Consider the following 144,179-nt stretch of genomic DNA (forward strand, 5'->3'; position numbering starts at 1 on the left):
TAAAAAATGGGAAAAAGATGTAAACAGACACTTCTCCAAAGAAGAAATACAAATGGCTAAAAAGTACATGAAAAAATGCTCCAAATCTCTAGCTATCAGGGAAATGCAAATCAAAGCTACAACGAGATACCATCTTACTCCCATAAGATTGGCAGCTATGAAAAAAACAGAAGAATACAAATGCTGGAGAGGATGTGAAGAAATTGGAACACTCATCCACTGCTGGTGGGAATGCAGAAGGATCCAACTATTCTGGAGGACAGTTTGGTGATTTCTCAAAAAACTAACCATAGATTTGCCATATGACCAGCAATACCACTGCTGGGTATATACCCAGCAGAACTGAAAACAAGGACACAAATCGATATATGCACACCAATGTTCATAGCAGCATTGTTCACTATCGCCAAAAGTTGGAATCAACCCAAATGCCCATCAACAGATGAGTGGATCAATAAAATGTGGTATATACATACAATGGAACACTACTCGGCTTTAAGAACAAATACACTACAATCACACGTGATAACATGGATGAATCTTGAGAAACCTTATGTTGAGTGAAGTAACCCAAGCATTGAAGGACAAATACCACATGACCTCAATGATATGAAATAAGCAAGCTGACTCAGAGAGCTAGAGACTGGAAGATAGGCTTACAGGAAATCAGGGGGTGGAGGAAGGATGTGAGCTGACGTCTGCAAGGGTGGAATCTATGATGAGCTGGCGGTAAGTATGAGCACAAAGAAGAGATAAAATGGGGGCAAGGGGTTGCCTTTCGGTGGGGCTTTGCAGGTTTGGGGGGCTGGGGATGGGGGATGGTTAATATTGCCAAAAAAATTGTGGGGAGGGAGGGGCAACATACGAACATAGGAGATTGTCAGGTGTTGGTTGAGAGTAAAATGCTGAGAAAACCATATCAAAATATAATTAGGAGTGTTACTTGTTTAGGATGCTTGGAGGGGATGGTGTGACGAGGGACAGACTCCTGGGGAATGTCTGAATGCTCATTTTGCCAGGGTGTGTTGTACCATTGAGTAGAGACCTAAGTAGTGAGAGTGGGGGTGGACCCACATCCTGGGGAGGACTAATGCTATCAAGTAGAGAGAACTGTCTCTTGAGAGAGAATGGATGGCTCCCAGGGCATTAGGGCAGTTGAACAAGTCAGGCCCCGATCACTGTTGCAAGTATCTCTGGAAATGGCTCCTCGGGAAATGGAGATTGGCTGTCACTGTGGGCCCCAAGGGGAGGGGAAAATGGATGTTGAATGGATGGAACCAAGGTAAATGTGGAGGCAAGAGAGGAGTTTCACGAGACTACACAAGGATGGATATAAAACATTTAATATTACACGAAAAACATATAGGGGATGACAGACTAATAATGTAAACCATAATGTAAAACATAGGATAACTAAAAAATTTAGAAAACTATATAGCCTAAAGTATGGACCACAATGTAAGCACAGTTGTCACCTCGTTTGAAAGCTATTGTTTCAGAGTCTGTACATCAGTTTTAGTAAATATGATATGAATAAGTTAAAAGATTATCGTTGTGGAAGGGAAAAGGTTTTATGGTGGCTGTGTGGGAGTACTGTATATTGTATATATGAATTACTGTGATCTAAGGCTCTTGTGAAGAGAAGCTCAATAATTAGGAAAAAAGAAAAAAAAAGATAGTACGTAGAAGTTTTCCAAATCAATATGTTGTCTATATCTAACCTTTAAACTCCTCTCTATATTCCATTTTACTAGTAAGGGAACCTGACATCATACTGGGCTTCAATTTTCAGAAAGTTTTGGATCACAGAGTGGTTCAACAATGGCAGTGGAGGAATACAGTAATGGGATGTTATGGAAAGGCGATATATCATTGACAGGGACTTACAGAGGGCATGTGTCCAGGGTGCATGGAAATGTTGGGATATACTCATAGTGGAAACAATTAAAAACAACAGCTGGAGGGGGTACTGGGTTCCTGGCCGGGTGGGGGCTCTGTCGTGGTCCCTAAGGGAGCAGTGGCAGTCCCCCAGGTGCAACGCTAAGGACCGGGATGGAATGAGGCTCCAACAGTGAACCCCTGATACTAATGGCTATGCTTGTGAGCCTATATACCTGAAATAAGAACAAGGCCTAGAGCAGCACTGTGCCTAAGAGTTCCCTACTGACAGCCTCCGTGTTACTCAAATGTGGCCAGTCTCGAAGCCAAACTAAGCATGTAAATGCAGTGCCTTCCCCCCAACATGGGACATGACACCCGGGGATGAGCCTCCCTGGCACTGAGGGATCACTACCAAGAACAAGCTGATGATGTAACTAGAAAATGACCTTAAATTAAAGGTTCAATGCGGACCAGCTGAATATCCCTGTCTACATATAATGCTGTTATATGTAGTTAAAAATGCTGTTTGACTTAAAGTAAGGGGAAAATGGAAAAGACAAATGAGTTCATATGGCTATGAGTTTCTAAAAAAGAGTCTGGAGGTTGTCAGAAGGATTGCCCTTATGCACACCTGAGCAGAGTCTCAGAGACAGATAAAGTAGATACAATCCCAGATTTGGTCCTTTTGAGGGCTATAGGGGCCCACAGGTTCTATGTTCATGGCAGATGGGGTTCACTGCCATGCCAGTTGGCCCTTCTTTGGAGCTGGTGTTTCTGCTTGATGGAGCTGGACTCAGATGGGATCTCTTTTCACAAGACTTTCATGCTACATTACTAGAATTGTAGTTGGTGCTGGGGCTAAATATATATCTAGGGGATTTGAATCTCTGGACTGACAATATGATAGCCAGGCCCTGACCTCAACAGACTTCAGCCCCTACACTCTGATTTATTGGACTTACCCCACTCAGCTAACATGGAGTTTAAGAATGTCAACCACCACACCATGGAGCCTAGAGTGCCTACAACTGAAAGCAGTAGGACTGCATCCAATATCCATGGGGAATCTAAACCGCCTCTTGACATAGATGTGGAATGGACACAACCAAGCCAAGGTCCACAGGAAGGAGGAATATAGTAAGGATCAGAGTGGACTTAATGATATTCTATTTATGAACTATTGTGGTTAATAATCGAGAAAATGTGGCATTAATGTGGAAAAAGTGGCCATGGTGGCTGCTGGGTGTGGGGAATGGGAGGAAGAGAAGAGATGTGGAGGCATTCTCGGGACTTGGAGTTGTCCTGGATGGTGCCCCAGGGACAATTTCCGGATGTTGTATGTCCTCCCATGGCCCACTGGATGGAACGTGAGAAAGTGTGGGCTATGGTGTGGAACACGGGACATTGGGTGCATTGATGTCTGGAGATGTACTCACCAGACGCAATGGATGTGACATGATGATGGGGGAGAGTGTTATTGTGGGGGGAGTGGTAGGCTGGGGGCGGTGGGGGCAAATGGGGACCTCATTTTTTTTAATGTAATATCTTTTTAAAAAATGAATAAATTGAGTACAATTTGAAAAAATAAAAAATAAAAATAAATAAATACATAAAATACTTTTTGGAATTAAAAAAATAAAAAAATTATATAGTGAACTCCCATATACTCAACATCAAACCCTTTTTCCTCTTCCCAAGCAATGATCTTTTTACATATGGATGCTACATTGGCTGCAGCTTATGTATAGATATTGAAACGTAGCTACCAACCATGGTTCCATTACGGATTACATTATGGTTTACATTTTAGACTACACACTTATAAATTTTTGGTGATATTTAACATGACCTGTATCCATCATTGCAGGATCATGTGGAACACTTCCATTATCCCCCAGTTACCCACTCTTCCTACTATTCTATTCCTCTCTCCCCTTCCCCTCAGGGCCCACAGTAACAACCAAGCTTCACCGTTTGAAGGACAAGTTTAATAGATATGTGCAACAATGCTGAGGGCTTGACACACTAGTTTTTCCTCCCCCTTTGGAAGCCACCCATGCTCTTGAGAAATACCCATCCCTTTGTTTGAGAACATCAGGCGTCCCCAGAATGGGGGCATAACACCTTCCCACTCATGGTATGGGTTTCCACCCACTTATATATCGCAATATGGCAAGATGAGCCCTCACACACTCCCTAGAAGCCTGCCGCAAGTTCACCCTGTGCCAGATGCCACCCATCAAACACCTTAAACCAGTAACCCTTCCTTATATTTTCTAGTGTTTTCTCAACATTATAATTTCAACCATGTACATGACAAACTCTGCTACCCCCAATTCCATGGACCATCCGACCCATCTTCCCAACCCTATCCCCACTTAAGTCTGCAAAGCCTTAACCAACAGTATGACCATGCTCCCATCTTATCCCTTCACTGCACAACTAATTATCGCCACTTCATCATAGATTTCGCCCACGTGGGCATTGGTTCACAAACAGTCCTCTCCCTCCCCCCATTTCCTGTAAGCCTATCTTCCAGTCTCAAGCTCTCAGAGACAGCTTGATTTGCTTAATTCATATCAGAGTTCATGGAGTATTTGTCCTTCAATGCCTGGCTTGCTTCACTCAACATAAGTTCATCAAGACTCATTCATGTTATCCCATGTGTTAGTACTGTATTTCTTTTGGAGTATTTTTATCCCGAAAAGGTGCTGTATTTGGTCATGTGCCTTTTCTGCATCAATTGAGATACCATGTGTTTTTTCTTCTTCAACTTATTAGTGAGGTTTATTACACTAATAGGTTTTCTTATGTTTAACCACCCTTGCATACCTGGGATAAAACCTAATTAATAGCTGTGTATAATTCTTTCAATGTGCTTTTAGATTCTGTAACTATTTTGTTGAGGATTTGTGCATATATATTCATTAGAGATATTGTTCTGTAATTTTCTTTTTTTTGTAGTGTCTTTTTCTGGTTTGGGTATTAGAGTGATATTGGTTTCATAGAATGAGTTTGGTAGCATTCTTTCCTGTTCAATTCTTTTTTGGAAGAGCTTTAGCAAGATCAGTATTAGATAATCTTTGAATGATTGGTAGAATTCACCTGTAAAGCCATTTGGTCCTGGGATTTTCATCTTTGGGATGTTTTTGATGACTGTTTCAATCTCCTCACTTGTGATTGGTTAACTTTCCTTCTGTTTCTTCTAAAGTCAGTGTAGGTGGTTCATGTGTTTCTAGGAATTTGTCCATCTCATATACATTTTCTAGGGTTTGTTTTTTGTTTTTGTTTTTTGCACATACTTGTTCATAGTATCCTCTTATGATCTCTCTTATTTCTATGGGGCCAGTGTTAATGTCCTCCCTCCCTCTCACTTCTGATTTTAGTTATTTGTGTCTTCTCTCTTTTTTTCTTGGTAAGTCTAGCTAACAGTTTGTTGATTTTGTTGATTTTCTCAAAGAACCAACTTTTGGTTTTGGTTGATTCTATTGTTTTGGGTTTGTTTCTTTGAAATTTCATTTATTTCTGCTCTGATCTTTACTATTTCTTTCCTTCAAATTGGTTTAGGTTAGTCTGCTCTTCCTTTTCTAGTTTTTACAGGTGAACAGTTAGGTCATCCATTTTAGCTCTATCTTCTTTTTTAATGTAAGCGTTGAGGGTTTTAAGTTTCCATCTCACCACTGTCTTTGTGGTGTCCCTTAGGTTTTGGTATGTTGTGTTCTCATTTTCATTCATGTCAAGATATTTGCTGAATTCTCTTGCAACTTTTTCTTTGACACACTGATTGTGTTGTTTAAGTTCCATATATTTATGAATTTTCCCTTTTTCCATCCATTATTGATTTCCACCTTCATTCTGTTATGATCAGAGAAAGTGGTATAATTTCAGTCTTTCTAAATTTATTGAGGCTTGTCTTGTGACCCAACATATGGTCTATCTTGGAGAAGGATACATGAGCACCTAAAAAGAACATATATCCTGTTTTGTGATGCAATGCTCTATAGATGCCTGTAAAGTCTAGTTCATTTATCATATTATTCAAACTCTGTTTATTTATCCTCTCTCCAGATGTTCTTTCAAACATACAGAGTATTGTATCAAAGTCTCTGATTATTATTATAGAGACATCTATTTTTCCCTTCAGCTTTGCCAGTGTGTGCATCATATTTCTTGGGGCACTCAGGTTAGGTGCACAAATATTTAGAATAGTTTTTTCTTCTTGTTGAATTGTCCCTTTTTTTAAATAATGACTTTCTTCATCCCTTATAACAGTTTTGCACTCAAAATCTATTTTTTTCTGATATTAGAATTGCAATTCCAGCTCTGTTCTGGTTACTATTTGTGGGGAGTAACTTTATCCAACCTTCCACTTTTAATGTGGTTGTGTCCTTACATCTGAGGTAAATTTCTTGTAGAGAACATACAGATGGCTCATATTCTTTATCCATTTTATCAGTCCGATTCTTCTGATTGGGGAGCTCAAGCCATTAAATTTTTGATGTTATAACTGTAAAGGCATTACTTACTTCATCCATTTTCACCTTTGGTTTTCTGTTGTTATATCATGCCCTTTAGTTCACCCTTTTTAATAATCTTCAGTTCTACACTTTTCTCCAATCTCTTGCCCTTGATTTTCCTTTCAGGCTGCAGCACTCCCTTTATTATCTCTTGTAATTCTGGTCTTTTAGTAACATACTCTCTCAGTTTTTGTTTGTCTGTGAAGATTTTTAACTCCCCTTCATTTTTTAAAAATTTTATTTATTCATTTTTTTATAAATATTACATTAAAAAATATGAGTTCCCCATTCACCCCCACTGCCCCCACCCCACCACTCCCTTTTCTCCCAATGGTTTCTGATGAGAGAGAGGCACTTAATCTTATTGAAGTTCCCTTGTATAAGATACTTTGCCTTTCTCTTGCTTTCAAAATTTTTTCTCTGATATTTGTCATTCTGAATAGTAGGTGTCTGGGGTAGGTCTAGTCATGTTTATTATGTTTGGGGTGTGTTGTCCTTCTTGGATATTGATGTCTTTCATAAGGGTAGTGAAGTTTTCAGTCATTATTTCATCAAATATTCTTTCTGCCCATTTTCCATTATTTTCCCCTTCTGGGCCACTGATTTGCATTTTGAGTTGTCATTCGGTTCCCTCAGACTCTGTTCCACTTTTTCCATTCACTTCTCTTGTATTTCCTGGTCAGATGTTCTGTCTTCAAAATCACTACTTCCATCTTTAAGCAATTCAAATCTGCTCTCATGTATCTCTAATGTATTTTTAATCTCATCCAACATGTCTTTGATTCCCATAAGGCCTGTTAGTTTTCTTTGAAGACTTTCAAAGTTTTTATGCTTACTTAGTGTCTTAATATCCTTTATCTATTTAGTCATACTTTCTTTCATTTCTTAAAATTGATTTAGGAGAGTTGTATGATTACCATTGATTAATTATGTTAAATATTGAATCTCTTTAGGGTATTTGGTTTGTTCCTTCACCTGGGCCATCTCTTCCTGTTTCCCAGGATGGCTTGTAATTTTTTGCTGATGTCTAGGCATTTGATATGTTGGTGAATTTACTCTGATGGCCAATTTCACTCTCTTGTCTATTGTTATTCATTTTTTCACAGTTCTTCTTTGATATTTGGTTCAACGTATCCTAAGTCTTTAAGACTGCCCAGCTTACATAATCAAACTTGTTCAAGGGTCCCGCTAATGGGATGCAGACTTTCTCCCAGGGGTGGGGTAAAGAGAGCTCTAAAAGCAGTATTTCTCCATGAAGTTTCCAGACCGTCCAGTCAATGGCACTTGTCTGTGCACCTTTCCACAAAGGTGTATCTCTTCTGGTTTTCCTTTGTTTTTGTCTCACCAGGGCTGAGATTCAAAATTAGGCTCAACTGATCAAATTAACTGAATAAAAGCCCCCAACTCCCCATCCCTTTTCCCTTGTAACAGCTGAGAGGGAATAAGACATCTGTTCCCTCTCTTGGTCAGCTGCAATCAGCCAGGGGTTTTATCGCCACTGACTATCTCTGGGATGGGGGAGGGGAGCCCTTCCCATTGGCTGGAAGGTTAAGTAACTCACAGTTAGTTGGTTTTGCTTCTTGGTTTCTCTGACCCTTACTCTCCTGGGGGTTTTGAAGCTCTGTACTAGTCTGCTGACCCCCAAAGCAGGTCCCTTTGGCAGTTTTAGCTCTTTCTCCATTATTTTTATGAGAGGGCTAAGCCTTACCTGCTTAATTCAATGTCATCTTCCCAAATCCCTTCTTTTTTAATATAGACATATAGGGCTATTAATTTTCCTCTTAGCACTACCTTTGCTGTATTCCATAAGTTTTTATAAATTGTGTTTACATTTTCATTCATCTCAAGATAACTACTAATATCTCTTTCAATTTCTTCTTTGAACCATGGATTGTTTAAGAGTGTTTTGTTTACTCTCTATGTATTTGCAAATTTCTCCCTTTCCTGCCTATTATTGATTTCCAGCTTCATTCCTTTATGATCAGAGAAAGTGCTTTGTATAATTTCAATCTTCTTGAATTTATTGAGACCTGTGTTTTTGCCCAACATGTGGTCTATCCTGGAGAAATGTCCATGCCCACTTGAGAAAAATATATAATCTGCTGATATTGGGGGCAATAGTCTGTATATGTCTCTCAGGTCCTGTTCATTTCTCATATTGTTCAAGCTCTCTGTTTCCTTGCTGATCTTCTGTCTAGTTGTTCTGTTGATGTGACATGTTGAAGTCTCCAATTATTACTGCAGAGGTATCTATTTCTCCTTTCAGTTTTACCAGAGTTTGCCTCATGTACTTTGTGGCATTCTGGTTAGGTGCATAGATATTTATGACTCTTACTCCTTCCTCAAGGAGTAAGAGTCATAAAGAATGGCTTTCTGCATCTATCACATTTTTATACTTAAAGGCTCTATTGTCTGATGTAAGTATAGCTACTCCTACTCTCTTTGGGTTATTATTTTTGTCAAATACCTTTCTCCAAACTTTCACTTTCAGTCTATTTGCATCCTTGGGCCAAAGGAGAGTCCCATGAAGACAACATATGGATGGTTCATGGTTTCCTATCAATTCTGTCAACTTATGTCTCTTGATTGGGGAGTTTAATCCATTAATATTCAATTTTATTACAGTAAAGGTATTACTTCAGCCATTTTATCCTTTGGCCTTCATATGTCATATCTATTTCTGCCCATTTATTACCTTTTTGGTTATCCTTTGTGATAGTCTGCACTTCTACACTTCCCTCCAAGCCCCTCTCTTCTCTATTCTTTTCTAGGTGTAAAAAATTCCTTTAGTGCTTCCTGCACAGCTGAATTCTTGTTATTAATACAAAGTCTCTTAGTTTCTGTTTATCTGTGAATATTTTAAGCTCACCATTATAATTGAAGGACGGTTTTGCCAGATGAAGAATTTTAGGCTGGCAGTTTTCTCTTTCAGTACCATAATTTTATCATATGATTACCTCCTTGTCTCTACGATTTCTGAAGATAAATCCACAATAAGTCTTACTGGACATCTCTTGTATGGGATGTTTTGCTTTTCCCTTGCAGGTTTCAGAATTTTCTCTTTATCTCTGGAATTTGGTATTCTGTATATTATGTTTCTTGGGGTAGGTCTATTTGGATTTCTTCTAATTGGAGTACTCTGTGCTTCCTGGACATATAAATATTCATGTCTTTCATGAGAGTTGAGAAATTTTTGGTGATTACTTCCTCAAATACTGTTTCTGCCCCTTTTGCCTTCTTATCTCTTGGAATTCCCATAACGTGTATGTTGCTGCATTTCATGTTTTGCCATTCAACTCCCTGAACCCCTGATCAATTTTCAATTCTATTCTCTTTCCTTCTTTCTCTTCAATTTCAGTTGTTCTTTCCTCTATGATTCTTTCTTCCATGATTTCAAATCTGTTGTGTGACTCTATTTTTAGTCTTGTTTATTGTGTATTTCATTCCCATAAGCTCTATTATGAGAACAGCCAAGCCTCACAATTTTTCTCAGAGGTTACTCTCTACCCTTGGCTGGTCACACATTCGCTCCCTCTGCCTCTTCAGCAACCAGCCCAGGTCAGTAGGGAACGTATTTGAGAATGCAAATTATTTTTCCTCCCTGTCTTCTGTTATGGCAAACAATGTCAGAGGTCCACCCAGCCTTGAATTGTGCAATTCCTACAATGCAGCATACCAAGTTCGCTGACCAAAATCTGAATTTGCTCTAGACTGTGTTGCTCCTACTCCCCTTTCTTGATGAAGAGGATGCCTGCAAACTGCTCAGTCCACAACCACTGCACTCCACAGTCTCTGCAATATGCAAACTGCTATTTGCTCCATAGGTGGAGGGAAGGGTGCCTGATGATGTTGTTCCAGCTCTATGCATGGAATTTTTCAGCCAGTTGAGTTTCCTCTCTTTTGCCCCTCTCTCTTCTGTTTTTTTTTCACCTTCCTCTTGTGTCCTGAGCCCCAAAGAAGGCTTTCAGACAGTCTCTGCCTTTCTTCTAGCTATTTTCACAGGGAGAAAAGTGATCCTTCTGCCTCTCTACTCCTCCTTCTCTGACTAATAAATTTTTGACAGGAGTACCAAGTCCACACAATTGGTAAAGAATAGTTTCTTCAATAAATAGTACTGTGAATACTGGATCTCCATAGGCAAAAGAATGAAGGTGGATACCTACCTCATACCATATACAAAACTAATCCAAAATGTACCAAAAATCTAAATAAAAGAAGGAAAAATAAAAAATACCCAGAAGAAACATGGGAGGATCTTCTAGACCTTGTGTATTTCAGTTTACCAAAAGCTGCTGGGAGCAATATACCAGAAATGGGTTGGTTTTTACAATGGGATTTTATTAGTTTAAAAGGTTACAGTCCTTGAGGCTGTGAAAGGCAAATGGCTAAATTTAGTTTTTAGAAAAGGCAAAAGTCTTGAACAGACATTTCTCCAAAAGGAGATATAGTAATGGCCAATAAGCACATGAAAAGATGATCCACATCATTAACCACAGGGGAAATGCAAATCAAAACCACAATGTGATACCATTCACACCCACTAGAATGGCTACTATTTTTAAAAAAAGAAATTAACAGGTGTTAGAGAGGATGTGTAGAAATAATAACACTTTTTCCTTGTTAATAAGAATATAAGGGAAACGGACTTGGCCCAGTGGTTAGGGCGTCCGTCTACCACATGGGAGGTCCGCGTTCAAACCCCGGGTCTCCTTGACCCGTGTGGAGCTGGCCCATGTGCAGTGCTGATGCGTGCAAGGAGTGCCATGCCACGCAGGGGTGTCCCCCACGTAAGGGAGCCCCACACGCAAGGAATGCGCCCCGTAAGGAGGGATGTCCAGCACGAAAGAAAGTGCAGCCTGCCCAGGAATGGCACCGCCCACACTTCCCATGCTGATGAGGACAACAGAAGCAGACAAAGAAACAAGGTGCAGCAAAAAGACGCAGAAAACAGACAACTGGGGGAGGGGGAGGATTAAATAAATAAATAAATCTTAAAAAAAAATATATATATATATATATATATAATGAAGCAGTCATTGTGTAAATCAGTTTGGTGATTACCTGGAAAGTTAAATATAGAATTACCATATGACCTGGCAATCGCACTTTCATGTATAAACCCAAAATAATCGAAATCACAGTCTAAAAATGTAATTGATAACAATGTTCATAGTGTCATTATTCACAATTGCCAAAAGATGGAAGCAAGTTATGGGCCCATCAAACAATTAACAGATAAAATGTTGTTAGTATCCAGACATAAAAAGGAAAGAATTGTCATTCATGCAATAGCATGGATGACCCTTGAAGACGTCACATTGAGTGAAATAAATCAGACACAAAGGACAAATATTTTATGATCTCAGTGATGTGAAGTTATTAGAATAAGCAAATTCATATAGTCAGAAACTAGACTACAGGCTACCAAAGGCTGAGGTAGGGTTAGGGGATGGGGAATTGGTGTGTATTTGATTCAGAGTTTCTGTTTGGGGTAATGGAAAAGTTTTGGTAATGGATGGTGTTGACGGTAGCACAATATCATGAATTTACCTAACACCACTGAATTATAGATTTGAATCTGGTTAAATGGGGAAATTTAGATAACATGTATGTTCTTAAAATAAAAAACTAAAGTAACATAGTATTGTACAACAGAAACAGTGAAACCTAGGTAATCTATGGCCTATAGTTAAGAGCTCAATTATAATAACATGCTTTCATTAATTATAACAAAACTACCACACTAATGCAAAATGTTAATTATATGGGGGATATATGGGACCTCCATATTTTCTGCAAGATTTTTCTGTACACCTACAAGTTCTGTAATTAAAAGGTTAAAAAAAGAAATGCGGATAGATTACTAGGAGAATCTAGTCTTCAAAATACCAGGAGTCTTTGCTATCATTGCAATGTAGGCAAGGGAAATAGTAAACATTTTCCCAGGGACCCATTCCCTTGAGCATCCAAAAAAGAAGAACTCTTTGTCAATTGAATTTATACCATTAAATGTTTTCATGGCTGTATTTGTTTTCAGTTTTAATTTATTGACTCCAATTGCAAAATGTTCAGGGGACATCAAGGTAAATTGTTAAGCCTTGATTGGGATTTGGCATAACCTGCAGTGTTACAGAGCTTGTCCATGCCATAAAACTCAGTTTCTTAGGCACTACACTGACTTGACTCTGGGTCTAGCTCTTAAAAGCTGATGTTTCTACCCTCCCATAGGCAGAAGACACATTTGTTTTTGGAATAGGAATTTTTCAGTTTGTGCCACAATATCTGAAGAAAAGTTTTCACATTTTCTTGAACATTTTTCCATATTTCTTGCAATAATAGAAGATTATTCAAATTAACCTCACCCATTCAGGTACTTAACATCAAAATACTCACAATCAGAGATATATGGAGCTCTTTTATATTGACACTCTTATGAATTATTCTTATGTGGTCAAATTTCCCTATGCAGACCACAGGAAGTTGTAGATCCTAGTGCTTTCTAGATATTGAACTTCTCCCATATCTTTCCCTACAAACTGCCAGCTAAGTTATTGCTGTTGGAGAAGTATGCAGTGTGCCTGGCTATCTGATCACAGATATCAATGAGTAAAGTTTATTTTTTCCCTCATTAGAGAATTATAAACTCAGAAACCCAGGTCTGGAAGAACCTAAAAGATTATTGTGGCAGTTTGACAATATTTATGAATTCCAAAAACAGATATAGATTATATTTGCCAGCTGGTCTGTTCCTCTGGGCATGATACCCTTTGATTTTAAATTCAAAGGCATTATGTTTATTTGACTAAATAAAGATCAGGACTCTGATTAGGGCATGCAGGGTTGAGTCACTGCCCCCTAGGTGGGCTATATGAGTGGACATTCAATCGAGGAGAATACAGAGGAAGACAGCTCCATAGACAAGGCAGAGGTCCCATGAAGAGATGAGCCATTTGCCTGATAGTTTACAGCTGACCTTGTGAAGAGAACAGAGCATCTGAGCCAGGAGAGAAAGCCCTGGAAAGAGAGACAAGCCTTATGCCAGCCTAAAGCTGAGATCAGAAGAAGCTGGACCCGTGGAGCCTTAAAGGGGAAGAGGAAGGCTAAATATTCACAGACGTCATCCACTATCTTTCTTCAACACATGGCAAAAGAATTTGATAAGGAAGTAACCTTGACTTGGACTCTTTTAACTGTTAGGTTTTACCCCAAATAAATATACTTTATAAAAGCCAGCAAATTTCTGGTACTTTGCATCAGCACCCTTTTGCTTGACTAATAAAATTATCTTGCCAAAATTCTGATCAATGTGCCACTTGAGCAGCTTATTCAGGCTCCTGTAACAATAAAAAAGAATAAAAATAAATTAATTGAGTATTTACTGTATACCAGGGATAAAGTTTTATACACCATCTCTTTTAATATTCATAGTGTCACTCTAAGGTAGAAAGTGTTTTACAGATGACAAAACTAATGCCAAGAGAGGTTAAGTGGTGAGGCAAATGTCCCATGGAAGTAGCAAGGCCAAGATTCAAATTCAGGTTTCTCTGATGTCTAGAGCCCAAGTCTTAAACACCCAACTGTCTCTCATAACTCAATTTTCTGAGATGATTCTAACCTCAAATATTCCTTCATGTTGTTCTAATAGCTGGAAAATGTGCTTACTGAAATTTCTTAAGCAGCTTTGAAAATTCTAAAACTAATTGAGCTGATTTCCTATAATTCTAAATTTAGAAGTTGACACTTTAAACTTAGTTCCCTGAAGGATATTAACCAGACCTTCTCAGTTTTCCTTACAGGAATAAGATAATATCTCAAAGCAAAACCAAACAGAATGATGTAAATAAGTAACTTTTCTAAGAGACAAAAAAATTCATTTGCTTGAGCATATGTCTGAGAAAGGAGACATGAAGGTCTTGCACCTGCACAATTATATCTAAACTGTGGTTTATTAGATGCTAAAATCAAGGAATAGTTGGGTGTGCTTGAGAAAACACAGGAGTGAGAAAATGCACATACCCTCCTCTCCTCACAAGACCTCTCTTATAAACTTTTTTTTTTACTTGTTTTATTCTTGTCCCCTTAGACTCCCCTATGCCTTTAAAAACCCTAGTTCCCATTCTCATTTTGAAGTGGTTTGGGGAAGATCCCCCCAGTTCCTTGCTTGTGCACTCACAATAAATCACCTTCTCACTAAAAGACATGTTTTCCTTTAAAGCGTAGGATTGGGCAGGTCTGTCTATTGGAAATAGACAATCTTACAATAACAGTTTCTGAAAATTAACTCACACTTGTCAGAATATCCACATCAGTTTTGGATTGAGAAAATTGGTTACCATGCATCTACTTTCCCATGTTCCCACTTTCCCTCCTGACAACAACAAACTTACTTTGCTCTTGAACATGATTTTTAATATTAGTACCTTATTCCATGGTGAGAAATAAATATCAGTTAACACAAGCATGGACCTGGTCATTATATGATGAAATTCTAAGACAAAATAAAACTTATTTTGAAGACAATGCAGGAAATTTGGAACCAAAGATAGACATGTCATAAGCCATTAGTAAGTAAATCCTAAAAGTTTCATTGAATCAAAATGTATTTTAATTTTTTTAAAATAAGATTTAGATTACATAAATGTTACCAAAAATATAGGGGATTCCCATATTTCCCACCCCCTTCCTTTCCCACAGTTTCCCACATTAACATCCTTCATTAGTGTGGTACATTTGTTACAACTGATGAACATATATTGAAGCATTTCTACTAACCAGGGACTACAGTTTACATTATAGTTCACACTCTGACCTGAACAATTTTAAAGATTATGACAAAATATATAATGGCCTGTATCTGTAACTGCCAGATCATGCAGGATAATTCCAATGTCCTGAAAATGCCCCCATATTACACCTTTTCTTCCCTCTTCCTACCCTCAGAACCTCTGGTGGCCACAGCCATTATATCAATGATAAAAGATCTTCCATAGCTAGAATAATAATGTCTATAATAGAATAATATTCTCTACTTTAGTCCATTGTTCATTCTGAAATCTTAAGAATTTTGGGATGGTGATACCCACTCTAATTGAAAGGGGGCCTAGATTCTATAAGGCAGATAGATGGAATTATCTTGCTTGTAGTTGAAGACAATTTCTGTTCCTTGGGATGGGCATTCTCCATCATCATCTCCTTGTTAGTTGTCCTGAGTCCAGTGAACTGGAGAGTAGATGTTGCAACTTTGCTGAGATTCAGGGCTCAACTGGCACATAAACAGACCAAATATTTAAGTCTCTGGGACATATTTTTTTAACAAGTATAGTGCTAATTATAGGTTCAAATAAAAGGGGGAGAAGAGCCATGTGTAGGGAAACTCATTAGTCTAACTCTGATACACTGGGGAGCATAAATTACAAAGTAAGGCCCACTGACAGGGTACCAAATTCCTGAGATTGTCTGCTCTACTTATAGGGTCTGGATGTCCCTAGAGCCCTCAGGAGCCCCATTGTTTGAGGCACTCTTTACTGCAGCAGTCAACGAGATCCTGCTGAGATATGCATAAGTTTAACATCTAGAATGACCTCCCAACTCATTTTAAAATCTCTTAGTCATAAAAACTAATTTGTATTTAATATTTGCCCCTTTTGGTCAAAGTGTTTGTCCAGATGCATTGCTAGTTGGCACTTGGTAATAATTCCTTGGTACCAGGGAGGCCCATCCCCAGGAGTCATGTCCCATGCGAGGGGAGAAGGTAGTGTATTAATATACTAAGTTTGGTTTAGAGAGAGGCCACATTTAAGTAACAAGGAGGCCTTCAGGAGGTAACTTAGGAAATATATAATACTAGACAAAGTTTCATCTTCACAAGAAAAGGTTCATAAGTACAATCATCAATATCAAGGGCCTGGCATCATGATCTGTCTTCCTTCACTAGGCACTGTTCTTGTACTCAGGGATTCTTGCTATTCTATTAGAGAATGTAGCAGAACTCATCAGGGTGGGAATTCAATATTCTTTTGGTTATTATGTGGGTGTCCACCTACCAAGACATTGCCCCATGAACACCTGAACATTGAATATAAATTTAAATAGACTCAACATCCTCTGGTCAAAATGCATTTCTGTTCTTCACTCAGTTCTATAATAGAGTGATAATACCTCTTTGTCTGACTTGTTTAAAGTTAATTTTCTTCAAAGCTCTTTTCCCCTTCAGCAGGATGGTGACTTCTTTTAGGGAAGAAACTGTCTTTATATCTGTTCCCTTTAAAATTCCTGTACATTTATTCTTCTGACATTTATTGAGTATCCTTTTTGTCCTTGACACTGTGCTAAGCACTGGAGATGTGAAAAAAGGCACAGTATCTTTCTCAGTCTAGTGGGGAAACAAAAGAAATTTAAAGCAGTAGCTGCAATTCAACACACAGATATTCTAATTTAAGTATACTGTACTGTAAGAACACAGCAGATAGAACATTGTAGATGTCCAGTATCCATCTATTAAATTCAACTTAAGCAAAGAGAATGGTTTAGCTGAGTAAAAGGATTATGACCTGTGAGGTAGATCAAGGCCACTGGTACCTAAAGCTAAGTGTCTCTCAGGACAAGTTGCTCCATGCACCCCACTTCTACAAATTAAGACCAATATACTGAGTGTTTTGGCTGTTAAAATGCAGAATCTAATTTCCTATTAGGTATTTTTACCCCCATTTTACATTTCATTCTGCAAGTGTAATCCCAGAGGAGAAGATCTTATTATCATATGGCCCAGAAATAAATTTTGACTGGGTTGGGACTGATGATAGTGGCAGAAGTGATGGAACCCAAAAATCCCTGTGTTAGTACTAGTTAACATTTGGGATTAGAAAGGGTTTGGGATGCTTACCATGGGTGGATAGATGCAAAGTAACAAACTAGAAGGTATATGGAGGCAAAAAAAAAAATAGGGAGTATATATTTGTATAAAGATGGCTCATAGAGGATAGTAAGGTAAATAATTGATGTTGCCTACAGTGTTAGGCAGCAATCAGGACTAGTAAATCAATAAGCAGCAAATGAAAGCAAATTACTGAAGTAGAGTCATGGCTCTTTTGAATGTTTCGGGGGGAATAATGCTTTGACTGAGGTAGATGGAGAACCAGTGAGACATGGCATCACTGTAGAAAAAAAGAGCGGGACATGCATGACATTGGTCCCGTCTTCTACCTGTTCTTCCTGCTGTAACCGCTTTATATCCATAAATAGTTGTTTCCTTATTCTAATTTCTCTTTGCTCCCTGATTTCCATCAAACTAGTACTTATTGACAATTATTGTGCCAAATATGGCAATAAAGGATTCAGGAATCCTTCCCTCAAGGAAATAACAGTCAAGAGAGGGAGACAAGCATTTATTATATCTACTCAGTTATTAAACTATTAGTTAATAAGGAACATGATATATGCTATAACAGATGGGGAAAATCTAAATACTATGAAAGAATACCAGAGGAAAATATTAATTCTGATTGGAGAAGAGGACTTCTTAGAAGGGAATGATAAAAGATTTGAAAAACGGTTTGCATTTCAGTGGAGAAAATAAGGATGAGTAGTCTTTCTGAGCAGCAGGGATGTGAGTAATCAGTCAGAGAAGGTGTATGTCTGGGTCAATTGTCAGTATGAAATATCTAGGGCAACAAACTTATCAGTTTTCCCTGGACTCTCCAGGTTTTATCAGTGAATGACCTGCATCCCACAACTCCTAAGTCCTGGGAAACCAGAACAGTTGGTAATCCTAAATATATATGGGACTTGGGTATGCATATGGTAGGAAGCAAAGAAATAAATGGGAAACCAAAAGTCAATGAGTGGGAAGTGGATTTGGCCCAGTGGTTAGGGCATCCATCTACCACATGGGAGGTCCGCGGTTCAAACCTGGGCCTCCTTGACCCATGTGGAGCTGGCCCATGTGCAGTGCTGATGTGCACAAGGAGTGCCCTGCCATGCAGGGGTGTTCCCGCGCAGGGGAGCCCCACTCACAAGGAGTGTACCCCAGAAGGAGAGCTGCCCAGCGCGAAAGAAAGTGCAGCCTGCCCAGGAATGGCACTGCACACACAGAGAGCTGACACAACAAGATGATGCAACAAAAAGAAACACAGATTCCCGTGCCGCTGACAACAACAGAGCGGACAAAGAAGACGCAGCAAATAGACACAGAGAACAGACAACTGGGGCAGGGGGGAGAAGGGGAGAGAAATAAATAAATATTTTTTTTAAAAAGTCAATGAGTGAGACCAAAATAAATTTAGGCAGAGGTCAGGACATGATAGGTACTGAATGCCAGGCTAAGAAATTATGACTTGATTTGGTAGACAGTGAGGATTTTGACAGGGTTTATGCATAAGGGAAGGATGTCATCAAAGCATTAGATTGGTGACAAAATGCACTGGATAGATGAAAAGGGTGAGGAACTCTTTGAAACCTATTGAAGGAGTCCATGTAAAAAAGTCACAGAGAATATTGCAAGGAGAATTGTAATGGGGATGGTGCAGAGGAGTCATATTGAAGAGACACTTCAGTGGTAAAAATCACCAAACTGTCCTTAGTCTGAAATAGCTACAATGAGGAAAAGTGATGAGTAAGGTTCCCAACCTGGTTTAACTGGGAGAATTGAGGTGCTATCAGAAGAAGTAGGGAAGTAATATAGATAGTTTTAAATGGGATGGTGACGTGTGGAGCTGGCCCATGCGCAGTGCTGATGCGCGCAAGGAGTGCCGCGCCACCCAGGGGTGTCCCCCGCGTAGGGGAGCCCCACGCGCAAGGAGTGCACCCATAAGGAGAGCCGCCCAGCACGAAGGAGGGAGCAGCCTGCCGAGGAATGGCGCCGCCCACACTTCCCGTGCCGCTGACGACAACAGAAGCGGACAAAGAAACAAGACGCAGCAAAAAGACACAGAAAACAGACAACCAGGGGAGGGGAGGGGAATTAAATAAATAAAATAAATAAAAAATAAAAAATAAATGGGATGGTGATAATTACATTTTAAGTGTTAGAATTTATTTTAGTTTCCTACAGTCCAGGACTTGGGATGTCAAATGGATATGTGGCTCTCAGGATAAAGAAAGATATCTTGCCTATAATTATAAGCTTTGAGAATCATGTTATATAGAAGTAGATGAAGCCAAAAGCACAGATATCACCATCCATGAAAAGAGTGAAGTTACAGATATCAGTAAGGAATATATGGTGGTCATTGTATGGGGCAGTTTGAGATTATTTACGAATACCAAAAAGAGAAATATGTGTGAAAACTAATCTATTCCTCTGGGTATGATACCCTTTGACTGAATTAAATTCAGTTGAAGTGTCTTTGATTAGATTACCTGTTAAGATTAAGGCTTTTGACTACATCAGACAATGTGACTCCGGTTGAGTCTCTGCACCTTGCTTCATCTGATATAAATGGACATTCACTCAAGAAGACACACAGGAAGAAAAAGCTCTGTCATTTTAGACCTGTCATATGATAGAAAGGAGAAGGCCCAAACACTCAAAGCCTTGGGTAGAGATAAACCATTTTGCATGATAGCTTACAGTTGAAATTAGGAAGAGCACTGGGACTGATACAGGAGGCCTGGAAAGAAACGAGCCATATGCCAGAAGAGAGATGACTTTACTTAAGAACAAAGCCTCAATAGGCTGGGTGAATGGAGCTTAAAGAGAAAGAGGAAGCCCATGGGGAAGACTGAGACAAGCCAGAGATTGGGGACAATCTTGCTTCAACATGTGGCAACTGATTTTGGTGAGAAAGCAACCTTGAGTTGAACTTTTTATGGCCTTATAACTGTAAGATTTTATCCCAGATAAATGCTCTTTATAAAACCCAGCAGATTTCTGGTACTTTGCATTGGCACACCTTGTCAGACTAATATGTTATAGTTGCTCACAAATACTCTGATTCTCACCTTGTTCCTGGTATATGACAGTACTGAAATATGGTTACTTTAGCCAACTAAATATGAGTAAAAGTGACTAATGCCATTTATGATCAAAAGCTTAAAAAGTCAGTGAACAAGTAACTGTATCCCTTTTTACCTGAAATCATGAAAGTATGTGTCAAAAAGGAGCTCCAGGAACAAGGGGGTTCCTGGATGACATCAATGAGCAGAAACTCACTGCTGATGGTTATCCAGCATAAACAAGAAATAAACCATTGTTGTATCAACCCACACAAAACTTTTTGGATTTTTTGTTAATATAGAGGAAGTTACCCCATCTTGGATGGAAAAAACCTTCACAAATGCACGTTAAGAGGTTAGAAGAGGGAACTGACAGAGAAAAGGAATAATGCGAAGTGAGAGTTGAGTCATGGGAGTTATGGTCATGGCCGATGGGGTTAACTACCAGGGCAGATGGCCCCTCTTTGGAAATGGTGTTTATGTGTGATGAATCTGGACTCAGATGGGATCTCCCTTCATAAGACTTTCATGCTAATGTGCAGGAGGTGCAGTTAATGTTGGGGTTTAAGATATATTTAGGGGATTTGAATCTCTGGACTGACAATGTGATAGCCAGATCCTGAGCCTCAACAGACTCCAGCACCTACAATCTGATTTATTGGACTTACCACACTCAGCTAAGATGGAGGTGAAGAAGGACAACCACCACACCATGGAGCCTAGAGTGATTACAACTGAAAATGGGAGGATTGCATCCAGCATCCAGGTGGAATCTGAGCCTCCTCTTGACATAAAGGTGCAATGGACACAACCAATCCAGTGTCCACATAGAAGAGGTGGCATTGGATTGGGAAAAGTGGACATAATGGACAAAGGGTATGGGGAAAGGCAGGAAGAGATGAGAGGTGGAGGCGTCTTCGGGACATGGAGCTGCCCTGGATGGTGCTTCAGAGGTAATCACCGGACATTGTAAATCCTCACAGGGCCTACATGATGGAATAGAGGAGAGTATGGGCCATGATGTGAACCAATGTATATGAGGTGCAGAGGTGCCCAAAGATGTACTTACCAAATCCAATGGATGTGTCATGATGATGGGAACGGGTGTTGTTGGGGGGGGGGGAGAGGGGGGGTGGGGGGGTGGGGTTGAATGGGACCTCACATATATATTTTTAATGTAATATTATTACAAAGTCAATAAAAAATTAAAAAATTAAAAAAAAATAATAAAAATAAAAAATAAAAAAAAAAATAAAATGAATTATAGAAGAAAATGAAGATGAAATGAATCAAAGTCAAAGAAATAACATTGGATTTGGGCATTCATAGTCCATCAGGTCATGAATCTCTGGACTGTCCATGTGACAGCCAGGCCCTGAGCCTCAGCAGACTTGCAACTCCTACAATCTTGTTTATTGGACTTACCATGGCCAGCTAACAGGGAGGTGAAGAAGGTCAACCACCACACCATGGAGCCAAGAGTGCCTACAACTGAAAGCAGGATTGCATCCAGCATCCTTGTGGAATCTAAGCCCCCTCTTGATATAGATGTGGAGTGGACACAACCATTCCAGGGTCCACAGGATGGAGGAATAGAGTATGGATTAGAGTGGACTTACTGATATTCTATTCATGAACTATTGTGATTAGTAACCAAAGAAAATGTGGCATTGGTGTGGAGAAAGTGGCCATGGTGGCTGCTGGGTGTAGGGAGTGGGAGGAAGAGATGAGATGTGGGGGCATTTTCGGGACTTGGAGTTGTCCTGGGTGGTGCTGCAGGGATAGTTACCAGACATTGTATGTCCTCCCATGGCCCACTGGGTGGACTGTGGGAGAGTGTGGGAAAGCCTATGTTTTGAAGGCTGTGCTTCCTTGGGGGATGTTAGTAGGGAGCAGGGAGGAGAGTGTCTAGACCATGATCACATCAGTGCAGGTTTGGGCTGTGAGTTTACCTCCTGTGAGATGAGAAGTGCTCTGAGCAGCCAGGCTCCTCAGCACAGCTGACCATTTCCCTTTGCATATACTGAATGGTCTCATGTGCCTGGGAGGAGGAGTCTATGTTAACTACTGTGAAACAATTATGTACCAGGCACCCTGCTAGGCACATTAAATACTATTTCCTCTAAAGCTAGCTCACAATGTCCTTGGGAGTCATGTGTTATAGGCCTTAATTTTGCAATGGGGAAAATGAAGTTCAGAAAAGCAGAAGTACCCATCCTAAGGCCACATAGTACTTCCTTGTGGAGCTGCCATTAAAACCCTGGCTTGTTGAGTTGCAGAGCTCTTAGAAAATAGCTGGTTGTATAGGAAAGAGCATTGACCAGGATGTCTAGAGACATGGGAATAAGTGTTTTCTCTGCTTCTTAGTGCCTTAGGAACAACAACTGCTCTCTTCCATGTTACAGTGTCTCCATCATTAACATGAGGGGCTGGCACTTCCATGTAGCTAACTTTAATGGTGGCAGTATAGAAACATATCACCCCAAATATACTTCTCAATGAAGCAGACTGTTAAGATAGGGAATTAATAGATGGATCTGGAACCTGGTAAGAAATCCACTTGGACATCTGCAAGCCAAAGATGGCTGCTGGAAAAGCCTCCCCCAAGATTCTGCCACTCAGAAGACTTCCTCCAGAACCAGGAGTAGCCCTGGCTATTCCCCCAAGGACATTATCATTGGGCCCCCCTGGGAAATTGATGGGGGAAATAAGCAATCAAAGTAGTGAACAACTCAAACTCCTCCCCTGCCATTAGCAAAAGGGTGAAATAAATAACAGTTTAAAAGGCAGTGCCGGGGCTGATTTCTCTCCCTTATGCTCTCTTGTCTCTGGACCCGGGCTCCAGCAGCTTCTCCCCTGCTTGGATCACCATGCAAGTAAAACCTAGGCATTTATAACCTATAATGGGAAATTGTAGCCTGTAAATCAGCCCTTTTTATCACTTTTCAGCCCCTTCCTCTCAACCTGGGACCCCTGCTCTGTTATTTTCTCTCATTTCTCTTCCCTCCCTACCTGAATAAATTACTGGCCTAACTCACCTGATGTGCTCTTGAAATTCATTTCTCCAGCATAGTCAAAGAACCTAAAGGAAATCCAGTAACATCAAAGTATAAGGAAAAATACCAAGCAAAAAGCAGAAAGTAAATTTTATGCAACCATACCTTCATCTTAAGCTGAAGACATACAATATCAAAACTTTAAAATAACTGTGAGTAAAATGAGGGGGGAAAAAACACACCAAATTGCAGTACAAGACATGACTGTTGCCTTACACCCATCCATCTGGAAAGCTTTGTGGTAAGCAAATGTATGCTGAGGAAAATGAGAGACAGGAACCTAAGGGTGACTTGTAAAAATCACCAGAAATATAAAATTCACTACATTTGAAAATACTGGAAAAGTATCTGGTCAGATGAGATTTCAGACTAGACTATAGGGATGGAATTTCAAAGCACATGCAATACAGAGGACCAGGTGCCATTTAATGCTTGATTTGGGGGGAGGGGATGTGATTTAAAGAGGCTACTGAAGAAGAAAAATTAAAGTAAAAAAGAAGGAAGATGCACACTTTGGCAGTTGGCAGTAAAGGGGAAAAGTAGAAAAGGGAGAAAATTTAGGGCCCTGAAAGACAAATAAACCAAAAAAAAATCAGATGACTTAGAATGTTTCCCCCACCACTAAAAAAAGGATACAAAAATACACCACTAAAGTGTCTGGATTTTGAAAGAGGAGGACATCATTAAATTGGGACTATTATAATGCTTCCCAATACGATAAAACATGGACAAGAGAAAAAGGATATCCATACAGAGTTTTTGTGGAAAATCCTAAGATGAAATTTCACATTTATCAAATGAGGAGTACCATCCTACTTCAATAACCATGCAGCAGAAAAAAGTCCAAATATACATCAACAAGCATGTGAAGACAGGGGAAAAAAACACCTTGAATCAACAATCCAGAAAGTAAACTTAGAAATGTACAGAAAACAGGGAGAAATGAAAAGAAAACTGATTGAACATAGCAAAAAATTAGAAAAAAAGGACAGAATATTCCAGAAATGAAGAATAAGTTACAAGGTGCACAACGATACCACAAATTAAAACTTGAAAAGGGTCACTGAAGAAGTGTAGGGAAACAGCCTAGGAGATGAAAATGATATAAGGAAAGAAAATTAAAAGGGTCATAAATAAAGTAGTAGAAATGGAAAACAAGAAGGAATAATAGTTGACTGGAGTTCATATAAAAGAAAAACAAACAATGAAACAGACCTAATATTTAAAACTATAATGGAAAAAAATAACTCAGAAATAGGAAAAGACTTGCATCTAAACACTCAAAGGTCTCATAAAGTGCCTAGAAAAATTAAGCCCAAATGATCAAATCTGAGATATATCAAAATAAAACAATTATATTTCAAAGATAGAAAAAATATCGTCAGGGCCTACAGGGGAAACCATCAAATAATTCACAGGGCAAAAGAATTAGGGCATCATCCTTTCCAAAACCACCATATAAAGCAAGGAAATAATGGAAGAATTTTCTAAAATCTCAAAGAAAGAAAGTGTAAATTAAGGATTTTTTAAAATCCAGCCAAACAGTATTTCAAATAGCAAGACTATAGAAAATACTTATCAAAATGCAAGAACTTAGGGAATTCTGTGCTCATCAGCCTCTCTTCAGGAATCCAATAGAGAATGAACTTCGTTCAATCAAGAGACACTGGAAAATTTTCAGTGAAAGACTGATGGTGAGAATCTTAAAACATACAATGGTACATTTAAGACAAAAACAAATGTGAGGATGAGGGTAGGAAACTAATGCACAAATGTTTTATATTGTGACAAAGTAGAAATGACACAAGTGAAAAAATAGGGAATAAGAGAAGAAAAGATAAAAATAGAAAAAGTCCAGCACTGTATAGGGCATTAAATAATTTTGAGAAAAAAACATAAGCCATATAATAAAGGGTTAAGTGAGAAAACAAGGAGAAAGTGGAATTTTAAAAGGTGTCAGTAGAAAAGTGACCACTAGAACAAAAAAAAATGAACCTTACTAAATAAAAAAATACATTATAGAGTAAAATATATACATCCTATATAGAGAAACATAGTAAATATAACAAAATCAAAAAGTTACTGTTAAGCATGTAGGAAAGCATAGAGTGAACCCTGTCGTGCTGGATTAGGTTAGCCATAGCACTATGAACTCATGTTTCTTTCTTTCAATAGATAGATGGACAGACAGATACCTGATAAACTCATTATAGAGATTATGTATTTATGGACGAGTACACATATATCTATCTCACAGTCTTGTCTTCAAAGAGGGCTTAGAGTCTGTGATACCACCAGGGGCAATAAGAATATCAATCATTGCCAAGATCTTGATTTCTAAATACCATTATGCCTTATTCAATTTTATGTTGCATGCATTTTATCTCAGTTATATATATCAAAGAGAACCTGTGTTCCCTTGAGAAATGGCTTATTCTAGCGACAGGATAGGGAAAATACAAGATTAGCACAGAGCATCTTGTAGTGCCAAAAGGTAAGAAAATACCCCCAAAAAAGTGGGGTGGGGGTAGGGGAAGATGTAAAAAATACACAGGAGCCAACTCGAAGGGGCTCCCAATAGCCAAAGCTGGAAAAATTTGAACAGTAAAATAAATTACAACATTATTGATTATAATCCAAATAAAAGAAATATCCATGACTTCATAGGGATATAAATTATTGAATAAATGAAGAAATGGGGGAGAATAAACAAATCTTCCTCACAGAAGTATTCCAAATAATATACATAAATACTACCCACTCCAGGAGGTAGAGTTTAATTCCCATTCCCTTGAGTGCGGGCTAGAATTAGTGACTCACTTGGAAGAATAGGAAATGGAAAGGAAAAATAGTAACCTTACAATGGAGAAGGCTTACAGACATCACCTTAACCAAGTGTTCAAGGTTAACATCACCAGTGAGAACTCACATCAATATCATGAACCCCCTGATATGATGCAATGAGAGTAGGACCTCACTTCTGCGGTAGTCTCAAAAACCCATAAACCAGGTCTAATCATGAAAAAACATTGGACTAGCAACAATGTCCTTCTGTGAACTAGAACAAATGTACGTCATTATTGCAGGATGGTGAGAATGTGGAGAAATCTGGGAAAAATACAATTAATGTAACCTACGGACTATAGTGAACAGCAATACTGAATTATTCTGGCATGATTGCCAAAGAAATACAATGTTGATAATAGAGAGATATTGAAAAATGTGCCAAAAATATGTTATAGACCATAATTAGTAGTAACAGTCTGATGATATTATCTCATAATCTGTAACAAATGTTCCACAACAGTGTGGTTTATAGGTTAAAGGGTGTTGTATGGGAGTTCTACACATGTGCATGATTTATAAGTTCAAAACTTCTCTAATAAAAATATTTTTTTTCAAAAATTGGACTACCCAAAGTTGAGGAATATTCTACAATTAACCTCATCAATACTCTTCAAAACTCTCAAAATAACGAAAAACAAGGAAAGACTGAGAATCAGTCTCAGGAAAGACTCAGGATACATGATGTCTAAATGCATTATAGTATCCTGAATTGTATCCTAGAACAGAGAAGTGACATTTGTGGAAAAACTGACAAAATTGAAATAAATTCTGTGGTTTGGGTTATAATATTTTACCAAAGTTCATTTCTTAGATTTGATAAGTGTACCATGGTGATATTAATATTAGGGGAAGCTGGGTGAAGGGTATATTGGAACTATCAGTACTATCTTTGCATTTTTTCTGTAAATCCAGAATCATTTCAAAATTAAAAGATTTTTTAAAAGACAAAATACAATTAATCCATAGAAATACTAGAAGACAATCTTGATGTAGGGAAATGTTTTTAAAGTGTGACTCAAGTAAAATAACTAAATTGATAACTTTGAATATAATTTTTTTCAAGTTAGATGATATAAACACCATAAATAAAGTTCCAAATCAACAGAGAAACTTGAAGAAAACATTTGTAACATATACTACAGGCAAAGGGCTAATATATCTAATAATAAAGGACTCAAAAAATCGGGGACATGTATATGAATGCTCACAGCAATACTATTCATAATAGCCACAGGTAGAAACAGCCAATTGTGCATCAGCTGATGAAGAGATAAACGAAATGTAGTATATAGAATGGAACATTATTCTGGAATAAAAAGGAATTAAATTCTGATACATGCTGCAACATAGATTAACCTCAAAATAATTACAGTAAGTTAAAAAAAAGTCACAAAAAACCAATATTGTATGGTGCCATTTATATGACATGTCCAGATTAGGTAAATCTATAGACAGAAAGTATTCATGGATTAATGGCTATATATGCATGGGGGTGGGGGATTTTGAGTTACAGTTAAGGAGTGTGGGGTTTACTTGGGGGTGATGAAAAAGTTCTAAAATTAGATTACGGTGAGGGTTGCACACTCTATTTTCTTTTGTTTTTTAATTCATTTTTTTTTAAATATTACATTAAAAAAATATGATGTCCCATTCAACGCCACCACCCCCACACCCCCACTCCCCCCAAAGCAACACTTTCTCCCATCATCATGACACATCCATTGCATCTGGTAAGTACATCTTTGGGCATCGCTGCACCCCATAGTCAATGGTCCACATCATAGCCCACACTCTCCCACGTTCCATCCAGTGGGCCCTGGGGGGATCTACAATGTCCCGTAATTGTCCATGAAGCACCACCCAGGACAACTCCAAGTCCCGAAAATGCCTCCACATCTCATTTCTTCCTCCCATTCCCCACAGCCAGCAGCCACCATGGCCACCCTTCACACACCAATGCCACATTTGCTCTTGGACATTGGATTGGTTGTGTCCATTGCACATCTATGTCAAGAGGGAGCTTAGATTCCACATGGATACTGGATGCAATCTTCCTGCTTTCAGTTGTAGGCACTCTAGGTTCCATGGTGTGGTGGTTGACATTCTTCAACTCCATGTTAGCTGAGTGGGGTAAGTCCAATAAATCAGAGTGTAGGAGTTGAAGTCTGTTGAGGTTCAGGGCGTGGCTATCATATTGGCAGTCCAGAGATTCAAATCCCCTAAATATATCTTAAACCCCAACACCAACTACAATTACAGTAAAATAGCATGAAACTCTTGTGAAAAGAGATCCCACCTGAGTCCAGTTCCATCACGCAGAAACACCAGCTCCAAAGAAGGGCCAACTGACATGGCAGTGAACCCCATCTGCCATGACCATAGAACCCGTGGGTCTCTTTAGCCCTCAAAAGAACCAATACCTGGGGTTGTATCTACTTTATCTGTCTCTGAGACTCTGCTCAGGTGTGCATAAGGGCAATCCTTCTGACAACCTCCAGACTCTTTTTTAGAGACTCATAGCCATATAAACTCATTTCTCCTTTCCATTTCCCCCTTACATTAGGTCAAACAGCATTTTGAAGTCATGTTATTATATGTAGACAGGGATATTCTGCTGATCCGCGTTGAACCTTTAATTCAAAGTCATTTTCTAGTTGCAACTTCAGCTGGTATTTGGTAGTGATCACTCGGTGCCAGGGAGGCTCATCCCCGGGTGTCATGTCCCACGCTGGGGGGAATGCACTGCATCTACATGCTGAGTTTGGCTTCGAGACTGGCCGTATTTGAGTAACATGAAGGCTGTCAGGAGGAAACTCCCAGGCACAATGCTGCTCTAGGCCTTGTTCTTATTTCAGGTGTATAGGCTCACAAGCATAGTCATTAGTATCAGGAGTCCACTGTTGGACCCTGATTCCTTCCTGATTCTTACCTTTGCACCTGGGGGACTGCTGCTGCTCCCCTAGGGATCACGACAGAGCACCCCCAGCCAGGAACCCAGTACCCCCCCCCGCTGTTGTTAATTGTTTCCATTATGAGTATATCCAAACAATACCATGCACCCTGGACATATGCCCTGTATAAGTCCCTGTCAACCATATATCTCCTGTCACTAACATCCCATACCAGTATTCCTCTGCCGGCATTGTTGAACCACCCTGTGATTCAAAACTTCCTGTAAAGCGAAGCCCAATATAATGTCAGGTTCCCTTACTAGTAAAATGGAATATAGCGATGAGTTTAAAGGTTAGACCTAGAGTACGTATTGATTTGGAAAAATTCTACATCCCATCTTTTTCTTTTCTTTTTTCCTATTGAGATTCTCTTCACAAGAGTCTTAGATCACATTAAATTATATATACAATATATGGTACTCCCACACATCCACCATAAAACCTTTTCCGTTCCACAGCGAAAATCTTTTAACTTATTCATATCATATTTCCTGAAACTGATGTACAGACTCCAAAACAATAGCTTTCAAACAAGGGGACATCTGTGCTTACAATGTGGTCCATACTTTAGGATATACAGTTTTCTAAATTTTGTAGTTATCCTAAGTTTTACATTATGGTTTACATTATTAGTCTGTCGTCCCCTATATGTTTATGGTGTAATAATATGTTTTATAGTCATCCTCGTATACTCTCACGAAACTCCTCTCTTGCCCCCACATTTACCTTGGTTCCATCCATTCAACATCCATTTTCCCCTCCCCTTGGGGCCCACAGCAACAGCCAATCTCCATTTCCTGAGGAGCCACGTCCAGAGATACTTGCAACAGTGTTCAGGGCCTGACTTCCTCAACTGCCCTAATGCCCTGGGAGCCACCCTTTCTCTCGAGAGATAGTTCCCTCTATTTGATGGCATTAGTCCTCCCGAGGATGTGGGTCCACCCCTACTCTCACTACTTGGGTCTCTACCCAATGGTACAACCCACCATGGCAAAATGAGCATTCAGACATTCCCCAGGAGTCCGTCCCGCATCAGACCATCCCCTCCGAGCATCCTAAACAGATAACCCTCCTAATTATGTTTTGATACGATTTTCTCAGCATTTTACTCTAAACCAACACCTGACAATCTCCTATGTTCGTATGTTGCCCCTCCCTCCCCACAATTTTTTGGGCAATATTACCCCTCCGCCCATTCCCAGCATCCCTCAATCCCGCAAAGCCCCACCCGAAGGTAACCCCTTGCCCCCATTTTATCCCTTCTTTGTGCTCATACTTACCAGCAGCTCATCATAGATTCCACCCCTGCAGACGTCGGCTCACATCCTTCCTCCACCCCCTGATTTCCTGTAAGCCTATTTTCCAGTCTCTAGCTCTCTGAGGCAGGTTGCTTGTTTCATATCATTGAGGTCATGTAGTATTTGTCCTTCAATGCCTGGGTTGCTTCACTCAACATAAGGTTCTCAAGATAAATCCATGTTATCACGTGTGTTTGTAGTGTATTTGTTCTGACAGCCGAGTAGTATTCCATTGTGTGTATATACCACATTTTATTGATCCACTCATTTGTTGATGGGCATTTGGGTTGATTCCAACTTTTGGCGATAGTGAACAATGCTGCTATGAACATTGGTGTGCATATATCGGTTTGTGTCCTTGTTTTCAGTTCTGCTGGGTATATACCCAGCAGTGGTATTGCTGGGTCATATGGCAAATCTAAGGTTAGTTTTTTGAGAAATGGCCAAACTGTCCTCCAGAATGGTTGGATCCTTCTGCATTCCCACCAGCAGTGGATGAGTGTTCCCCTTTGTTCACATCCTCTCCAGCATTTGTATTCTTCTGTTTTTTTCATAGCTGCCAATCTTATGGGAGTAAGATGGTATCTCATTGTAGCTTTGATTTGCATTTCCCTGATAGCTAGAGATTTGGAGCATTTTTTCATGTGCTTTTTAGCCACTTGTATTTCTTCTTTGGAGAAGTGTCTGTTCAAATCTTTTCCCCATTTTTTAAATGGGTTGTTTATCTTTTTATTTTCAAGATATAGGAGCTCTTTATATATGCAAGTTATAAGTCTTTTATCAGATATATGGTTGCCGAATATTTTCTCCCATTGTGTGGGCTCCCTTTTTACTTTCTTACCAAACTCCTTTGAGGTGCAGAAGGCTTTAATTTTGAGGAAGTCCCATTTATCTATTTGTTCTTTTGCTGCTCGTGCTTTTGGTGTGATATTCATGAAGCCATTTCCTATTACAAGGTCCTGTAGATGTTTCCCTACACTGCTTTCCAAGCTCTTTATGGTCTTGGCTCTTATAGTTAGGTCTTTGATCCATCTTGAGTTGATCTTTGTATAAGGTGTGAGATGGTAATCCTCTTTCATTCTTCTACATATGGCTATCCAGTTCTCCAGGCACCATTTGTGGAATAGGCTATTCTCTCCCAGTTGAGAGGGTTTGGTGGCTTTATTGAATATTATATGACTATATATATGAGGTTCTATATCAGAACTTTCAATTCGATTCCATTGGTCTGTGTGTCTCTCCTTATGCCAATACCATGCTGTTTCCACTACTGTAGCTTTGTAGTATGTTTTGAAGTCAGGAAGTGTGATTCCTCCAATTTCATTTTTCTTTTTCAATATGTCTTTGGCTATACGGGGCCTCTTTCCTTTCCAAATAAATTTCATAGTTTTTCTAGTTCCTTAAAGAAGGCTGTGTTGATTTTTATTGGGATTGCATTGAATGTGTAGATCAGTTTTGGTAGGATAGACATCTTAATAATATTCAGTCTTCCGATCCATGAACAAGGAATATTCTTCCATTTATTTAGGTCTTCTTTGATTTCCTTGAACAGTCTTGTATAGTTCTCAGTGTATAAGTTTTTTACCTCTTTAGTTAAATTTATTCCTAAGTATTTGATTTTTTTATTTACTATTGTGAATGGTATTTGTTTCTTGATTTCCTCCTGATCTTGCTCATTATTAGTGTACAGAAATGCTACTGATTTTTGCGCATTGATCTTATAACCTGCGACTTTACTAAACTTGCTTATGTGTTCTAGAAGCTTTGTTGTAGACCTCACAGGGTTTTCTATGTATAGGATCAAGTCATCTGTAAATAATGAAATTCTGACTTCTTCCTTTCCAATTTGAATGCCTTTTATATCTGGTTCTTGCCTCAGTGCTCAAGCAAGTACTGCTAAGACAATGTTAAATAGAAGGGGAGAGAGTGGGCATCCTTGTCTTGTTCCTGAATTTAGAGGGAAGGATTTTAGGATTTCTCCATTGTAAACGATGTTGGCTGTGGGTTTTTCATATACACTCCTTATCATGTTCAAAAATTTCCTTGTATTCCGATCTTTTGGAGTATTTTTATCAAGAAAGGGTGCTGTATTTTGCCAAATGCTTTTTCTGCATCTATAGATATAATCATGTGATTTTTTTCCTTCAATCTGTTTATACGGTGTGTTACATTGTTTGATTTTCTTATGTTGAACCATCCTTGCATACCTGGAATGAATCCCACTTGGTCGTGGTGTATAATTCATTTAATGTGTTGTTGAATACAAATAGCAAGTATTTTGTTAAGTATTTTTGCATCTAGGTTCATTAGAGAAGCTGGTCTGTAATTTTCCTTTCTTGTGGTGTCTTTGTTTGGCTTTGCACAACTCTGTGAATAAAAACATTTCATTGAATAATTTAAATGGGTGAACTTTATAATACATAAATATTTCAATATAACTCATTTTAAAAAGCAAAGGACAAAAATAGTAAACCGTACCTGAACATCAAGGTATGCTTCCCAGAGGTAATGATTTTGACACCAAACTAAATTCAATTTTATCAACCATCCAAATTTTTAGAATCATCCTGGAGATGTAGATTTGCTTGCCTATTATCCTGGTGTTCGATACCACTTAAATGCACATGTTGGTTTCCCAGGCAACTCATAGCCAAAAATTTCCAAGAAGGCAATAAAATATTAATAGTTTATGTTTCCAAAGATCTAGAGATGTAATAAAGGAGGAAAGCAAAATTGGTGTTAACAACTCAGGAAAAAAAAAAAACCTTGGGCATGTTTTTATAAATACTTCTGAGTTCTTTCAAGTGAAGGTCCTTTTAATTGCCTCTAGGGGACATAATTTTGAAACTCTGAAACATTTCCAAGTGTGTCTTTTAGCATCTGCAATTCTACCTCCTGTTCTGGCTTAAAAAAAAATAGACCTGGGGAATACTCCTCTCCCCATTTAGTAAATATTTGTATTTGTTAATCTCTAGCAATTTGTCATAAAAACTACCTTCTGGCTTTTATGCTTCTTCTACAGGAGAGGGGAGTGGCACAATAAACCCTTCATTTCACCTTTCAGGACTTTCTTTTAGGATACAGTCCAGTCAAGGACCAACAAATGTGAATAAAAATACAATAATTCCTTCTAATTTTATAAATAATTCATTTATATAATTGTTTCATTTAGTTTCCATAAAAAGCTTTCGAGTTGTACTGATTTTAAAATTTCAAATACTATTTGCCATAATTTTTGATGGTCCTCTTACTCTTCACACGAAACCAAACATACCTGAAATCATAGACATGGAAGAGTCCTTAACAATTGTCTAGTGCCATGGGAAAATAATTGAGCAGGAAAGTAAGACACACTATTTTCTAAGGTATGTCATAATAGCTACATAAAAAAAACTAAGCATAGCAACGGGAATAGATCCCAAATATGGATAGCCGCCACAGCTAAATGCTGGGATTCTGTATGGTTTTCGTTCAGTTACTTATATTTTTCTGTGGCTTTCAAGTTTTCTGGTTTTGGTTAGGAAAACATATTTAAGTAGTAATTGTCTAGTGAAATCCATTTGCCTTATTCATGAGAAATTAAAGTCTAGGGTGTTCTGTAAAAGCCAGAACAGGCAATCTGGCCTTAGGATTTTTAAACTTAAGCTGTTCTTTGAATTTGGACTTGGGGAAAATATGTGTTTAGTTAATCCTTTTTCCAATTCATCTTCAAAATTGCCTAAAGTAATTATTAAAATCCAGCACTCACTCTAAATTCAAGTGGGAAAATTTGATTTTGTATGAGCACTGAATATGCTTACTCATCTTCAACTTTCTTTTGGATGGAGTAGCCATTTGGACTCATCATCCTGCAGGGAACCCCCCCCCCCCGCACCCTACTGCCTAGTGCCTCCTCTCAGTCATCTGCTCTTCCCAAGTGCCCACTGCTCTTCCCAAGTGGCTTCAGTCATCTAGGGATACCCATAACCTCTGGTGCCAAAGGAGATTCAACAGTTTTGAGAAACTGCTGTCAATGTGCCTGGGTATGAGCTGGTTTCACAGGAGGAAACCTGAACATTTTATGTAATGTGTCCTCATTCCTCCTACTTTCTAACATTTCGTAGTTATATTGACAGAAATGTGACTCCACGAGAAGGGAAAATAAAAAGGGCTGCCTTCTCAGAGGATTCTGAGACTGGGGAGTGTAGATCAACAGGACATTTCTAAGCCATTGCTTTATGAGGGGCTCAGAGGGCACAGAAGGTCACAGAGGAATGCAGATTAATGTAGGACCCAAGATCTGTGGAGGCCAATGGAACCCCTATTTAGAGTGGTCTATATGGCATGGGTGGTCTCCATTAGTATAATTCAAAATGGAAATGCAAGGTGGAGCACAGGCTACAGGACACAATTTCAAGAATAATCACCATCCCTCTAGATCAGCTGTTGGAAAAGCAACAGCATGCAGGCCATATCTGGCATACTGCCTGTTTTTCTAGGAAATGTTTTATCTGAACACCACCATGCCCATTTGTTTAAGTACTCTATGTGGATGATTTTATGCTTGCAGCAGCACTGTCATTGCAACAGAGTACGTATGGCCTGCAAAATCTAAACTATTCCTTATCTGGCTGTTTATAGAAAAAGTTAGCCAACCACTGGTCTAAGTCATAAAAGAGTCAGAATGGAAGAAATAATCCTGAAAGAAAGCCAGGATGAAAAGTTATTTAAAGGGATCCAAATTTATACTGTTGAAGGCCAGTAGTGGAAGTGCTTGACATATAGGAGAAGGAACAGAAGGAATAAAGCTGTACACTTGGGTTAAAATATACATGTATGAGGATGTTTCTAAAACAATTCTGAATTATCTAAAGTTGATGTTGGCAAACTAGAGTTTGTGGGCCAAACCTGGCCTGCCATGTGTTTTGTAAAGGTTTTATTGGAACACAACCATGCCTGTTCTTTCATATTTTGCCTATTGTGGAATTGTTATGAAAGTCTTCAATAAAAGGCTGAGATGTGTAGACTTAATTTAGGAGACATAGGGTGTTCTGGATGTGCTTCAGTAGGCATGCAAAATCAGACGAGGGTTTTTGGAAGGTTAGCTTAGCAGTAAGAAATAGGAAGGATTGGTACAGGTTTCCAAGGCAGCTCTCCCTGCTTTCCTGCCATTTCTTCAAACTCATTATTTTATTTCTTCTCAGTCTTCCTCCTCTTCTGGGCTTCCGACTTGCAAGACCTCTGAATCATCCTTGAGATTGCTTTCTCTCCTTCGTAGGATCACTTATTTTTCTCCACCTGTGTCAGCAAATCTGCCCAGGAGTAAACAGCCATTATTCCCGGTAATCCACATTAGCAAATTAGAGAAAATGTGCCTGCAGACAATATTTGGTACGCTGATTACATAACATTGCCCAAATTATGGGTAACAAAGCAAGAATGAAATTTTAAAAGAGATTTAGTATCTCCTTAAAAAATTTCTCTAACCTTATGTTGAGTGAAGCAACCCAGACATTGAAGGACAAATACTACATGACCTCAATGATATGAAATAAACAAGCTGCCCTAGATAGCAAGAGACTGAACAATAGGCTTACAAGAAATCGGAGGGTGGAGGAAGGATATGAGCTGATGTCTGCAGGGGTGGAATTTAAGATGAGATGGTGGTAAGTATGAACACAAAGAAGAGATAAAAGGGGGGCAAGGGGTTGCCTTTGGTTGGGGCTTTGCGGGTTTGAGGGTGGCTGGGGAGGGACGGATGGGTAACGTTGCCCAAAAGTGGGGGGAGGGAGGGGTAGCATACGAACACAGGAGAGGGTCAGGTGTTGGTGGAGAGTAAAATGCCGAGAAAATCATATCAAAATATAATAAAGAGGGTTACCTGTTTAGAATGCTCGGAGGGGAGGGTCTGATGCAGGACGGGCTCCTGGGGAATGTCTAAATGCTCATTCTGCCAGAGTGGGTGACACCATGGGGTAGAAACCCAAGTAGTGAGAGTGGGGGTGGACCCACATCCTGGGGAGGACTAATGCCATCAAATAGAGGGAACTGTATCCCTCGAGAGAAAGGGTGGCTCCCAGGGCATTGGGGCAGTTGAGCAAGTTAGACCCTGAACACTATTCCATCTATATCTGGAACCGGCTCCTTGGGAAACGGAGGCTGGCTGTCACTGTGGGCACCAAGGTGGAAGGGAAAATGGACGTTAAATGTGTGGAACCAAGGTAAATGGGGGGTAAGAGAGGAGTTTCGTGAGAGTACACAAGGATGGATATAAAACATGCAATATTACAGCATAACATATAGGAGATGACAGACTGATAATGTAAACCATAATGTAAAACATAGGATAAATAAAAATGTAAAGAACTGTGTATCCTAAAGTATGCACCATAATGTAAGCACAGATGTCACCTTCTTAGAAAGCTAATGTCTCAGACTCTGTACATCACTTTAAGTAAATATGATATGAATAGGGCGTAAGAGTATCACTGTGGAAGGGAAAAGGTTTTCTGATGGATGTGTGGGAGTGCTGTATATTATATATATGCATTGCTGTGGTCTAGGACTCCTGTGAAGAAAAGCTGAATAATTAGGGGGTAAAAAAAAAAAAAGAAAAAGATATGATGTGGAATTTTTTCAAGTCAACATTCTTTATCTAAGTTCTTTATCTAACTTTATCCAAGTTCTTTATCTATCCTTTAAACCCATCGCTATATGCCATTCCCTAGTAAGGGACCATGACATTATATTGGGCTTCAAATTTCGGGGAGTTCTGGATCACAGAGTGTTTCAACAATGGCAATAGAGGGATACTGGTATGGGATACCAATGACAGGTGATATATGGCTGATAGGGAGCTGTACAGAACATATGTCCAGGGTGCATGGTAATGTTTGGATATACTCATAGTGGCAACAATTAAAAATCACAGCAGGGGGGGTACTGGGTTCCTGGCCAGTGGTGCTCTGTCGTGGTTCCTAGGGGAGCAGCGACAGTCTCCCAGGTACAGCAGCGGGGACCGGGAGGGAGTGAGGGTTCAACAGTGAGCCCCTGATGCTAATGACTATGCTTGTGAGCTGATAAACCTAAAATAAGAACAAGGCCTAGAGCAACATTGTGCCTGGGAATTTCCTCCTGTCAGCCTTCATGTTACTCAAATGTGGCCAGTCTCGAAGCCAAACTCAGCATGTAAATGCAATGCCTTCCCCCCAGCGTGAGACATGACACCCGGGGATGAGCCTCCCTGGCAACGAGGGACCACTATCAACTACCAACTGATGATGCAACTGGAAAATGACCTTATACGGAAGGTTCAATGCGGATCAGCAGAATATCCATGTCTACATAAAATAACATGACTTTAAAATGCTGTTTGACCTAAAGTAAGGGGGAAATGGAAAGGAGAAATGAGTTTATATGGCTACGAGTTTCTAAAAAAGAGTCTGGAGGCTGGCAGAAGGATTACCATCATGCAAAACTGAGCAGAGTCAGAGAGACAGATAAAGCAGATACAACCCCCAGATATTGGTTCCTTTGAGGGCTAAAGAGACCCATGGGAGTTATGGTCATGGCCGATGGGGTTAACTACCAGGGCAGATGGCCCCTCTTTGGAAATGGTGTTTATGTGTGATGAATCTGGACTCAGATGGGATCTCCCTTCATAAGACTTTCATGCTAATATGCTGGAGGTGCAGTTAATGTTGGGGTTTAAGATATATTTAGGGGATTTGAATCTCTGGACTGACAATGTGATAGCCAGGTCCTGAGCCTCAACAGACTCCAGCACCTACTATCTGATCTATTGGACTTACCACACTCAGCTAAGATGGAGTTGAAGAAGGACAACCACCACACCATGGAGCCTAGAGTGATTACAACTGAAAATGGGAGGATTGCATCCAGCATCCATGTGGAATCTGAGCCTCCTCTTGACATAGAGGTGCAATGGACACAACCAATCCAATGTCCGCATAGAAGAGGTGGCATTGGATTGGGAAAAGTGGACATGGTGGACGATGGGTATGGGGAAAGACAGGAAGAGATGAGAGATGGAGGCGTCTTTGGGACATGGAGCTGCCCTGGATGGTGCTTCAGAGGTAATCACCAGACATTGTAAATCCTCACAGGGCCCACTGGATGGAATGGAGGAGAGTATGGGCCATGATGTGGACCATTGTCTATGAGGTGCAGAGGTGCCCAAAGATGTACTTACCAAATCCAATGGATGTGTCATGATGATGGGAACGAGTGTTGTTGGGGGGGGGAGAGGGGGGGTGGGGGGTGGGGTTGAATGGGACCTCACATATATATTTTTAATGTAATATTATTACAAAGTCAATAAAAAAATTTCTCTAAACATATTGAGGAAGAATGTCTCCAGTGACATGCTCAGGGTTCTGTCTAACATTTTTACCAAATGACTTAGATAAAAATCTAGAAAGCAAATCTGTCAAATATTTAGTGACAGAAGAAAAGCAAGGAATGACAGGGTAAATTCTGGATAGGACAATTAGCATTCAAAAAGACCACAATGGACTAGAACTGTTGGAAACTGAGGCACAGTCATCTCAGAAGGAGAGAAGTGCTGTTTCCATGGCTACACTTGCAACCTAAGGAATGCAGTAATTAAGAGTTCCCGGCAAATGGGATGAAGCTGTTAAAGGCTGAAAGAAAAGATAAGCACATACTTTTTGTAGTAAATAGAAAACTTAGACTTTGTAACTTGAGATAAGATTTTTTCAGTTCCTTAGAGTTCCTAAGTACTGCTAATAGTTAACTGCTTGTTGCTGCTTGTTGTGATATAAGCTGCATGTTGCTGCTTGTTGTCACCGTAGATTGGGGTATATAGAGAGCCCCTTGTAAACAATAAAGTTGTCTGATGAGTCTCTACTCACAGACCCCTGATCCCAGCTCTCTCATTCTTTTTCTTTTTCTTTCTCTTTCTTTCACTCTCCTTTTTCTCTTTCTTTCACTCTCCTTTTTCTCTTTCTTTCATTTCTGATACCCTTCAGGTCCAAATCTCCAACATCTGGTGACCAACATGAGTACTGAAGAAGTCAGTGAGTCTTCCAAATTAGTATCAGGAACATGGAAAAGACCTCATCGAGGGTCAAGTGAGATGTCCAAAGCAGTGTGACTCGATTCTTCTTTTAGTTAAGTAACATTTTCTGCGAAGTCATCAGGGTAATAGGTAATCAAATGGGATGTGTGGAAGCATATTCGCAAGTGTTAAAAACTTTACTGAAAGTTAATGGGGTGCCTGCAAAAAGTTATGAATTACTAGAATTGTTTTCTTTAATACAAAAAAAGCATTGTTGATGAGTCACTTGTAAACTGTATGTTTGTATTTGTGTGTTTACTTTTGTGTTTGTTTGTTCAATGTCAGTGTATATTTTGATAACTCCAGATGGTGATATTTTTTTAAAGTGCTTTATTCAAATGGCCAAAAATTAAATAAGTTCTTATATTAATACATAAATTTAAATGTTAATAAAATCTCTACAATGATGAAAATTGTAAGTCTTGATTAACAAAATTACTATAAGTCTTTCATAAAAAGTTGTTCTTGCCTATATTGAAATGAATAGTTTCTTTTTCTTCACAGGATAAAATGAAGGATGTAAAACTTAAATGAATATTAAAGAAGGTTAAAAGTTTATGGGAATGCTGACTGAAATTTAATAAGTTTTTTCTAAAAAGCGTGTTTTGTCCTAAAATAGGATGGCTAATTTTCATAAACTCAAGGGACCTAAATGCATGTGGCAAGTTGTAGAAGGTATTGTGGTAACTTTAAGTAAGAGAATGTGCTCTGTGAAGGTAAAATTTTTCTTAAAGTAATATAATTATAGTCTATACGGTTATAAATAGTTATAAGTTTAATGAAGCATTGTTTAAGGTATTTAAATTGCTAATTCCAAAAAGTCATTATTAAGCAAAACCTGAATTGATAATACTAATAAAAGGTAATTTTATAATGGGAAAACTTGTTGGCAGCCAGCCTCCCCTGCCAACTTGCTTCTAAAAGACTGTTTCTGTTATTGCATGCTACTAAGTATTCAGAGTGAAGAAAAGTTCATTATTTTAACAAGCTTGTTTAGTGGTGATGGTAATTAAACATTATAAGCAGTTTTCCTGGTAAGTTACTTATGTGGGATGTATGAAATGTGTTTTTATTGTTAAGGAAACAGGAGATGATTTTGTCCTAAGATAAAATGATTGATTATTGGGAAGGAGTAGAGTGTGGGACAAAACCTGAATGAATACTGAAAGTGTAGAAGGTTCATGGAAAAGAAATTTTTATGATTAAAGTTGAGTAAGATTTGATGGGTCTGTCTATAAAGTTTTAAAAGCTTTAATATCAAGTAGTATACTAATGCAAAGTTAAAAATTTTGTTCTTTCTCAAAGTCTCTCAAGTCATTAGTCTGTTTTGGTAAAAGTTTATGAAAAGTTTCTACCCTGAATAATCAATATACAAAGAAAGTCTGTCTTATCAAAATAGCTTCTTGTGCTTTAACCTCATCATTTCCTCAGTGTTTGACGAAAAAGAGTCTTATCTCTTTTAAAGGAACATAATGTTCAAATATGCTTTCTAAAAATCAAATCCTGAAAAGTAGCTTTTTATTTCAGACTAATTACAAGAGATTTGTTCTTTTACCATGAAAGAAAATTTAAAGTAATAGTTGAGTTCATCTAATATACGTAGGTATTTAAAAGTGTTATAAGATTAACAGGGGGAAGCAGACTTGGCCCAGTGGTTAGGGTGTCCGTCTACCACATGGGAGGTCTGCAGTTCAAACCCCAGGCCTCCTTGACCCGTGTGGAGCTGGCCCATGCGCACTGCTGATGCACACAAGGAGTGCCGTGTCATGCAGGGGTGTCCCCCACGAAGGGGAGCCCCATGCGCAAGGAGTGCACCCTGTAAGGAGAGCCACCTGGCGCCAAAGAAAGTGCAGCCTGCCTGAGAATGGTGCCAACCACACAGAAAAATGACACAACAAGATGACGCAGCAAAAAGAAACACAGATTCCCATGCTGCTGACAACAGAAGCGGACAAAGAAGACGCAGCAAATAGACACAGAACAGACAACCGGGGTGGGGGGGAGGGGAGAGAAATAAATAAATAAATCTTTTTTTAAAAAAAGATTAACAGGATTTTTTAACCCTGTTAATTAAAATTGTATGAGTAAAAGGTTCAAATGAAAACTTAAGAGTGTATAATTTTACCAATATTTCAGTATAATATTAAACAGAAGTACAATGTGGTTAATTATGGTTTTAATTATAAAAAGGAGTGTGTCACAGAAACAACCTCTTATCATAAATAAAAATAACAACACTGTAGTATGCAGCAGTCCCAAATATTGCTAGTTTGTTGCAAGAAGTTAATGTTCAGCTGTGTAGCTATCACTTTGTTTTAAAATTTGCTAAGACTTTCTTTAGTATCTCCTTAGGCAGGTCAAGCCAGCCTGCATTCCCATATCTACGGAAAACCCAACAATGGACTTTTGCAGTGCATCCCCAAGGCTGTGTGCATAGACCAACCATTTGTCCTGGCATTCTGATAATAATCTAGCTGCATAACCCAACCATCTGTCCTGGCATGGTGATAATAATCAAGCTGCATAGAAAAAATCGGTGGGCTGAAACTCTACTAATGACATTATATTAACCAGTAATCCTTTTTTCAGAATGAAAAGAAACATCACAGACAATAGTATTTTATTTTTTTATTCATTTTTTTAAAAATATTACATTCAAAAAATATGAGGTCCCCATTCATCCCCATTGCCCCCACTCCACCACTCCCCCCACAGCAACACTCTCCCCCATCATCATGACACATCCATTGCATTTGGTGAGTACATCTCTGGGCATCGCTGCACCTCATGGTCAATGGTCCACATCATAGCCCATACTCCCCACGTTGCATCCAGTGGGCCATGAGAGGATCTATAATATCCAGTGATTGTCCCTGCAGTACTACCCAGGACAACACCAAGTTCTGAAAATGCCCCCACATCTGATCTCCTCCTCCCATTCCCCACACCCAGCAGCCATCATGGCCACTTTTTTACACACCAATGCCACATTTTCTTGATTACTAACCACAATAGTTCATAAATAGAATATCAGTAAGTCCGCTCTAACCCTTACTGTACTGCTCCTTCCTGTGGACCTTGGATTGAGTGTGTCCATTCCACATCTATGTCAAGAGGGGGCTTAGATTCCACATGGATACTGGATGCAATCCTCCTTTCAGTTGTAGGCACTCTAGGCTTAATGGTGTGGTGGTTGACATTCTTCAACTCCATGTTAGCTGAGTGGGATAAGACCAATAAACCAGAGTGTAGGAGCTGAAGCCTGTTGAGATTCAGGGTCTGGCTATAATATTGTCAGTCCAGAGATTCAGATCCCATAGATATATCTTAAACCCCAGCATCAACTACAATTCCAGTAAAGTAACAGGGAAGGCTTGTGAAAAGAGATCACATCTGAGTCCAGCTCTATCACGCAGAAACACCAACTCCAAAGAAGGGCCAACTCCCATGGCAGTGAGCTCCATCTGCCTTGGCCATAAAAACTGTGGGTCTCTTTAGCCCTCAAAAGAACCAATACCTGGGGTTGTATCTACTTTATCTGTCTCTGAGACTCTGCTCAGGTGTGCATAAGGGCAATCCTTCTGACAACCTCCAGACTCTTTTTCAGAGACTCATAGCCATATAAACTAATTTCTCCTTTCCATTTCCCCTTTACATTAGGTCAAACAGCATTTTTAACTCCTGTTATTATATGTAGACAGGATATTCTGCTGGTCTGCATTGAACCTTTAATTCAAGGTCATTTTCTAGTTGCATCATCAGCTGGTACTTGGTAGTGATCCCTCAGTGCCAGGGAGGCTCATCCCGGGGTGTCATGTCCCACACTGGGAGGAAGGCATTGCATTTACATGCTGAGTTTGGCTTTGAGACTGGCCACATTTGAGTAACATGGAGGCTGCCAGGAAGGAACTCCCAGGCACAGTGCTGCTCTAGGCCTTGTTCTTATTTCAGGCAATAGGCTCACAACCATAGTCATTAGTATCAGGGGCTCACTGTTGGACCCTCATTCCTTCCTGATCCTTCCGTTGCACCTGGGGGACTGCCACTTCTCCCCTAGGAACCACAACAGAGCCCCTTCCAGCCAGGAACCTAGTACCCCCCCAGCTGTTGTTTTTAATTGTTTCCAATATGAGTATATCCAAACATTTCCATGCCCTCTGGACATATGCCCTGTATAACTCCCTGTCAACCATATATCACCTGTCCATAACATCCAATAACAGTATTCCTCCACTGCCATTGTTGAACCACTCTGTGATTCAAAACTTCCTGAAAAGTGAAGCCCAATATAATGTCAGGTTCCCTTACTAGTAAAATGGAATATAGAGATGGGTTTAAAGGTTAGACCTAGAGTATGTATTGATTTGGAAAAATTCTACATCCTATCTTTTTCTTTTCTTTTTTCCTAATTATTGAGATTCTCTTCACAAGAGTCTTAGATCACAGTAATTCATATATACAATATACAGTACTCCCACACAGCCACCATAAAACCTTTTCCCTTCCACAGCGATAATCTTTTAACTTACTCATATCATATTTACTGAAACTGATGTACAGACTCTGAAACAATAGCTTTCAAACAAGGTGACATCTGTGCTTACAATGTGGTCCATACTTTAGGATATACAGTTTTCTAAATTTTTTAGTTATCCTATGTTTTACATTATGGTTTACATTATTTGTCTGCCATCCCCTATATGTTTTTGGTGTAATATTACACGTTTTATATGCATCCTTGTGTACTCTCGTGAAATTCCTCTCTTGCCCCCACATTCACCTTGGTTACATCCATTCAACATCCATTTTCCCACCCCCTTGGAGCCCACAGCAACAGCCAATCTCCATTTCCTGAGGAGCCACGTCCAGAAATACTTGCAACAGTGTTCAGATTTGCTCAACTGCCCTAATGCCCTGGGAGCCACCCTTTCTTTCGAGAGATACAGTTCCCTCTATTTGATGACATTAGTCCTCCCCAGGATGTGGGTCCACCCCCACTCTCACTACTTGGGTCTCTACACAATGGTACAACCCACCCTAGCAAAATGAACATTCAGACATTCCCCAGGAGTCCGACCCGCGTCAGACCATCCCCTCCATGCATCCTAAACAGGTAACCCTCCTAATTATATTTTGATACGGTTTTCTCAGCATTTTTCTCTCAACCAACACCTGACACTCTCCTATGTTCGTATGTTGCCCCTCCCTCCCCACAATTTTTTGGGCAATATTACCTTCCGCCCATCCCAGCCCCCCTCAAACCAGCAAAGCCCCACCGAACGGCAACCCCTTTGCCCCATTTTATCTCTTCTTTGTGCTCATACTTACTGCCAGCTCATCATAGAGTCCACCCCTGCAGACCTCAGTTCACATCCTTCCTCCACCCCCCGATTTCCTGAAAGCGTACCTTCCAGTCTCCAGCTCTCTGAGGCAGCTTGCTTATTTCATATCATTGAGGTCATGTAGTATTTGTCCTTCAATGCCTGGGTTACTTCACTCAACATAAGGTTCTCAAGATTCACCCATGTTATCATGTGTGTTTGTAGTGTATTTGTTCTTAAAGCCGAGTAGTATTCCATTGTGTGTATATACCAGATTTTATTGATCCACTCATCTGTTGATGGGCATTTGGGTTGATTCCATCTTTTGGTGATAGTCATCAATGCTACTATGAACATTGGTGTACATATATCGGTTTGTGTCCTTGTTTTCAGTTCTGCTGGGTATGTACCCAGCAGAGGTATTGCAGAGTCATATGGCAAATCTATGGTTAGTTTTTTGAGAAACAGCCAAACTGTCCTCCAGAACGGTTGGATCCTTCTGCATTCCCACCAGCAGTGGATGAGTGTTCCCCTTTCTTCACATCCTCTCCAGCATTTGTATTCTTCTGTTTTTTTATACCTGCTAATCTTTTGGGTGTAAGATGGTATCTCATTGTAGTTTTGATTTGCATTTCCCTGATAGCTAAAGATTTGGAGCATTTTTTCATGTGTTTTCTAGTCATTTGTATTTCTTCTTTGGAGAAGTGTCTGTTTAAATCTTTTTCCCATTTTTTAAATGGGTTGTTTATCTTTTATTTTCAAGATATAGGAGTTCTTTATATATGCAAGTTATAAGTCTCTTATCAGATATATGGTTGCCAAATATTTTCTCCCATTGTGTGGGTTCCATTTTTACTTTCTTGACAAACTCCTTTGAGGTGCAGAAGGCTTTAATTTTGAGGAAGTCCCATTTATCTATTTGTTCTTTTGCTGCTCGTGCTTTTGGTGTGATGTTCATGAAGCCATTTCCTATTACAAGGTCTTGTAGATGTTTCCCTACACTGCTTTCCAAAGTCTTTATGGTCTTGGCTCTTATATTTAGGTCTTTGATCCATCTTGAGTTGATCTTTGTATAAGGTGTGATATGGTAATCCTCTTTCATTGTTTTACATATGGATATCCAGTTCTCCAGGCACCGTTTGTTGAATAGGCCATTCTCTCCCAGTTGAGAGGGTTTGGTGGCTTTATTGAATATTATATGACTATATATATGAGGTTCTATATCAGAACTTTCAATTCGATTCCATTGGTCTGTGTGTCTCTCCTTATGCCAATACCATGCTGTTTTCACTACTGTAGCTTTGTAGTATGTTTTGAAGTCAGGAAGTGTGATTCCTCCAATTTCGTTTTTCTTTTTCAAAATGTCTTTGGCTATTCGGGGCCTCTTTCCTTTCCAAATAAATTTCATAGGTACTTTTTCTAGTTCCTTAAAGAATGCTGTGTTGATTTTATTGGGATTGCATTGAATGTGTAGATCGTTTTGGTATGATAGACATCTTAATAATATTTAGTCTTCCTATCCATGAATAACAATTTTATCTTATCTTAAGAACCTGAACTAGGCAAACAATTGGGACAGGCTGCAAAGTCCCTGCTGCTCTATCAAATTCCTAAATTTAGTTTGGTTGGGTGGGATAAAACTATGCCCTCTGTTGTAGCTGATGGAGTACAATGTCTTCTCATGTTAACAGAGTTTGTAATACTGTTGAAGTGCTAAAAATCTTTCATCCCTCACTTAGCTCAAATACTAAAACCATTTTATGTATTGATTGGGAAAAGTCCTTCATGGAAGTAGGAAAACCTCCAACAAGCTGCTCAAAATAATAATAAAAGAAAGGTAAATTGTGGGCATTAACTTAGCCTATGATTTGGATATAGCAAGCACCAATATTGGCTTTGGGTAGAGTTTGTGGCAAAAGCAAAATTCTAAACAAGTAACCCTTGGGTTTTAATCACAATTCTGAAAAGAGGCAAAAAGCAAAATATTAAAAAAAGCAATTGTGTGCAGCATGGGATGCCCTGCTAAAATTGAAAGACTTAACCCAATAGTGTCTGGTCACTTTAAAGACTGCCATCCCTATCCAGGGGTGGATTGCAAATATTAAAAGCAAGACAGAAATGATGGCATTATAGTACCAAAGGACCAATTGGCAAAAGCTTTATTCACTTTAAATTTCCTTAATGTATATAATTCAATAACACCTGCTGAATGGCATTATGCATTCAATAAGAATAAAGAAATGGTATTGTGTGACTCAGCTGAACATCAGCCAATATATTGGGAGGATGTACTAACTAACACTTGGTAAAAGGGAAAGTTTAAAGTATGGGGGAGAGGATATGCTCTTGTCATTACAGAAGACAGGGAACAAATTTGGCTGCCAGCTCGATGGATTAAACTGCAGATAGAGGAGAAGAAAGAATTTTGAGGATAATTTCTCCTCTCCTGATCATATTAATGGTAACTCTGGGTCATGCAGGTGAAAACCATATTTATTCAGCATATATTCCTAAACCACCTCTAACACGTGCTCTAACATGGAGTTACCCATCATTTCCTATATTTTTAAATAAAACACGTTTCCTGGGCCTATAGGTCTATGACAGACTACCCTAAAAACCTGATGAAGAGAAGCAGACTTGGCCCAGGGGTTAGGGTGTCTGTCTACCACATGGGAGGTCCGTGGTTCAAACTCCAGGCCTCCTTGACCCGTGTGGAGCTGGCCCATGTGCAGTGCTGATGCGCGCAAGGAGTGCCCTGCCACACAGGGGTGTCTCCCACATAGGGGAGCCCCACGTGCAAGGAGTGCACCCCATAAGGAGAGCCGCCCAGTATGAAAGAAAGTGCAGCCTGCCTAAGAATGGCGCCACCCACATGGAGAGCAGATGCAACAAGATGACGCAACAAAAACACAGATTCCTGTGCTACTGACAACAACAGAAGCGGACAAAGAAGACGATGCAGCAAATAGACACAGAGAACAGACAACTGGGGTGGGGGGGAAGGTGGAGAAATTAAATAAATAAATTAATAAATAAATAAAAACCTGATAAAGAAGGGAAGGAAATATATAATCTTACCCTTCCTTTTGATCATAGACCATTATGTATTGGAAAAAGTCCCCCTTGCATGCAAACAAAAAATCGGACTGTGGTTATCATGAAAAGTAATTGTACCAAATTATTAATAACTTTGTTTCCCTCATATACTTCTTTCATAACTAAAAAGCAAAATTATAATTGTTCACCTAGAGAACCTGAAGAGAAAGAGGGATGGCAGGAATGTCATATAGGAAGAGAATCTGTCATTTTTAATGATTCCTATGGAATAGTGTGGGAAAGTGCTCCTATGGAGACCCCCAAAGAATATAATGGCAGATTTGTATGGTATGGACTTAACAACAAGGATGAACGAGTTTATAATATGCAATATCCTTTTTCAGAAACTCTATTCTTGGGTGAACAAGTGGTATATACTAACAATTTAACTATTTGGAAATGTAAAGGAAAATGGTTACCAACCCCTTAGATTAATGACACCTTTAATCTTAATCTTAATATAAAAACTTGTGGAAAGTATTTCTGGAATTGCCCCTACTTATGAATGGATTGGTAATTACAGTCAAACAGGTCAATATCTATAATTACATCAAACCTATCAATTGAAAGCATGTGTCAGGGATCCTTTCATATTCATTACTGGAAAAGTAACTATAAAAGATAATGCCTTGTTTTATAAAAATGGTGCCTTGTATACATGTCTGTCAGAAAGCGTGTTGCAGGATGGAGACACCATCACAATAGCCAGAAGATGATGAGGTATATGGATTCTTGTGCAAATGATCTGAATATGGCAGTCATCACCAGAAAGTCAGCTATTGGCTCCACATGGCACAAGAAATCATGAAACGGACAAAAAGATTTATTGGACACCTAATTAGTGTAATGGGACTAATTGGAATCATCATAGCTGCTGAAACTGCTGCTGTAGCTTTGCATGAGACTGTTCAGACTCAACAATACATGCATGATTGGCATAAAAATGCTAGTGATTTGTGGCATAGCCAAGAGCACATTGATGAACAGTCAAATAATCAGGTTAATGATTTAGAATAGGCTGTTTTGCATATTGGAGATCAATTGTATAATTTAAACTTGTTAAGGGGATTGAAAAGTGATTGGAATGAAAGCAACTTTTGTATTACTCCTCTTGCCTATAATTCACCCGATATAGAAAGGGAAAAAATTAAGAATCATTTGCTAGGCCATAAAACTAATATCTTTCTGGAAATGATTGAATTACAAAGAAAAATATTAGAAATGTCTCAAAATCAAATTCATGTAGCCAATGATAAGGATATTTTCTCAGATATGATTTCACATATTACAAAATTTAACCCAGTTAATTGGTGGAAATCACAGTATTTCCTGTCAGCTTTAGGAATAGGGCTAATCGTACTTGTTCTGGTGCTCATGATTCTCACCTGTGCGGGAGAGTGCTTTCAAAGAAAATAGCAAAGCATAACAGCCATGGGATATGCAAATAATCTGGTGGTAGCAAAAGCACTTCAATAATTTCTCCAAGTTGAAGAGCTTGGCCAGTAGTCAATGATGGGTAAGACTCTCAGAGAAGGGCAACATAAGACAGGCATGGTCACCTCAACTAAAAAAAAGGGGGGAGATGTTAGAAACTGAGGCACAGTGGTCTCACAAGGAAAGACGTGCTGTTTCCGTGGCTACACTTGCAACCTAAGGAATGCAGTAATTAAGAGTTCCCGGCAAATGGGATGAAGCTATTAAAGGCTGAAAGAAAAGATGAGCACATACCTTTGTAGTAAATAGAACACTTAGACTTTGTACCTTGAGATAAGATTTTTTTTAATTCCTTGGACTGAGTAATGCTGATAGTTAACTGTATGTTGCTGCTTGTTGTCACCATAGACTGGGGTATATAGACAGCCCCTTGTAAACAATAAAGTTGTCTGATGAGTCTCTCCTCACAGACCCCCTGATCCCAGCTCTCTCGTTCTTCCTTTATTTTTCTTTCTTTCTCTTTCTTTCACTCTCTTTTTACTCTTTCTTTCATTCCTGATACCCTTCAGTTCCAAATCTCCAACAGAAACTACAAGCTGAACCAAAGAAGATGAAGCATTGCCTGGCTAATGGTAAAGCAGTGCCATTGAGGTTAAATGGAAATCAGGTGTACAGTTACAGGAAGTGGACAAACTGTTTCATCAGTAATTTCTGTGGAAAAAATCAGGGTTATAGAATTTACTTCTCTGCTAAACACAATACTATTAAAAATAGCTAACGATCTTGGAATGACAGTAAGAATGCTGCCACACAAACTGAAGTTTCTCCATGCTGGGCATTGGTCATTCCATGCATGCAGAAGGATGTCACTCTGTAAGTGGGACAATGAAAAAAAACCAAAGTATATACTCAGGGTCTAGTCTGGGTTTAAGAGGTCTTGGAACCATAGCATCTCAAGTGCAATGGAAGGACTATGGAAGCTTAACTTGAAGAAAATTCTTTAATTGTGAGGTCAATGTCATTAACCAGCTTTTGTGGTGATGCAAAATCTCACACAAGAAGTGAGGAGTTTCCTGGGACATGAATCTGTCAGTGTTAAAACCATTTTCATCAAATGCAAACCAGGATGGTTGGTCACCCTACACTATGCTTCAACCAAAGTTAATTTTCATCTATTTAGCAAAACAGTTAAACTTTTTCTTGTCTTGGGGTCTTAGAACTTGCTATTTCATCTGCCTAGAACTCTCTTCCCCTATATTTTCACATGGATGACTCCTTTGCATCATTTTGGTCTCAACTTAAATGTCACTTCCCTTGACACCACACATCTCATCTTTCACACCATGTTTTATTTTTCTGTAACATTTCTTACTATCTGAAATTGTTTTATTTGTTACTTGGTCATTGCCTGCCTCACCCGAATAGATTATAAGTTAAATAAGAGGGGAACCCTTGTCTCTTCTATTCATTACTGTCCCCAGCACCTACAGCAGATATGGCCACACAGTAAGAGCTCAATAACTAGTTGCTAATTGAATTTGTGCCCCTGAGTGTGATGGAGTCAGATGTGACCTCTCTATGCATGCCTTTTTTGTCACTTTTATCGAACCTGTGGTTGGCACTGGGGTTGTTGTATGCACAGGAGACTTGAATGTCTGTACTATCCATGTGCCAGCCAGGCCCTGAGCCTTAGCAGAGTTGCAATGCCTTCTCTCCTGTTCTTTGGACTATCCAGGTCAGCTAACAGGGAAGTAAGGATGGTCAACCACCACACCAAGGAACTGAGAGAGTCTACAACTGCAAGCAGGAAAATCCCATCCATCAGCCATGTGGGATCTAAGCCCCCTATCAATTTAGAGGTGGAGTGGACACCACCATCCCAGGATCCTCAGGATGGAGGAACAAAATATGTATTAGAGTGGACTTACTGGTATTCTACTATAGAATTATTGTGACTCCAGCAATGGAAGAAATCATACCATTGATGTGGAGAGAGTGGCCATGGGAGTTGCTGAGGGCAGGGAAAGGGAAGAAGAGGTGTGTTATGGGGGCATTTTTGGGACTTGGGAGTTGTCCTGAATGATATTGCAGGGACAGATGCAGGACATTATATTTCCTGCCATAACCCACTGAATGGACTGGGGGAGAGTGTAAACTACAATGTAAACTATAATCCATGCGGTATAGCAGTGTTCCAAAATGTATTCATCAAATGCAATGAATGTGCCACACTGATGAAAGAGGTTGTTGGTGTGGGAGAAGTGTGGGGGTGTGAGGAGTGGGGGTATATGGGAACCTCTTATATTTTTAATGTAAACATTTTGTGTAATCTATGTATCTTTAAAAAACATATAAAAATAAAAATGATTGAATGAATGATTATACATTACGAGTGGATCCTTGATTGAATCCTTTCATTTATACTACAAAAAAGCATAACATTAAGGTACTTTGAGAAAAGTAGCCACAGGATAAGTACAATGCAAATGCATGGTAAATTTTTAGTGAAAGTGAACAAGTCAGTCTAGTAGATGCTGATTATGGGGCAGGAGATTTTACTTTAAAATAGTACTTAAGAAATTGCTATGTAAGTACTGTCTACACTCAGGAGAGCTGAGTCTGAAACAATTGCATGTTCTGTGCTCTGCTCTTGGAGTGAAAAATGATCTATTTTGACCTTAAATCTCTTGGAACTCTCTGGCTTTGGTCAAGTTATTATCAAAGACTTTAAGAAGTCTAAAATTAAAAGATTCAGCAAAGAAATACCTATGGGTCCATGGCCAATTTCCCTTTTAGTAATCTTGGCCATAGAGTTTCTTTCTATTATGAACTCCCAGATGATGTGGTTATTTTCTCCCAAGATTCCAGTCTCTTCCATCATAATTAAGTCCATAGCATCATTTTCCCTCAATGCATCTTTAACCTTCTGAGAAATGAAATTGTCAGCAAGGCAAATCCTGAATTTATCAGGTGTCCTGCTTTTAGCAGAAAGCGATTTCCATCAGATGCCTGGACAGCTGAAACATTCCATTCTTACTATAGGTTACTTCTATGCCAGTTCTGTAATCTTCATTAAGGAAGCATTAACCATGTCCTATGTGAAATATTTCCTTGATGGCACTGTAATTTCTCCAATTTGTATGCTCCTACAAATGTTCACCATCTTATTCTTCTTCATACTTTGTGAATTTTCATGCAGATTTAATATGTTTTTCACAAATAGTTGTGAGAAGGTTTCCATTGTAGAACCACAAAGAAAATTCTGGAGAAATGAGTATCTCACATAAGGAAAACTTCACAACTATGGACAATGGTAGACGTGACCCACAAAAATCCAACATAAACTGACTACCTGGTTGAAAGCCCTCACTGCTCTGTCAGCCAACACTGTTTATGTACCAAGAAATGGAAGAGAACAAATTTTAAGAAAAAAATGATTTTTTTTCACAGGTCAGATGACCAAAACCAGCTGATATGATTAAGTGTATTATATAAATTCCTGAATGGAACAATCCATTTCATCATAGTAACATCAAAAGCTTTTATATCAGAAAACATCTTTAAAGAGTTACCTCTGTGCAAGGTAGAATGGGTAAGAAAACAGAGATGACTCAGATACAGTTACTAAATTAAAGAGGCTTATATCCCCCAAACCTCCAAAGTGTACACTTGGCCTTAACTTCTATTATACAGGGTCCAAAGTCGCTCAAAGTTTTAAAATACAAAACTAAATAAAAATTAAATGTTTCCTAATCTCCAGTGAACTTACAATCAGATTTAGGTGAGATCCTGATGCATCAACATAGCATATCATTCACAGGACCAGGTAGATACAAACATTATACTAAATTAGGTAATCATACTATGCTGTACATATTGGTCTCCAAAGTTCATCACTTTAAATTCTTCATAGTGCTACCAGAAAATTTAACATGCTAATAGAAGAGAGAGTTAATAAATGAAGAATTACCGGGACAGAAGAAAGTCCCTCTTTAAGGAAGACTACCCCTGGTGTCCCCACAACCCACAACCATACTTACTGACTATAATCACTGCTGTAGGGAATATTCACTAAAATTCTCATTAACCAAGTCAGGAGGAAAGTGAACATTATTTTAATGAGCTAAATATAACAGATGTCTCTGCTCCTCCTTTGTATTCTCTCTCCCTGTTTGTATTAGGTTACTTAATTACAAAGCAGGGACATCCCCTAAGTCCCAAAGTGGAGATATTTCTTCAAGACTGAGGTTATGAATTCTTAAACCAACACAAGATTTTCCAAAGTTCCTTCTTGCATTTGAACTATGGCTTTTAAATGCTATTTAAATATTTGAGGTCTGTAAGCAGACTATACCTTTAGGGCAAACACCAATATTTTTTAAATATCTCAATTTATTCAAAAAGGACATCTCCGCAATTTGTTTTTCTGAAGCTGGGAACAGTGTAACAGAATTTTGGATGCTACAAGAAGAAATATCATTTTAATATTTGTACTGGCAAAGAAAAACTGCATGTCATGAACTGGTATCTATATTATTATTATATGCTAGAAAATGGATTTTCTTTTATTATTTTTGGACACCATTTCATGGTAGCCTTATTACAAGCCACCTCTGTGTAAATAAAAGAAAAATCTATTTATACAAGTAGAAATAAATGTGCATGATTCATCAGCACAGTTAACTCGAGATTTTCCAGCCTTATAAGCACAACTGAGAGGAAGATTTATTGCCACAGCTGTTCATGTTAAACTTCTCTTCCTTGCAGTTGAAGGAATCAAATTTCTTCTTGGAGATTAATCATTTGTGGGGGTGTCGTCAACTGCAAAATGCTTCTGTTATGAATGAGGTGCACTTCTCTGTTGCTGTCCTCCAGCCCTAAGTCAGTGAGTAATTTTCATCTTTTTATGTCTCTTTCCCGCCTACCATCAGGAACAAATGTTAATGACTTAAACAGTCAAACTTTCTATAGCTGTTACTCAAACCCAAAACTTCAAATTGTATTGTTTCTGGTAATGTGATAACCTCATGAGGAAAGGCAGGATGAAATGATATTTTGGCACTGTTCACAAGGATGAAATTGGAGCTGAAGGGAAAGTCTACCTGGAGCATGAAAGCCGGAAGGGAAACAGTATTTCTTGGGTGGCTATAAATGTGCCAGGCACTGTGTTAGGCACTTTATAGAAATTATCTCATCTAATTCTTCGATCAGTCCTCCAAAGGGTTAGGTGATTTTCCCATTACACTTATGAGGGAACTGACTTTCTCATGAGAGTGTTGTTTATTAGTGGCTGAACCAGAATTTGGGCTTAAATCCTGCTGCTTCCTTGATTTCTTTCTGTATTTCAATATTTTGCCTTTTGATGTTATGAAGAATTACCCAGTTATATACTGCACTAATATCACTAAACAGTATGGAAAGATCTGATACTGTGTCTAAATATGAAAATCCTAATGCCCAAAGAGACCTCTGTGGGTTATCTGTTTCATTCTGACCTAAATCATGCAAGATTTGCAAGGCTCTGTCTTTTCTGTTATTTCTTTTAACACTTCTGGAAACATGCATCTCCAAATTTGCCTTGTCTCTGTTCACAATTTTTCATAACTGCTGTCTTTATGAAATCCTTTTATCTAACAAAATTTTGACATCACTATTTAAGCTTTTGTTTAGAACTATATGGAGATTGTAGGATCTGCACATAGTAAGCTTCCATCAATTGAAGACAGATGTCAGAACAATTGAGCCGAGTGAGATTTCAGTAAATCCTCCAGTAGCTTGGTTTATTTCATGTTCATTTGGCTGGTGTTGCTTTTCCATTGAACTGATTGATTGGCTTGGCCACATATAAACACTTTCTAATTTACCATCCTTAGGTGGTTCTAATATGACATATAAGAACAAAAATTAAGGTGAAAAGGAAAGAAGTATTTCAAGTAGTCAAATAGCCACAACTGAATCTGTGAGCTAAAACTTAAAATACATATATACTTTTAAATTGTAAAACAATATAAATAAAACTGGCAAATCTATTTTTCAGTAGGGAGATAACCATATTTGCCTCTTTTTCGGTCAGCGGTAATCAATCATCTAATTATGTCCTTTTACAAGGGTAATAATCTTGTTTAACCCAATATTACTTGATCACAAGTCAGATGTATTACTTGACCAGCTAAAAGTACCTCTATTTAGGATCTAATTTAAACAAGTTAATCAGTCTCTCCTAATCATATAATGTTCAATGAGAAAGACAGGAAAGAGAGCCTATATTCTCACCATTTGATACTCATACAGCAGAGCTTAACCCAGTAAAACAAATGACACATAATAATTCATTGGAGCTCTACAACATATATTCTAACAGGCAATGGAGATGCTTTAACACTTATTCACCCATGTATAAAACACTATGTTTTGTCTCTTTTCCAAGTACCTGAGATGACCAAATGGACAGTCTAAAGAGTGAAAATAAATCTGAGGTGACATAATTCATCCTTGTTGGATTTTTGAAACAGCCTCAAATCCAGGCTACCTTCTTCTTGGGACTATTGTTCTACTTGGTGACAATGTTTGGGAACAGCCTTATTGTCATTGTAGTCAGAATGGATACTCAACTTCACACGCCCATGTACTTTTTTCTCAGTAACCTGTCCTTTCTTGATATCTGCTACTCAACCAGCTGGAAGCCATATGTATTGGCCCAATGCTTCAAGGATTTCCCCACCATCTCCTATACCAGCTGTTATGCCCAGATGACCACATTCCCCTTTCTGGGTATGACCGAATGTCTCCTCCTTGCTGTCATGGCTTATGACAAGTTTGTTGCAATCTCCAATCCCCTGCATTATACCATCATTATGAATAACCAGGTCTGCATACAGTTGGCCATGATGACTTGGGCAAGTGCCTTTCTTTTGGTAATAATACCAATCACTGCAATTCCTGCTCATTTTTATGGACACAATGTAATCAACCATTTTATCTGTGAGGTCCGAGCACTGCTGAAGCTCATCTGCTCAGACACCCAAGTCAGTCTAATTCTGGGTCTGGTCACCAGTGTGTTCACACTGCCCCTGCCCTTCACCTTCATTCTTATTTCCTATTCCTGCATTGTAGTTGCTGTTCTGAGGATCCGCTCTGCACAGGCCAGGCTCAAAGCCTTCTCCACCTGTGGATCCCATCTGACTGTGGTCACCATATTCTATGGGACAGCCATCTACATGTACTTGAAACCTCAGTCAAAGGAGTTCCAAGAAGAGGACAAATTCTTCTCAATATTTTATGGAGCAGTTACTCCCATGTTAAATCCCCTCATTTACAACCTGAGAAATAAGGATGTAAAAGGTGCATTTAGGACATTAGCCAAAGGAATTGAAAAATTGTAATGGTTTTCTTTAAATTCCTCTAAAGTGTAGGAAAACAATAAAAACTTGGCCCATTTTTTCAATTCACACAGTTAAAAATGACAAAACCATAGTGAGCATTCTCTCCATGCTCCCCACTAGGCACTCATTATTACTAATTTACCATGGATGTTAACATTTTGTCTAGCCACATTAACCCTTAAGTAATAAATGTGTAAAAAAAGTCCACTAGGATTAGTAGTATATGTATACAGGTCAGTGCAGCAGCAATAGCAGCCCATCAGGAAGATATTCTTTTTGGAGTATAAATAACATCTTTTTGTGACCAAGTATTTTCTTTGTATTTTCCATGCAAGGTGGATAAAATTTGTGTGTAAAACAGTGGTTACAAAAACATAATATAGGATTTATGCCCAATACACATTTTTATAAGCAACTTGCCTTAATTTGAACCTAATGGATAAACAGTCCCTCAGTTCCCACATTTAGGTGATAACATTTCATGAGAAAACTAAATTTTGTATGGAAATACTTTGTCCCCTTAAAAGTAATTTTAAATAAATTATTCTAATTTATATTCACAATTTCTTATGTGGAGTTATTTTATATACTATACATATTAATAAATTTTTCTTAGCCAAGATTGTTTCTACAAATATTAAATTTCCATCATATCAATTTCTTATACTGAAATTATTATTCTTTTGCCTTCTATTTCTCTGCCTTCTCTTCCATGATGTGATTTAGCAACCCTCTGGTCATTTCTGCATGCATTTCTCATACACATTTATGAGCTTTAGTAATTTTGCTCCCCCAAGAGTCTTCCTGCCCAAGACAATAATTCTTTTTCGCTTTCTTCCACAATTGATAAGATAACATATGCACTTTTTACTGTAGGCAAACATCATTTATTGTATGCTTTGTATTATAACTTGTTGATTATTTTCCTCATCTTAACTTTGACTAATGGATTCCAAAATTCTTCTGCCATAGCACATTCAGAGAGTATATATACACTGTTCCTCAAACTTCCTTTCCTCCCACAGCCTTCTCTTGGGTAAAAGGCTCTCTAGTTCAAATATTTTCCCTCCTTGGCAGTTAAACTCATTTCAAACAGCTTCTTAACTTTCTTTCTTGAACATTGACCATTTCTGTATTCTAAAAAGTCCCTACAGAAGGATCTCTTCCAGTAAGCCTTCCCCCGCCCTCCCCCCTCCCCCCCCACTCCATGAATGTAACGTTCTTTTATTTTTTTTTAATATTTTTTAAATTTACTTTTAATTATCTTTTTTTAAAGATACATAGATCACAAAAAATGTTACATTAGAAAATAAAGAGGTTCTCATATACCACACATCCCACCACCCCTCTCCTCCCACACCAACAACCTCTTTCATCAGTGTGGCATATTCATTGCATTTAGTGAATACATTTTGGAGCACTGCTGCACCGCATGGATTATAGTTTACACTGTAGTCTACACTCTTGCCCAGTCCATAGAGAGGGTTATGGAAGGATATATAATGTCCAGCATCTGACCTTGCAATACCATTTAGGATAATTCCAAGTCCAGAAAATGCCCCCACATCACATCTCTTCTTCCTTCTCCCTGCCCTCAGCAACTACCATGGCCACTACCTCCACATCAATGATACAATTTCTTCCACTGCTAGAGTCACAATAGTTCTATAGTAGAATACCAGTAAGCCTTTTGTCACTACCATGAGCAAATGGAATATGAAGCTTATTCTCTGATTATTATTTTCTGCCCAAAGCTCAAGAGATAAAATCATAGGAAGTTAAAAATAATCCATTGGTACAGTCTGACCCTCTTTCCTTAAAAATTTGTTTCTCAGGAAGCAGATTTGGCTCAACTGATAGAGCATCTGCCTACCACATGAAGGTCCAGGGTTCAAACCCAGGGCCTCCTGACCCGTGTGTGGTGAGTTGGCAAACGTGCAGCACTGATGCGTGCAAGTAGTGCCATGCCATGCAGGGATGTCCCCTGCATAGGGGAGCCCCACATGCAAGGAGTGTACCCCATATGGAGAGCTGTCCCATGTGAAAAAAGTGCTACCTGCCCAGGAGTGGTGCTGCACACATGGAGAGCTGATGCAGCAAGATGATGCAACAAAAAGAGACACAGATTCCCGGTGCCACTGACAAGAATACAAGCAGACACAGAGGAACACACAGCAAATGGACAGAGAGAGCAGACAACTGGGGGGGAGGGGAAGAGTAGAGAAAGAAATAAAAAAATAAATCTTTAAAAAAATTTTTTGTTTCTGATTCCACTTCTAAAAAAAGGGGAAGCAAAAGACATTTGGGCACCATCTTCAGCTACTGATTAGTAAATTCAGCTGACTAAAGAACAGTCCTATGAACAGCTAAAGTTTGAAACTGTCCAAGTCAGAAAGAGGCCAATAGCCACAATTTTAACTCTGCTCCCAGGATGAGGGGAAACTAAACTGACTGAAAATCAAGGTGCTGGTAGGGACCAGCTCCTTTCCATTCAGATCAAATTACAGCTCTAGCCTAAGCCCCTGCCTCACCTCTAGCAGTGAGGAAGCTGGGGGGACCTGTGCCAGCCCCTTATAGAAAATACAGGCCATGCCACAGGGGCTAATGATCATCCTACTCTGGTGGCATATGCTGCCTCAGGAGCTATTCCATGGCTGGAGTTGGAGACTCTATTTCCCAAAAACTGGGAAGAAAGAGACAATTGGCCACCAACTTCAGCTACTGATTAGTAAATTTGACTGGTTAAAAGATAAACCTAAGAACACCTAAAGTTTGAAACTGTCCAAGATGGAAAGAGGCCTGTAGACACCACTTTGACTCTGCCCCTGGGACAAGGGGAAACAGGGTGGACTGAAAATCACAGTGATGGTAGGGACAGGCTTCTCTGCACCCAAATCAGAGTGTGTTGCCCTAGCGTAGGCTTCAGCCCCACCTCTGGCAGGGAGAAAACTGATGGGACCTGTACCAGACTCTCTGGGTATCTTCAGGTATATTTGGTTGGCACAGACTGGATTTCAAAAGACTACCTGGGAAACTGCAGTCATTTTGGACCCATGACACACAGACTGCAGCCCATACCTGTAACTCCATTCCCACTACAGGCAGGGGAGGAAGGGACATGAAGCTTCATCAGTCTCTATAGACAACTACAGTCTAGTTGCATGACTTGGATTATTCTATAGGCTGTGGCTCTGTCTCTATCGTTGGCAAAGGAGAAAGGTGGGAGAAGCTTCATCAGTCCCTGGAGCAATGTGGACAGCTTGAAGCTGGACAGCTTACAGCACCAACTATATCCTTGCCTCCTACTACAAAACCAGCAAGTGAGAAAGGGCAAGAAAACCCTAAACTAAAGAGAGAAACTGCACCCAAAATAAATATGTGTAGTAAGCCAGATGCTGAGACACCAACAAAAAATCACAGTCCATACCAAGAAAACAGGAAGCTATGACCCACTTAAAGGAACAATATAAGCCTCCAGATAACATAAAGGAATTGAGAAAACTAATTAAAATGTTCAAACAATTCTCCTTAATAAATGCAATGAAATGGATAAAGTGATTAAGGATATTGAGGCGGTGGACTTGGCCCAGTGGTTAGGGTATCTGTCTACCACATGGGAGGTCCACGGTTCACACAGGGTCCTGCCACACAGGGGTGTCCCCCGCGTAGGGGAGCCCCACGCGCAAGGAATGCGCCCCTAAGGAGAGCCGCCCAGCGTGAATGAAAGTGCAGCCTGTCCAGGAATGGTGCCACACACACGGAGAGCTGACACAACAAGATGACACAACAAAAAGAAACACAGATTCCCGTGCCACTGACAACAACAGAAAGCAGACAAAGAAGACGCAGCAAAAAGACACAGAGAAGAGACAACCGGGATCAGGGGGGAAGGGGAGAGAAACAAATAAAATACATAAAATAAATAAAAACAAAAACAAAATGTGTTTTTAAAAAAAAGGATATTGAGAAGATATTGATGAGCACAGAAAAGAATTTGAAAGCATACATAGAAAAACAGCTGAAGTTATGGGAATGAAAGGCACAGTAAATGAAATTAAAAATACACTGAGATGTGGGTATACCTTCACTCTCATTGTATGGGTCTCCACCCAATGATATAACCCACTATGACAAAATGAGCACTCACACACTCCCAAGAAGCTTGCCCTGTGCCATATGCCCCCCGCCTTAAGCATCTTAAACAGGTAACATTCCATATTATATTTTCTAAAGAGTTTTCTCTTCATTATAATTTCAACCACATACCTGACAATCTCCTATGTTCAAATGTTTCTCCCACCCTTCCCCCAATTTCTTGGGCAATCTGACCCAACCTCCCCTCCCTAGCCCCCCTCAATCCCATTCAGCCCCACCCAAAGATATCCCTATAGCCCCATTTTATCCCTTCCTTGTACACATACTTACCTCCAGCTTATCATGGATTTCACCCAAGTAGGTGTCAGCTCAAAACCTTCCTCTACCCCCTAACTTCCTTTAAGTTTATCATGCAGTCTCTAGCACTCTGAGACAGTTTGGTTTACTTATTTCATATCATTGAGGTCATGTAGTATTTGTCCTTCAGTGCCTGGGTTGCTTCACTCAACATAAGGTTCTCAAGATTCATCCATGTTATCACATGTGTTTATACTATATTTGTTCTTATAGCTGAGTAGGATTCCATTGTATGTATATGCCACATTTTATTTATCCATTCATCTGTTGATGGGCTCTTGGTTTGATTCTAACTTTTGGCAATAAAACAACACAGGAAGGGAAAAAGCTGTCCAAGGCAGCTGATTCGGGCTCTGCACACCAGGAGAATGCTGCAGACCACCCAGGAGGGTGAGAGACAGAGCAATGAAGAAGCTTAAAGAAAAACCACAGGTTTCTAACCCCAGCAGCCAGTATCAAAAAACCCATTCCCACCCTCAAGGCAAACAGCCTGGCTAAAACCCATGACTCACTGCAGGCAATTGAGAAGGGAACAGCTGTCTTTTCCCCTGTGAAGAAGGTCATGCAGCAGAGGGCAGACAGTGATTTCTCTTCAGTGAATTTGTTCATGAGTGACAGCTTTGAATCTCTATTCTGGCCTGACCAGATACATAGGCATGTGGAGTTTGAAGGAATCGCCTCTGTGGAATGTTTTGCTAATGAGTGTGCTATGGGCTGACTGGCTGGGAACCTGCAAGGAAGAAAATTGCCTTTAGGTGACTCTTGTCCAAAATTACTGGGGATATATTTGCAAACAACTATTGAACTCCAGCCATGTTTTGATAACTCAGCTGGGAAATTTTAAAACCTAAGAATAAATTGAACCAAAACTCAAAGAAGAGCTGTGAAACAAAACCATAAGTTAAGAGAGAAAAACTGATTGTCAGAGTAGGTAAGAGAGAAAAACTGATAGTCAGAGTAAATTCATCAAGAAATTCAGATGCCTAGATATCAGCAAAATATTATAAGTCATGCTAAGAACCAGGAAGACATGGCTCAGCCAAGGAACAAACCAATAATCCTGAAGAGACAAAGGATTTAAAACAACTAACTAATGATAATCATGTAAATCTCTAAAATGAATTCAAGGAATTGAAGAAATATGATTAAGAGATAAAGGATATTAAGAAGGTATTGGTGGACGGGGAGAGTGTAAACTACAATGTAAACCATTATCCATGTGGTGCAGCAGTGCTCCAAAATGTATTCACCAAATGCAATGAATGTCCCACGATGATGAAAGAGGTTGTTGATGTGGGAGGAGTGGGGTAAGGGGATGGGGGATAAAATAGAGGAAAAGATTTTTTAATAAATGCATTACCTTCCCCCCTCCCCCAGGGTATGGGACATAGTTCCCAGGGATGAGTCTCCCTGGCACCAAGGGATTACTATCATGCACCAACTAGCAATGCAACTGGATAAAGACCTTGAACAAAAGGGGGAAATGGTAAAGACAAATGAGTTTATGTGGTTATGAGACTTCAAAGTGAGTAGGGATATCATTTCAGAAGTTACGCTTATGAACATCTCAGCAGGAACACATTGTCTGCCAAAGTAAATATTATCTCAAATAGCAGGGTTCTTGGGGGCTCTGGAGACATCCAGACACTATAGGCAGGACAGACAGCTCAGGAGTTTGGTGCCCTGCCAGTGGGCCCTACTTTGTAATGTACACTCCCCAGTATGATAGAGTTGGACTCAGTTTTGTTTTCCCTACACATGGCTCTGCTGCCCTTCTGTTTGAACCTATATTTAGTACTAGAGTTGATGGCTGTATTTCCAAGAGTCTAAACCTTTGGGCTGTCCGTGTGCCAGTTGGGCCCCGAAACTCAACAGACTTGAAACATCTACTCTCCAGTTCATTGAACTCATCTGGGACAACTAACAAGAGATGATGACTGACAGCCACCATCTCAAGGAACACAGAGTCTGCAACTGAAAGCGGGAAAGTCCCATCCATTTGTCCCAGGGGATCTAGGCCCTCTTTTTTTTTCCTAGTACTATGTCTCATCTTTTTTTTTTGTCTTTATTTATTTTTTTAATATTACATTCAAAAAATATGAGGTCCCCATATACCCCCCACCCCACTCACCCCACTCCTCCCCCCATAACAACAATCTCCATCATCGTGAGACATTCATTGCATTTAGTGAATACATCTCTGAGCACCACTGTACCTCATGATCCATGGTCCACATCATAGCCCTCACTCTCCCACATTCCACCCAGTGGGCCATGGGAAGAAATACGATGTTCGGTAACTGTCCCTGCAGCACCACCCAGGACAACTCCAAGTCCAGAAAATGCCCCCATATCTCATCTCTTCCTCCCACTCCCTACCCCCAGCAGCCACCATGGCCACTTTCTCCACACCAATACCACATTTTCTTCTATTACTAATCACAATAGCTCCTGAATAGGATATCAGTAAGTCCACTCTAATCCATACTTTATGTAACATTTTCTGCAATATATGTACATTGATTGATTTTCTTATGTTGAACCATCCTTGCATACCCAGGATGAAACCCACTTAGGGTGTATAATTCATTTGAATATGATTAGCAAGTATTTTGTTGAGGGTTTTAGCATTTAGGTTCCTTAGAAGTTGATCTGAAATTTTCCTTTCTTTTGGCATCTTTGTTTGTCTTTCATATTAGGTTAATGTTGGCATCATAATTCTATTTTCTAGAATAGTTTAAGCAGGATTGGTGTAAGTTCTTTCCAGAATGTTTGGTAGAATTCACCCGTGAATCCATCTGGTCCTGGGCTCTTCTTAGTTGGGAGGTTTTTGATGACAGATTCAATCTCTTTACTTGTGATAGGTATACTGAGTTCATCAATTTCTTCTTTTGTCAATGTAAGCTGCTTGTGTGTTTCTAGGAATTTGTCCATTTCCTCTAAATTATCCTTCTTGTTGGCATATATTTTTTTAAGTATCCTCTTATGATATTGCTTATTTCTGTGCAGTCAGTGGTGATATCCCCTTCCTCATTTCTTATTTTGTGTATTTAAATCTTCTCTCTTTTTTCTTTGCTAGTCTAGCTAAGGGTTTATCAATTTTATTGATCTTCTCAAAGAACCAGCTTTTAGGTTTATTCTTTCTAGTGCTTTCTTATTTTATTTTATTTTTTTAAAGATTTATTTTATTTATTTCTCTCCCCTTCCTCCCTCCCCCAGCTGTCTGTTCTCTGTGTCTATTTGTTGAGTCTTCTTCTTTGTCCACTTCTGTTGTCAGCGGCACGGGAATCTGTGTTTCTTTTGGTTGCGTCATCTTGCTGTGTCAGCTCTCCGTGTGTGCGGCACCATTCCTGGGCAGGCTGCACTTTCTTTCGCACTGGGCAGCTCTCCTTACGGGATGCACTCCTTGCGCGTGGGGCTCCCCTACGCAGGGAACACCCTTACGTGGCAGGGCACTCTTTGCGCACATCAGCACTGCAGGTGGGCCCACTCCACATGGGTCAAGGAGGCCCGGGGTTTGAACTGCGGACCTCCCATGTGGTAGACAGACGCCCTAACCACTGGGCCAAGTCTGCTGCCCCTATTTTTTTATTTCATTTAGTTCTGCTCTAATCTTTGTTATCTCCTTCTTTCTACTTCCTTTGGGGTTACTTTGTTTTCTTGTTCTAATTCTACATGTTAGGTCTTTGATTTTAGCTCTTTATTCTGTTCTGATATATTCATTTATGGCTATGAACTTCCTTCTCAGTATAGCTTTTGCTGCATCCTATAGTTTTGATATGTTGTGGTGTCATTTTCATTCATAGTAGTTAGTGATTTCTTTTGAGTTTTCCTCCTTGACCCACTGCTGTCTAAGAGCGTGCTAACTTCCATATCTTTGTGCTAATCTGGTTCTCTGGCCCTTACTGATTTCCAGCTTCATTCCACTGTGATCAGAGAAATTACTTTGTATAATTTCAATCTTTGTGAATTCACTGAGAATTTTTCTGTGACCTGGCATGTGGTCTATCTTGGAGAATGATCCATGTGCACTCGATAAAAATGTATATCCCACTGTATTTGGGTGTAGTGTTCTGTATAAATCTATTAGGTCCAGATTCTTTAATGTATTATTCAAAATCTTTGTTTCTTTATTGATTCTCTGTTGAGATGTTCTATCTAATGGAAATAATGGTGCATTAAAGTCCTCCACTGTAATTGTAGGAGCATCTATTTCTCCACTTAGTTTTTCCACTGTTTGCCTTATATATTTTGAGGCGTCCTGGTTAGGTGCACAAATGTTTATGACTGTTCTTTTTTCTTGAAAGATTACCCCTTTTACTAATATATAGTGTCCATCCTTGGGACTAGAGTGGACTTACTGATATTCTACTATAGATACTATAGACTTATTGTGATTCTAGCAATGGAAGAAATTACAACATTGATGTAGAGGCAGTGGCCACTGGAGGCTCTGAAGGCAAGAAGACAGAAAAACAGCTGTAACACAGGGTCATTTTTGGGACTTGGAATCATTCGGAGTGACATTGCAGAGACAGATATAGCCCCTTATGTATCTTCCCACAACCTACAGAATTGTGTAGGAAAGAGTGTAAACTACAATGTAAACTATAATTCATGCTCAGTGGTAATACCCCAAAATGCATTTATCAGTTGCAATGAATGTATCACACTAATGAAGGATGTTGTTTATGTGGAAAAATGTGGGAGGCATGGGGAGCAGGGCATAAAGGAATCCCTATATTTTTATGTAACATTTATGTAATCTAAGTGTATTTAAATTTTTTAAATATTTAAAAAATACATTAGAGACACTTAAGAGCAGGCTTGAATTGTTTGAAGGCAGAATTAGTGATTTTGAAGACAGAACATATGAACTGGAAAAACAGGAGAGCAGAAAGAGAAAAGAATGGAAAAATGGAACAGAGTCTCAGGGAAATGAATGATGACTTGAAACACAAATACATTTGCATTATTGGTGTCCTAGAAGGAGTAGAAAATGGAAAAGGGACAGAAAGAATAGCTGAGGAAATAATGACCAAAAACTTCCCAACTTTATGAAGTACATAAATACCAATATCTAAGGACAAGACACCCCAATCAGAATAAATCCAAACAGGCCTACCCCAAGACACCTACTATTCAGAACAATAAATAGGAGTGATAAAGAGACGATTCTAAAAGCAACAAGAGAAAAGCAAAGCATCACATGCAAAAGAAACTCAATAAGATTAAGTTTCAACCTCTCATCAGAAACCATGGAGGAGAAAAGAAAATGGTATGAAGTATTTAAGGTACTAAAAGAGAAAAATTGCCAGCCAAGAATTCTGTATCTGGAAAAGGTGTCCTTCAAAAATCAGGAAGAGTTCAGTCTTCACAGACAAATAAAAAATTAATAAAATATGTTATCTAAAGAAGAGATTTGCAAGAGATACTAAAGGGGGTGCTTCAGCCTGAAAAGGAATAAACAAGTGTGAGAGATTTTGAGAAGAGTTTAGAAATGAAGATTATTAGGAAAGGTAAACTAAAGGATAAGAAGACAGACAATAGAATGATATAACAGAGAGCTGAAGGACAAAATGGATGGAGTAAGTAATGCTGTTACAGTAATAACACTGAATGCCAATCAAAAGACAAAGACTGATAGAATGGATTAAGAAAGCATGAGCCATCTATATTTTGTCTACAAGGAACCCACCTCAGATATGAGGATAAGCCAAGTTAAAAGTGTAAGGTTGGAAAAAGATATTCCATGCAAATAGTAACCAAAAGAACTGGAGTAGAACAGATAAATGTAAAGTAACAACATTACGGTATATGAAAAATAATTAATCAGTGTAACTGGCAAATTGTTCCTGTAATCATTATTCTGCAATTTTTTTCATACAAAATAAACACTTGCTTTTAAATGAGGAGGACTGGAGAAGAGATATTTTTGATACATCATTTTTCTTTAATGCTTTATTATTCATATTCTTTAATTAAAATAATCTATCTGGATCAATAAAGATTTAGCATGACTACTGTTAAACAAGATTTTCAGTTTTTCTGCATCATAAAATTGAGTTGTCAAATTCTTATTTGCTGTACTTCATTCCAATAAGATGTAAAGAATTCCCAAATAGGAATTTGATTATCTAGAAAGAATTATGGCCCAAATGAAAATTAAATAACTAAAACAATAATTTATTTCATTCTTAGAGATCATTACATCCAATATTTAGAATAATATAAAATTAGAATTGTCATAATTAATTTCTACTATATTTGAATTGTTGTTTACATTTATAATGTTTATTGCTTTGCTATCTATTTTTTATAATTAATTATATTAAATCTAACCTAGCCTTGTACTCTCTTTAAAATTTGTAATTTCTTTCCACCTATTTTTCTTATTTATTTTCCAATTTTACAATAAGCTCTTTAACAGCCTTAAAAAAAAGCTATTGTGGGATGTGGATGTGGTTCAAATGATTGTGCTCCCATCTACCATATAGGGGGTCCCAGGTTTGCTTCCCGGGGCTTACTGGTGAAGGCAAGCTGGCCCACACCACAGAGAGTTGGCCCACACCATGGTGAGCTGGCCTACGTCACGAGCTGATGCAACAAGAAGATGCAATAAAAAAAGAGACATGGGAAAAATGATGAGAGACATAATAAACCAGAGAGTTGAGGTGACTCAAGGAACTGAATGCCTTTCTACCACAACAGAGGGCCCAGTATCAGTTCCCAGGGCCTCCTAAAGAGAAGGCAAGAGGAGAAGACAAGCAGACACAGAAGAGCACACAGTGAATGGACTCAAAGAGCAGAGAGCAAGCATTGGCAGCAAGGGTAGGGGGGAATAAATAACATTAAATAAATCTTATAAAAATGTCAATGACTTAGAGAATGGCCACATTTGAGCACCATGAAGGCTCTCAGGAGGTAACTATCTTTTTTTTTTTTTTTTTTTTTTTAAGATATATACAGATCCTGATGGTGGGGGCAGCCTGCGGTCTCAGCTAGGGAGTCCCAGCCACTTTCAATGGAGGAGAAGCCCAGCTAGCCACAGCCTCCAACACCATCACAGCCACCACCATCCACACCATCATCTGTAGCAGCAGCAGCAGCAGCAGCCGCACCACCACCACCACCATTATTATTTCTACAACCACAGTCGCCACCACCACCATCATCACCAGCAGCCTCACCAAAACCTGCAGCATGGAGCCGAGGGCAGCCCCAAGGCCCAGCCAAAGCCCCTGAAACATGAGCAAAAACACACCCTTCAGCAGCACAAGGAAACACCAAAGAAGAAAACAGGCTATGGTGAACTAAATGGTAATGCTGGAGAGAGAGAAATATCTTTAAAGAGCCTGGGTTCTGATGAAGCCAGCAACCCTATTACCAGGGCCCTCAATGGCAACCAGCAATTTGTAGACACTAATCTGAAGCAGACTGTGAAGGCCAGCACCATTGGGAAAGGAGGAATTAAAGCCAAGAACTTCACTCAGAAAAACAGTATGGACAAAAAGAATGGGAAGTCTTATGAAAATAAATCTGGAGAGAACCAATCTGTAGACAAGACTGATGCTGTAGCAATTCCAAATGGTGTTGTGACAAATAATTCTGGCTATATTACTAATAGTTTATGGGCAAGGGGGCAGATAATGATGGTAGTGGATCTAAGAATGGAAATACCACTCCTAAAAAATGAAAAGCTAGGCGCAATAGTGCCAAGGGTTGTGAATTTCTGGACTGCCATGTGCCACCTGGGCCCTGAGCCTCAGCAGAGTTGCAACACCTACTCTCCGATTCATTGGAATTGCCCAGGTCAGCTAAGAGGGAGGTGAGGATGGTCAACCACCACACCAGGGACCCAAGAGAGTCTACAGCTGCAAGGAAGAGAATTCCATCCATTAGCCATGTGGGATCTAAGCCTTTCCTCAATTTAGAGGTGGAGTGGACTTCGCCATCCCAGGTTCCTCAGGATGGAGGAATAAAATATGGATTAGAGTAGACTTACTGGTGTTTTACTATAGAATTGCTGTGACTCTAGCAATGGAAGAAATTAAAATATATAATTGATATGGAGACAGTGGCCCACGGTAGTTCCTGAAGGCAGGAAGGAGGAAAAAGGGGTGTGATACTGGGGCATTTTCAGTACTTGGAGTTGTCCTCAATGATATCACAGGGATAAATGCAGGACATTATATATCCTGCCCTAACCCACTAAATGGACTGGGAGAGAATGTAAACTACAACATAAACTATAATCCAGGCTGTGTAGCAATGCTCAAAAATGTACTTATCAAATGCAATGAATGTACCACACTAATGAAAGAAGTTGTCGATGTGGGAGGACTGGGGGTTGTGGGGAATGGGGTATATGGGAACCTCTTATATTTTTTAACATTTTGTGTGATCCATGTATCTTTTAAAAAAAAGGTAATAAAAAAATTTTTTTAATGATCACCCACTAAAAAAAAAAAGTCATTGATTATGTACTTTGGATAGATCATATAGTATGTGAAAATATCTCAATAAAACTGCTTAATAAACAAATAAACAATTATACAAGAATAGCCAGAAATAGCATCTATATATAGCAGGGGAAAGAGAGATTGAGAGTTGAGGAGTTTCCCTGTTTGTCTGCCTGTTTTTTATTATTATTATTGAAATAATGAAAATGCTTTAACAATGACTGAAGTGTTGAATGCACAACTATGCTATTATACCAAATACCATTGATTGTAAACTTCAGATAAATTGTATGCTTTATTAATATGCATCAATAAAATTGATTTGTTTAAAAGAACAGAAGAAAAATCATTAGCCTACTGATTGATGCAGAAAATACAGCATCCTTTCTTGATGAAAATTCTCCAAAAGATAGGAGAAGGAAACTTTCTCAACATGATAAAGTACATATATGAAAAACCCACACACAAAAAATTTACTCAATGGAGAGAGACTGAAAGTTTTCCCACTGAGATAAGGAATAAGACAAGGATATTATCACCACTGTTATTCAATATTGTGTTAAAAGTCCTAGCTAGAGTAATTAGGCTAGACAAAGAAATAAAAGGCACCCAAATAGGAAAGGAAGAAGTAAAACCTTCACTATTTGCTGATAACATTATCGTACATATAGAAAATCCTGAAAAACCCACAACAAAACTATTAGAACTAATAGACAAGTTCAGCAAAGTGGCAGGTTACAAGATTAATATGCAAAAATCAGTAACATTTCAATATACTACTAAAAAGCAATCTGAGGAGGAAGTCGGGAGGGGGAATTCCATTTACAATACAGACTAAAGAATCAAATATTTACAAATAAACTTAACGAAGAACATAAAGGACTTGTATTCAGAAAAATACAAAACATTGCTAAAGAAACCAAAGATGACCTAAATAAATGGAAGGAGATTCTTTGTTCATGGATTGGAAGACTAAGTATCATTAAGATGTTAATTATACCCAAATTTATCTATAGATTCAATGCAATCCCAATAAAACTTCCAACAGCCTTTTTTAGAGACTTAGAAAGCTCAATTATCAAATTTATTTGAAAGGGTAAGAGGTACCAAATAGCCAAAAGTATCTTTTAAAAGAATAATGAAGTTGGAGGACTTGAAAGCATATTACTTAGCTACAATGGTTTAAAAAAAAAAAAGACAGCATGGTACTGGCATAAAGAGAAATATGTTGACCAGTGGAATATAACTGAGAGTTCACAAATTTACCCTCAAATTTATGGCAAAGCAATTTTTGACAAGGCTATCAAGCCCACTCATTGGTCCAAAAGAGTCAGTTCTATTCAACAAATGATGCTAGAAAACCGGATATCCACATGCAAAAGAATGGACCTTACACACCTTACACAAAAATTAACTCGAAATTGATCAATGATCTAAATATAAAAGCTAGAGCCATAAATCTCTTGGAAGAAAATGTAGGGAAACATCTTTAAGATCTTGTGGTAGCCATTGGTTTCTTAAACTTTATACTCAAAGCACAAGCAATGAAAGAAAAAAATAGATAAATGGGACCTCCTCAACTTAAACCCTTTTGTGCATCAAAGAACTTTGTCAAAAAAGGTGAAAAGGCAGCCTACTCAATGGGAGAAAATATTTGGAAACCACATTCCAATAAGGGTTTGATATCCATGTTATATACAGAGATCATAAAACCCAATGATAAAAGAAGCAACCCAATTTAAAAATGGGTAAAAGACTTCAACAGACATTTCTCCCAAGAGGAAATAAAAATGTTGAAAAAAGCACATGAAAAAATGTTCAACATCATTGACTATTAGAAAAATGCATATCAAAACTACAATGATATATCATTTCACACCTTATAAAATGACCTATTTTTTAAAAATGAACATTCTAAAAACTACAAATGCTAGAAAGGATGCAAGAAATAGGAACATTCCTTCACTGTTGGTGGGAAGATAGAATTGTGCAACCTTTGTGGAAAACAATTTGGCACTTCCTCAAGAAACAATAAAACTGCTGTATGATCCAGCAATCCCATTACTAGGAATATTTTCAGAAGAATTGAAAGGATGCAAAATGACATATGCACACCGATGTTCAATGCAGCATTATTCGCAATTGCTAAAATATGGAAACAGCCCAAGAGTCCATTATCTGATGGCTGGATAAGCAAAATGTGGTATATGCACACAATTCAACTATTCAACTGTAAGAAGAAATTAAATCTGGATGCATATGACAACATGGATGAAACGTTAAGAAATTATGTTCAGTGAACTATCAGGCACAAAAGGACAGATATCATATGGTCTCCTAATATGAACTAAAAGGAGTAGTAAACTCCAGAGGTAAACTCTAGAGCATAAGTCAGTAGGAAATGGAATGTGGATTGAGAGTGGGAGCTGATACTTAATGTATGTAGACTTTTAAAATAAGGTTTATTGTAAATGTGTGGAAATGAATAGAGTTGATGGTAATACATTATAGTGAGGATAACTAATATTGCTGATTTATATATGTGATTGTGGAGGTAAATGGAAATTGAAAGGAAGCTAGAGAAAAATGTGGGGACTGTATAATAGTGATTTCAGTGATGGTTGAAGATTGTGGTTAATAGTATAAGAATTTTCCTTCACAAAGTGTTAAGAATATGGTGATACACAGGAAAATCTCAATTACTGTAATTTATGGATTAACAGTAATATTGTAATATTTTACAGCAACTGCAAAGGAGTTATTATATCAATTCTAAGGGACAACAATAGGTGGGTATAAGGGGGTATGGAATTTTTTCTTTTAAAGTAATAACTATGTTCTAAAATTGATTGTGATTATGACAGTACAACTCTGAAGATTATGAGAGTCACTGAGTGTACACTTTGAATAGATTTTACAAAGCATTGGACTATATAACTCAATGAATCCTGTGGTTGAAGATGGACTGTTATTAACAGGACAAATCTGACAATTTTCTCTCATGAACTATAACAAGTATATAATACTAATACAGGGTGTTAATAACTGGGAGGGTTGGGGGGGAAATACACCAAATGTAAGATATGCCCGTTAGTCTGTAATATTTTGATGATGATCTTTCATGTTTCATAATAATTGTTTCACAACAATGCAAGATATTGATGGGGGAATGATGTATGGGAGCCCTGTATGATGATACATGTGTTTGTTTTGTAAATTCACAACTTTTCCTATACACTTATTGTTTATGGACGTTTATATATGAATGATAAACTTCAATAAAAATTTTTAGAAAGATCACTTTGGCAACAGTGTGGGAAATTGATTGAAGAGGTATAATATGAGACACAGAAACTATTAGGAGGCTGTCATAATAGTCTGAGAGCTGATTAAGACCTGAACTAAAGCTGTAGCAATAGGGATTTAGAGGATACCTGGGGCATAAAGTATCCCTTTTTCATTTTCACATGATATTTCATTCACATTGAATATATATTTTTCTCAGAAGCAGAGTCTTTACACAAATATATAGTAAGGGGCCTTAGGGGTAGGGTGATCTCACCTTCAGCATTATTCATTTCATTCCTAACACTCCCTGAGTACAAAGAAATGTGGAGGGGTAGGGTCCAAATCACATAGTTAGATTATATTCATATTTTACAGCCTCTTCTCTGGCATAACATAGCTTCATATGGCATGTAAAATTACATTTTGTTCAAATAAAACGTTTTTATTTTAAAAATAATAAATATCCTTTGGCTTCTTGCATACTCTATGGTTTACTGATCACCTGTCACTCTTTTACACATATTGTTGCATCTCATGCGTCATGAATCGTGCCTTCTTGAGCCTTAATAGATTTCTAAAAGCATTATTCAGTAATGTCAGTGACTATGCGTTTCTAAGTTTTCCTTTGATCAAATGCCATTAACCCTTGTTGCTTTACAATACAGTCAATTCCTTTCTTATCCCATACACCATAGAAACCAAAAAAATTGTCCATCAAAAAAAGTCTTCAAATGATAATATCTAACACGTGTTCAAGATATTTTCACAAATATCATCTTATTTGATCTTAACAACAATGTGAAGTTACTGTACAGATGAGAAATCCAAGGATATGGTTTCCAAGGAAGCTGAAAAGGAAGCCCAAGTTTTGGACAGCTGGTCAGTGGTAAAAGTGAGACTAAAACCTACGTCTGAGCCAAAATATGGTCAATTTCCCACTATACTGCATTTGTAAAGGTTGCAGGACCAGAATTTCTTATCAACATCTTATAAATTGTTCTCATTCATATTTTGAGCTGTGAAGTCAGTTGCTAAATCACTCATTTTATTCTTGGTTTTGCGTACCCCAGTAATAGCCCATATCCTTTCCTGTATTACAGCTTCATAAAGAACTCTCATAATTGCCTTGAAATAACCTTTATAATCTCCACACACAGCAACTTTCTTTTCTTTGTGCACATGAGAAAATATCAGTAGGCTTGATGACCTTTTTTCTTCCTCACATTGCCCTCTCTCAGTCTACTGCAGACATTTGTCATTTACCCTTTAATTTTCAATATTTCTGTTCTAATTTCTCTTTTTTTCTGTGTTCACCACTAATTTATTCTAAAATTGAAAATATCTGTTTTCTCTCAAAAGCCTTTGGCTTCATTTCTTTCCTTGAGAGCTTTCTTCAAATTATTTTTTCATCTCTACCAATCCTCTGGCAGCTTGAAATGAAAGCTGGGCTACTCTCCCCCTGACCATTCCTCATCACTTTCAGTGCCTTCCCTCAGTTATATGAATTTACTCATCCTCCATTTACCTCTGCCAAATTTCAAGCTTTTAAGATATTAATTTCAGTTATTACCATTACATGATCAGAAAAAGTGTTATCTTTCATTTTCTATGTCAGACCTCTACTTTCTCTTACATATAAATCCTGTCAACCCTGCAAGATCACTTCCCTTTTAAGTAAGCATACTGCAAAGTGTTAGTATATGCTTCCAAATAATCTTTCAAGTCTTCATTTCTTTGCATGCAGTTTTCTAAGTACTCAACTTCACTGGTCAATTTCCAATGATCTCTGGCTCTACTCCCTTTTCTGAGATATAATTTAAATGTTCCTCCACTTCAAAACCACTCTACTTTATGAAGAATGAAGAAAGGGAATCTCATCCTTATTTACAAATCCAAGCTTTTCTCCTCCCTAATTGCTATCCTTGATCATGTCTTTCAATTCAGATCACATATATTTCAAATATTTGAATTATGGTATTTAACAAAAAAATTCTACCCCTCTTTTGTAGTCTCTTCCTCCTTTACAATAACAAGAAACGCAAGCCCAGCCACTTCATATGAAGAATGGAGAAGTGCTGTAAAAGAGTAACAGTATGAAAGGGATGCCGAGAAAATAAATGAATTATTTGTAGCTAACAAAAATGTGGAATATTTCTCTAAGATATAAGAATTTGAACAAGGGTTGGAAGCACAGATAGGATTTTTTTAACAATTTATACTTTTATTAGAGATGTTGTGAGCTTACAAACCAAACACACATAATGTGCATAATACCCATACATTGCTCCTCCACCAACACATTACATTGTTGTAGAATATTTGTTAAAGATCAAGAAAGAACATCATCAGATTATTACCACTAACTGGTCCATAGCTTACATTTGGTATATTTTTTCTACACCCTCTATTATTAACACCATGTATTGGTATTGTACATTGTTAAAGTTCATGAGAGAATACTCTTATATTTGTACTGCTAACCACACAGTCCATCTTCCACCACATGGTTCACTGTTATATAGTCATGTGCTTTGTACAATCTATCCAAAGTGTACACTCAGTAGCTCTCGCTTTCATCAGAGTTGTGTAGTCATACCATCAGTGTATTTTTTAATGTTTTCCTCCATCCAAAAAAAAATTCCTATATACCCTGTTATTGACCCTCAGGTTGATAGGGTACTTCTTTGATATTGATACAAGAATATTACAGTATTGCCGTTAACTACTGTCCATAAGTTACATTAATCGTATTTTCCCATGCATCACCATAGACTTACCAACTTGCAATAGTGACGTACATGTGTTCTAATTCATAGAACATTCTTGTATTTGTGCTATTAACCACAATCCTCATCCTCTCCAGATTCACTGTTATTCAGTCCCTAGATTATGCTTGAGCTTTCTTTCAAGTGACATCTATATCCCTAAATTTTGCCCTATCAGCCACAATCCCATTTATAAACCAGCCATGTTAATTATTCTCAGTATAATGTGTTACCATCAACACTATCCATTTCTACATTTTTATAGTCCAGCAAATTAAAAACCTACAGTTAAGCATCAGTACCCTTTCTCAGCCCTCAGCCTATCTCCTAGTTATGTATAATCTAGGTTTTAACTCTATGTGTTTGATCATCATATTTAGTTCATATTAGTGAGACCATACAATATTTGTCCTTTTGTGTCTGGCATATTTTACTCAACTTAATGTCCTCAAGGTTCGTCCATGTTATCAAATTTGTCCCTATTTCATTTCTTCTTAAAATAGGATAGTATTCCATCATACATACATTCCACATTGGTTTATCCATTCATAAGTTGATGGACACTTCAGTTGTTTCCATCTTTTGGCAACTGTGAACAATGCCACCATGAACAACATTGTGCAAATGCCCGTTCTTGTCACTGTTTTCATTTCCTCTGGATATATTCCTAGTAAAGGGATTGCCAGGTCATACGGCAATTCTATAGTTAGCTTCCTGAGGAACTGCCAAACTGTCTTCGACAGAGGCTACACCATTCTACATTCCCACCATCAATGAAGGAGTGTTCCTACTTCTCAACATCATCTTCAGTGCTTGCTGTTTTCTGTTGCTTATTTTTTTAAGATTTATTTATTTATTTCTCCCCCTTTTCCCCACCCCCCACCCCGGTTGTCCGTTCTCTGTGTCTATTTGCTGCGTTTTCTTTGTCCGCTTCTGTTGTTGTCAGTGGCACGGGAATCTGTTTCTCTTTTCATTGTGTCATCTTGTTGCATCAGTTCTCCGTGTGTGCGGCACCATTCCTGGGCAGGCTGCACTTTCTTTTGCGCTGGGTGGCTCTCCTTATGGGGAACACTCTTTGCGTGTGGGGCTCCCCTATGTGGGGGACACCTGTGTGGCAGGGCACTCCTTGTGCGCATCAGCACTGCTCATGGGCCAGCTGCACACAGGTCAAGGGGGCCTGGGGTTTGAACCGCGGACCTCCCATGTGGTAGACGGACACCCTAACCACTGGGCCAAGTCCGCCACCTCTGTTGTTTTTTAATAATGACCATTCTATGAGGTGTGAGAAGATATTTCCTTGTCATTTTGATTTGCATTTCCCTAATACCTTGTAATACTGAACATTTTTTCATATGCTTTTTTGCTATTTTTATTTCCTACTGGGAGAAAATGCCTATTTAAGTCTTTTGCCCATTTTTTAATTGGATTGCTTGCTCTTTTATCATTGACTTTTATTATCTCTTTATATAGCATGGAAATCAAACCTTTATTGGATATTTGGTTTCCAAATATTTTCTCCCATTGAGTGCGTTGCCTGTTCACCTTGACAAAGATTTTTGAAGTAAAAAAGTGTATAATTTTGACGAGATCCCATTTATCCTTTTTTTTTTCTTTCATTGCTCATGCTTTGAGTGTAAAGTTTTAGAAATTACCACCTACCACCAAGTCATGAAGATGTTTCCCTAGATTTTCTTCTAGGAGCTTTATGGCTCTAGCATTTATATTTAGGTCTTTGATCCATTTTGAGATAATTTTGTATAAGGTGTGAAATAATGGCCCTGTCTCTTTTGGATGTGATATCCAGTTTTCCCAGCAACATTTGTTGAATAGGCTGTTCTGCCCCAGATGGATAGCCTTGACAGTCTTGTCAAAAATCACTTGACCATGTATGTGAGGGTCTGTTTCTGAACCATAAATTCAGTTCCATTGGTCTATATGTCTATCTTTATGCAAGTGCCATGTTGTTTTTATCACTGTGGCTAGGTAAAATGATATAAAATCAGGAAGTGAGAGTCTTCCAAATTGGATCTTCCTTTTTAATATGTTTATGGCTATTCAGAGGCCCCTTACCCTTCCAAAGAAATTGATAATTGGTTTTCCCATTTCTTTTTAAAAGGCTGTTGTAATTTTTATCAGGATTGCATTAATCTATATAACAATTTGGGTAGAATTGACATCTTAATTATATTTAGTCTTCCAACCATGAACAGATAATGTTCTTCCATTTATTTAAGTCTTCTCTGATTTTCTAGCAGTACATTATAGTTTCCTGAATACAAGTGCTTTATGTCCTTGGTTAAGTTTATTACAGGTAGGATTTTAATAAGCAAAATACGGCATGAGATATTATTGTATTCCAAATGGCCAGAAAAATACACAGAAGTATAAGGGAGTATCATAGGGTTTATTTTCAAAATTGCTAGTTCCTGTTGGCTGGAAGTTGGGCTATAAGACTTGTTTATCAGATAAGCTAATGTAGTGGCATGTTGTAGAGAATATTACTGACCTAAGGCATTCAGTCTTTTTTCTATAGTGAAGAGTAAGTCATCACAAGTTTTAAAAACAGAAGTAACATAGTATATTCTCAAATCTTTACTAAAAGAATGAATGAATGAGTCAAGATAAACCCGATATTTAAAATTTGGGTGACTACAAAGAAAACAACACTTTTAACAAAGAAAAGAAGACAGGAAACTGCTGGCTTTGATCAAAAGGAAACAGGTTCAGCTTTGGACATAATTGAACTTAAGGTACTTGAAAGCCACCCAAGCCGAGATGATCATCAAATATTTGGCTATGCAGATTTGAAAGGTTAGACATACAGATAAAGATTGTAAATCTGCCACATAGAGGGGATAGTTAAATTTATATGGGTAGGTGAGATTACCACCACCAAAATCAGATAAAAGATCTGAAGGAGTATTCATGGAGAATGACCGAACTTAAGGGAAGTTGGAGAAAGGAGCCACTTAAGGAGAAAAAGCAGTTGTCCTGGAGTTAGAAGAAGAATCCAGAGACTGAAATGTTATTCACACCAAAAGAAAAGAGAGTGTTTAAAGGAGGGGGGTGATTACCAATGCAAATGTTTCAGAAATGTGATGGAGGATGAGTTCTGAGACACATCAGATTTGACAATTAGAAAGATATTGGAAACCTTCAAATAAGATATTACAGTATACTGGATGGTGCTGAAACTAGACAGGGAGTGAGAAAGTAAAGGCAATAATTGTAGACTACTTTTTAGTGAAGTTCAGTGACAAAAGTAAGGTAAGAAAGGGAAGGTAAGAAATTAGCTTGAGAATTTGTCAGGGTTAATGGATGAATGCTTTAGAACTAGGGAATCCTCTGTATGATTGCACAAATAAGGAAAGGAGCTTAGTACAAAGATACATATATATATAATATATTTTATGTATATATATATATATATATATATATATATGAAGAAAGAAGGAAAAGTAAGAGAAAAGAAAGGGCTTAAAATATAGGATAATAGAAAGCAGATATGATAAGAGCATCCGTCTACCAAATGGAGGGTACAGGGTTCGATCCCCAGTGCCTCCTGACCCATGTGGTAAGTTGGCCCATGCATGGCACTGCCACATGCAAGGAGTGCCACGCCACGCAGGGGTGCCCCCATGTAGGGGTGCCCCACGGCAAGGTGTGCACCCCGCAAGGAGAGCCACCCTGTGTGAAAAAAGCGCAGCCTGCCCAGGAGTGGCACCGCACACATGAAGAGCTGATGCAGCAAGATGACACAACAAAAAAGAAACGCAGTTTCCCAGTGCTGCCTGATAATACAAGCAGACATAGAAGAACACACAACTAACTGACATAGACAGCAGACAACGGGGGGGGGGGGGCAGGGGGAAAGGGGGGAGGGGAGAGAAATGAAAAAATAAATAAAAATAGAGTGGTATATGGGATGCTGTAAACCACAAATTCTCTAACAAAAATACATTAATTTTAAAATATATATATAGGATAAAAATGTTGTAGCACGGAAAGTAAGAATAACTACTGAAGTGAGACATTGGAAAAGACAAGAAGGGGTAGAATCAGCTAGCTATGGAAACGTTAACACTGGCACTAAGAGTGATTGATAGAGGCTTCATCCTCAGAGAGAGAAGGAAAGCATAGGTCCAAATGCAGAAAATACTTAAAAATGTAAGGAGCAAATAGACCTTATCCCTCTCTGATCACTATAAATTCCTATTACACAGTTCTCTAGTCCTCCTACTACTGTGCCTTGGACTCCACCTTCAGGATGTCTGTAGAGCTTATTCTCTCGTGTTTCTCTCCTCCCCTCCCCCTCAGCTTCTTTTCTTCTCTGCAGATGTTTTATGTGGGCAGTGCCAGATAGTATTTTTCCTTCCATAGTCACTAGTTTATCCCAGCTGTTTCTTGCTGCTCTTCCACTTTTACTGTTTTCCTTTACTCCTTTTTCTACCTTTACCTGACAATCATTTTCGTTCCTACCCTCAACATAATTCCCTTAAAACCAGATATTATTCCTGACACTCTAACTCCTTTTCATACAGCCCTTGCCTGCTTAGTGCACTATAGCCAGCGATTATTACATTTTTCAGTTTTAATTGTAATAAGAAAACAAAGAGATAGCTTGAGAGTGGATATCATAGTAGAAAAATCAACTTGAATATATTTACAGGATAAAGGAAAGGAATCAGTAGATGAAAGAGACTAAGGCATTAAAAACAAAACAAAGGAAATGATTCCGTTCCAGTGAAGGAAGGAGGGAATGGAATCCAAAGCACAGATAGGAGTACTCTTAGGTATAATGGGAGGGGTACTTTTCCACTAGGGCGGGGGGGGGGGGGGGGGAGAAGCAATAGTGGATCAAATGTATGCACTTTTTGGAGGAGGAAGTTGTAAGAGTTCTAACTGATGAATTTTATTTTGGGGGGAGTAGTAGGGAGGTCAAGTGTTGAGCATAAAGGTAGACATGATAACGTAGAAGATGTGAGAAGACTGATTAAGTTTCAACAAACTATTGTGAGAAATTGAGGAGTAAGTGATCTAAAGAAACATAAGGATTATTAGACAGGATGAAGGGCTCAGAGGAAATTGGACACCACAAATATGTAGAGGCATGGGCATAAATCTATATACTTGCGAGATCTTTTCTTAGCAATTCTTAGTAGCCTAGATGTAGGAAAAGATGGCAGAGTTGAATTCAGGTGAAATTGGGATGGGGATGAATTCCAACGTCCCAAGAGAGAATACTGTGTTTGGAAAACTAGATGTTTGCTATGGATGAAGCATAGTAGAAGCTGGATAATTAAATCAGGGAGCCAAAAATTAATGTCCCCATATGCCTTTGGAAGTGGGGGACCATTGAAAGGTTGTGAGCTAGAGGAGTAACTTGATTGGACTTGTGTATTAAAAACATCACTAGGGAATATCTGTTGAGAGTGGAATAGAGGAAGGAATCAAGGAAGGAGAGACTGGAGCAGAGAGATAAAAAAGAGGTTATTTCAGTAATATAGACAAGAGGGCACAAATAAATGCACAGAGGTGGTCATAAAGAGGAGGAAATTAAATAGAGAGGCATTCATTTGAGGATAGGTTTGAAAGAACTTAGTGACTAACTGGATTTTTAGTTTTTTGAATTATTGGATTTCTTCCTGCAGATCCTTCTTCCATACTCCCTTTAGTTCACGTTATATATTTCAAGTCACATGATATGTGGGACACCCCATGCTTCCAGTCCCACCATTAAGCCAGGTGACCCTAGGTTCACACCAAAGACAGAGGCTGTCTTTCAAAACCACACCATATTTGGGGTTTTGGGGGGGGGGATTTAATTAATTTTTTAAAGAAGATTAGATTACATAAATGTTACAAAAATATATATAAGGGATTCCCATATGTCCCCTCCCTCCCCCTCCCACACATTCCCCCATTAACAACATCTTTCATTAGTGTGGTACATCTGTTACTATTGATGAACACATATTGAAGCATTGCTACTAACCATGGACTACAGTTTATAGTTTACACCCTGTCCCCCATAATTTTGTAAATTATGACAATATATACCATGACCTGTATCTGTCACTGCATTGTCACAAACAAAATGTCCCAAAAATGCCCCCACATTACACCTATTCTTCCCTCTCCCATTCCTCAGAATTTCTGGTGGCCAATGCCTTTACATCCATGATGATTTCCTCCATTGCTAGAATAATAATGTCTCTAGCAGAATAATAAGTCCACTTTAGTCCATTCTTCATTCTCCAATCTTGAGAATTTTGGGATGGTGATGTACACTGTGTTTCTAACTGAGAGGGGGTTTAGCTCCCATGGGGCAGATGGATAGAACTCTCTTGCTTGCAGTTACAGACACTCTCTGTTCCTTGGGATGGGCATTGTGCATCATCTCCTCATTAGTTGTCCTGCATGAGTCCAATGAACTGGAGATTAGGTGTTGCAACTAAAATTCAGGGCTCAACTGGCACATGGACGGACTACAGATTTAAGTCTCTGGTACATATATTTATCAAGTGCAGTGCTAATTATACGTTCAAATAAAAGGGGCAGAAGAGCCATGTGTAGAGAACATATAAATGAGTCTAACTCTGTTACACTGAGGAGCATAAATTCCAAAGTAAGGCCCACTGACAGCCACACCATCTTTGGATGACCGATAAAACCATACTACACAAAGGTGGCTTCTCAAATCACATGTTTAACTGTTGCAATGTTATATGTACAAATAAAACTCATATAATTCTATATGCCATTTGTGAGTATGTTATATTTGAACATGTTATATATTCTTTATGGTAGCCTGAAACTGGATCCTATGAATGAACCTCTTGAGTTCAAACCAGGGCAGCACCTGTTACTCAAATAACATTATACCTTTGACAAGGGGTTACACTAATCTCTATAGTGCTACAACTTTAGCACAGGTGCTGCCAGGCTGAGAAATGAACAAAGTGCATGTACAGGGGCTGGCTTCTTCTCGTAGATTTAAAGGGAGAATCAATCCCCTACCATGTTGACTCCAGTAATGTCTCAAATCCCAACTACCTGAAAATGTACCAACAGGAAGAAGCCTCTCAAATCCCATCATTAAAAATCCCATCATTAAAGATGCTCCCCCTAAAGCAAAATCTTAGCAACCAAAGCTTCCCTAATGGCATAATGGGCAGCTGCACCTAAAATCACATATGCCAATTTTATGGTTTCCTGCAGAGATTCCCCTTCAAAAACCTCAGGGAGGAGGTTGTACCTCTAATTGCACCCTGTGCATGACAGAAATCATGCCACATAGTAATCCTCATCAAATTATGCAAGTACAGGCACAGTCAAAACAGTTCACTTCTTTGTTCTAAATAAGTCCAGTATGGTCACTTTCATAGGAACAGCTTGTTTGGGCCTCTGTCCTCAAGTTTCTACCAGGGATATTGTTCAATGGGATCTTTTCCCCAGCACAAAGGTTCAACTTTGAGTGATAGCCTGATTAGAGAGATAGAAAATAGTTCGTGCATGGAAGGAGGTCAATATTACGGATTTTCCAAAAATTCCCTCCACTATTATTTCTATAACCCTAAATCATAAGACCTCAAATAAGATCATTTTAGGTACTCTTTACAATGTTTTCAATCAGATGTTCTAGAGTACTCCCTTGCCCAAGTCAGAACTGGACTCAATTGCATTTTCCATGTGATGTTTTCCTCATTTTACTATGGAACCACTTTCAATTTTCTAGAATTGGGGCAAAATGGGGTAATGAGAAGAAGGTCTGTTGAGTACTGATCCTAACCTCCTAACCTCATCTCACCTCCCCAAAATCCACAAGGCTACTCTCATGGATAAAAAAAAAGTCACAAGGTGGGGGCACCTATAAAAGGTGTCAAGGCTGCTTAACTATTATGGATTAAGAATTCACATCTGGGGGAAAGCTAGTATACTTTCTGTTATCCTGAAAAATTCAATGACATTTATGACAACAGCAACCATGCAGATTACTATTTGAAAGGAAGCTGAAGGAGTTGAAGGGATATAAGATTAAAATAAACTAACAAATTTTAATACATTTCTGTAAATCCCTCTTCCCCCGCCCCCCCCAAAAAATAGCCACAAGGCTTCTCTCAGAGCACGGACAAGGATCCATAGCAAGGAATATCTCCACTCTAGTCCTAAAAAGGTGCATGCTGCTTCCCCATCTCTCCTCAGTGCAACTCATCAGAGCTAGACTATCACTACCTTAAAATTTTCCAGTATGGGTTATCTTCATTTCTTCTCAGCTATATTTTGCTAGTATACTATGTAAAGCACCTGGGCATACTGATGATTTTAAGCATTTATGTCCACTGACAAAAAAAAAACTCTAGTACAACTTTGTCTGTGTTTCACAAAAAAATGAGTCTTGCAGGTTTTTCTGCTGTCCACATGTGTGTTTGTGTATGTGTATGCTTATGTTTACATTCACGTCTATAAAAGTAACTTTAAAAAGGCTCTGTCCTATAGAAACCAGAGCAATGAATTTCAAAAGGATGTGGCTCTCTACCATCACTCCAGGCTGAATTATGTACCACTCCTGTTTCCCAAAGTCAAAGAACCATTATTATCTAAAAACTTAACCCTTCCACTCCAGGATCAAACAGTTGCCAGAATTTTCTGAATACAATAGCTTGAGTAGTCGAGCCCTAGTAATTCAATTATATGAGCACTCAATGATCTACTTCTGATGGTAGACATGAAATTAGTTGCTGTAATGGGGAACTAAACAGAACAAATTGGAATATAAGATGGGGTGAGGCTACACAAAGGACTTGAAATGTATCTTATTCAAACATAACTTTTCTCACAATTCCATGTGGTCAAAAAAGACTGTTCATGAAATATTAGAATAAAACTATAACACTGCATAAACTAAAGGGTATGACACCATAATGGAAATGGCAAAGTCTGATTTCATCATTAGTCTTTTGAGTGCAGAGGTGTGTATGGATCCCAAAAAAACCCAAACTGAAAAGTAACTGGGTATCCCAGAAATGACCCAAAAAGTCAGAGATGATGGCATGCCATTTGCCAGTACAACATGATCATTGTTCAATATCTAGTTGTTGGGCAAAGTGTGCCTAGCAGAAAATGTTGACAAAACTCTGCCACAGATATCCAACCCCATCTTTTCTCACCTTTCTTTTTTAAGTTTATATTTTGAAATAATTTCAAAAGTTATAGGAAAGATGAAAAATAACACAAACCCATACAAAAACCTCAAAATACCTCCATCCAAGATAACCAGATTCATCAACTTTTAACATTTTGCTAGATTTGTTCTAACATTCTAACTATCTCTCCACCCATCCATCTAATCTATCTACCCGTTTTCTAAATATTTGAGAGTAGGTTGTATCCATATGCTCCTTATACTTAATATTTCCATGTATATTTCCTAAGAACAAAGATTTTCATTGGTGGAACCACCTTGAGTACAGTTACTGAGTTCAAAAAAATTAACATTGCTATAAAAAGAGTACACTATTTATTTCAATAATTACCTTTGGGGTATTTTTTCCTCCGTTACCAGATCCAGCCCAGGATCATATATTGCACTTAATTGTCATTGTCTCTTTAGTCTTTCTTTTTTAATCATGAAGCATGTAAAACATTAACTTTACCATCTCAACCATTCCCAAGCATATGACTCAATGGGATTAATCACATTCACAATGTTGTACTACCTTCACCACTGTCCATTAACTGAATATTCACATCATCTCTAACAAAACCTTGCACCCATTATGCATTAACTTCCCGTTTTCCCTCCTCGCCCCCATTCCTGGAAACCTGTACTCTACTTCCTTTATGAATTTTTGTAGTCTATTTCATATAAATGGAATAATACAATAGCTGTCCCTTTGTGACTTATTTCTCTTAAGGTTCATCCATGTTACAGCATGTATCAGAATGTAATTCCATGTTCTTTGTCACTTTATTAAAAGGACTCCTTTCCTCTAATTTCTAATTACACATTCATTATTTCCTCCTAAGGCAAGCATCTTTTACATCCATATCTCTACTAACATTCTGCTCATGACAGAACAACAGAAACTTTCTCTACAATTCTTTTTTTTTTTTTAAAGATTGATTTATTTATTTAATTTCCCCCCCCTCCCCTGGTTGTCTGTTCTTGGTGTCTATTTGCTGCGTCTTGTTTCTTTGTCCGCTTCTGTTGTCGTCAGCCGCACGGGAAGTGTGGGCGGCGCCATTCCTGGGCAGGCTGCTCTTTCTTTTCACGCTGGGCGGCTCTCCTCACGGGCGCACTCCTTGCGCGTGGGGCTCCCCTACGCAGGGGACACCCTTGTGTGGCAAGGCACTCCTTGCTCGCATCAGCACTGCGCATGGCCAGCTCCACACGGGTCAAGGAGGCCCCGGGCTTGAACCGCGGACCTCCCATATGGTAGATGGATGCCCTAACCACTGGGCCAAAGTCCGTTTCCCTCTCTACAATTCTTATTTATTTCTGAGGCCTCACCAGAAATGCCTTTAATATCCGTATCACTACCAACAGTCTTTTCAAAGTAATCTATGTTTTTTCTATTCAGAGCCTCAAAACGTCTAGCTTCAATTCATTACCTACTTCCATATTTTGGGGTGTTTATAAAAGCAATACCCTGCTTTTCATAACCAAAAACTGTCTTAGTTTGCCAGTATGCTATGACATACCATACAATGGGTTTGGGCTTAACAACAGGAAATTATTAGCTCGGTTTCAAAAGCTAGAAGTTCAAAGTCAAGGGATTACCAAGGTCATGCTTTATCCCCAAAGCCTGGAGCACTCTAATGCTGGCTTACCATAATCTTTGGGATTCCTTGGCTTACATCTCTGCCTCCTATCCCATGGCGATCTTTCCCATGTCTTTTCTTGTGCTTCCACTTACTTCCAGCTTTGTTCCTCCCTGTGACCTTTTTATAATATTTACAGCCATACAGTTTAAGACTGACCCCAATTCAATTGGCCACATCCTAACTAATAATACCATCTTCAAAAGGTCATAGTCACAAATAAACTCAAACCCACAGGAACTTGGATTAAGAATGCCAAGCTTGTGAAGGTGTGGGGTAGGGGGCCAGCAAAGGTGCCACAATATCATACCATCTTTAACTTGCCTTTTTTTTTTTTTTGATTCAGCACTCACCCTGTTACTGCAACCCTTGAAAAATTTTCTTGATGTTTGAGAAAGATGGTTCTGACAGGTCTTGTTTGTTGCTAACGCTTCTGTGGTAGAATGGAGCCCTGAAACATCTCATGCCATAATCTCAATGATGTCACTCTCCCCTCCTTTGAAGCTTTTATTGGTCCATTCCTAAAGAGTCTGCATTTCTAAAGAACACTGTCTGGGAAAATAGCTAGAAATGAAAGACACTGAACAAAGGGTCACAGTTACAAATTGGTTAAATACTTTGAGTCAGATAAGGCCAAATACTGGCAGGCAACAAAGAAAGTGAGAGACTACAAACGTGAGCAGCTTAATTTGCCCTTCCTCCCTGGTGCCGAGGGATTACTACCAATCACTAACTGGTGATGCAACTAGAAAGAGACCTTGAATAAAAGGGTCAACTCAGACCAGCAGAACATCTCAGCCTATATGTATGATCACGTGTTATAAACTGCTTTTTGACCTTGAATAAAAGAGGGAAATGGCAAAGACAAATCAGTTTATATGACTAAAAGTCTTCAAAAAAGACTCAGAGGGGGTCATCAGAGGGATTGTGCTTACACATGCCTCAGCAGGACCCCAGAGACAGCAAAAGTAGATACAATCCCAGGTATTGGTACTCCTGAGGGCTACAGAGAACCACAGGTTCTATGGTCATGGCAGATGGCTCTGGAGTTCAGTGTCTTGCCAGTGGGCCCTACTTTGGAATTTGTGCTCCTGAGTGTGATGGAACTGGACTCAGATGTGACCTTTCTACACATGCCGCTTCTGTTACTTTTACTGAACCTGTGGTTGGCGCTAGGGTTGGTGTATACTCAGGATACTTGAATCTCTGGACTGTCCATGCGCCAGCTGGGCCCTGAGCCTCAGCAGAGTTGCAGCTCCTACTCTCTGGTTCGTTGGCCTTACCCCGGTCGACTAACAGGGAGGTGAAGATGGTCAACCACCACACCAGGGAACTGAGAGTGCCTACAACTGCAAGCAGAAGAATTGCATCCATCAACCATGTGGAATCTAAGCCCCCTCTTGATATAGAGGTGGAGTGGACATCACCATCCCAGGGTCCACAGGACAGAGGAATTAAATATGGATTAGAGTGGACTTACTGGTATTCTACTACAGAACTATCGTGACTAGTAATGGAAGAAACTGTAGGAATGATGTGGAGAAAGTGGCCACGGTAGTTGCTGAGGGCAGGGAGAGGGAAGAAGAGATGAGATGTGGGGGCATTTTCGGGACTTGGGAGTTGTTCTAAATGATAATGCAGGGGCAGATGCTGGACATTATATATCCTGTCATAACCCACTGAATGGACTGGGGGAGAGTGAAAACTACAATGTATACTATAATCTATGTGGTGCAGCAGTGCTCCAAAATGTATTCACCAAATGCAATGAATGAGCCACAATGATGAAAGATGGTAGTTGATATGGGAGGACTGGGGGGTGGGTGTATATGGGAATCTCTCATATTTTTTAATGTGATATTTTGTGTGATCTATGTATCCTCAAAAAAATACAATTTAAAAAATGATGGAGGTAGGGGGGTGGGGAGTGGGGTATATGAGAACCTCATGTTTTTTAATGTAATGTTTTGTGTGCTCTATTAACTTCAAAAAAGATAATTTTTAAAAATTTGGCCTTCCACTTATGCTCTGGGGGTAAGTCTCTTTCTGTGCTGGGTCCTTACCAAAAAAGGGGGAAACAAAATGTAAATAACTATAATACGTGTTAAAATGCTATCTTAGAGGTAAATATAGGATTCTATGAAATTATATTGACACAACACAGGGTAATCAAAGACAGGGCTTCCTGCAAGATAAGACATCTGAAATGAGTTTTGAAGGATAAATAGGATTTTTCCTGGTGAATAAGTTGTGGTACTATTCCACACAGAAAGAGAAAGCCTGTCCAAAGGCACACAGGCATGACAGAGGAGAGGCATGTGTAACCTGCAAGTATCTCTGTTTGGTTGGACTATATAGAATTTGAAGGGATGATAAGGTGATGTCAAGATAGGGTAGGGGAAGGAATGGCAAGGTAAGAGGCTGGAGCAGTGAGCAGGAGCCCGATCATAAATGGCCTTGTACGACACTATGCTCTAAGCACCATAAATGTTAAGGCAATAATAATTGAGCTTCAAGAGATCAGGCCTGTGTATCTTTCATTTATGAGTTCATCCCCAATGTCTCTAAAATGGTACTAAGCACAGCACAAATGTTTCACATGTAGAATGACTGAATCCTATGCTAAGGCATTTAAACATTATCTTGAAGCTAAGAAGATCCATTAAAGAGATTTAAGCAAAGAAGTAACGTGGTTAGATTGACATCTTATTACTATAAAGTTACTTCAATAACCCAGATGAGAGAAGATAATGGTCAAGAATGAGGAATTGGGGAAACGGACTTTGGCCCAGTGATTAGGGCGTCCGTCTACCACATGGGAGGCCCGCGGTTCAAGCCCGGGGCCTCCCTGACCCGTGTGGAGCTGGCCCATGCGCAGTGCTGATGCGCGCAAGGAGTGCCCTGCCACGCGGGGGTGTCCCCCGCGTAGGGGAGCCCCACGCCCAAGGAGTGCAGCCATAAGGAGAGCCGCCCAGCGGGAAGGAGGGAGCAGCCTGCCCAGGAATGGCGCCGCCCACACTTCCCGTGCCGCTGACGACAACAGAAGCGGACAAAGAAACAAGACGCAGCAAAAAGACACAGAGAACAGACAACCGGGGGAGGGGAGGGGAATTAAATAAATAAAAATAAATCTTTAAAAAAAAAAAAGAATGAGGAATTGGAAAATTGGATAGATTCAAGGGATATTTAGGAGATGGAATGAACAAGAGAGGGTGATTTAATGAGAAAGGAAAGAGAGAGAAGAGGAATGTGTCAAAGAGGGTGACAACAGTGTGCTGGCTTGAACAAGGTGGTATATTTACTGAGATGGGGAATACTGGGAATGGACCATGTTTGGGAGAGAGAAGGGGTATGGTAGGGGGGTGGTGTAGTATGGGATATGGTATAGGATCATGTGATATGTCAGGAAAATATGTGGCAAGGAAAGTAAGGAAAAAATTAATTCCATTTCGGACACTGACTTTAAGATGCTTAAAGGTATTTAGGTGGATACAAATCCAGTAAGTCAGACAGACGTATACCTGAAGCTCAGAAAAAAATCTAGAAATAGAAATTTGGGGATCTGCATATAATGGTAATTTAAAATATGTCCCTGGCCCATTGGGTGGAAACTATAATGTAAGGAAAGTGGAGGAAAAGAGGAAAGTGTAAACTATAATGTAAACCATTATCCATGTGGTGCAGTAGTGCTCAAAAATGTATTCACCAAATGCAATGAAGTCCCATGATTGTTGATATGGTAGGAGTGGGGTGAGGGGGGTAGAGGGTATATGGGCACCTCATATTTTTTTAATGTAACATTTAAAAAAAATAAAGACAAAAAAAGAGTATATACCTGTTTTCCAGATCATTTGATTCCAAAAATCCTTGAACAAGGGATTTAAATGGTTCATCACCAACCACTATATGTACAGAGAGGTTATGTGTGGTTCAGTGATATAATCTAATACACGCAAATATTCTTTGAAATGTGGAACCCACTGCATTAAATGTAAGAATTTGCTAATTAAAATAATCTGGAACTTTAAAAAATAAAAAAATAAAAATGATAGTAAAATAAAATATGTCCCATTTGGTTGGCTCCTGCCTAAAAAGCTGGGCCACCATTGCCTAAATTCCTAATCAGTATTTAATCATTTCCTCATGTCCCATTCCCAGTCCAGGCCCCTAAGACACCAAATGATAAGTCCCTCAAAATACTGGATAAAATTCTCTGCATCCTCTACAGCTTCAATTTATACTCAGAGCTTCCAATTTTTAATAGCTTAAGGGTGCCCTCCAGTGTTCAGTAGGCTACATAAGGCACAGAGTTAGAAGAGGGCTCTAAAACTTAGCTTTCAACCAGAGCCACTGCCCCTACTACTCTCACTTCTAGGGAAATTCACTAGCACATGAAAACACAGATTTGGAGGGACTCTAGGTACTTAAGATTCTGGCAAGGCACGAGGAGAGCCGGGAAAGGCATGAAAAGAGTCAGACAAGCCCTATTCTCTTAGAGCAATATTTTTTTCAGTAGCCTCACCAGTTATTTCATGAACGAAAAGAACAGGACTTATACTCTGGGTTTTTAGCAAATCTCAGGGCGAAACAAGAATGAAGACTTGCCAGACTCCCTGAGGTTCCTTTCCTTTAACACAATTCAGAATGTGACTACAGAAGAGTCTGTATAACTAGAGAAATAGGGGATTCCAAGCCATAGGCCTCCTGGACAGACTAGTTTCTGAACATGTACTAAGCAGAGCCAGTCATTTTATCCAAAGGGGCTAGCTCTACAACAGGAAACTCCATTGCTTACTAATCAGGATGCCAGAATGGGGATGGAAAGTTCATTTCTTACCTTTACCTGCAAAGGGTAGTGAAAAGGACATCCCATAACATAAAATTCAGAGTGGCATGGCCTTTAGCCTAGTGACCAGATCCCAAAGATGTTTAAATGAATACTCTTACATTCTACACAGGAGGGAAACGGACTTGGCCCAGTGGTTAGGGCTTCTGTCTACACATGGGAGGGAGGTACATGGTTCAAACCCCGGGCCTCCTTGACCCATGTGGAACTGGCCGACGGGCAGTGCTGATGCACATAAGGAGTGCCCTGCCCCGCAGGTGTGTCCCCCGCGTAGGGGAGCCCCATGCGCAAGGAGTGCACCCCGTAAGGAGAGCCGCCCAACGTGAAAGAAAAGTGCAGCCTGCCCAGGAAAGGCGCCACACACACAAAGAGCTGACACAGCAAGATGACGCATCGAAAAGAGACACAGATTCCTACGCCACTGACAACAGAAGCAGACAAAGAAACAAGAGGCAGCAAATAGACACAGAGAACAGACAACTGGGGTGGGGGGGTAGAGAAATAAATAAATAAATAAATAAATAAATCTTTAAAAAAAAATACTACAGGGAGACGGACTTTGGCCCAGTGGTTGGGGCGTCCGTCTACCATATGGGAGGTCCGCGGTTCAGGCCCCGGGCCTCCTCGACCCGTGTGGAGCTGGCCATGCGCAGTGCTGATGCGCGCAGGGAGTGCTGTGCCACGCAGGGGTGTCCCCAGCGTGGGGGAGCCCCCACGCGCAGGGAGTGCGCCCGTGAGGAAAGCCGCCCAGCGTGAAAAAGAAGGAGCGGCCTAGCCTGCCCAGGAATGGCGCCGCCCACACTTCCCGTGCCGCTGACGACAACAGAAGCGGACAAAGAAACAAAAGCAGACAAAGAAACAAGACGCAACAAATAGACACCAAGAGCAGACAACCAGGGGAGGGGGGGAAATTAAATAAATAAATAAATCTTTAAAAAAAAAAAAATACTACATATGAGGAGAATTAGAGACCTCCATTGATGGATAGCTGGGGGGCCAGTAGAGAGGCAGTAAATATTTAGAATAAGAACTGGTATCTTGTTTGTCTAGTCCAGTCGCCCAATCCTCCCGCCAGACTCAACCTACCTGCTGCAGTTCCACGGTTGGGTGCAAGCAAGGTCTGAGACACGTACAATCCTAGCCCAGCCTGGTACTAGGTCCAGCCAAATTTGCGCTCGCCCCCTAAACACCTCTGATTCACCCCCACCGCCCAATTTCTGGTCTGCTGCGGTTCCCTCAGTGTCTTCCAGGCAGTGAGGACCAAACACCGCTAAGAGAAGACGCTTATTTTAGAATGATTGACTCATCTTCCTTCAAGCGGATTCGCCTGGCCTCCTTATGCTCCACCCACTCTCATCCTTGCCGCCCTTGGGTTGGCCGCCCAGAACCACGTCACTGATGACAAGCTGTGGGATGAGGCCGGTGGAAACCTGCGCCATGGCCCAATGCCACGAAAGAGAAGAATTAATTCACTAACATTTCGGCGCGGTGGCCGTGTCCAGAGGCATATGCCGCCATCTTGCTGGTGTCATTTCTGCCGTTTCTGCCGAACTGATTTTTTCTCTATTTTTTTTTAATGTTACATTGAAAAAATATGAGGTCACCATATGCCCCCACCCCCCTCGCCCCACTCCTCGCATATCAATAATCTGTTTCATAATCGCGGCACATTCATTACATTTGCTGAATACATTTTGGAGCACTGCTGCGCCACATGGATAAGGGTTTACATTGTAGTTTACACTCTTCCCCCAGTCCAACAAACTGATTTTGACCAACGTTTAAAATTATTTCAGTAGAGGAAAGATAGACTTTTCAGCAGCAAATTCTATTGGAACAATTGGAAAGCCATAGGCAAGAAAAAGAAATCTCCACCAAAACTCATACCTATTACAGAAATTAATGAAAAATAGATTATGGATTTAAATATGGAGTGTAAAACGATATAAGAAACCCTCTGCTTGCTCTCTCACAGGGAACCTCCGGTGGGCTCTCTTCAGTGGGAATACATATCTGATAAAGGACTAGTATCTATTGTTACATAAAATAAAATGCCATCTTGGGCATTGCCTAGAGCACCCCTTTCTGGGAAATGACAGAGACCTTTAAAAAAAAAAGGTTGCTGAGTCTTTGAGAAAATGGAACACGCCCTACAAAAATGTAGTAAAGCAAAAACTGATGATAGCCAGTCTCAGTACAGTAGAGATAGCATAGGAAATAGAATATACGAATCAATGTATATCTGTTCTCTTTGAAAGATTCTCTAATGGAATAAGAAATTTTAAAATCAGCTAGTCATTGTGACTACTTACATGCAAATTTCCTAAACGTCTTTATTAGAAGCTGTGACAAATAGCTGTTGAACTCACTTCATCAACTCCTTTTAAGATCTCCCTGCTCCTGAACAGTTTCTCTCTCAAGAAACCCCTTTATTTTGCTTTTACCGAATCATTTATTTTTGTTATTGAAGAAGTTGTAAGTTTGCAGAAAATACCATTCCCATATAACCACATTATTTTTATTAGAGAAATTGTAGGCTTACAAAAAATCATGCATAAAATGAAGTTTCCATATACCACCCATTATTAATGCCATACATTAGTATGGTGCATTTGTTATAATTAATGAAGGAATATTATAATTGTCCTATTAACTGTAGTCCAAGGTCAGTAAACCCTTTTAATGCTTTAATTTATGTATGGTACATTGTTTCTTTTGACACTAAATATAAAAATAACTCTCAAAACTCAACTGTAATAGGCAGCAGTGGGATCCATAGCTCTGGCTCCTGGAACAGCTTGCTGGTGCCAGGGTGGGATATAAAGACCCAGTCTTCAAAAATCTTAGGGAGGTTGATCTGATCTCTGATCACTGTTTTTGATCACCTACTTCAAATTACTGGGGGCTAGTTTTAAGGTGGCCATTGTTCCAACACCCTCACACAAAGGAAGAAGAGTCTTAAAGAATAGCACCTTCCCTCAAAACTATGGAAAACTGTTAAGGGCTGCAATAACTGGGCAAGTATTAAATCTGGAAAATGAAGCTTCAAAGCCAAAGGAGAAGCTTCTGGAGCCCTTGCTGGTCTCTCTCATATTTCTTCCCCAGGGTAGTGTATAAGTAGCCTCTGCACCCATTGTGGGTCCCTGGCTCTGTTCCAGTGAAAGCAGGTAAACCCTATGGGCACTTGGATGCCTTTATGTCAGCGCCAACCAGCCAGGACACAATATGAAAGGTTGACCTAGGAAACTCTTCTCAGCCTCACCCAGGCAGAATTTGTCCTTCAAGCAGAAGCAGCTTGGGATATCTAAAGCAGTGTAAGATAAAATTAAGTCAAAGCAGCCCAGGGCAAAGGCTTACCTGCTTTAAGTCAATGACTTGAGCACACAGGAAAGAGAACTTCTTTTTTGTTGGAGATTTGGACCAGAAGGGTATCAGGAATGAAAGAAAGAGAAAAGGGAGAGTGAAATAAAGAGAAAGAAAGAAAGAAAAATTAAGAACAACCGAGAGAGCTGGGATCAGGGGGTCTGTGAGTAGAGACTCATCAGACAACTTTATTGTTTACAATGGGCTCTCTATATACCCCAGTCTACATGACAACAAACGGCAACATGCAGTTAACTATCAGCATTACTCATAATCTAAGGAATTCAAAAAAATCTTATCTCAAGGTACAAAGTCTAAGTGTTCTATTCACTACAAAATGTATGTGCTCATCTTTTTTTTCAGCCTTTAACAGCTTCATCCTGTTTGCCAGGAACTCTTAATTACCCCATTCCTTAGGGTGCAAGCATAGCCATGGAGACAGCAGGTCAGTCCTTGTGAGACCACTGTGCCTCAGTTTCCAACACTTTTTCATTAGGAATAGAATCCCTGTAAACTCTTACGGAATTCCTAAGACCACTAAGAAGCACAAGTCAAGGACAAGACAGGGGCTCAAAAAGACAGGGAGAGTCCCAGTCTTTCTAAACAAGTGGAGGCTGAGCAGGCAGGAATGGGGCTCTTGAGGCCTTTGAGCACAGCACAGGACACAGCTAATTGGCCATGTGAGTGCAAAGAGGCTGCGGTGGTGGCTGGGGCAGGCAGTGGCCCATGGCAGAGGGCATAGGTGTAATGGGTAAGTAACAGAGGAGACCTTCGCTTCCTTGTCAGGGAGGCAGAATGATGGAGTGCTTCCTGCCTCCCACCAGTAGTCCTGCAGGGTGGAGTCTGGCAGTGGTCTGATCCATACCCCCAGCTCTGAAGAGATCAGCCCTGGGTTATACAGGACCAGCCAGCCCTCACTTCCCCATGAGAGCCTCCACAAACCTCCCAACATATTGTCTGATGATGAGAAAGACCATGGAAAGAAAAAAGGAAAAAAGGAAAGAAGGCCATGCTACCTTTTAGAAGTGTAGCTCTGGAGATGAAGCAAAAAGTCCTTCCAAAATGAAGAGGTCCAAGGGAGTCTATGTCTTCAAGAAACTCAGCTTTTGTAAAAAGAACAAACAGGAATTTAAAATAAAAGAGAAACCCAACGAAGTAAAACATGAAGAAGAAAAACATGAAGAGAAGTTAAAAGACTTGACAGCAGCTGGAGTTCCTAAACAGTGGTATGAAAAGAAAAAATGAAAAAGCCATTTCAGAAGCCAGAGGTGCCCCAGGATGATGTTCCATACCTCAAACCCATTTTTGGAATTTCTCTAGCTGACACAGCAGAAAGGACCATGATGTATGAAAGCATTGTCTGCCAGTAATTTTCTGGGAGTATGTAGTTTAGGATTTATCTAAAGAAGATAGATTATGGGAAGTACAAGGAATTTTGACAGCCCTCAAATGAAAACAAAGTAGCTAAAAGACAAGAGTGTGAAACCAAAATTGCACAAGGGATAGCCAGTCTTTCAAAAGAGAATGTTCCCAAAGAAGAAACGATTGAAAATGAAGAAGTTATAAGCATTCTCCTTTCCTAGGAGAAAGAGATCCTGACTGAGAAGGAGCAGCTCCTGGCCATGGAACATTTCATACATCAGCAGATCCGGTCCTAGAAGAAGGAGATAGAGCGCTTGTGAGTTCAGAGCCAAGATCGCTTGGACCCAGAGTCTTGAGCAACATGGTCGAAGTGAAACTGAGGAATATTCCTCTGAAAGTGAAAGTGAGAGTGAAGATGAGGAGGAGCTGAAGGTCATTCTGGAAGATTTACAGGGGCAGAATGGAGAACTATAAAGAACAATCATTTGAATCAAACAATTCGCGAAGAAGGAGAGGCCATCATCGAACTGCGTGTGCAGCTCCAGCTGCTCCAGATGCAGCAAGCCAAGACCCAGCAGCAGGTGCTGGAAGAGGGCAAGTCAGAGAAGCATGGGTGTGTGGCTCTGTAACCAAGGGACAGTGTCTTAGAGACAAAAGCAGCTAAAGAGCAGCCAAAGGCAGTCAAGGAGCAAGTCAAGCCATTACCATTGAAAGACCGGAAGGAAACATCAATCTGAGCAGCCATGTGGGATAGTCATGGAATCCTCTGGACTTAAACAGACCTGTGCAACTTACTGGAATGTGGAGAATTCATGTGCACAACTCTACTGCAGTGTATATTATGTAAAATGTCTTTTATTTCCAGAGACTCTGCTCTGCCCCACACTAAGGACGTCTACCGGTCAGGCTCAGTTATATGAGCCAGAAAGCACTGCAAGCGTTTTGGGGCTTGGAGGGGTCAGGTGAGTTTTCCATATGTCGGCTTATTTGAATATCAATTTTGTTTAACTTAAAATAACTATTTTAACCTTTAAGTGGCTTCTTTTTAAACCAACTTTGTCTTTCTTTGCTTTTTTTTAATCACAGCAGAATCAGGATCTCATTCTCGCTTGATGGGGGGGAGGGGTGGCGCAGACAAAAGTTAAGTGCCTTAAGTTGCCGCCATCTCCTACCTCACCACTCCTCTGCTCTGCCTGCTACCTTTTTCTCCTCTCCTTCTCAAGCCAGTCCTGAGCGAGCTTCGTGGTCCTCTTCGCGGTGCACGGGGTTAGGTGGGGTGGACCGCAGGCAGAAGGGAGGCAAAAGGGCGACTGGGGAGCATGCAGTTGGGAACAGGAAATGGCTGGGATTTTTAATCAACGGGTCCCTCTCCGCCACCTCCTGCAACAGACATCTTTAAAGGGACCTGGAGAAGAGAGTCACTTTGGGGTGGGAGGTGAGTGGGAACCCTTCGAGCCCCCCGCCCCCCGCTTCCCGAACGAGTTCCCGTCCCTGATGTACCCATACTCAAGTCCCCTCTTCCACAATGGGTTTTGTTGCAGAAGAAGATCAGGGCTATTGAGCAGAGAGGAAGGTTTTTCTGCACTTTGCCAAGGAGTGGGGAAGGGGGTAAATGAGTGAGGGGGTTATGGAGCTGCGGTGCTGACAAAGGAACATCTATCGAATTCCGGTGTAACTCCCACCACGCCTTCCCACATGGGGAAAACAAGTTTCATCCTACAGGTGCGACAAGGGAAGAGAGATGGTTCAAAGGAGCCCTCACCCGGGACCCGATTCTCACTGTATAGGGCCTGTTTGCAGCAACATAAACCAGGGCCAGCACAGGCCTTCTGAGACGGGTTAGTGCTGAAGAAATCTGACCAGTTCCTAACTCTGGGAAGAAATTCAGAAGGAGTTCCAGGACGACCTTCTAGGGCATCTGAATAGGGTTTATAGATCATGGATCATTAAGCGCAAACTTCGACTTTTGGAGAAGGATAGAATGCATAACTTAAAATTGCTTTAAACCCCTACCTGAAGTGTGCCCATTATTTGCAAATCCGTCCTCCTAGAGCACTTTCCATAGGCGTTGTCTGAATAGGTACCAGTGTTTCATGGAAGAAGGAAAAAACATTCAGAATTGTATATAAATGCCCATGGGGATTTTTTAAAGAAATGAGGTAGGGGAAACTTTCCGGCACTGGGGCAAAGAAATCTACATGATTATAACCTTGGCAGGTGATACTTAAAGTACACTGAATTTTGAGAACCACAAACATAGGGTTTCCCTAATTAGCCACTTCTCACTTGCCTCAAAAATTGGCTAGCCATTTGACAAGCTGCTGTCTCCAGCTTTGGAGGAAAAGAGGCTACTTTTTCCTACAACACACACACACACTTTGAGATAGCTTTAGCCTTCAGCAAGGCTGAAGACAGACTGAGGTCACAGGTATGAGCCAGAGAACACACAAAGGTGAAAGGTCCAGGAGACCCTACCCACTCAATACCATAGAAGCTATGGCATTGGTTAACAGTGACTCCATCTCATTGGATAAGATCACCCTTTCCCTTAAAAACCTTGCCCACTCACCCAAAATACATACCATATGAACACCAAGCTGATAGAATTCAAAGGTAAGGTCTTTCAACAGCATATTTTCCTGTTAACAAGAAGGCATTCACAAGCTTCCCGTAAGCCCATTTGTGCTACTTTGTAATTCTTTCTGTATATTAATAGAACAGTTGTTATAGGAATACTGGATAAGTAAGACCAAAGGTCTGTCATAAGCTGTTCTGACACATTTCGGAAAAGGAGTAGAAAGTAGATCCAACTGTCAGATGAGTTGATCCCTGCACATAAATAAAAATGGAGGGGAAAAAGTTCAGTTAATCCCTTAGTAATACTGAGAGGGGGGTAAACTAGTTGAAGGCATCCTATTTCATATATCAAAAGTAAATTCAGAAATACTTCAACAAATAAAAAAGTAAATTCTAGGATGATTAATGAGTTAATTTTTTTAAAAAAGCAAACCATAAGAAAATAGAATATGTGTTAAACCTATAGATAGAAGTAATTCTCAACCTAAAAGTAATAGAAAGAAATGATCATAAGATATAACTAGTTAATATCCTAAAACTTTTGTGTATCAGACATTTTTGAAAAGGCAGCTTAATAGCATTTACTGACCTGTTCATTTCCATCTCCAATGTCCAGTGTAAAATATGCTGGAAAAGAAACATAATCTAAGAATGATTTGCAGAAGACAATTACCATGTTGATGATATTGCTAATTCTCTGCTGCCACTCCTTCAGGAAAAACTTTTTTGCTTATTTTGATCACAGGTAAAAAAGTAAAATAAAGTAAGGTAATAAAGTAAAATCAAAGCAAAACAGGGGGAGAACCTAAGCCAGAAAAAAACTGGCAACAAACATGATAGAAAAAGTTTGAATATCTGTATTATAAGTAGAACTTATAAAGCTAAAGTAAAATTCAGACTCTCAAAGATTGAGTGTAAACAGAAAAATAAAAACCACATAAAAGGAAAATTGAAATAGTAACAAATATATAGGGGAAAATTGACCTTACTAGTAATCAAAGAAATAAACAATAAAGCTAATTAATGATGAAGATGTAAAGATATGGGTACAGGTTTGCACAAACATTACTGGTGTCTTTATGAAATGGCACAATCCACTTGGAAAGCAATTTGGCTGTATGTAGCAGGTCAGGACTCTCCTACATTTTTTTTTTTTAATTTTTTTATTTTTTGTATTTTTTAATATTACATTCAAAAAATATGAGGTCCGCATATTCCCCTCACCCCCCTTAGCCCACTCATCCCCCCTTAACAACAATCTCCTCCATCATCATGAAACATTTATTGCATTTGGCAAATACTCTCCTACATTTTGATGCAGCAATCCCACTTCTGGGAATTTAGTCAAAGAAATAATCCCAAATATGGAAAAGTTCTATATCAAGTTGTATATCATAGCATTATTTATATTGAAGACTTGGACACAACTGAAGATCCAGGAACTGGGATCTTTACCTTACTCTTTGGAGCCACTTAAACCACAATGTTCCTTCACATTTCCTTCCTCAGCACATGTCATCAGGGGACTCTCTGCTCTCTCTGACTTTCTTTAGTGTCTTTAAGGAACTCCTTTGTTCCCTCAATACCTCCTACATTCTTCTATTTTGGTGCTTTCAGAATATCTGTAATTAAGTTTTTACCTGCCTTTCTTTACTCTATTGTGACTCCCTTAAGGGTATGGTCCATCTTCTTTTAATTTGGGGATCACCAGCACCCTGCAGACATGGGAGGTGCTTGATAAATATTTACTAAAGGAATGGATGAATCATTCACTAAAAAGCTTTTGCAGTCATTAAGGATGATGATTATATAGAATATGCAGCAATGTAAAAGCACTGCATGATGTTAAATTTTAAAGGCACTTCATAGGAAATTATCTCCAAGTAATATTGTTGAATGACAAAAAGGAAGGTACAAAACAGTGCATAACAGTAAAATACCATTTTTTTTTAAATAAAGAGTGTTGGCAAAGAAGAGTGGTATTTATATATATATATATGGCATATTTCCTTGTTAATATGTAGGCTCAAAGAAAATAAAATTGATATCAATGGTTTGGGAGAGGTAGAGAGACGTATAGCCTGAAGGACTAAAGGACATTGGTAGGAAGGAGATCAGCTTTTTTTTAATCCTTTGTTTGATTTTGAAATTTGTAACAGGTATATGATAATCCTATTTTTAAAAAATAAGGCATTCTACAAAATTATGTTTAATTATACAAAAAAAATAGAAGGTAATTCTTGCCAAATAATAAAAGTTGGTATATTAGACTGTGGGATTGTGGGCGATTTTGTTTGCATGTTTCTAAATTCCAATTTTTTAATATGGCTTTATTACTTTTACAATTAAGATGATAAAATAATACATAAAATAATAAACAAGTAACTAAAAAAATGTTGAATACTGTATACCTGCCTTGTGGGTTGATCTATTGTCTCTCCATAGTGATTTCTGCTTACCTTGTCACTCTTGCTTGTACCTTTATACCTTTCTGGTGCAAATTACGTAATTGGAGCCTCTTCCATTTTCTACCTGGCCAGAAAGGCTCTTGCTAGGAGTCACCTTTGCCCACCTTGTCACTTCCATTTTATAGCACTCAAATTACAGTAAACATGCCCAAATCTCCAACTGCCTCCCTACTGACAGAGACTGCCACTGGGGAACTTGCCAGGAGTCTGGTGCAGTGTGCCTCATCCACCTGTTCCTGGCTGCTAGTCATGAGCAGGTTTCTTTCACTGAATTGGTCAGAGGTAGCGGTCTTGACCTAATCCGTCCGTACAAAAGACCTGCTTCTCAAACCAGAAGCCTGACTGATACTTCAGTAAAAGGAGAATGACTTGTATTGCATGCTTGGGTTAGAATGTAACTGTCTCTCAGCCTAAATAAGTCATATATATGCTCTTATCCATTCATTTCTGCTAAACTGCTGATGGACTGCCCAATTGACAAGATTGAGCAATAGAAAAAAAATGTTACTTTTCCTTCTAATGATAGCTATGATTTCCCTACTCCGTTTTCTGACTTCAAATACTGGTCTAGATGATCTGAGGCTTCCATGAGGCCAGTCTTTGAGGCAGCTGTGCCCCCAACACTATCAGGACAAATGGCAGCCTTGAGATGGCTCATGGCTGTGAAAGGAACCCCATACCCCCAAGGTGACAAAAAAGACCCCAAGAGACACTCACCTTCTCCCAGGTAGTATTTATTTTCAGTACCTGTTTGATGTGATTTTTATCTTCTACCTATTGTATTCTTGTGGCCAATATTTGATTTTTGTATGAAAAAAAAGCTTTGTTATAGAAATCAGCAAACTATTTTTTTAATCTGGAGAAGAGATAGTATGGTGACTAAAAATATGGTCAGGTGTCAAATATAAATGTATAAAGCTTTCTTGCTGTCCCATTTGTCATACTGCATTCATTTTATATTTGCTGACAATGTCAAAGTTTTCTTTTATGTTCGTATGAACTCTTAATTTCTATCAAGGTGTCGTGGATTTTTAAAATTAGTCTTTCATTGTAAATGCCTCAACATTGGTTAACTAATTTTGCCAGGGCCATTACTGATCAAGCAAATAAATTCAAAAGCCATTTTGAGGGGGGGGGGGAGAAAGACAGGGAAGATACTTCACTTTACATTCACCTCATGCTGATCTTCTTGATGAAAGGGCTGAATGGTGAAGGAGAACACCAGCAAATGCAGAGCTAATTTGCAAAGACTGTAAAAGGTGATTTTTGCTTTGGTTTTTTTTTCTTTTGTTAGCTACTGGTACTCAAGGTAATCTCTGTCATAAGACAAGCCAGATACAATCTCAAGAAACAGCACAGTAACTAAATCCCAAGTTTATCACTTTAAAATATTAAAATGTACACTGTATAACAAAAGAATATAAGACAAACAAAGAAACAGGAAATGATGGACCATTCAAAAGAACAGGAAAAAAAATCCAGGAAACATCAACAAAGAAGACCAGAATATGGATGTACTGGACAAAGACTTTTTAAAATGATCCTCAGTATGACCAAGGAGATGAAGGAAAACACAGAGAATTAAAGGATATAAGGAAAGCAATGAATGAGCAATGAGAGATAAAGAGATAGACATTTTTAAAAGGAACCAAATTACTCGAGTTGAAAACCACAATAATTGAAATGAAAGATTTCTTAGAGGGTTTCAAAAGCAGATTGGAACTGGGAGAAGAAAAAATCGGTGAACCAAAAGACAAGACAATTGAAATCAGTCAAGCTGAGGAACAAAGAATAAAGAATTTTAAAAGCCTGAGAGATTTGTAGGCCATTATCTAGCATATCATTATGTGCTATATATTGGAGTCCCAAAAGGAGAAGAAAGAATATTCCAAGAAATAATGGCAGAAAACTTCCCAAACTTAGCAAAAGAAATCAATATGCACATCTAGCAAATCCCAAAAGGAATAAATATGAAAGGACACAAGCCCAGACATATAGTAGTCAAATTATCAAATGCAAAGCACAAGGAGAGAGTTCTGAAAACTACAAGGGCAAGTCAATGTGTTATGTACAAGGGAGTCCCAATAAGATAGAATGTTGAAGACTTCAACTCCTACACTCTGATTTATTGGACTTACCCCACTCAGCTAACATGGAGTTGAAGAACGTCAACCACCACACCATGGAACCTAGAGTGCCTACAACTGAAAGCAGGAGGATTGCATCCAGTATCCATGTGGAATCTAAGCCTCCTCTTGACATAGATGTGCAATGGACACAACCAATCCAAGGTCCACAGAGAAAATGTGTCATTGGTGTGGGAAAAGTGGCCATGGTAACTGCTGGGTGCAGGGAATGGGAGGAAGAGATGAGATGTGGAGGCATTTTCGGGACTTGGAGTTGTCCGAGGTGGTGCTTCAGGGACAATTACTGGACATTGTAAATCCTCCCAGGGCCCACTGGATGGAAAGTGGGAGAATATGGGCTATGATGTTGACCACTGACCATGAGGTGCAGCGATGCCCAGAGATGTACTTACCAAATGCAATGGATGTGTCATGATGATGGGAGTGAGTGTTGCTGTGGGGGGAGTGGTGGTGTGGGGGTGGTGGGGTTGAATGGGACCTCATATTTTTTGAATGTAATATTTTTTAAAAATGAATAAAAAAAATTTTAAAAAAGATAGAATGTTGAATTCTTATCAGAACACATAGATCAAGACAGTGAGATGAAGTACTTAAAAATGCAGAAAGAAAACAATTACAAACCAAGAATTTTATTTCTAGTAAGTCTGTTGTTCAAAAATGAGGTTAAGATTAAGAAAATCCAAGATAAACAAAGGCTAGTAGTGTTTGTTACCAATAGATCTGCCCTATAGGCAATATCAAAGCAAGGTCTTCAAACTAAAAGGAAAGAACACTAAACAGTGCATCAAAGTGACAGAAAGAAATAAAGACCTCTGGTAAAGGTAACCATGTGGGTAACTATAAATGCCAGGACTATTGGATTGTATTATTTGTATGTAACTCCCCTATTTACTTCTTACAAATGGAAAAATGCAGATAAATAAAAAGTAGTAATCGTCAATGAATGTTAGCTACCATTACTCTCTGGTACAAATCTTAAAAACTTTTCATGATTTGGGTTAAATATTGCTTCCACTGAACAGCGTTCCCGATATTCCTGCAAAGAGTTTGAAATCTTATGCCCATACCCTCCCCACTACACTTAAGAAATTACCATATGGAATTATAACTACTTACTTACACCTTACATGCATGTCTATGTCTCACATGAATATTGAACTGCTCAAGGATGGGATTCTGCGGGGAAGAGCCTCCCTGGCAACGAGGGACCACTATCAACTACCAACTGATGATGCAACTGGAAAATGACCTTATACGGAAGGTTCAATGCGGATCAGCAGAATATCCATGTCTACATAAAATACCATGACTTTAAAATGCTGTTTGACCTAAAGTAAGGGGGAAATGGAAAGGAGAAATGAGTTTATATGGCTACGAGTTTCTAAAAAAGAGTCTGGAGGCTGGCAGAAGGTTTGCCCTCATGCACAACTGAGCAGAGTCAGAGAGACAGATAAAGCAGATACAACCCCCAGATATTGGTTCCTTTGAGGGCTAAAGAGACCCATGGGAGTTATGGTCATGGCCGATGGGGTTAACTACCAGGGCAGATGGCCCCTCTTTGGAAATGGTGTTTATGTGGGATGAATCTGGACTCAGATGGGATCTCCCTTCATAAGACTTTCATGCTAATGTGCTGGAGGTGCAGTTAATGTTGGGGTTTAAGATATATTTAGGGGATTTGAATCTCTGGACTGACAATGTAATAGCCAGATCCTGAGCCTCAACAGACTCCAGCACCTACAATCTGATTTATTGGACTTACTACACTCAGCTAAGATGGAGGTGAAGAAGGACAACTACCACACCATGGAGCCTAGAGTGATTACAACTGAAAATGGGAGGATTGCATCCAGCATCCAGGTGGAATCTGAGCCTCCTCTTGACATAAAGGTGCAATGGACACAACCAATCCAGTGTCCACATAGAAGAGGTGGCATTGGATTGGGAAAAGTGGACATAATGGACAAAGGGTATGGGGAAAGGCAGGAAGAGATGAGAGGTGGAGGCGTCTTCGGGACATGGAGCTGCCCTGGATGGTGCTTCAGAGGTAATCACCGGACGTTGTAAATCCTCACAGGGCCCACTTGATGGAATAGAGGAGAGTATGGGCCATGATGTGAACCAATGTATATGAGGTGCAGAGGTGCCCAAAGATGTACTTACCAAATCCAATGGATGTGTCATGATGATGGGAACGAGTGTTGTTGGGGGGGGGGAGAGGGGGGGTGGGGGGGTGGGGTTGAATGGGACCTCACATATATATTTTTAATGTAATATTATTACAAAGTCAATAAAAAATAAAAAAATTAAAATTTAAAAAAAAAAAAAAAAAGGATGGGATTCTGTATCAGTGATCTTTAATATTCCAGTTTATACCTGATAGAGCAGATGCTCAATAAATATTTGTCAAATGAAGAAATTAATGCATAGTATCTCCTGCATCTATGAGTGTATATGTAGAGCTGACTGGAAGGTATCTGGTTATCATTTAGGTTTAACCTAAATTCCAATACATGAGCTTTCCTCTTTTTGCAGTAGTCCTCAATTCTGACCACAAAGTAGAATCACCTTCTGAATCATACTGATTCATGGGCCCCTCCCTATCCAGACTATCAGTGAAGAATTTCTTGGGATACAGGTAGGACCCCAGCACTGGTACATTTTTAAAGTTCACCAGGTAATTGTAATGTATAAGCTAGGATTGAAAATAACAAGGTAGGGGAATGCAATCTATTAAAATCTGCATTAATTCAACATTATCATTCATTTACTCCTGACCATGAATTTGTTTCACTTAACCCAATATAAATTGCCAGGTTTGAGCAGTTTTGAAAAGGGGTAAATGGAGAAATTAGCATTTCCAGAGCACTTTACAGTTTTCAAAGCCTTTCATACTTAGCGTGTAACTGAAACCTTAAAATGACCCAGTGAGAAAAGTATCATTATTCTTTACAAATGTTTTGAGGTAACTTCCCAGGGAGGAGAGAAGGGTACACCAAAGCCTTTTTTAAAAAAGCAACAAATCAGAAAAATGTCATTGGACAGGTTTATTTTTTCTCTTTTTATTTTATTTTTTTGCTCTTGGCCCATCTGTTTTCTACAACTTTACTTACAGACCATCCGTACTACTTATGTAAGATTTGAGCTCTGAGGATTTTTCCACACTTAGCTTTTGGGATATGTTGTTCCATGACTAGTCAATGACTGTTGCTTTGCCCCTTGGTAAAAAAAAATAAATAAAGTGTTTATAAATATATGGTATGAGAAATACAATGCATAAAGATATAATTTGTAACAATTACAACAAAAAAGTGGGGAGACAAAGAGATATAGAACAGTATATGAGAATGCAATTGAAGTTGAGATCAAATCAAACCTAATTGTCAAAAGTTTATTATGGTAAATTTTAGCCCCATGATAACCGCAAAGAAAATATATGAAAAACACACACAGATAAAAAGAAAGAATGAACTCAAAAGGGTACAAAAAAATCAAATAAATATAAAAGTAGACATTAATGGATGAACTGAAGACAAAAACAATATAAGAGGAAGCGGACTTGGCCCAGTGGTTAGGGCGTCCGTCTACCACATGGGAAGTTCGCGGTTCAAACCCCAGGCCTCCTTGACCCGTGTGGAGCTGGCCCATGTGCAGTGCTGAGGTGCACAAGAAGTGCCGTGCCACGCAGGGGGTGATCCCCGCACAGGGGAGCCCCACGCGCAAGGAGTGCGCCCCGTAAGGAGAGCCGCCCAGCGTGAAAGAAAGTGCAGCCTGCCCAGGAATGGTGCTGCTCACACGGAGAGCTGACACAACAAGATGATGCAACAAAAAGAAACACAGATTCCCGAGCTGCTGACAACAACAGAAGTGGACAAAAACAAGAACACACAGCAAATGGACACAGAAAACAGACAGGGGGGAAGGGGAGAGAAATAAAATAAATAAATAAATCTTAAAAAAACAACAACAACAATATAAGACTTGGAGTTGTCCTAAATGATATTGTAGGTTCCCATATAACCTCTTATGATTTTTTAATGTAACGTTCTGGGTGATCTATTGACTTCAATTTTTTTTAAAGATTTATTTATTTTTATTTATTTCTCTCCCCTTCCCCCCGCCCTGGTTGTCTGTTCTCTGTGTCTATTTACTACATCTTCTTCTTTGTCTACTTCTGTTGTTGTCAGCGGCATGAGAATCTGTGTCTCTTTTTGTTGCATCATCTTGTTGTGTCAGCTCTCCATGTGGGTGGCGCCATTCTTGGGCAGACTGCACTTTCTTTCGCGCTGGGTGGCTCTCCTTACGGGGCGCACTCCTTGCGCGTGGGGTTCCCCATGCGGGGGACACCCCTGCGTGGCATGGCACTCCTTGCGTGCATCAGCACTGCGCATGGGCCAGCTCCACACGGGTCAAGGAGGCCCAGAGTTTGAACTGCGGACCTCCCATGTGGTAGACGGATGCCCTAACTACTGGGCCAAGTCCGCTGCCCATTAACTTTAATTTTAAAAGTGTGTTATTTTAAAAAATGATATTGCAGGGACAGATGCTGGGCATTATATATCCTGCCATAACCCACCGCGTGTACTGGGGGAGAGTGTAAACTACAATGTAAACTATAATCCATGTGGTGCAACAATGGTCCAAAACGTATTCACCAAATGCAATGAATGTGCCACAATGATGAAAGAGGTTGTTGATGTGGGAGGAGTGGGGGAATAGGGGGTGAGGTATGTGGGAACCTCTTGTATTTTTTAATGTAACATTTTCTGTGATCTATGTATCTTTTTTAAAAAAAGCCAATTTAATAAATAAATGAATAAATAATTTTTAAAAGACTGGAAAATCAGCAAGAGAGAGTACTGCATTATCAGTAGTTTCTTTAAATGTAAATGGATGAAACTCTCCAGTCAAAATACAGATATTAAAAGAACAGTTTTTTTAAAAAGCATACTTCTTTCAAGAGACTTATATTCAAAGACATGAATAGGCTGATAGTAAAAGGATGGGAAAATATATACCATGCAAATAACAAGAGAGGAAAGAAGAGAAAGAGAGAGGACTGGGATGGCTATATTAATGGCAGATAAAATAGACTTTAAATCCACAGCTGTTAGAAGATGCAAAGAGGTCACTATATACTGACAATGAGGTCAATTCAACAAAAAGACATAACAGTTATAAATTTATATGCACTGTATTAGTCAGCCAAAGATGTCCTGATGCAAAGTACCAGAAATTTGTTGGCTTTTATAAAGGGTATTTATATAAGGGGTAGAAGCTTACAATTACAGAAGTGGACTTGGCTCAACAGATAGAGCATCCACCTACCACATGGGAGGTCTGTGGTTCAAATCCAGTACCTCTTTGACCCATGTGGAGCTGGCCCATGCGCAGTGCTGATGCATGTGAGGAGGTCCCTGGCATGCAGGGGTATCCCCTGCATAGGGGAGTCACATGCACAAGGAGTGCGCCCCATAAGGAGAGCTGCCTAACATGAAAGAAAGTGAAGCCTGCCCAGTAGTGGCACCACACACACAGAGAGCCGATGCAGCAAGATGATGCAACAAAAAGAGATACAGCTTCCCAGGCCACTGACAAGAATAGAAGTGGACACAGAAGAACACACGGTGAATGGACAAAGAAAACAGACAACTGGCTGGGGGCAGGGAAGGGGAGAGAAATAAATTTTAAAAATAATTTTAAAATTTTTAAAAGCTTACAGTTACAAGACCCTAAAGAGTCCAACTCAAGTTTACTTCCTTACCAAACTCTGTTGCCACATGTTGAAGCAAGATGGTGGGTGAAATATGCCAGGGTTCACCCTTCCTCTTCCCTCTTAAGGCTGGCTCCATGGGTCCAGCTTCTTCTGACTTCAGCTGTAGGTGGGCATAGGATTCATCTCTCTTCCTGGGGCCTCTGCCCTGTTTAAGGAGCTCTCTCTTTTTTCTCATGTATCTGCTTCCATGTTCTCTTGTGTATCTACTTCTGTGTAAGAGCCTGTTTTATCAGCCGACCAAGGAGGCAGGGACTCAAACTGAGTCACTTAATGATGTGGTCAAATCAAAGCCCTAATGTTAATTTAATCAAATAAACATAAAGCCTTTGAATTTAAATCAATCGAAGGGTATCATGACTAGAGGAATAGACCAATTTACAAACATAATCAATATCTCTTCTTGGAACTCATAAATAATATCAAACTGTGATATACACCTAATGCCAGACCTAAAATATATGAAACAAATATAGACAGATTTTACAAGAGAAATAGACGGTTCTACACTAATAGTAGGAGACTTTAAATACATCAGTTTTGATAACAGATAGAATATCTGGAAAGAAGATCAATGAAAAAATAGAAGACTAAAATGATACTATAAATCAACTAGACCAAACTGGCATATATAAAATGCTTCACCAAAACAGTAGAATGCATATTCTTCTAGAGAGCACATGGATCATTCTCCAGAATAGACCATATGTTAGGTCACAAAACAAGACTCAATAAATTAAAAAACATTGAAATCATACACTATATCATCTGTAACCAAAATTGAATTAAACTAGAAATCAATAAGAAAGGTGAAGCTGGAAAATTTTATAATATATGGAAATTTTAAAACACTGTTTTGATAAAAACCAATGAGTCAAAGAAGAAATCGCAGGTGAAATTAGGGATTATCTTGAAGAAATAAAAATAAAAACACAGGGAAGCGGACTTGGCCCAGTGGTTAGGGCATCTGTCTACCACAAGGGAGGTCCGTGGTTCAAACCCCAGGCCTCCTTGACCCATGTGGAGTTGGCTAACACACAGTGCTGATGTACACAAGGAGTACCATGCCATGCAGGGGTGTCCCTGCATAGGGGAGCCCCATGTGCAAGAAGTGTGCTACGTAAGGAGAGCCACCCAGCGCAAAAGAAAGTGCAGCCTGCCCAGGAATGGCACTGCACACGGAAAGAGCTGACACAACAAGATGACGCAACAAAAAGAAACACAGATTCCCATGCCGCTGACAACAACAGAAGCAGACAAAGAAGAACACGCAGCAAATAGACACAGAAAACAGATAACTGGGGCGGGGGGAAAGGGAGAGAAATAAATAAATAAAACTTTTTTCAAAAAAACAACATACTAAAATGGATGGGATGCTGCAAAGGCAGAGTTGAGAAGGAAATTTATAGCTCTAAATGCTTACTTTTAAAAAGAAGAGGGGACATCATCAACATGGCAATATAAGACATCCCCTGAAAAAGCTTCCCCGGAGATTTAGTGAATGAAAGGACAAATCACACTTACTTAGAATTCTGGAGGAGGCTAGATTCTGGGTAAGCACTTCACAAATTTTAATTGAAGAAACAGAAAAATCTCAGGTAGGAAAGTTATTTCCCAGACTGCTGGTCAGTTCCCATTACCCTCCACATCATTCAGTCTTGCATAGCTTAGGAGTCACACAGAGGAATCATGGCCCAGCTCCCTCCCACCATGAACAGAAACTATAACGCACAGAGTAAATTAGAATTCAATGCATATACAGGCACAGGGACCAAAGTTCTCAGAGATCAGGGCAGAAACACAAGCCGGTAAGGAGTACTGCATAGAAAAGAGCCCCTTGGGCAGGGGGTGAGGAGGGAGACTATGATAGGTGGTAAAATCTGCTCTGCCTACAATCAATCCAGTTTCAGTTGGCTAGGCTACTTAAAGGCAAAACAGACTTTTCTGATGTAACATTCCTTTCTGTATTGATCCTATCTGGCAACCCAGGGTGGGATACACTAATGGGGAGGAAACCTGAGGCAAAATATCCTCACAGAAAAAAGGGGTGGTGAACTTAACTGCTGTAAGATAGGATGGGTCCTGGAACTGAAAGGTGTAGGGAAAATGGGGCACTGAGTGAAGGAGAAAAATTGAACAATTCATAGGAACTGCATAGAAAATTCTGCCCCAAAACAAACAACAGATCAAGATTCTCAGAGAAGTAACAGGAAGCTCTCTCCTGGAAGGAAAACATTTGCAAAAAAAAAAAAGTGCAAACTTAAGGAGTGCACAGCATGTCCAGGGCAAATCAGAAGAGCAGAGAAAATCTGAACAAACACGAGCTATTGTAAGGGTCTAGAATAAGTTAAACCAAGCATCACAGAAGAGCCTTACCACAAAAGCAATCAAAAGGGAAGCAGGTGTGGTTCAAGCAAGTTGGCTTCCCACCTACCACATGGGAGGTCCCGGGTTCTATTCCTGGTGTCTCCTAAAGAAATAAAGATGACAAACAGGCACAGCAAGTGCAAACAATGAGGGGGTGGGGAGAGATAAAGAAATAAAATAAATCTTTTTTTAAAAAAACAAAGGCAATCAACAATAAACCCTAGGAAAGAGGGAGAAATGGACCTTCAGATTTGACTCAAGATAACCAGCTGCCTAGACATCAGCAAAAAATTACAAGCCATACTAAGAAACAGGAGAATATGGCTCACTCAAGGGAACAAGTTAAAACTTCAGAGGAAAGTAAGAAGTCGGAACAACTAATCAAAGATATTCAAACAAATCTCCTAAATCAATTCAGAGAGATGAAGGAAACTATGTATAAAGAGATAAAGAATATTACTGAAAATGGGAGGATTGCATCCAGCATCCATGTGGAATCTGAGCCTCCTCTTGACATAGAGGTGCAATGGACACAACCAATCCAATGTCCACATAGAAGAGGTGGCATTGGATTGGGAAAAGTGGACATGGTGGACGATGGGTATGGGGAAAGGCAGGAAGAGATGAGAGGTGGAGGCGTCTTTGGGACATGGAGCTGCCCTGGATGGTGCTTCAGAGGTAATCACCGGACATTGTAAATCCTCACAGGGCCCACTAGATGGAATGGAGGAGAGTATGGGCCATGATGTGAACCATTGTCTATGAGGTGCAGAGGTGCCCAAAGATGTACTTACCAAATCCAATGGATGTGTCATGATGATGGGAACGAGTGTTGTTGTGGGGGGGAGAGGAGGGGTGGGGGGGTGGGGTTGAATGGGACCTCACATATATATTTTTAATGTAATATTATTACAAAGTCAATAAAAAAAAAAAACCCCAAAAAAAGAGATAAAGAATATTAAGAAGAGAATGTGTGAGCATGATGAAGAATTTGAAAGTATAAAAAGAAATATAATAGAAATTATGAGGTATAAAGGCACAATAGTAGAGATTAATAATTCACAATAGGCATACAACAGCAGATTTGAAAAGAAAGGAAAAAATCAGCAAGGTAGAAGAGAGGACAATCAAAATCATAAGTCAGAAGAACAGATAGAGAAAAAAATTGAAAAACTGTATCTCAGGGATTTAGGTGACAACACAATGTTCAATAACAAATGTGTCCTGAGTGTCCTAGATAGATAAGAGAAGGGAAAGGGGGTAGACTATTTGAGGAAATAAAGTAAAAAATTATCCAACTCTTATGAAAAACATAAGTATACATGTCTAAAAGCGCAATATACTCCGAGAATAAGTCCTAGTAGACCTACTCTGAGACACATAACTAATCAGAATGTTAAATGTCAAAGATCAAAAGAGAATTCTGAAAGCAGCAAAAGAAAGGCAATTCATCACATATAAGGGATCCTCAATAAGCCTAAGTGCAGATTTCTCACCAGAAAACATGGAGACGAAAAGAAGGGTGAAGAAATGAATATGATAAGTAAGGGTAACTAAAAGAGTAATTACAAAATCAAATAGCATTGTATCCTCAATACACAACTCTACTCTTTAATTCATATAAGAATCAGAATACAATTGAACAAGAAAAAGATATATTTCCTGATAAGTGACATGCAAAATATAAAGCGGTGAAGTGGTACAAAAGCAACATAAAGAGGGGAAACAGAGGGATATGGAAACAGAGAATGTGTTTATGCTATGGAGACTAGGTTAGTATATTTTCAACTTACAAATTTATAGAGGTAGGTTGAGTAATATAATCCTGAGGGTAGCCCAAAGAAATTATTTTTTAAAATATACAGAAACAGAAATAAGAAAGGCATCGGTCAGATACATCACAAAATATCAAATATACAGAAAAGGAGATTCCAATAAAAGAAGCATCGAAAAAGATACAACATATAAAAACCAAAGAACAGGTGCAGCAGTGCTCAGAGATGTATTCGCCAAGTGCAATGAATGTCTCATGATGATGGAGGAGGTTGTTGTTATGGGGGGAGGAGTGGGGTAAGGAGGTGGGGGGTATATGGGGACCTAATATTTTTTTAATGTAACAATAAAAAAATAAAGACAAAAAATAAAATTAAAAATTAAAAAAAATTAAAAACCAAAGGACAAAATTGTTGAAGGAAGTAATGTCTTTACAGTAATAACACTGAATGTTAATGGATTAAAATCCACAATTAAAAGACACAGGTTGGAAGAATGGATTAAAAAAAAGTATGAATTTACTATATGTTGTTTACACAAGACTCACTTTAAACCCAAAGACACAAATGGGTTGAAAGTGAAAGGATGGAAAGAGTTATTCCCTGGAAACAGTAACCAAAAAAGAGCCAGGAATATATTATTCATGGTATTAAAAGAGACAAAGAAGGACATTATATAGTAATAAAAGAGGCTATCCACAAAGAAGAATAGCAATCAAAAATATTTGTGTACTTAAACATAGTGCCCAAAAACTGAAGGGAGAAATAGACAACTACACAATAATAGTTGGAGACTTCAATATACCACTCTCATTTATAGATTAAACATCTAGAGTGAAGATCAATGAGGAAACAGAATTTGAATAAATAATAAATGAATTAGACTTAACAGATATATGTAAAACATTGCATCCCGAAGCAGCAGGATATACATACTTCTCAAGAGTACACTGACAAATCTCCAGGATAGACCACATGTTGGGTCACAAAAGCAGTCTCAATAAATTTAGCAAGATTGAAATCATACAAAGCATATTTTCTGACCATAATTGAATGAAGCTGAAAATCAATAACAGGCAGAGAACTAGAAATGCACAAATATATGGAGATTAAAAATACTCTCTTAAGAAACGATCAGTGCTTCAAAGAAGAACTTGCTAGGAAAATCAGTAAACATCTTGAGACAAATCAGTAAACATCCTGAGACAAACAAATAGAAGAATGCAACATAACAAAACTTACGGGAAACTAAGAAGGAAATATATTGCCTTAAACACTTACAATAAAAAAGAAGATCCACAAGGTGTAAATTCAGTCACAGAAAAACTTAACACAGCATCTAACAAGACTGTGCCACACAGCCAACATGTTACCTCAAACCTCAAGTCTGCTTATCTTTATATTTTTTACCTCTGGAACTGCAAGTTTACCAGAAGCAGCAGTGATTACTCAGCTGCAGGCTTTAAAGAGTTCTGCTGGATTGTGGGCTTTCGTTTGTACTTCTGATGACATCATTTATATAACCCTTCCACTGTATCATAGCTCAGGATCTCTCCTGGGAATTGGTGGATGTATTAAGTTAGGTGTCACTTGTGTGTTAAAGAGGAAATTCTCAGCAAGGCAATTTTGGAATGACTGCAGAAAGTGTAATATGACTGTATTTCAGTGTTGGAGAACTTGGTAAATATCCAAGGTGTCACAAACTAAGAGAAAAGGATCATCAGGTACATCTGACAGTTGGAAATGGTGTGTGGAGTGATATGTGGAGAGAGTTTTTAGACAGATCTGGAAATATTAAGATGTGTGAACTTTATGGAGCTACTGAAGGAAACATTTGTTTCAGTAGCCATATTTTAAAAATTCTATCAGTTGGGAGAAAAAATTTCTTTCACAAATTTCTTTTCTCTTTTGACTTGATAAAGTATGATTATCAGAAAGATGAACCCATTCGAAATGAGCAGGGCTGGTACAGTAGTGTGAAAAAAGGAAAACCTGGACTAGTTATTTCTTGAGTGAGTACAAAGAATTCCTTCTTTGGTTATGATGGAAATAAGAAGCACACAGAAAAGGAAGTGCTTTATAATGTTTTCAAGTAGGGAGATGTTTAATTTAACACAGGAGATTTAATGGTCCAAGATCAGGAGAATTTCATTTACTTTTGGGACCATATTAGGGGTACTTTCAGATGGAAAGGAGAAAACATTGCAACCACAGAGGTTGCTGATGTTATTGGAATATTGGATTTCACACAGGATATAAATGTATATGGTATGGTTGTACCAGATTATGAAAGAAAAGCAGGAATGGATGCTATCATTTTAAAACCAAATATGTATTTAGACTTGGAAAAAGTTTAAGTTCAAGTTGTAACATTTCTGCCAGGTTATGCTTGCTCATAATTTTTAAGAATTCAGGAAAAAAAAATGGAAACAACAGTAACCTTCAAACATCGGAAGTTTCAACTGGTTGAAGGAGGATTTAACCCATCAAGAATTTCTGATCCACTTTCCTCTATGGATAATTCGAAAACCTCTTATGCTCCATTGACCAAAGAACTTTATGATCAAATAATGTTAAAGGGGATCAAACTTTAAGATATTGTATGTATGAAATTTTTATAAGAGGAGGGGATATCATTCTCACGAAATTGGGAAAGGGAACTAACATTAATGAAGCATGTGCTGTTTCCTTAATATGCAAGAGCTTTGCTTTAATAATTTTAATATGTTTTATTAATGCAAACTTTAGTCCATTATTCTTTCTACTTCCCTTGAAATTCAGATCATAACTAAATATTTGCTTTACTTTTTAAAATTTTATATAATAAATAAGTGGTTAACAGCTTAGTCACTTAATTTGAAAATGTACTTTTTTAAAAAGATTTATTTATTTATTTACTTCTCTCTGCCCCCCCACCCCCACCCCGGTTGTCTGTTCTCTGTGTCCTTTTTGCTGCATCTTCTTTGTCTGCTTCTGTTGTTGTCAGTGGCATGGGAATCTGTGTTTCTTTTTGTTGTGTCATCTTGTTATGTCAGCTCTTTGTGTGTATGGAACCATTCCTGGGCGGGCTGCACTTTCTTTCGCACTGGGCAGCTCTCATTACAGGGTGCACTCCTTGCATGTGGGGCTCCCCTACGTGGGGGACACCCTTGCGTGGCACGGCACTCCTTGCGTGCATCAGCACTGCACATGGGCCAGCTCCACATGGGTCAAGGAGGCCTGGGGTTTGAACCGTGGACCTCCCATGTGGTAGACGGACGCCCTAACCACTGGGCCAAATCCGCCGCCTGAAAATGTACTTTTTAATATTCAAAGTTTCTGGTTTTGAATAAACGGTTAACTTTAAAAAAAAAAAAAAAAGAAGAAGAGATAAAAACAAAGAAGAGTTCCACACCTGGTGGAACTACAAAAGGTACAACAATCTAACCCAAAAGCAAGCCTAAGGAAAGAAATAAATATAAAACAAGAAATAAAGGAAATTAAAAATAAAAAACAATAGGAAGAAATAACAGAACCAAAAGTTAGTTCTCTGAAAAGATCAATAAATTTGACAAATCTTATCTATACTGACAAGGGAAAAAGAGAGAATACCAAAATAAATAACATCAAAAAAGAGAGGGGGAACATTCCTGTTGAACACACAGAAATAATAAAAAGGCTCATAAGAGGATATTATAAGCAACTGTACACAAACAAATTAGACAACCTAGTTGAAATGGACAAATTCCTAGAAACACAAACTACACTGAATCTACAAGAAATTAAAGACCTAAACACACCAATTGCAAGCCAACAGAATGAATAAGTTATGAAAACCTACCAACAAAGAAAAGCACAGGACCAGACTGTTAAACAGGTGAATTCTACCAATCATTCCAAGAAGAATTAATACCAATCCTGCCAAAAAGCTTCCAAAAAATTAAAAAGGAATGAAACCTACCTAAGTAATTCTACGAGGCCAAAATCACTCTAAAGTGAAGAAAAGAACATTTGAGACCAATTTCTATTACAAAAATAGAGGCAAAAGTCCACAACAAAACACTTGCAAATTGAAACCAACAGCACATCCAGAGAAATTATATACCATAATCAAGTGGGTTTTATCCCAAGTATGCAAGAGTGGTTTAACATATGAAAATAAATTAACGTAATACACCACATGAAGGGGAAAAAAACACATGATCATCTCAATTGATGCAGAAAAGGCAAGTCACAAAAATCAGTATTCTTGGTAAAAAAAAAAAACACTTAGAAAAATAGGAATAAAGGAAAATTTCCTCAACATGATAAAGGTCATATAAGAAAAAGCCACAACTAATGCCATACTTAGTGGTGAAAGACAGTGAAAGTTTTTCTGCTGAAATCAGGAATAAGACAAGGATGTTCATGGTCCCAACTGTTATTTACCATTGTACTGGAAGATCTAACCAGGGAAGTTAGGCAAGAAAAGAAATAAAATGCATCTATATTGAACAGGAATAAGTAAAACTGTCACTGATGATGACATGTCCTATATATACAAATCCAGAAAAATTGACAACAAATCTCCTCAAATGAAAATTAACTTCAGCAAAGAAGCTGGGTACAAGATCAAGATTCAAGACACAGTAGTATCTCCATGCAATAGTAATGTACAAACTGAGGAGGAAGACAAGAAAAATATTCCATATATAATAACAACAGAAAGAATCAAATATCTAGGAATAAATTTAACCAAGTACGTAAAGGACTTTTACACCAAAACTATAATATATTGTGAAAAGAATTAAGGAATACATAAATAATTGGAAGGACCTTCTGTGTTCTGTGTTTATGGATTGGAAGACAAAATACAGTGAAGATGTCAATTCTACCCCAAGTGATTTACAGGCGCAATGCAATCCCAATCAAAATTCCGAAAGCCTAATTTGCAGAAATAGAAAAGTCAATTATCAAACTGATTTGGAAAGTTAAGGGGCTCCAAATAGTAAAAAAAAAAAAAAAAGAAAAGAAAAGAAAAGAAAAGAAAAAGAAAGAAAGAAAAGAAAAGAAAAGAAAAAAAATCTTTTAAAAAGAGGAACAAAGTTCGAGGACACAAACTTCCTGATTTCAAAGCATATTGCAAAGTTACAGAGGTTAAAACAGTGCAGAACTGGCATAAGGAAAGAAAAATTGACCAGTGGAATCAGAGAGAGTTTGGAAATAAACCCCTATAGGGCCAGCTGATTTGTGACAATATTGTGAAGTCCATTCAATTGGGAAAAAATAGTCTCTTCAACAAATGTACTGGGAGAACTGGATATCCATATGCAAAATAAATGACAAGGACACCTATCTCACATCATACACAAATTAACTTAAAATGGATCAAAGAGCTAAATATTAATACAAGAACCAGGACTATAAAACTCCAAGAAGAAAATGTAGGGAAGCATTATCAGGTTCTTGTGTGAGGTAATGGGTTCTTACACTTCATACCCAAAGCACAAAAAGTGAAAGAAAAAATAAATGGGACCCAGTCAAAATTTAAAACTTTTGTGCATCAAAGGACGTTTTGAAGAAAGTGAAAAGACAATGCACTAAATGGGAGAAAATACTGGGAAGCTACATATACAATAAGGGTTTAATATCTAGAATATATTTTTAAAATCCTACAACTCAAAAAGAAAAAGACAAACCACCCAATGAAAAATGGGGAAAAGACCTGAGTAGATATTTCTCCAAAGAGGATATACAAATGGGTAAAAAGCAAACATTAAGTAGGGAAACATCTTCAAGATATTGTGGTAGGTGGTAGTTTCTTAAACCTCACACCCAAAGCATGAGTGATAAAATATAGAGAGAGATAAATGGGACCTTCTAAAAATTAAACACTTTTGTGCTTCAAAGGACTTTGTCAAAAAGGTGAAAAGTCAAGCCACTCAAAGGAAGAAAATATTTGGAAGCCACATACCTGATAAGGGTTTGATTTCCATGCTATATAAAGGGATCATTCAACTCTACAATAAAAGAGCAAGCAATCCAATTTTAAAATGGGCAAAAGACCTAGACATTTCTCCCAAGAGGAAGTAAAAAATGAGAAAAAGCATGAGAAAAAAATGTTCAGTATTACTAGCTATTAGGGAAATGCAAATCAAAACTACAATGGGATATCATCGCACACCTCACAGAGTGGCCATTATTTAATGAACAGAAAACAAGTGCTGAAGAGGATGTGGAGAAATAAGAATACTCCTTCACTCTTAGTGAGTATGTAGAATGGTGCAGCCTCTGTGGAAGACAGTTTGGTGTTCCTGAAGAAACTAAACATAGAACTGCTGTGTGATCCAATAAACCCTACTAGAAATATACCCAGAAAAACTGAAAACAGTGACACAAACAGACATTTTCACACTGATGTTTATAGTGGCGTTGTTCACAATTGCCAAAAGATGGAAACAACCCAAGTGTCCATCAATCAATGAATGGATAAACAAAACGTGGTATATATATATATACAATGGAATATTATGCTGTTATAAGAAGAAATTAAATTGGGACACAAATGATAACATGGACGAACCCTGAGGACATTATGCCAAATGAGGTAAACCAGGTAAAAAAGGACAAATATTGCATGGTCTCAATAATATGAACTAAATATGATGAATAAATATGTGGAGTTAAAATCTAGACCATAGATTACTAGAAGACAAGATGAGGACTGAGAAGGGGTACTGATGCTTAATGTAGGTAGAATTTTCAATTAGCATGAATGTAAATGTGTAGAAATGGATAGAGTTGATGGTAAAACACGATAGTGAGTATAACTGACATGGCTGGTTTATAAATGGGATTGTGGCTGAAAGGGGTAGTCTAGGGATATAATGTCATTTGAAAGAAGCCTAGATAATAATCTAGGGACTGAATGACATTGTTATTAACATGGAGTTAATAATTAGAATATAGGTCACCAGAAAATAGAAGGAAGGTAGACAATGGAAAGCTGATGGTTAATCTGTGCAGAATTGGTTAAAAGATTGTTTGTAAATCTTTGGAAATGAATAGAAATGGTTAAAGTGTATCATGGTGTTTGTAACTAGCAGTGCTATTGTATGGGTATGACAGTGATTGAAAGGGAAAGTCTAAGGTCATGTATGTTACCAGAAGGAAAGCTAAAAACTGTAACATGGACTGTATAAGATAGTAAAACCTCATGTAAAACATGAATATGGGGGATATTGCATATATAAGACTGTTTTTACAAAATATAAATACAAATATGCTAGAGAGAAGGAAAAGGAATAGCAGCTATGTGCAGCAGGCAAGGAATAGAGATATTGAGAGGTCATGAGTTTTGTTTGATTTTTGTTTATTATTATCAGAATAATGAAAGTGCTCTGGGAATGATTGGAGTGATGAATGCACAAATATGTCATTACACCAAATACCACTGATTGTACTCTTTGGATGGATTTATGCTTTATTAATATGTAAGAATAAAAATGATTTATTAAAAAAATAATTCAGAAATAGTTCCTCACTTTCGGTCAAGTGTTTTGTTTTGTTTTTTGACAGTTCTACCAAACCCACCAATGTGGGTGAGAATAGTCTGTTTAACAAATGGTGCTGGGTGAACTGGATATCCAAAGCTAAAAGAAAGAAAGAGGGCCCCTATCTCACACCTTATAAAAATTTTAACTGAAAATGGATCAAGGCTGGGATGATTACTGAATAACTATGTGATGAAAGTGAGAGTCACTGAGTATACAATTTGGATAGAATGTACAAGGCATGGGACTGTATAACACAGTGAACTATGTGGTGGAATATGGGCTATTGTTAACAGTACAAATATGAGTACTCTTTATAACTATAACAAATGTACAATACTAATACATGGTGTTAATATTAGGGGGTGTATGGAAAAAATATACAAGTATAAGCTGTGGACCATACTTAGTGATAATAGTCATATCAATTTTGATTGAAAGCTTTCCCTCTAAGATCAGGAACAAGAAAAGTATGCCCATTGTCACCACTGTTATTCAACAGTGTACTGAAAGTTCTTGCCAGAGCAATTAGGCAAGAAAAAGAAATTAAAGTCATCCCAAATTGGAAAGGAAGAAGTAAAACTTTCCCTCTTTGAAAATGATATGATCCTATATACAGAAAATCCTGATAAATCTACAACAAAGCTCATAGAGATAATGAATGAAGTCAGTAAAGTGGCAGGGTATAAGATCAACACCCAAAAATCAGTAGTGTTTCCATACACAACAATGAGCAATCAGAAGAAATCAAGAAAAAATTCCATTCATATTAGCAATTAAAAGAAACAAATATCTAGGAATAAATCTAAACAAGTATGTAAAGGACTTGTACATAGAAAACTACACAACATTTTCTGAGACCAGCTCAGCAATAAGTTTGCACGAAGGGAAGGCAACACAGAACTGAAGAAATAAAAGGACAGAAGGAAAGACACAAGAGAGGAAATAAAGATGGGACCAGGGGATTCACAGCTTCTGAAACTGAGATCCTCAACCCTAGTTTCCACATTGTATTTATTGAGGAACTAACAAGCAGCTGTTTGTTATTTACAATAATAAGGTATAGGTCATACAAAGTTCAAATGTCTCCTTATGCAAACATTTTTTGGTGCTGACCAGACAGTGTTCCATCTAATCAAGGCCCGGTGTTCCTAAGCCTGCACTTTTTGTCTGCGTTATGGAAACTGTTCAACTTCAAACCATGTTCCTACAGTTTTCCCATAACAAACATTGCTAAGAGAAATTAAAGAAGACCTAAATAAATAGAAGGATATTTGACGTTCATGGATTGGTAGACTAATCAATACACCAAAAATACAGAGCAATTTATAGATGCAATGTAATCCCACTCAAAATTCCAACCTTCTTTGAAGAAATGGAAAAGCCAATAATCAAATTTATATGGAAGTGTAAGAGACCCTGAACAGCTAAAATCATCTTGAAAAGGAAGGAAGTTGGAGGACTCTCACTTTCCAATATTAAAGCTTATTACAAAGCCACGTAATCATATCAGCATGGTGTTGGCACAAAGATAGACATATAGACTAATGTAATAGAATTGAGAGCTCAGAAATCAACTGTCATGTTTATGGCAAACTGATTTTTCACAAGGTGGAAAATTCCACTCAAATGGGAAAGAAGCATCTCTTCAACAAATGGTGCAGGAAAATCTGGATCTCTATCTTCAAAGAAAAGGAGTACCTCTACCTCACATCATATACAAAAATCAACCCAAAATGGATCAAAGACCTAAATATAAGAACGAGGAATATAAAACTTCTAGAAGAAATAATATGAAAGCATCTTCAGATCCTTGTGTTAGGAAATGGTTTCTTAGACTTTACACCCAAAGCACAAGCAATGAAAGAAAAAAATAGATAAATGGGACCTCATAAAAATTTAAAATTTTGTTCCTCTAAATACTTTATCATAAATGTAAAGAGACAGCCTACACAATGGAAGAAAATATTTAGAAACAACATCTCCAATGCAGAATTAATTTCAATATATAAAAAGAAATCCTTCAACTTAACAACAAAAAGACAAACAACACAATTAAAAATTGGGCAAAAGCCTTAAACAGACATCTCTCCAAAGAAGATATACCAACAGCCAGAGAGTACATGAAAAGATGCTCACCTGCGAGGAGAGCCACCCCGTGTGAAAAATGCAGCCCACCCAGGAGTGGTGATGCACCCATGGAGAGCTGATGCAGCAAGATGACACAACAAAAGAGACACATTCCAGTGCCTCCTGATGAGAATGCAAGCAGACACGGAAAAACACACAGTGAATGGGCACAGAGAGCAGACAACAGGGCAGGGGGGAATAAATAAATAAATAAATCTTTTTTTAAAAAAGAAAAGATGTTCGGGGGGGCGGGGGGTGGGGTTGAATGGGACCTCACATATATATTTTTAATGTAATATTATTACAAAGTCAATTAAAAAAAAAAGAAAAGAAAAGATGTTCAACATCATTAGCAACCAGGGAAATGCAAATCAAAACCACAAGAAGATACCATCTTTCACATGTTAGAATGGCTTTTTTATGAAAATAACAAGTGATAGAATATGGAGAAATAGGAACACTCATTCATTGCTGGTGGCAATATAGAATGGTGTAGCCACTGTGGAAGAAGTTTGGTGTTTCCTCAAAAAGCTAAATGTAGAACTACCGTATGACCCAGCAATCCTAGATATGAAACCAAAGGAATTGAAAGCAGGGATGCAAACAGATATTTGTATAGTGATATTCATAGTAGCATTATTCACAAATGTCATAAGATGGAAGCATCGATGAATTCCCATCGATGAATGGATAAATAAAAGGTGGTATATATAGACAATATTATTATTCAGCCATAAAAAGAAGTGAAGTCTTTATACATGTAACAACATGGATGAACCTTGAAGATATCATGTTGAGTGAAATAAGCCAGACATAAAAGGACAAATTTGTATGATTTCACTGATGTAAAACAATTAGAATAAGCAAATTCTTTGAGTCAGAATTTAGAACATAGGATACTAGGGGATGGTGTGGGGATAGGGAAGAGGAAGTCTTAAAATGTACAGGGTTGGGAATGGGTGTAGCTCAGTGGTTGAGCACCTGCTTCCCATGTACAAGGTCCTGGGTTCAATCTAAAAAATGTATAGGGTTCCTATATGGAATGATGGAAATGTTTTGGTAATGGATGGTGATGACGGTAGCACAACATTGTGAACTCAATAGCAATGAAATCTATATCTGAATATGATTTAAAGGGGAATTGTTAGATTGTATAGATGGTAACAGAATAATTTTTTCAAAAATATTTATGGAACTACACTAAACAGTGAACCATAAGTTAAAATATGGACTGTAGGTAATAGTATAGTTATCATCATGTCCTTCCATCAATTTGTATCAAATATACCACACCAATGCAAGGTGTTAATAAGAGTGTTGTATGTGGGAATCCTCTATTTTATGCATTATTGTTCTGTAAACCCACAACTTCTCTAATAAAGAAAAAAAATATCCATTTATTATCTCACAGGTCTAGAGGTCAGAAACCTGGGCATGGCATAGCTGGGTTCTCCACTCAGTTTCTTGCCAAGGCCTGATTCATCATCTGTAGGCTCTGGGGAAGAATTAACTTCTGAGCCTGTTCAGTTTGTTGAATGTCGGCCACAAATCACTCTCATCTCTTAGAGGCTGCTGTCAAGTACTTGCTTTCTTGCCAGTTGTCAGCTAGGAGCTTTTCTCAGCTAGTAGAGGCTACCTGGCATTCCCTGCCATGTAGCCCTCTCTACAAAATGGCAGTTTACCTCATCAAAGCAAGCAGAATTTCTCCTGCCTCTAATCCCCCTCTCGCTTTGAATCTTCCTGCCCAGAAGAGCACATTCCCTTCTAAGGACTCTCCTGATTAGGCCAGGCTAACCTAGGATAATCTCCCTGAGTTAAAGTGAATTGATTTGGGACCTTAATGTGCCTCCAAAATCCCTTCACAGTAGCACCCAGATTAGCTCTTTCTGTTGTTGTTTCAAAGATTTATTTCATTTATTTATTCCCCCCCTTGTTGTTTGCACTCACCATCTGCTCTCTGTGTCCATTTGCTGAGTGCTCTCTGGGCCTACTCCTATTCTCTTTAGGAGGCACAGGAAACCAAACCCAGAACCTCCCATGTGGTAGTCAGAAGCCCAATCCCTTGAGCCACATCTGCTTCACCAGATTAGCTTTTGATTGAATAAATTTGTAGAAGCTGGGTGTACACTAGGTAGCCAGGATCTAGGAGCTCATCTTAGAATTCTGCCGACCACAAACACTGATACACTTAACAAAATGGATAGACCCAAAAGCATTATGCAGAGTAAAAGAAGCCAGTCAAGCAAGGAATGTACTTACCGAATGAGTTCAGTTATATGACATTCTAGAAAAGGCAAGAATAATTGATTGTGACAGAAAGTAGATCAGTGATTTTTTGTGCCTGGGAATGTGACATATGACTGACTACAAATGGGCACAAGGGTAATTTTGCAGGTGATGAAAATTTACTATATCTTGATTGCAGTTTTGGTTATATGGGTGTTTGCATTCCTCAAAATTCAAACTGTAATATTTAAATGGGTTATTTTATTATATGTAAATTATATATCAATACAATTGATTTTTTAAAATGAAAGCAAAAGATTTTCAGAAGAACAAAAGATGAATTAATCAAATCTCATAAGATCTGAACTATAAGAATGTTAAAACAGCCTCCTTTAGTCAGAAGTAAATGATAGTAGATGAAAATTCGAATCTATTCAAAGGGATGAACAGCAACATAAATAGGAAATATGAAGACTTTTTAAAAATTTTGTTTACTGTTTATATAAAAAAAATAATAATGTGTTGTTGGATTTATAACATGTAACTACCAAATACATGACAACAATAGCACAAAAGGAGTGAAGGAGGAAAAAGAAATACACTTCTTTTGTACATTATACATGAAATGGTATAGAATTATATGAAAGCAGACTGTCATAAGTTCAGGATACATATTTTAAAATCCTAGAGCAATCATTTAGAAAAACAGTACAGAGGTATAGATAATAGGACAATTGGAATTATAAACAAAAAAGCAGTCAATAAAAGGAGTCAAGACAAGGAGAAAATATGAACCAAAAAAACGTATGAAGCAATCAGAAAAACAAATAGCAAGATGGTAAGAATTAAACCAAACCTATAGATCAATATTTTATGTATATTGTCTAAAAATTTCAATTAAAGTAGCTAACCTCAGACTGGCTTTTAAGATTCAACACTATGCATCTACAAGAAATACATTTTAAACAATAGAGACAGATTAAAACTTTAAAGATAGAAAAATGTATACCATGCATACATTAACTATAAAAAAGTTGCAATGGCTATTTTATTATCAGAGAAAGTGGAGTTCAGGATGAGAAATATTACCAGAGATAAAGAGGGAATTTCATAACGATAAAAGGGTCAATTCATTAAGAAGATATAGAAATGCTACATGTGCATGTGCCTAAATGCAAAGCTTTAAGCAAAAATTGGAAAAACTGAAAGGAGTTATAGAGGAATGCACAAATATATTTGGAGATGTCAACACTCCATATCAGTATTAATAGAACAAGTAGACAAATTCATTAACAGTATAGAATGCTTAAGCAACACAATCAATTACCCTGATATTTATAAAAAACACTACATACATAAACTGCAGAATACACATTTTTTTCAAGTGCATATGGAAAATTCCCTAAAATTGGCCATATGCTGGGTCATTAATCAAGTTTCAATCAATTTAGAAGAGCTGAAATTATATAGAATGCTTTTTTGGCCACAACAGAATTAATTTAAAACAAATAGAAAAATAAGTTTTTCAAAACCCAAATATTAGGATATTAAAGAGCACATTTTTTAGTAACTCATGCAACAAAGAATTCACAAGGAAAATGAGAAATTATTGCAAACATAATGAAAAATGTAAACACAGCATATCAAAATTAGTGCAATGTGGCTATGAACTATTGGAGAGAAATATATAGCTTTAAACGCTTATATTACAAAAGAGGAAAGAGACTGTTTGCCATAGGACTGCCAATGCAAAGTACTAGAAATAGGTTGCCTTTAATAATGGAAAATATATTAAGGTAAAAGCTTACAGTTTCAAGTCTGCAAAAAAATACAAATCAAGGCACCATCAGAGATGCTTTCTCACCAAAGTCAGCTACTGGAGATCCTGGTGTCCACCAGCTGACGAGACAAGACAACAGCTGATCTCTGCCAAGGTCCCTGCTTTCACCTCTGTGATCACCGTCTCCAGGAGCTCAGGTGTGGGTGATTAGGCATATGACTTGTCTCTTTCTGGCTTCCTCATTCAGCCTTGGTTGCTCTGGTTTCTCCCCGAGTTCAGCTGTGGGCTGTCAGGCATATGGCTCATCTCCTCAGCCTTCAGCTGCTCCATGGGCTCAACCCCTCAGGGGCCTTTTTCCATGCCTCTGTGCTCTGCTGATTCGAGACTTCAAGAATTCACTCAACCTCTCAGGGCTTCTCTGTCTTCCTGCAATCCTCTCTCCCACATGGCCAGGTCAAAATGGCGGAGCTGTTCTTTCTCTCTGTGTCTCCATTTATATAAGCCTCCAGTAAGAAGGTGGGGACTCAACCTGTTCATGCCTCACTCTAAGTCCAATCAAAAGCAATCTAATTGGGAAGCAGATTTGGCTCAATGGATAGAGTGTCCACCTACCACATGGGAGGTCCTGGATTGAAACCCAGGGCCTCCTGACCCATGTGATGAGCTGGCCCACATGCAGTGCTGATGCGAGCAAGAAGTGCCATGCCACACAGGGGTATCACCCACATAGGGGAGCCCCATGTGCAAGGAGTGCACTCCATAAGGAGAACCGCCCAGCGCGAGAAAGCGCAGCCTGCCCAGGAGTGGCGCTGCACACAAGGAGAGCTGACCCAGCAAGATGATGCAACAAAAAGAGACACAGATTCCTGGTGATGCTGAAAAGAATACAAGCGGACAAAGAAGAACACACAGAGAGCAGACAATGGGGGGGGGCGGGGGGCGGGGGGCAGGGAAGGGAAGAGAAATAAATTTTTTAAAAAGCAATCTAATTGACTTCTGGGAAAATGGTGCCAAAGTAGGTAGGCAGAGCCTGATCCTCTCACAAAAAAAAGTGAGGAGAAGGCAGGGAACAATCTAAAGATTGTTGCTTTGGCTATATATAGAATTCTATATATAGAATAGGAATGTGCTCTGAGTCATCTAGGAGGGTACTGGAAAGATAAAGATGGCAAAGGAAAACCTTGAATTGCTCGCCTCTGTACCTGGAAAGGGCATATAAACCCTGCCCTCAGGGTAAAGAGCCAAAGTGGAGCCCATGACTCACTGTCTTCTAAGGACTGGGGGAGGGGCAGTCCCTGGGAAGAAGAGGGGTCTGACAGTGGGTGGAGAGTGGTTTCTTTGCAATGAGTTTGGCCAGCTGAGCCCCCTTTGAATCTCAAAAGGGACCCCGACCCAAAGGGGAAAGGGGAGGGGGGATCTACTCAGGCAGGCTGTCATGTCCAGCTGCCAAGGGAGAGAGGAACCAGATTAGAGAGGGGACAGGGATGGATGCCTAATCAGCAGGACTCTAGGGAACTATAGAAATCTAAAACCCCTGGGTGGAAGGGGTCAGATAACTTTCTGAAGTCTAAATACCCTAAGGAAACAATTTAGCTTAGTGGAGGAATTCCTGCCTTGCATATATGAGGTCCCTGTTTCAATTCCCAGGTCTCCTTAGAGAAGTGATCTAGAGCGTGATCCACGAGGTTATCAGCCATCCAGATACATTATGACAGAAAACATATAGACATTCTTTTTGTATTAGGTTGTGTTGGATCTGTTATCATTTTAAAGGTTCTTTTTTTTTTCATTATTTGACTCCCTAAAACCCAGTACATCATTTGCAGAGGGCAGGGTGCAGGGTGATCAGTTAATGAACACAGGCGGCCTGAGAAATTCCTTAGAGGACTAAGAGGGAAGGCTGTTTTCCGTTAGTTGTTGTAGGGTTTGTTTTTGTTTTTGTTTTTTAGTTGCTGCTGTTTTGTTTCTTGTTTGTTGTGTTTCCTCTTTTTTTTGTTCCCCCTTTTTTTCTTTTACTGATATTTTTCTAGCTACATTTCTTTTCATCCCTTTATTTTTCTATCTACTTTTTTCTGTTGTTTTTCTTTCATTTCATATCTTTTGGTTCAGTCTACAATTTTTTTCTTTTTATTTCTCTTTTTTCTCTGCTTTCTTTCCTTACTTTTTCTTTGTTTTTCTTTTCTTTTTTCTTTTTTCCTCTCCTCTTTTCTCATCATTCCATCCTTTTATTTCATTGTATATATTTTCTCTATTTTGTTTTTCATTTCATTTTTTTCTCTTCTATTTTATTCTTATTCCTCTGTACTTATGATTTTTACACGTTAATTATTTTCCTATGTCTTCTACAATTCCACTTGTACATTTTTAAGTTATTATTACTATTATTCTTTTTCTCTTATCTCTATCCTTTTTTTCTGATCCTAATTCCTTTTTTCAAGGGGACATAGAGAATAGCAAGGAAATAGAATAAAAATAATGAAGTGTCAAAGTGAAACCTTACCACATGAACAAAAACAACAAAATAAAACCCTATAGTAGAAAGATAAGCTAACAAACCTAATAAACCCATCAAGATAAACAGATGCTTAGACATCAACAAAAAATTATAAGCCATGCCAAGAAACAGGAAGGCATGGTTCAGTCTAACAAAAAACTAAAAACCAGGAGGAGAGGCACAGAACATGGAACAACTAATCAGAGATGTCCAAACACATATCATGAATCAAATTAATGAAGTGAAATCCGAGATTAAGGATATTAAGAAGACACTGGAAGAACATCCCAAAGAAATTGTAAACATATTGAAAAAGTTAATGGATGTGATGGTGATGAATGGCACAATCCAAGAAATCAAAACTACACTGGAAGCACATAACAGCAGATTTGAACAGGCAGAGGAAAGAATCAGTGATGTGGACACAGTACATCTGAAATCAGATAGAAAAACAGATAAAAAAGATAAAAAATATCCCCAGCAGGGACTTAGGGACTTGAATGACAACATGAAATGCATATACATATGCATTATAGGCATACCAGAGGAAGAAGAGAAAGGAAAGGGGGCAGAAGGAGTGTTGGAGGAAATAATGGCTGAAAATTTCACAACTCTATTGAAGAACAGAACGTACATGTCCAGGAACATTAGCAAACCCCAAACAATAAAACCTGACAAGCCTACCCCAAGACATATATGTGCCAAATTGCCCAATACTCAAGACAGAGAGAATATTAAAAGCAGCAAGAGAAAAGAGAACCATCACATACAAGGGAAGCTCAATAATATTAAGTCCTGATTTCTCATCTGAAACCATAGAGGCAAGAAGGAGGTGGTATGACATAATTAAGGTGCAAAAAGAAAAATCATCCATGCAAGAATTCTCTAAACAGCAAAGCTGGCATTCCAAAATGAGGGAGAGAAAAAAAGAAAGAGAAGATGGCACCTGAGTGAGTGCACCTTGCGGTCGCTCCTGCGAAAAAACACCAGAGTGGGGTTTGAGTCTTGCCGAAGCAGGCTGTCTTGAGCGCTTGCAGGGCAGAGGGTTTGTGGACATCGATTTGGAGAGAGAGTGGCAGAGGTGGTGTTTGCTAAAGGTAGAATTGCGGCTTACCAGTACAGAGCTGGGAAGCTGTGGACTGGCTGGACACTTCCCCCTGGGGCTGGCAGCGGTGGTGTTTCCTGAGAACTGTTGGTTGTGTGGTGGTGTTCCTGGGCCCTGTCGTCCCCGGATATGAGGTCCCCAGGTCAGTATCCCCTGAGCCCCCATAGCCTGTGTTCCACGGACCTACATGCCCTTGGTCTGCCTTGTCCCAGACTTCCCTTTCCCAAGTCCAGTGCTCCTGGAGTTCCAGGATTGCCCTGGCCCTCCGGTTTTGGACGGACTCCATGTGTGGGAGGGATTCAGTGGGGGGTGCAGTAGGGAGGCCTGGCTAGTGTGGGTTTGATTTTCTGGTGTCCCCCCTTTTTTTCTTTTCTTTTTTTCTTTTCTTGCACTTGGAGGAGAATACCGTCTGGCTTGGGGAGAGTCTGGGAAGACAGGAGTGGCGAATCTGCTGAGAAAGCCCAATTCACCTAAATACCCTGGGATAGGAAACTTGGCCTGGGAGAAGGTGGAGTCAGAAAATCAAAAAGCCCTCTCATAGCAAACCTAAAGGAGAGAAACTGTAGGAGCTGCTTTCCAAGCCTCCAATAGCATGCTTGGGGTTCCTGGTGAGGTGTGGGTGCTCTCTCTCTGGAAATTAAGAGTGATTATTTTCTGTGCAGAACTGATTCAACAAGGACCCACTTGAATCTCCTACCGGACCTCTCAGGCAGCCTTCCTGCTGCCTGGGAGAGAGGGAAGTGAGGAAGGGAGAAAAGGGGGAATGGTAGATCCCTAAGGCATTTTATTTAACTACAAACAGGATTCCTTGCTTGAAACTTGGTTTTCCCTTGTTTTTCCTTCCTCTTTATCCCCCCAAGGCCCTTTTTTCTTTCTTTCTCTTTTTCTTTTACCGACTTACTTCCCCACTCCCTTTTGTCCATCTTTTTTTCTCTTTTTTTCTTTCTCTGCTTTCTTATTCTTCTTACATTAGGTGCTACAGGGAGAGCTTCACATTTGCTGTATTTCCTCATCCTCCATTTTCTCTTTTCTGTGTTTATTAATTTTGGCTACCAACACTATTCCCTTTCCTCTACATCTTTCTATCCTCCACTACTGATTGTTTCTCTTACATTACACCTCACTTTGTTTGCCCCCCTATTTTTTTGACTTTTTATTACTAATACCATTATTCTGTTTTCTGCCTTATATTCACTCTTTATATTATTGTCCTCTATTTTCTCTTTCCCTCTCTCCTGAATACAGAGGCCTTTTAATTCACACTCTATTCCTCTCCATATTCGATTTTTACATCCTCTACTTTTCTTACTGTTATAACTCTACATACCTTACATGAGTCTAAAATCCATTCTCCTATATCCCACATGGTTCCTCTGTTAATATTTACTATCAATACTACTATTATTCATTTTCTTTTCTTAATCTTTTTGCTTTCTCTGGTCCTAATACTTTCCTTCAAGTGAACATAGCCAACAACAAGGAAATAGAATAAGAAGAACAAAGTGACAAAGAGAACACTTAACACCTATGCAAAAACAACAACTGATTAAACTCCAAACTAGACAAAGAAGCTAAGCACCTGACTAAACCCATCAAGATAAAATGATCACCAGACAGCAACAAAAAACTACAAACCAAACCAATAATCAGGAAAACATGCCCCAATCCAAAGAACAAACTAAACCAGGAAGAGGAACAGAACATGGAGCAAGTAATTAAAGATCTCAAAACATATATTAGGGATCAATTTGATGAGGTAAAGGAAGAGATTAAGAATATGAAGAGAGGCTTTTCGGCAAGATGGTGGCTGCGTGAGCTTGCCTGGTAGTGTCTCTGCAGGGGGCGGCTGGGCAGTGTTGAAGGCTCTTTGGGACCGAGCTGTTTCGGGGATTTTTGCTGGTTGGAAGGTGTCTGGACGTCAATTCGGTGGGAAGGTAACAGAGAGGATATATCTATAATATATAAACGGAGGTCCCAGCTGGGCTCGGGAAGTTCCCTCCTTGGGTGGGCGGAGCCGCGGTATCGGGTGCTCCTGAAGCTCCGGAGCCGCGGCGGCCAGGGTTTTAGTTTTTTTTTTCCTTTTACTAGAGGCTTTGCGGTGCTGAGAAATTCGCGGATACTGGGCTGGCTGGTGAGGGATTGTTGGGACAAGACTCCTTTGCAGATTGATTTGGGGAGACAGACGGTGTTTTCTTGTGAAGCAGGGGACGTTTTTGGTCGCCGGACAGGGGGGGTAGTGCTTCCGCCTGGAGCCCCATCCCCACAGGTCCGGCTGCCGATCTGCAACGGAATTGGATTTTGGACAATAAGGGGACACAATTGGGAGACTGTTGTAGGGTGCAGTGAGGGAGGAGGACACGTCTGGAAGCTGATTGGGGGATATTTTGCGAAGTTTGGGATTTCGGATCTTAGAGTCTGTTTTCGGCGTTTCCAGCTGAAGCCCACCCCACCCGGCGGGGCTTGGGATCTGGGTCATTGAACTGGCCGTGGTGTAGAGGCGCCCTCAAGTGGCCGTTGCGAGGGAGCACAGGGAGGGAGCTGTCCAAAGGCTGATACCCTGAGGAGTTAGGTGAATTCCAGGGATCAGAAATTCAATATAAAATTCGCGGATCTGGCTTCCCCCACAGGGCTGGCACCCAGCTACGGGGATCCCTGAGGGCTGTGTTGCACTGCGGGGCTCCTAAGCTTTCTGTGGACCAGATTTGAGCTTGCCAGGTCTGGGTCCCCTGAACTCTGGCGGTCCACACCCCAGACTCACACCTCTTGAGTCTTCAGTGTCTCAGACTTTCCACCCCTGAATCCATCACGCTCTGGGGTCTACCTGGGGTCCTTGAGTGCCCTGGACCTTAACGTTTGCGTTTTATCTTTATTGGTTCATATTGTTTTGTTTTTATTTTCACTTTATCTTATTTTTTACTCTTTTTGACGCCCTGATTGCTAATATTGCATTATCCCCTAGTCTTTTCTCCTAGCGTCTCCCCCAAAGTCCTTTTTTTTTATATACAGATATTTAGGGGTTTTTTTTGGTTGTTGTTTTAGATAGTGTTGCAATTGTGACACGTGTATACCTGTATCTCTCTCCCCCCTATCTGTTCCCCACCGTTTGCCTATCCTCTTTTTCTTTCTTCCTTTCTTCTTGTCTTTCTTTTTTTCTTTATTATAATTAGTGTTTTTTTTTCTTTTTTTCGGTTCTCTCTTTCCCTCTTGTCCCTCATTTTCCACTTATTTTATTTTAATTCAAGTACACAATACGTGCTACAGGGAACACCTCACATTTGCTGGGTTTTCCCATCCTCCACTGCCTCATTTCTGTGTGAACTGATTTAGGCTACCTACACTATCCCTCTTCCCCTGCATCTTGATAACCACTATCATCTACTGTCTCTCCTATATTCCACCCCCCACCTCCCATTCTTTGATCCACAAAGTGTCTAACTCTTAATTTCTAATACCTTTGTTCTGTTTTCTGTCTGTTATCCACTCTTGAAAATATTACCTTTCTTTTCTTTTTCCTTCTCTCATGAAAACAATAGCTTTGTAGTTCATACCATATTCCGCCTATATTCAGTCATCTACTTCATAAAAGATACTCTACCTACAGCTATAACTCTATACAATCTACATGAATCTAACCTCCATCCTCCCAGATCTCATATTCTTGCTTTGTTAACATACATTACCAATACCACTTTACACTTTACCCTTGCTGACACAATTGCCTTTCCCCAACACTAATACTTTCTTCTAAAGTGAACTTAACCAACAACAAGTAACTTGAGTAAGAAGAAAAAAGTGACAAAGAGAAGATATAACACCTATGCAAAAATAACAACTAATTAACCTCCAAAAGCAGACAAAGAAGCTAAGGAACTGATTAAATTCGTCAAAATAAAGAGATGACCAGAAAGCAACAAAAATCTACAAACCAAACCAATAATCAGGAAAACATGACTGAATCCAATCAACAAACCAATAATCATGAAGGGGAGCAAAACTTGGCACAAGCAATGAAAGAACTCAGAACATTTATCACCGACAAATTTGATGCAGTAATGAAAGAGGTTAACAACATGAAGACATCACTTGGAGGGGAAATTGCAGACATACGCAAAAACATAACAGATATGATGGGAATGAACACCACAGTTCAAGAAATCAAAAATACACTTGCAGCAAATATCAGCAGACTAGAAGAGACAGAGCAGAGAATTAGTGATGTGGAAGACAGTACCTCAGAAATCAAACAGATAGTAGAAGGGGTCAATAAGAAGATAGAAAAAATCCAATTAGGATTTAGGGACCTGAATGACAATGCAAAACGCTCAAACATACGTATTATAGGCATTCCAGAAGGTGAAGAGAAGGGAAAGGGGTCAGAAGGAGTGTTGCAGGAAATAATGGCTGAAAACTTCCCAAATCTACTGAAAGAGACAGATGTACATATCCAAGAAGCACAGCGCACTCCACAAGTCATAAACCCCAACAGGCCCACCCCAAGACATATACTTATCAAATTATCCAAGGCTCAAGACAAAGAGAAAATCCTAAAAGCAGCAAGAGAAAAGAAAACCATCACGTACAAGGGAAGCTCAATTAGATTAAGTGCTGATTTCTCTTCTGAAACCATGGAGGCAAGAAGACAGTGGTATGATATAGTCAAGGTACTAAAGGAAAAAAACTTCCAACCAAGAATACTCTATCCAGCTAAACTAGCATTCAAACATGATGGAGAGTTCAAAATATTCACAGACAAACAGAAACTGAAAGAGTATACCAACAAGAAACCTCCCCTTCAAGAAATTCTAAAGGGAGTTCTGCAGGAAGAAAGGAAAAAACAGGAAAGGCAAAGTTGGAGGAGAGTATAAGACCAACAACAACAACAAAAAAGACCAAAAAAATATACAAACAAAATATGACAAACACAAATCCAATCAAAATATGGCTAACACAAATAATTCCTTGATAGTAATAACTCTGAATGTCAACGGATTAAACTCACCTATCAAAAGATTCAGACTGGGACATTGGATAAGGAAATATAACCCATCCATATGCGGTCTACAAGAGACACATCTTAGACCCAGAGACGCATGGAGATTGAAAGTGAATGGCTGGAAAACAATCATACAAGCTAACAATAACCAAAAAAAGGCAGGAGTAGCTATATTAATATCAGACAAAATAGACTTTAAATGTGAAACAATTGTGAGAGACAAAGAAGGATACTACATTTTAGTGAAAGAGAAAATCTGTCAAGAAGATCGAACAATCATAAATATCTATGCCCCTAACAAGGGTGCCTCTAAATACGTCAGGCAAACGCTGGAAAAACTAAGTGAAAGAATAGATACATCTACAATTATAGTGGGGGATTTTAATACACCACTATCAACTCTGGACAGAACATCTCAAAAGAGAATCACCAAAGAAACAAAACATCTGAATAGTATATTAGAGGAGCTCGATCTAATGGACATATACAGATCGCTACACCCAAACACAGCAGGATATACATTTTTCTCAAGCGCACATGGATCATTCTCCAAGATAGATCATATGCTAGGCCACAAAGAAAGGCTGAACGAATTCAGAAAGATTGAAATCATACAAAACATTATCTCTGACCACAGTGGAGTCAAGCTGGAGATTTGCAAGGGACAGAAGCCCAGATTTCACACAACGATTTGGAAATTAAACAGCACACTCTTAGAAAAACAGTGGGTCAAAGAGGAAATCTCAAAAGAAATCAATGACTACCTTGAAACAAATGATAATGATAACACAACATACCAAAATTTATGGGATGCAGCAAAAGCAGTACTGAGAGGGAAGTTTATAGCCATAAATTCATATATCAAAAAAGAAGAAAGAGCAAAAATCGAAGAACTAACTCCACATTTGAAGGAATTAGAAAAACAACAACAAAGTAACCCAACAGGAAGAAGAAGGAAGGAAATAACAAAGATAAGAGCAGAACTAAATGAAATAGAAAATAAGAAAGCACTTGAACAGATAAACAAGACCAAGAGCTGGTTTTTTGAGAAGATTAACAAAATTGACAAACCTTTAGCAACACTAACAAAGAAAAAAAGAGAGAAGATGCAAATACACAAAATAAGAAATGAGAAAGGCGATATCACCACTGACCCAACAGAAATAAAGACTATCATAAGAGGATATTTTGAAAAACTATATTCCAACAAAAATGACAATCTAGAGGAAATAGACAAATTCCTAGAAACACATAAGCAGCCCATATTGACGAAAGAAGAAATTGATGATCTTAACAAACCAATCACAAGCAGAGAGATAGAATCAGTTATCAAAAATCTCCCAACTAAGAAGAGCCCAGGGCCAGATGGCTTCACAGGTGAATTCTACAAAACATTCTGGAAAGAACTGACACCAATCCTGCTGAAACTATTCCAAAACATCGAAACGGAAAGAACATTACCCAACTCCTTCTATGACGCCAACATTACCCTAGTACCAAAGCCAAACAAAGACATCACAAGAAAAGAAAATTACAGACCAATTTCTCTGATGAACCTAGACGCAAAAATACTTAACAAAATACTTGCTAATCGTATTCAACAATACATTAAATGTATTATACACCACGACCAAGTGGGATTCATCCCAGGTATGCAAGGATGGTTCAACATAAGAAAATCAATCAACGTAATACACCATATAAACAGATTGAAGGAAAAAAATCACATGATTATATCTATTGATGCAGAAAAAGCATTTGACAAAATACAGCACCCTTTCTTGATAAAAACACTCCAAAAGATTGGAATACAAGGGAATTTTTTGAACATGATAAAGAGTATATATGAAAAACCTAAAGCCAATATTGTTTACAATGGAGAAATCCTAGACTCCTTCCCTCTAAACTCAGGAAAAGACAAGGATGCCCACTGTCTCTGCTCCTATTTAACATTGTCTTAGAAGTACTTGCACTTGCACTGAGGCAAGAACCAGAAATAAAAGGCATTCAAATTGGAAAGGAAGAAGTCAAAATTTCATTATTTGCAGATGACATGATCCTATACATAGAAAACCCTGAGAGATCTACAACGAAGATTCTAGAACACATAAATGAGTTTAGTAAAGTCGCAGGTTATAAGATCAATGCGCAAAAATCAGTAGCATTTCTGTACACCAATAATGAGCAAGATCAGGAGGAAATCAAGAAACAAATACCATTCACAATAGTAAATAAAAAAATCAAATACTTAGGAATAAATTTAACTAAAGAGGTAAAGAACTTATACAACGAGAATTATACAAGATTGTTCAAGGAAATCAAAGAAGACCTAAATAAATGGAAGACTATTCCTTGTTCATGGATAGGAAGACTGAACATTATTAAGATGTCTATCCTACCAAAACTGATCTACACATTCAATGCAATCCCAATAAAAATCAACGCAGCCTTCTTTAAGGAACTAGAAAAACTAACTATGAAATTTATTTGGAAAGGAAAGAGACCCAGAATAGCCAAAGACATACTGAAAAAGAAAAACGAAATTGGAGGAATCACACTACCTGACTTCAAAACATACTATAAAGCTACGGTGGTGAAAACAGCATGGTATTGGCATAAGGAAAGACACATAGACCAATGGAATCTAATTGAAAGCTCTGATATAGAACCTCACATATATAGCCACATAATATTTGATAAAGCCACCAAACCCTCTCAATTGGGAGACAGTGGCCTATTCAACAAATGGTGTCTGGAGAACTGGATAGCCATAGGTAGAAAAATGAAAGAGGATTACCATCTCACACCTTATAGAAAGATCAACTCAAGATGGATCAAAGACCTAAATATAAGAGCCAAGACCATAAAAACCTTAGAAAGCAGTGTAGGGAAACACCTACAGGACCTTGTAATAGGAAATGGATTTATGAATATCTCACCAAAAGCACGAGCACCAAAAGAACTAATAGAAAAATGGGACTTCCTCAAAATTAAAGCCTTCTGCACCTCAAAGGAGTTTGTCAAGAAAGTAAAAAGGGAGCCCACACAGTGGGAGAAAATATTTGGCAATCATATATCTGATAAGAAACGTATAACTTGCATATATAAAGAACTCCTATATCTTGAAAATAAAAAGATAAACAACCCATTTAAAAAATGGGAAAAAGACTTAAACAGACACTTCTCCGAAGAAGAAATACAAATGGCAAGAAAGCACATGAAAAAATGTTCCAAATCTCTAGCTATCAGGGAAATGCAAATCAAAACTACAATGAGATACCATCTTACACCCATAAGATTGGCAGCTATGAAAAAAACAGAAGAATACAAGTGCTGGAGAGGATGTGAAGGAAGGGGAACACTCATCCACTGCGGGTGGGAATGCGGAAGGATCCAACCATTCTGGAGGACAGTATGGCGGTTTCTCAAAAAACTAGCCATAGATTTGCCATATGACCCAGCAATACCACTGCTGGGTATATACCCAGCAGAACTGAAAACAAGGACACAAACCGATATATGTACACCAATGTTCATAGCAGCATTGTTCACTATTGCCAAAAGTTGGAATCAACCCAAATGCCCATCAACAGATGAGTGGATCAATAAAATGTGGTATATACACACAATGGAATACTACTCGGCTGTAAGAACAAGCACACTACAAACACATGTGATAACATGGATGAATCTTGAGAACCTTATGTTGAGTGAAGCAACCCAGACATTGAAGGACAAATACTACATGACCTCAATGATATGAAATAAACAAGCTGCCCTAGATAGCAAGAGACTGAACGATAGGCTTACAGGAAATCGGAGGGTGGAGGAAGGATATGAGCCGATGTCTGCAGGGGTCGAATTTAAGACGAGATGGTGGTAAGTATGAACACAAAGAAGAGATAAAAGGGGGGCAAGGGGTTGCCTTTGCTTGGGGCTTTGCGGGTTTGAGGGTGGCTGGGGAGGGACGGATGGGTAACGTTGCCCAAAAGTGGGGGGAGGGAGGGGTAGCATACGAACCAGGAGAGGGTCAGGTGTTGGTGGAGATTAAAATGCTGAGAAAATCATATCAAAATATAATAAAGAGGGTTACCTGTTTAGAATGCTCGGAGGGGAGGGTCTGATGCAGGACGGGCTCCTGGGGAATGTCTAAATGCTCATTCTGCCAGAGTGGGTGACACCATGGGGTAGAAACCCAAGTAGTGAGAGTGGGGGTGGACCCACATCCTGGGGAGGACTAATGCCATCAAATAGAGGGAACTGAATCCCTCGAGAGAAAGGGTGGCTCCCAGGGCATTGGGGCAGTTGAGTAAGTTAGGACCTGAACACTATTCCATCTATCTCTGGAAGTGGCTCCTCAGGAAACGGAGGTTGGCTATCACTGAGGACACCAAGGTGGAAGGGAAAATGGACGTTAAATGTGTGGAACCAAAGTAAATGGGGGGTAAGAGAGGAGTTTCTTGAGAGTACACAAGGATGGATATAAAACATGTAATATTACACTATAACATATAGGAGATGACAGACTGATAATGTAAACCATAATGTAAAACATAGGATAACTAAAAATGTAAAGAACTGTGTATCCTAAAGTATGCACCACAATGTAAGCACAGATGTCACCTTGTTAGAAAGCTAATGTCTCAGACTCTGTACATCACTTTAAGTAAATATGATATGAATAGGGCGTAAGAATATCACTGTGGAAGGGAAAAGGTTTTCTGGTGGATGTGTGGGAGTGCTGTATATTATATATATACATTGCTGTGGTCTAGGACTCCTGTGAAGAAAAGCTGAATAATTAGGGGGGGGAGAAAAAAAAAAAAAAAAAAAAAGGAAAAGATAGGATGTGGAATTTTTTCAAGTCAACATTCTTTATCTAAGTTCTTTATCTAACTTTATCCAAGTTCTTTATCTATCCTTTAAGCTCATCGCTATATGCCATTCCCTAGTAAGGGACCATGAAATTATATTGGGCTTCAAATTTCGGGGAGTTCTGGATCACAGAGTGTTTCAACAAGGGCAATGGAGGGATACTGGTATGGGGTACCAATGACAGGTGATATATGGCTGACAGGGAGCTGTACAGAACATATGTCCAGGGTGCATGGTAATGTTTGGATATACTCATAGTGGCAACAATTAAAAACCACAGTAGGGGGGGTACTGGGTTCCTGGCCAGTGGTGCTCTGTCGTGGTCCCTAGGGGAGCAGCGACAGTCTCCCAGGTACAGTGGCGGGGACCGGGAGGGAGTGAGGGTTCAACAGTGAGCCCCTGATGCTAATGACTATGCTTGTGAGCTGATAAACCCAAAATAAGAACAAGGCCTAGAACAACTGTGTGCCTGGGAATTTCCTCCTGTCAGCCTTCATGTTACTCAAATGTGGCCAGTCTCGAAGCCAAACTCAGCATGTAAATGCAATGCCTTCCCTCCAGCGTGGGACATGACACCCAGGGATGAGCCTCCCTGGCAACGAGGGACCACTATCAACTACCAACTGATGATGCAACTGGAAAATGACCTTATACGGAAGGCTCAATGCGGATCAGCAGAATATCCATGTCTACATAAAATACCATGACTTTAAAATGCTGTTTGACCTAAAGTAAGGGGGAAATGGAAAGGAGAAATGAGTTTATATGGCTACGAGTTTCTAAAAAAGAGTCTGGAGGCTGGCAGAAGGTTTGCCCTCATGCACAACTGAGCAGAGTCAGAGAGACAGATAAAGCAGATACAACCCCCAGATATTGGTTCCTTTGAGGGCTAAAGAGACCTACGGGAGTTATGGTCATGGCCGATGGGGTTAACTACCAGGGCAGATGGCCCCTCTTTGGAAATGGTGTTTATGTGTGATGAATCTGGACTCAGATGGGATCTCCCTTCATAAGACTTTCATGCTAATGTGCTGGAGGTGCAGTTAATGTTGGGGTTTAAGATATATTTAGGGGATTTGAATCTCTGGACTGACAATGTGATAGCCAGATCCTGAGCCTCAACAGACTCCAGCACCTACAATCTGATTTATTGGACTTACCACACTCAGCTAAGATGGAGTTGAAGAAGGACAACCACCACACCATGGAGCCTAGAGTGATTACAACTGAAAATGGGAGGATTGCATCCAGCATCCAGGTGGAATCTGACCCTCCTCTTGACATAGAGGTGCAATGGACACAACCAATCCAATGTCCACATAGAAGAGGTGGCATTGGAATGGGAAAAGTGGACATAGTGGACGAAGGGTATGGGGAAAGGCAGGAAGAGATGAGAGGTGGAGGCGTCTTTGGGACATGGAGCTGCCCTGGATGGTACTTCAGAGGCAATCAGCGGACATTGTAAATCCTCACAGGGCCCACTGGATGGAATGGAGGAGAGTATGGGCCATGATGTGAACCAATGTATATGAGGTGCAGAGGTGCCCAAAGATGTACTTACCAAATCCAATGGATGTGTCATGATGATGGGAACGAGTGTTGTTGGGGGGGGAAGAGGGGGGGTGGGGGGATGGGGTTGAATGGGACCTCACATATATATTTTTAATGTAATATTACAAAGTCAATAAAAAATTAAAAAATTAAAAAAAAAAAAAAAAACTAGCCATAGATTTGCCATATGACCCAGCAATAACACTGCTGGGTATATACCCAGCAGAACTGAAAACAAGGACACAAACCGATATATGTACACCAATGTTCACAGCAGCATTGTTCACTATTGCCAAAAGTTGGAATCAACCCAAATGCCCATCAACAGATGAGTGGATCAATAAAATGTGGTATATACACACAATGGAATACTACTCGGCTGTAAGAACAAGCACACTACAAACACATGTGATAACATGGATGAATCTTGAGAACCTTATGTTGAGTGAAGCAACCCAGACATTGAAGGACAAATACTACATGACCTCAATGATATGAAATAAACAAGCTGCCCTAGATAGCAAGAGACTGAACGATAGGCTTACAGGAAATCGGAGGGTGGAGGAAGGATATGAGCCGATGTCTGCAGGGGTGGAACTTAAGACGAGATGGTGGTAAGTATGAACACAAAGAAGAGATAAAATGGGGGCAAGGGGTTGCCTTTGCTTGGGGCTTTATGGGTTTGAGGGTGGCTGGGGAGGGACGGTTGGGTAATGTTGCCCAAAAGTGGGGGGAGGGAGAGGTAGCATACGAACACAGGAGAGGGTTAGGAGGTGGTGGAGAGTAAAATGCCGAGAAAATAATATCAAAATATAATAAAGAGGGTTACCTGTTTAGAATGCTCGGAGGGGAGGGTCTGATGCAGGACGGGCTCCTGGGGAATGTCTAAATGCTCATTCTGCCAGAGTGGGTGACACCATGGGGTAGAATCCCAAGTAGTGAGAGTGGGGGTGGACCCACATCCTGGGGAGGACTAATGCCACCAAATAGAGGGAACTCTATCCCTTGAGAGAAAGGGTGGCTCCCAGGGCATTGGGGCAGATGAGCAAGTTAGGCCCTAAACACTATTCCATCTATCTCTGGAAGTGGCCCCTCAGGAAACGGAGGTTGGCTGTCACTGTGGGCACCAAGGTGGAAGGGAAAATGGACGTTAAATGTGTGGAACCAAAGTAAATGGGGGGCAAGGGAGGAGTTTCTTGAGAGTACATAAGGATGGATATAAAACATGTAATATTACACCATAACATATAGGAGACGACAGACTGATAATGTAAACCATAATGTAAAACATAGGAGAACTAAAAATGTAAAGAACTGTGTATCCTAAAGTATGCACCATAATGTAAGCACAGATATTACTATGTTAGAAAGCTAATATCTCAGACTCTGTACATCACCTTAAGTAAATATGATGTGAATAGGGTGTAAGAGTATCGCTGTGGAAGGAAAAAGGTGTTGTGGTGGATGTATGGGAGTGCTGTATATTATATATATGCATTGCTGTGGTCTAGGACTCCTACGAAGAAATGCTGAATAATTAGGGGGGGAAAAAAAAAAAAAAGGATAGGATGTGGAATTTTTTCAAGTCAACATTCTTTATCTAAGTTCTTTATCTAACTTTATCCAAGTTCTTTATCTATCCTTTAAACCCATCGCTATATGCCATTCCCTAGTAAGGGACCATGACATTATATTGGGCTTCAAATTTCGGGGAGTTCTGGATCACAGAGTGTTTCAACAATGGCAATGGAGGGATACTGGTATGGGATACCAATGACAGGTGATATATGGCTGACAGGGAGCTGTACAGAACATATGTCCAGGGTGCATGGTAATGATTGGATATACTCATAGTGGCAACAATTAAAAACCCAGCAGGGGGGGTACTGGGTTCCTGGCCAGTGGTGCTCTGTCGTGGTCCCTAGGGGAGCAGCGATAGTCTCCCAGGTACAGCGGCGGGGACCGGGAGGGAGTGAGGGTTCAACAGTGAGCCCCTGATGCTAATGACTATGCTTGTGAGCTGATAAACCTAAAATAAGAACAAGGCCTAGAGCAACATTGTGCCTGGGAATTTCCTCCTGTCAGCCTTCATGTTACTCAAATGTGGCCAGTCTCGAAGCCAAACTCAGCATGTAAATGCAATGCCTTCCCTCCAGCGTGGGACATGACACCCAGGGATGAGCCTCCCTGGCAACGAGGGACCACTATCAAATACCAACTGATGATGCAACTGGAAAAGGACCTTATATGG

The 144,179-nt window shown here is 39.1% G+C and overlaps 1 long non-coding RNA gene and 2 pseudogenes across 2 annotated transcripts; 2 read left to right on the forward strand and 1 right to left on the reverse strand.

Moving 5' to 3' along the window:
- Positions 1 to 10,715: 10,715 nt before the first annotated feature.
- LOC139438094 (uncharacterized) lies at positions 10,716 to 92,699 on the reverse strand. 2 transcript variants are annotated; one of them, XR_011647981.1, is made up of 5 exons: positions 92,521 to 92,699; positions 32,961 to 33,185; positions 30,465 to 32,849; positions 23,369 to 23,412; positions 14,981 to 15,660 (listed from the first exon to the last, which is right to left on the reverse strand). It is a non-coding gene; the product is annotated as an uncharacterized lncRNA (long non-coding RNA). The 2 variants fall into 2 exon arrangements; XR_011647982.1 differs by lacking the exons at positions 14,981 to 15,660; positions 23,369 to 23,412 and adding an exon at positions 10,716 to 13,732.
- A 2,893-nt stretch (positions 92,700 to 95,592) lies between these two features.
- LOC101441640 (ralA-binding protein 1 pseudogene) lies at positions 95,593 to 96,896 on the forward strand (annotated as a pseudogene).
- A 17,588-nt stretch (positions 96,897 to 114,484) lies between these two features.
- Positions 114,485 to 115,857, forward strand: LOC101445660 (long-chain fatty acid transport protein 6-like; annotated as a pseudogene).
- The last annotated feature ends 28,322 nt before the right edge of the window (positions 115,858 to 144,179 follow it).

Source organism: Dasypus novemcinctus, chromosome X, assembly GCF_030445035.2.
Source record: "Dasypus novemcinctus isolate mDasNov1 chromosome X, mDasNov1.1.hap2, whole genome shotgun sequence".
Taxonomy (NCBI): domain Eukaryota; kingdom Metazoa; phylum Chordata; class Mammalia; order Cingulata; family Dasypodidae; genus Dasypus; species Dasypus novemcinctus.